The sequence below is a fragment of the Cornus florida genome, unplaced genomic scaffold, assembly GCF_030987335.1.
Source record: "Cornus florida cultivar Cherokee Brave unplaced genomic scaffold, ASM3098733v1 CherokeeBrave_3.0.0_Hap2_Chr03, whole genome shotgun sequence".
Classification (NCBI taxonomy): domain Eukaryota; kingdom Viridiplantae; phylum Streptophyta; class Magnoliopsida; order Cornales; family Cornaceae; genus Cornus; species Cornus florida.
In genome coordinates, this window is record NW_026775573.1 from 27,623,279 (window position 1) to 27,767,457 (window position 144,179).

General features: G+C 34.7%; 6 long non-coding RNA genes and 2 pseudogenes across 14 annotated transcripts; 2 read left to right on the forward strand and 6 right to left on the reverse strand.

The window, feature by feature from the left end:
- Positions 1 to 19,437: 19,437 nt before the first annotated feature.
- Positions 19,438 to 22,128, reverse strand: LOC132301343 (glucan endo-1,3-beta-glucosidase 1-like; annotated as a pseudogene).
- Positions 22,129 to 65,949: 43,821 nt separating this feature from the next.
- LOC132301818 (U2 spliceosomal RNA) lies at positions 65,950 to 66,060 on the reverse strand (annotated as a pseudogene).
- Positions 66,061 to 71,958: 5,898 nt separating this feature from the next.
- On the forward strand, positions 71,959 to 77,958 carry LOC132300064 (uncharacterized). Its single transcript, XR_009480258.1, has 7 exons — positions 71,959 to 72,117; positions 72,357 to 72,454; positions 72,565 to 72,638; positions 72,732 to 72,916; positions 73,837 to 74,825; positions 74,905 to 75,218; positions 76,532 to 77,958. It is a non-coding gene; the product is annotated as an uncharacterized LOC132300064 (long non-coding RNA).
- A 328-nt stretch (positions 77,959 to 78,286) lies between these two features.
- Positions 78,287 to 87,277, forward strand: LOC132300065 (uncharacterized). Its single transcript, XR_009480259.1, has 3 exons — positions 78,287 to 79,166; positions 79,262 to 79,386; positions 87,204 to 87,277. It is a non-coding gene; the product is annotated as an uncharacterized LOC132300065 (long non-coding RNA).
- Positions 87,278 to 101,080: 13,803 nt separating this feature from the next.
- LOC132300066 (uncharacterized) lies at positions 101,081 to 104,631 on the reverse strand. 3 transcript variants are annotated; one of them, XR_009480262.1, is made up of 7 exons: positions 104,529 to 104,631; positions 104,326 to 104,347; positions 104,032 to 104,137; positions 103,633 to 103,733; positions 103,401 to 103,544; positions 102,786 to 103,030; positions 101,081 to 101,788 (listed from the first exon to the last, which is right to left on the reverse strand). It is a non-coding gene; the product is annotated as an uncharacterized LOC132300066 (long non-coding RNA). The 3 variants fall into 3 exon arrangements; XR_009480261.1 differs by lacking the exon at positions 102,786 to 103,030 and having other exon boundaries at positions 103,442 to 103,544; XR_009480260.1 differs by lacking the exon at positions 102,786 to 103,030.
- A 1,195-nt stretch (positions 104,632 to 105,826) lies between these two features.
- Positions 105,827 to 114,997, reverse strand: LOC132300067 (uncharacterized). 6 transcript variants are annotated; one of them, XR_009480265.1, is made up of 10 exons: positions 114,789 to 114,991; positions 113,954 to 114,115; positions 113,438 to 113,854; positions 113,250 to 113,345; positions 112,979 to 113,079; positions 107,889 to 107,996; positions 106,568 to 106,628; positions 106,114 to 106,441; positions 105,955 to 106,023; positions 105,827 to 105,862 (listed from the first exon to the last, which is right to left on the reverse strand). It is a non-coding gene; the product is annotated as an uncharacterized LOC132300067 (long non-coding RNA). The 6 variants fall into 6 exon arrangements; XR_009480266.1 differs by having other exon boundaries at positions 106,562 to 106,628; positions 113,438 to 114,115; positions 114,789 to 114,997; XR_009480268.1 differs by having other exon boundaries at positions 105,827 to 105,857; positions 113,438 to 114,115; positions 114,789 to 114,994.
- A 1,064-nt stretch (positions 114,998 to 116,061) lies between these two features.
- Positions 116,062 to 118,827, reverse strand: LOC132300069 (uncharacterized). The gene is made up of 5 exons (XR_009480271.1): positions 118,723 to 118,827; positions 117,575 to 117,832; positions 116,349 to 116,643; positions 116,190 to 116,259; positions 116,062 to 116,097 (listed from the first exon to the last, which is right to left on the reverse strand). It is a non-coding gene; the product is annotated as an uncharacterized LOC132300069 (long non-coding RNA).
- A 1,898-nt stretch (positions 118,828 to 120,725) lies between these two features.
- LOC132300068 (uncharacterized) lies at positions 120,726 to 137,600 on the reverse strand. 2 transcript variants are annotated; one of them, XR_009480270.1, is made up of 4 exons: positions 121,520 to 137,600; positions 121,335 to 121,430; positions 121,066 to 121,166; positions 120,726 to 120,811 (listed from the first exon to the last, which is right to left on the reverse strand). It is a non-coding gene; the product is annotated as an uncharacterized LOC132300068 (long non-coding RNA). The 2 variants fall into 2 exon arrangements; XR_009480269.1 differs by having other exon boundaries at positions 120,732 to 120,811; positions 121,060 to 121,166.
- Positions 137,601 to 144,179: the final 6,579 nt, after the last annotated feature.

Sequence of the window (144,179 nt, forward strand, 5' to 3'; positions counted from 1 at the left end):
CTGGCATTTATTCATCCGGAGGGGATGGCCAGTGCCCTTGTTAGGAAAAAGTGTGATGACCTTGGCAAGGACTGGGTTTTGAACAACATCGGGCCCACGAGTGATTTGTTGGGTGTTTCTTGCAAAGGTAATCGGGAGCAGGCTTTAGCTATTCTTCAGGCTACGGTAGAGGGGAAAGAAGGGTAGATGATTTAGTTTTCTAGAAGAAGGAGGAAAAAGACTCAACCCTCTTGGAAAGGGGAGAGGGAGCTGCGTAATCTCTGCTGTGATGTGAATTTTGATGGGGCTCTTGTGGGGGAGAAGGTGAAGGGGGTGTTAAGAAGGGAGGGAGGGGTAGGGGGTGGAGGGCGCTGTTGTTTTCCCATAAAGCTACGACTTTTATCTTGGAATGTCCGTGGCCTGAATGACCTGGGCAAGAGAAAGGTGGTAAAGATGGCTATGAGGAAATAGGGGGTTCATTTGGTGTGTTTCCAAGAATCAAAAATTGATTCTATGACTGATAGAGTTGTTAAGAGCGTTTGGGGCAATAGGTTCGTTGAGTGGGAGGTGCTTGATTCAGTTGGGACTTCTGGAGGTATTCTTCTGATGTGGGATAGGAGATGGATGGATAAGGTGGATGTGTGTAGGGGGCTCTTCTATTTGTCTTGTGCCTTTGTGTTGGAAGAGGATGGCTTCCCTTACACTTTTTCAGGTGTCTATGGGCCGGTGGATGACTGTGAGAGGCCTGAGCTGTGGGAGGAGCTTAGTGCAGTTCAGGAGATGTGGTCTCTTCCTTGGTGTGTGGTAGGTGACTTTAATGTGGTTAGATCCCCGATGGAGAGGTCTACAGGTGGGTCATGGACTCCGGCTATAAGGCTTTTCTCGGAGTTTATCAATGATCATCAGCTTATTGATCTCCCTTTGGAGGGAGCTACTTTCACTTGGTCTTGTGGTAGGGAGATGCCTACTTTTTCACGCATGGATAGATTCTTGATCTCCGGAGAGTGGGATGAGCAGTTTCCGGACGCAATTCAGGCTGCGTTGGCTAGGGTGATGTCAGATTATATTCCTTTGGTTTTGGATTGTGGAGGTTTGAGCCCTCGTTGCACTCTGTTCAGATTTGAAAATATGTGGCTTAGAGCGGTGGATTTTCAAGGTTTGGTGAGGACTTGGTGGGAGGAGGACATGGTGGTGGGTACTTCAAGTTTTATCCTTGCAGGAAAGTTTCATATTTTGAAGAATAAACTTAAAATATGGAATAAAGAGGTGTTCGGTAACCTGGAGCAGAGGAAAAATAGGGCTCTCGCTGATATTGCAAAGTTTGATAGATTGGATGCGACGGGAGGCCTTGAGGAGTCTTAACAGTCTATAAGAGCAGTTTGTCAGGCTAAATGTGCTGAGATAGTGGTGATGGAGGATATCTCGTAACGACAGAAATCTCGGGCTTTGTGGCTCAAAGAAGGTGACCGTAATACTAAGTTTTTTCACCAAGCGGCCAATGCACATAAGAGGGGCAATAATATTGGTCAGATTCAGGTGGATGGATCGTTGTTGACTTCTAATGAGGAAGTGTGAAGGGGGATTATTTCTTTTTATCAGAGGCTATATACTGAGCCTCTTCGCTGGAGGTGAAGGCTTAATGGTCTTCATTTTGACTCTATTTCAGTGGAGGATATGGATGGGTTGGAGAGATCTTTTACGGAGGAGGAGATCCTGACGGCTTTGAAAAGTTGTAATGGTGATAAAGCTCCAGGCCCGGATGGTTTCACTATGAGTTTCTTCTTGGAAAGCTAGGAGGTGGTCACACAAGATATTATGGGCACTTTTCATGAGTTTCATTCCACTGGGAAGTTCAAAAAGTCGTTGAATGCTTCTTTTATTGCTTTGATTCCTAAGAAGGGGGGAGCTTCTGATATTAAGGACTTTCGACCTATCAGTTTGATTGGGTGTTTGTATAAGCTTATCGCCAAAGTCCTGGCCTCAAGATTGAGGGGGGTTTTGGATGGAGTCATTTCAGAGTCTCAAAATGCGTTTATTGGGGGCAGACAGATTCTGGATTCTGCTCTTTATTGCCAGTGAATGTGTGGATTTTAGGCTTCGTAGTGGCGTTCCTGGAGTTTTATGTATGCTGGACATCGAGAAAGCCTATGATCATGTTTGCTGGAACTTCTTGTTCTAATTGCTTGAGAGGATGGGTTTCGGTGAGAGATGGAGGAAATAGATTGTTACTTGCGTTTCGTCTATCAGATTCTTGGTGCTGGTTAATGGATCCCCTTCTGGGTTTTTTGGTAGTTCTCGTGGTTTGAGGCAAGGGGACCCCCTCTCCCTTTTCTTGTTCATTATTGTTATGGAGACTCTTAGCAGGATGATAAGGAGGGCTGTTACCTTGGGGCTTTTTCGGGGCTTCCAGATTGGTCCTGAGGCAGTTCATCAATTGGAGATTTCTCAATTACTGTTCGCGGATGATACATTGGTTTTTTATGAGGCAGAGGTGTCCCAATTGAGATACTTGAGATATGTCCTGGTTTGTTTTCAGGCTATTTATGGTTTGAGAATCAACGTGGGCAAGAGTGTGCTTGTCCCTGTGGGGGAGGTTCAGGAGGTGAATTCTCTGGCAGCTGTTCTTGGATGTAGGACGAGTTCCTTCTCTATTTCTTATCTGGGTTTGCCCTTAGGGGTCTCCTCAACGAGGGTGGGTTGCTGGGACCCAGTTATTGAGCGCTTTGAGAGAAGGTTAGCTGGATGGAAAAAAATAATATCTTTTGAAGGGAGGAAAAGTTACGCTGGTGAAGAGTGTCCTGTCCAACCTCCCAACATATTTCCTTTCTCTGTTCTAGATTCCCTCTTCTATTGTCAAGAAACTTAAGATGATTCAACGTAACTTCCTTTGGGGTGGTAGGGGGGAGGAGTTTAAGTATCATCTTGTTCAGTGGGAGCAGGTTTGCAAGCCTCTTAAGTCAAAAGGTCTTGGGATTCGGATGTTTGGTAGTGAAATGGCTTTAGAGGTTTGGCAGTGAAAAACATAGACTTTGGAGGAAGATCGTTGCTTGCCGGTTTGGGGAGGATATAGGGGGTTGGTCTGCTAGACAGGCTAGATCTGCTATCGGCGTGGGTGTGTATCAATCTATTGGGAAGGGTTGGGATGAGTTTTCTAAGCATATTAGATTCAGAGTCTGGGAAGGTCGGAGTGTCCAGTTTTAGGAGGATCCTTGGTGCAAGGAATGTCCTTTGTGTCAACGGTTTCCAAGGTTGTTCAGGATTGCTGTGGATTGCCATGCTTTGGTTGTTGACTGCTATCGCCTTAATAGCAGTAGGTTATCTTAGGATGTTCGGTTCCGCCGAGTTTTTCAGGATTGGGAGCTGGATGATGTCACTGCCTTTTTGGACTTTTTGTATCGACAGGAGGTGGATGGCATTGGGGCGGACCTTTTGATTTGGGTGCCTTCTTCGCAGGGGACTTTTCAGGTCCAGTCTTTCTTCTTCTGTCTTTCTAGTTTTCAGGCCCCCTCATATCCATGGAAAATGGTTTGGCATTCGAAGGCTCCTCTTAGGGTGGCTTTTTTTGTTTGGACTACTGCTTGGGGTAAGATCCTAACTCTGGACAATTTGAAGAAGAGGAGACATGTCATTGTTAATCAGTGTTGTCTGTGTATGACCGATAGAGAGTCTGTGGACCACCTTCTCTTGCACTACCCAGTGGCCCATGACTATTGGAGCCTTATGTTGGGTCTTTTTGGCATTCAGTGGGTTATGCCTCGGACCTCACGGGGTCTTATCGATATTTGGAGGGGACAAAAGGGGGCCCGAGTTCGCAACTTCTGGAGGGCGACTCCCCTCTGCATTTGGTGGTGTCTATGGAAAGAATGCAATAGCAGATCATTTGTTGGGGAGGAGTTACCCATTGGGGCTCTTAAGGATTCTATTATTTGTTCTCTTTTTGGTTGGAGCATGGGGAAAGATTGTTCTTCCGTTGAGGAGTTTTTGGACTTTTTTGGGTCTTTGGATCCTTAGGCTTTCTTTTTTTGTTGTTAGTTCTTGTACAACTCTTGGAATGCATTCCCCTTTTGAACGCTTTTTAATACAATTTTACTTATCAAAAAAAAAAATTAACAAACTTAGTTTGCTAACCCCGTTTCCCTATTCTCAATAGACCTGTCCAAAAGCTGCAAAGAACATTGAAACGAAAACACGCAGTATATTTTGATTGGAGTGCTCTGAACCCTTGCTTTCATTTGCACTCTCCTGTGGAAGTTGGTCCTCTCCTGCTGTAACTTCGCTGCACTTTTAGATTAGGTTGTTATGCTACATTGCAATATCACTTTTGTTTCTTAGGTACTTTTCACGAAAATTTAATTGTTAAGATTATGGGTCTGGCAATATATTATTTAGTAATGTTGTTTGATCACATATTCTTCAATGTTCAATTTTCAATTTTCTTGAATATATAATTATAAATAAAAAATATTTACCTTATTGAACTACAGTTAATATTAGTAGTACCATGAGAAAGCATTAGCAAAATTTCATTGTTGATTGTGCTGAGACCAAAATTTGAAGATAAAATGATTAGTTTTACCACTAACACCACTTAGTGAGAAAATGCCTTCGTTTTTATGATTACGTTTTCCTTGTCACCAACTCACCATACTTGAGTCAATCAAATTTGCTGAATTGTTGTTCAGATTGAATCTAATTTTAAGAAGCAAAGATCAAGACAATCATACTTATAGAGACAATTAGATGAATAAAGAGAAATATAAAGAATTGACAACTTCAACAAAAAGAAAAAATAATGTAAGAACGAACTTAGTCTGATCTACAAGTAATGCCCAATAATCGAGATAGATAAGGAGTTGGTTAGTGAGGCTTGAACATGTACTTGTTTTCCGCCCCCACCGCCCTTCTCTTATTAACCCACCCTAAAGACAAAAAATACAAAAAGAATTTTTGTGACAGTCTAACTTTAATCATATATGATATTTGACAGACAATTAAGATAAATGTGATTGGGACATTGAATATACTGGAACTTGCCAAGCGAGTTGGAGCAAGGTTGGAAACTGCTTTTCTGTCCTTTTGTATTTGTTTCTGTCATTTACTGTTATTATAAATTTATAATGGCCAACAGGATTTTGGTTACATTAACTTAAAGAGGTTTATGGAGATCCTTTTGCATCCCAACAATGAGAGTTGCTGGTGTAGTGTCAACCCTATTGGTATGTTTAGGATACTAGACTACTGTAATTAATGGTTAATTTGATAATTGGATGCAATTCTAGTGTTTGAGATTATATCTAATGCAGGAACAAGAATAACAAAGCAAGCCCATAAGAATTACGATTACATGCACCCTTATTTATTGTACAAGGGTATATTAGGACAATTGTTTGGTTATGGGTCGTTTTGTATCTCATCTTTGTTAGGATTAGTTGAATCATTGTAGGTTTAGAAGGCTTTATTTGCTGGAATTTTTTTATTTTAGAAGATGCTACATTCTACAGTTTCTAATTTTTTTAAAAAAAAATTATTTTTATAAGTAACCGTTTCTATTTGATTAAAGTTTAGGGTAAAGTGCATTAAACCCCCCTGAACTATAGAGGTTTTACAAAAAAAAAAAAAAAACCCCTGAACTACGATTTTGTTGCAATTTACCCATTGACGTCGTCTTCCGGTACCAGAAAAAAGAGAAAGACCCATTTACCCTTATCAAATACTGCGTCGTTTTAACTTGTACCCTTCTTACCTTTTTTTTTTTCCTGCCAAAAGATGTGTTCACCAAATACATCCCAAACCAGAGAGCGGAGAGAGAGAGAAGAGACCAGAGATGATGGCAGCCTCAAATGATGGCGGCTTGTGCACGGAGGACTCGGCTATGATGAGAGCTCGTGGAGAGCTCGGTTGACTCGGCCATGAAGAAGAAGCTAGATTGCAGATGGAGGCGACGGCGATCTCAAGAGGGCTCAGTGGTGAACTATGGAGAAAGGCAGTATGCTCGGCTATAGACGGCTATGGATGGTTCGACTATGGAGATGGTGGCATGGGCATTAACCCAGAAAATTAACGCCGGCGAGGTGGGAATCCCAACACCACAACCACCCACCACCAATACTGCGACGGTGCATGGGTCCACCTTCCATGGTCGTTTCGACTCTGGGACGGTGTTCCCCAATACGCTAATCTTCGATCTACGGCGAAGATGGGTCGTCTCACCCACGACAGCGAAGCTGACGATTAGGGTTTCGGGGCAAGGAGCATCGTCGGTATTGATGAATGGCTCTTAGGGTTTGATTGGAACCAATACGGCTTGTGGAAGAGGTTAGCGGTGGTGATGGGCTGGCTATGATGGAGCTATGGCAAAAGAGACCCACCGATCCCAGTATCAAATTCCTCGGCTTCTTGTTCTATAAATGGGTTTTGATTTTTTTATTTTTTGATTTTTTTTTATTTTGATTTTTTATTGTTGTTCTGTAAATCCAAACGGATCGATGGTGGAAGAACAGTGAATTAGTTAGGACTTGTTTGGGTGTTTCATGGGCATTATAGTCTTTTAAATTTGATAAGGGTTGTATGATCATTTGTATAAATTTGGCCTCTCACTTGCAAGGAAATTGATCGGCCGGTTGCTGGATTGGGTAAAGTGCAACACACTGAATAGTTTAAGGTGGTTTTTTCCTCATTTTGAAATTCAGGAGGATTTTTTGCTCATTAGGGAATAATTTAGGGGGTTTTAATGCACTTTACCCTAAAGTTTTTATATTCTAGAAGTCCTACTTTGGCTTAGGTTAGCAGGTTTTTCTTGGATTGCAGTCCAGCCTATAGAAGTTCTCTATTTGCTGCAAAATTAAAGGCTTTGAAGTTAGAAAAATGCACTTCTAATGCTTAGTGTGAACAATCATGGTCTTCTAAGTCCTTTTCTTTTGCTTCTGTTTGGATTATAGCAGCTAGGTTGTTGAATTTATTTTTTGTTATTTTTTATTTTTTTTCTAATTTAATGATCTCTTTAAGTTGTGAGAACAGGCAGAACTTGAAGAAGCAATACATGTAATTTTATGTTAATTTATGTGCCTGAAAATAGTTTTATTGACATGAAATGGAATTGTGTGGGGCATTTGTGGTAAATTCCAGATGCTTCAATTTTCTGTATGTTCATATAAGAAAAAAGGTTCTCAATGAAAGTCGTGAGTTGAAAAATGAGTTGCGCATCAGGTTAGGATAAAGTGAGTTACAAAATCGTAATGTAGAGATTTCAGAATGAGCATTGCCATAGTTCCATGATGTACAGTTGAGCACTATATTGAGAGCCCTGCTATGAGATTTTGGAGTGATTTAAGTTGGAGTTTATTTAAGTTATTAACTCATGTAACTTCAATTTTGGGAATTTTCACGTGATTTCGTTATGTTTTCTACATTACACCATTTACGTTATACAAGTTTGAGTTTTTTAATCTACTACACTTAGCCTGAAGTTAGACTATAATTTGTTAGGTGTTATTGAAAACTTATATTCATACCAGATGGTATAGTTTAATCATTATAGGTTTAGAAGGCTTTTTGGATGAATATGCAGTAAAAGCGCTTCAGTGAGGATTAGGTTTTTAATTTACTGGTTATAGTTTGACACATGTCCTCCAATGCATGTGTTACTTGTATGATTAGGTGTAGTCTGTTTCTGCTGCAGGCTCACTTCTATTTTCAGCAACTAATATTTTGCGTCAGCTATTGTCATGCAATAGTAATTTTATCCTTTGTATTTCAAATTATATTTTTCTCTTTCTTGTTCTCGTTGGTTCCTTTTTATGTGCTTAAATATTTCTGGGAATCGGATCTTAAATATTTCCAGGCTTTAATGCATTAAACTCCTCTAATTTCAAAAAGTTGCACAATAGTTTCGTATTTACAAAAAAATAAAAATCACAATCTTCATGGTGAGCGACAAGCAAGGTTTCATAGTCAGAGCAATTCCAATCTCCCTCGGCAGTTTGTCCGCTAGGGTAAGACGCATACTTTCGAGGCATTGAATATCGTGACCAAATCTACTTTTTGTGCGAATAAGATTCTCTTAATAAATAATTAGTAAATTAAAATCTTATTAAACATATACAGTTATGCATTATATGTACATTCTATATAAATATATATATATATATATTCTACATAGAAATTAGTTCCATTGTTACTTTACATTTGGGTCCACCATTTTGTTATACAAACCACGTCGGTTTAGTTATGGCTTTTTTCTTTCAAAAATATTTATTTATTTTTAATTCAATTTCCTTATTATGGGTATTTATCTAATTTGATTCATCCCTTAACAGTAATTAATTCTCCATTAGTCAATAGAGGGTAAGTTGCAACAAGTTAGTAAACCCAGGTTGTTTGTTGACCCCTAAAAAAAAACTTTTTAAAACTAGATGGGGGTTTAATGCAACAAGGCCTAAAAAAAATATAGCAAGTACTTGAACATGTGATGACATGACATGGTCTAACTGTTGAGTGTTATCTTGTAAAAATTATTATTATTTTTTTGATAAGTAAAATTAATTGAAAAGTGCTCAAAAGGGTAGCGGAACCCGAAGACAAATACAAGGTCAAAAAACGCCTTAAGCCTTTAAAGAAGCCAAAAAAACAACAATTTCCTCCAAAAGAACGAAAATCTCTCCTAGAAACCTAACGAAAAAGGGTAGAAATAATAGATAACTTAAGCATAGAGATAGATTTCTCCTGTCTATCGAAATATCTCTGATTTCTCTCAAGTCAAATGTACCACCAAACACAAAAAGGCGTAGCCCTCCAAGCTCTCCCGAATGAGAGGCCCCATAGAAAATCCTCTCCAAGCCTCAATCAACCTTCTAGAGGATCTAGATATAACCCACGGAATCCCAAACAACCCAAGCATCAAATCTCAGCAACCCCTAGCCATGCTGCAATGAAGTAGAAAATGATCAACAGTCTCTTCATCCCACAGGCACAAATAACATCCTACCTAATACAGAGGTACAAACAAAGAAGGCCACCTTGAGGGGAGCCTTGGAGCGCTAAATAGACTTCCAAGAGAAATGACCTCCAGAGCCAACCGTAAGACACCTAAAGAAAGACCTCATCTCGAAGCGACCTTGAGGATTAGGATTCCAAAGCCAATAATCAAAATCCCCGGCTGTAGTCATTTGGCGGTACAATAATTCCAAAAAAATAGGTGACCTCCTCAATTTTCCAGTCCTGAAAATGCCTCCTAAACAGAACATCCCAAGTCAATGAAGATCTCCACACCAAAGATCCTCCCGAAATCTGATCCTCCTACCATCCCTGATCCAAAAACGAACATGTTTATAGAAATCATCCCATCCCTTTCAAATTCCAGTCTAAACCCCCACCTCCCTAGGACCGCACACCACAAGAGAGCTCCAACAGCCACTGCCCTCCCCAAATTTTTGCGCAATAACCAGAGCCAACGCCTCTCCACCCCAAACCTCCAAAGCCATTTCCCAAGGAAAGTCTTATTGAAAGGCAACAACCTCATAATCCCTAAACCACCTCTCCGAACTGGACAACACACTTGCTCCCAACAAACCAAGTGAAACTTGAACTTCTCTCCTCCCCCCCCCCCCCCCCCCCCAAAAGAAAATTGCGCTGCAATCACTCAATCCTCTCAGCCACCGAGGAAAGAATTTGAAAGAGAGATATCAAATAAATAGGGAGGCAGGAAAGGGTGCTCTTAATCAGAGTGACCTGACCCCCCTTAGAGAAATATTGCTTCTTCCAACCCACCAGCTTCCTCTCAAATCTATCAACGAAGGGATCCCAGCTCCCCACACACCTCGAAGAAGCACCCAGGGGTAACCCTAAGTAAGAAATGGAACAAGAGCTAGTACGGCATCCAAGAGTCTGAGCAAACCTTTAAATCTCAAGAACCTCCCCAACCAGCATAAGAACACTTTTACCAACATTCATCTTTAACCCAAAGACAACTTGGAACCAAACCAAAACGCATTTCAAATATCTCAACTGAGTCGCATCAACATCATAGAGCACCAAGGTATCATCAGCAAACATCAAGTGGGAAATCTCCAACTGACTAGCAGCATCCCACCTACCCGAAAGCCTCTCAAAAAACCCAACTCAACCGCCCTCTTGATCAATCTACTAAGGGTCTCCATCATAAAGAGGAACAAGAACGGAGAAATAGGATCCCCTTGTCTCAACCCCCTCGAAGTAGAGAAAAAACTTGTCGAAGCTCCATTCACAAGGACTGAGAAACGAGCACTAGAGATGCAAAACAAAATCCATCTCCTCTAACGCTCCCCAAATCCCTTCCTCTCCATCAACTAAAAAAGAAAGCTCCACCTCACGTAATCATATGCATTCTCAATGTCCAACTTGCACAAAACACTCGGAATCCCACTACTCAATCTGGAGTCCACACATTCACTAACAGTAAGAATAGAATCCAAAATCTGACGACCTCCCACAAAAGCGTTCTGAGAGTCAGAAATGACACCATCCAAAACCTTTCTCAATCTAGAAGCCAAGACTTTAGCAATCAACTTGTAGAAACACCCCACCAAGCTAATATGGGGAAAATCCCTAATGTGACGGCCCTGATTTTTAGGCCAGTGCGTAAGTGATGAACCGAAATGATGATCCAATAACGGATCTGAATACGGAAGCGAAAACAGAAAACAAGACTCTAAGAAGTCAAAATGACCTTCCATGAGATTATGAAACTCAATGAGAATTGATGCGGAAGCACCAGATCAAAAATATGACGAATAAGCCCCCAGGGGCAAAATAGTCATTTTTAAAAGTATGGATTCCGGTGCCACCAAGCACACCACTGGAAAGACAATGAAAAACTAACCAAGATGGACTCAAGAATCACTTGATTCGGAGTCCGAATGGAAGAGAAAAGTTAAAACAAAGTTTTGACGTCGCCGCGACCGTGAATAGTAACCTGGGGAAAATGCTGAAGTTCATGTGCCGTTTTGAGGTACTAAATGATGTTTTCTGGAAAAACACGAAGAAGAATTTTTCCAAGTTGACCATGTCAAAGAAAAATTTTATTTTTGACATGAAATCCCCAAAATGCCCCTACAACAGACTTGTTCAAATAGTGCAAATGCGCACAGGAAATCAGATTTTGGCGTGGGATTTTCGGATCCGAGATGACATTTTTTGGAAAAATGTTGTGAAGAAATCCCCCCTAAAATCACGTTTTCTATGTGACCATATCAATAACGGAATTTATTTTCAAAAAAAATTCCCGAAATGCCCCTAGATCAGAACTGAACAATAGGGTTAAAAGTTGCTACAGTGACTGTCTACAACTGAGAGCAAAAACGGGTTAGAAGATGAATTTTTCTAGAAAAACACAAAGAAGAAACCCCCTCAAAATTGAGTTTTCTACGTGAATCACGAGAGAATTAAAAAAAAACGTAATGTAGAATGCCCGAAATGCCCCTCCATGAAATCTGGTCATGGAGGTCCAAAAAGCTTCTAAAAACAGAAAGCTGAACTTTGCGATCAATTTTCGGCACCAAGACGACATTTTCTAGAAAAACACAAAAAAGAAACCCCCCCTAAAACCACGTTTTCTAAGTGACCTCGTGAAGATTGGAATTTATTTCCTGAAGGAAAACCCCATAATACCCTAAAATCAAATTATGCAACAAAAGTGCAAAATGAATCTATAGGAGGCTCATTTCACCAAAGGAGAAGGTTTGCCCGGAAATGACCATGCACACAAACGTAACTTACTTATTAGGACGTGCTACAATAGTCCACGGCTTAAAAATACCACCGATGCAAAATTTGACCCCCCAACGGCCAAAAAGGCAAAAATGAACTAGAAATGGGAATTTGAAAACTAAAATTAGGAAATGATTTCAAATGACCGTTTGGCCCTTGGTCACACTTCATACAAGATAAATGAGACCTAGTGGAGGTGCCGGAACACACTTTGCACCACCCGATTTGAAAATGAACCCTTAAAGGCTCGGATTCTACTATTTAGCCCAAAAATGAAATATGTGAACTAAAATGCAAAAATGAAAACTAAATGGTGTTTAGCCCTTGGCCATACCTCACATATGGCAAATGAATACTAAATGATGAATTACATACACAATGCACGCACCGGTGCGAAAATGACATATCAAAACCCTAGTTTTCATGTTTTTCTCATTAAAGGCAAAATTTTACATTTTTGAATATACAAGGATTACAAATGAAGTTTGGCCCTTGGTCACATATTATATACATAGAATGAATACCAAAAAGTGTGCTTAAGCACATAATACAAGTTTTATACAAAAGGCTATAAAATGATATTCCATGCTAATATTTGCATGAAATAGAAACTGAAAAACAAGAAACCATCCCAACGAACAGCAAGCATCACGAACCATGTCTTCATACCTGATCAAATCCCCCAGTAACTTCGGGGTGAGTAAACAAGTTTACTCGTAGAGAATGAGCATGCATCGACTCGATTTCTTATGAGATTTTTAAGACTAACATGATATAGTTCAAAAGGGATCATGCCACCTAACGTCTATGTTAAGGATTAGACTCATGGATTATCCTACGCTACTCATGCAATTGAAATGAAATACATGACATACAAGTATACCGGTTACAAGTGTACTAAACGAAGATGCAACATGCTAGGTAAATATACAAAACACAAGTATACTAAACAAGATCGGAAACACACAAGGCAAGTATACAAGACAAGAGTACGCTAAACGGAATCCAAGTACAAGAAGCAAGTGTGTAGTTCCAAGTATGCTAAATAAGATCTAAATACACGAAGTAAGCATAACATCTATGCAATTAAACAAGGTGGGAAAATACTCCATAAAACACGACAAGGTTCTTAGATCTTTAAGAGATAACACTAGAAGTCTAAGAATTTAGAGATTTTGCATGTTGATATAAATCATTACTCGCAATCCATGCCACCTAGAATCTAAGTCAAGTTACACGTAGAGGATCATTCCTAAGTCATGGTAGCATAAAGTAACATGAAACAAGATAACAAAGAAATTTAACAAGATTGAAACAATTCAATTAGCACGACAAGGACAAGGCATGAAATCAAGGATAAGGCATAGTGTCAATGAAATCAAACAAGGTTGGAACATTTCATATAACAAGAAAAGAGTTTTAAATCTTCAAGGAATAGCAACTTGAAATTTAAAGAGTGAAATCAACCAATGTGGAAACTTGGATATCGCCCAAATTAAAACCATTCTCATGGGATCACTTTAGGGCTACTAACCCATGGGTACCTTCCCCGAGTGCATACTATAGAAAACTGGATTCTTGGGATCACTTTAGGGCTACTAACCCATGGGTACCTTCCCCGAGTACGCATTATAGTGTAGAGGGACTTTCTCCCGTACTAGAACCAAGTCCTAGCCATGTCAATTTTGATTGATATCACCAAGTTTCCAAAATCAACATGTTGTGCAAGTCAAGATAGCATTAAGACACAAATAATGCATTGAACACGTTTTATGCACAACTAAGATTTTGCAAATATACAAGTCATGCCCTAAGTTCTCAATTAACATGGCATGTGAAATGTCAAGAAATCATAGTATGCATTTACATAGACTACAAACTAGGATATATGTCACATAGAATCCATCGATGTAAAAATACCACAAGTATAAGATTAATGATTTAATTATTTACTAAGCAATACATGGATTAAATCATTCAAAGACAATTGTGCCAGTTCATTAAGTACATTAATGAAATTAAGATACACGGGGTCTAGTTACATGATGAAAAGATAATAGTTCCATGGAATACAAGTCACAACTAAGTGAACTAAGTCCCATACGAGTAAAACAAGTAAGTGTAAGTCTCTAACTTATCCGATTGTTCTCAATTTAATACACGTGAAGGAACATGTCAAGGAAACCATGTATGCAAGGTTATAAACTTAATCAAGCGCATAGAACCATTGGATGGATTTTAATTATTTCATTTAATTAAAATCTCTAAATTTTGGAAGTCATCCAAATGATCTCAAATTAATGTATGTTATTAAACATACCAAGACTTGATTTAAGAGTAAGATACAAGTACATTCTATATAAGTTATGGCCATGTATATTAAACTTTAATACTAGAAAAATAATAAATGAAAGGTTTCAAAACCTAATCAAATATTCTAGATTTAATATATGTGAAACTATATGGCATGCACATCACGAATATTAAGTCGGAATTCCAATGGAGTGAATAGTACACTCGGAGCAATTTAATTAACCTAATTAATTAAATATTACTAGATTTCAAAACTTCTCCGAGCACTCTCAAATTAATCTATGTTGAAGAGCATGCTAGGGCCTAATATAATATGCTATCACATGTTGATTTAAAGCTAGATAAGGCCACATGATTTAATATTTTATTCAAGATAAATATTAAATAAAATCTTCATTACTTGTCCAAATAATCTAAATTTAATATATGTCAATCTACATATCAAGGGGTAATATTCTATCATGCCACATGATTAAACAAAGTTATGGACAACCGGGAAAATTAAATCCTTTACAAGAAAATTAAATAATAAAATCTCTAGATTTTGTGATTCAAGCATGCAATCAAGTTGTATAAGCATCACAAGCATGTAATATAGTAATAAAGTAAATTATAACACCCCCTACCTCAATTTGAGATGAAAACCCCAAATCCCCACCGGAAGAAAAGTGTTCTGAATCCGCCGAAATCGAAGGGTTTTGACGGGGACAACACGATCTACATGAATCCGAAGGAAGCCCCATGAAAATCACAACTTGAATTCAAACCCAAACTCAAGAAGTGGTCAGAAATGAATTCTAATAAGGGGGAATGGTAGAACACGTCGAGGGGAATAAAAACCGTGAAGGCCGAAGACTTTTCACTTAGGAAAAGTAAATCAAAGGAGGAGAGAGAGGTGGCAGCTCCATGGGCATCCATGGTTGCTTCAGGTCGTGCAAGGAGAGTGGGGAAGATGAAAAATAAAATATTTCACCCCCCTTTTAAAGAAATCTCAAAAAGTGCCCCGAACGGGCCCCACCGGGTCCAGAAAAGTGGAATTTGAGAAAACGCGCTCAAATTGCAAAACTTCATGAACAAAAAAGATTTAAAATGAGAAAATATGAACAATGAAAGAAACGGCGTAAAAAATTGAGTCCCGATCAGAAAGTTATGCCCTGAACAAGTTCGGCGGCAACCGGGTCCAAAAACTCTGAAACTAGAGAAAAACGACCAGAGTGGAATTCTAAGAGTCCATGACTTGACAAAATGTGAAAATGAATCCCGTACGAGGATCCAGGCTCCAGACGAGACATTTTGCAATAACTTTCGTTAATTGCACAATGGCCCCTACAAAAAGGGTTAACTGCGAAACTGCCCCAGAATGAAAATATCTTCCAAAAGATATTTTCTTAGATACCCCTGAAATAAAATATTTTCAAAAGATATTTACGAAAAACACCCCAAGAAATGAAAAAGATTCTGAAGAATTGTGCATCCACGCCCCTATGGACACCGGGAGTAACCAGAGTACTTTCCTGCAAAAGTAAAGATACGTATTTCGAGAAAACCACTCAAGATGAAAGCACGTGAAGTCAAAAACCAACTCTGAGCATGAGAAGTGAGGTTGTGCCAACAATGTGACAAATGGGGAAAAGACATAATAGGGAAAAAGATGAAACAAGGAAAAAGACGAAAGGCACGTAGTGTCCGAAAAGTGAAAATGCGAAAATGACTCGGTCCTCAAAGGAAGTTGTCAATTCACATGAAAGAGTCTCAGAAACCAATTCCGAGCACTCGAGATGACACTAAGCGACACGAAGCAGAGCTCAGAAAAGAAAATTAAACGAAAAAAATTCATTCGTAAAATTTCAGGAAAAAAGAAAGGAAGGCAAATGACCAGGTCGTTACACCTAACATCCGACGCCCTCCCCTTTTCAGAGTAAGAGCAATAAACGTGGCATTCAAAATCTTCTCAAAAGAACCCTGAGCATGAAAGTGTGGAACGTGTCCATCACCTCCTCTCGAACCACCTCCCAACACTCCGAAAGAAATCTTATAGAGAAACCATCTGGACCTGGGGCTTTATCCCCGTTACAGCTCTTCACCGCTGACAAAAAAATTTCTTTAGAAAAAGGCTCCTCCAGAACAGAGCATTCCTCACCCAAAATAGAATCAAAGTGAAGCCCTGCAAGCAATGGCTCTAACCAGCAGACTCAGTGAATAACAACTAATAATAATCTGTAATACCCTTACAAATCTCCTCCTCCTTACAAAGCAACTCCCTATCCACCCAGATCCTCCCAATATGATTGCCCCTTCTATGGGCATTTGCAAGTCTATGGAAAAAAAAAAATTGTATTATTATCCCCCTTTTTAAGCCACAGAGCTCTAGACTTTTATCTCCATGAAATCTCCTCCATGACAATAATCTCAGCAAACTCCGTCTGACACTCCACCCTCCCAAGTCTTAAGGAATCCAACAACATGCCTTGACCCTCCATCCGATCAATGTCTGCAATCTCTAAAAAAACCCTATTCTTCCGCCAACCAGATTACCGAAAACCTCTTCATTCCACACCTTAAGATCATTCTTCAGTAAACGCAGCTTACATGCGAGAGAATGACTAGGGGAACCACTTACAAGGGGATCTTCTACTACGCAATCCACCGCAATCCAACATCAATGGAACATGATTAGATAAGGGGCTAGCCAATGTGGCCTTAACAACATCCGAGAACTTCTCTTCCCATTCACTCGACATAAGGAACCTGTCAAGGCGAGAGAGCATAGGAGAAAAACAGCCATTAGACCATGTAAAGGGGCCACCCACCAAAGGCAGATCAATCAACCTCGACATATTAATGAACTCCGAGAATGACTCCATGTCAAATGTCCATCTTCTCCCCGTCGACCTCTCAAAAAGAGAACAGACAGCATTGAAGTCTCCTCCAAGACACCAAGGCAATGCCAATCTCCTTCGGATCTCTCCCAACTCCTCCCAAAGCAAATGCCGAACATTATCCTCTGTAAGGCCATAAAGTCCAAAGAAAACCCAACGAAAACCATCCTCCAACAAAGAAAGAATGCAATAAGTAGAGAAAAACCCCACATAGATGTCCCCCAAAGAAACCCAATGGTTATCCCACATGATAAGGATACCACCCACAGATCCAATCGCATCCAGAGCAATCCACTCCACAAATCTCCCCTCCCCCCCCCCCCCCCCCCCACAAGCTTCGCACAATCAAATCCGTCATCGATGCAATCTTAGTTTCTTGCAAACACATAACATGCCCACCCCCTTTACGAATTACCGACTTCACAACTTTTCTTCTCTCCGAGTCATTAAAACCCCGAATGTTCCATGATAAAATTTGTAGCTTCATAAGGAAACAGATGAAATAACACTCCCACTTCTCCTTCTACTATCCGTCTCCCTGGACCCTTATTCCTCCTTTCATAGGTAACAACATCAATGGGACTTCGCACCTCCCTCTCCCCCACCTTAGCCTGAAGCCCATCCCTTCTATTTACCCTATCCAAACGCTTAGCATTAAGAACTTCATTAAATAATCTCATCACCTCATCCATCCTACTTTCAAAAGACACACCCAAAAGGGCACCCACCTCCCCACCCTTCTCTCTCAACCACTTCTCTTCCAAACACTCTTTACCCACACCAACAGCTGAATCCTTCAAACACTCTCCCTCTGGTCCAACAACAGCCAGAGGGACGAACACGTCAAAATCAGACTTGCCCCTTTCCCATTAAACCAAACCCAAATCCCCATAAAAAAAAAAAAAAAAAAAAACCTTCAGCTCCCTCCCAACCATCAGAAAAGGAAGGGGAACAACAAGACAATGGCGACAGTGCCTCCTCCTCAATCACAAAGTCCCTTGAATTACATTGCAAACCCTTCAAGGCCAAATGATCCCGCAGCTCCTTTCAGAAAAACATTAGCTGACATATCATCCAACTTAATTTTCACATCTCTTCCTACGCAAATAGTGACTCCCTCACTACTAAAATCACACAGTCGAAGGGAGCATAACCCATTCCCACTGCCAACATCAAGCCTATTGTCACAAATAAGCTCCGGCTCACCCTCAAAAATTGGGGAAAGATACTTAGAAACCGAATCCACCACTACCTTTTTCAACCTAACCTTCTTTATGACGCCCCACAAGAATAAGAAGAAGAGGGAAAAGAAGGATGAACAAAAGAGAGCCCAAGTGAAGAGAATGACTTACCCAGGTCAGAGTCAACCAGCGTACCCGGAATCCACTTCTGCTTCTCTTTCCTTGTCCATCTTTTATGAAAAGAAGGAAGAAACACCTTCCTCTTCAAACGGTGTCCCTGAACAAACCCCTTAGCCCGCCGTCCTCCTCTGGAACCTTCAGAAATTACATTGGACGGCAAAGGAGCATTGCCATCCCCAACAAAAGCCAAGGGCCCGAAACAATTACCCGTCAGTGGCCCAGAAATGTCGTTACTAGAGCCTGGTCCACCCTTCAACCCACAGCCCGGTCCACCATGCCCAAATAAAACAATTTTTTTCTGATGGGCCTTCTCACCTCCAACCGCTCCACCTGAAGCACAGCCTAAATTCGAACGCAAAATTCTCGTGTCAGACTTTCCAACCATTGGCCCATAAGAGGGAGGGGCACTAACTCCAGAAACCCTGATTTTCGGCCCAACATTGAGCCCATCACCACAAGAGGGCAACACTGCCTTTGAAACACAAAAATTTGAAATAGAATTAGAGGCAGCTGTGTTCCACTTAAAACGGTCGGTCTCTATGCGCCAACCACATGCATGGATAGCACGGTTCTCCTCCCCACGCGCTTTAGACACGTAAAAACCACCATTTTGTCTTCTCTGATCCCACATCTGTAAGAACGTCGGACGGCCAAGCCCGATGAAAGGTCCACGCCTCTGAGAATCCTGATAAACTACATGTCAGCAATGACCAGCCATACCTAACAAACTTTCATTCCTTTTCTGAGTGCAAATCTGACCAAAACATTCCGAGTTACGAAGCCAAAGGGTATCTCTTCACTCCTTCCATCTCTGAAGCTCTGCCAACCCCTTTAATCCTATAGACTCCCACCTTAACCATTCGGATTCCTTCAACAAATACGAACTATCCCCTCCTTCCAAACCATCCGTCGTAGGCACATGGTCTGGAGGCTTTTCTTCCCACATAGCCACCTTATAGCAAAACCGATCATCATGGATGAAAACAAAAGCAGGACAGACCTGCCATCCAAGACCGTGATACGGACCCTTTCGGCATCTAGAGCTTCGTTAGCCTCAACCCAAATGAACCCGCCACACAGATCACCAACCATCACGAACAAGGCATGACTCCATAGGTGAAGAGGAAGCCCATACAAAGTTAAGATCTTCAACCCCTTGCCTTTCAACACCTCAAAACAACCCACCCTGAAGCTCCAAGCGTCCACCCGCAAAGTGGCCATCCCCCAATCACGGCGACCCTCTTTGAGCACCCGAGAAGCTTCCGCCAAAGAGGGGAAATGAAACCGCAACAATGAATCCGGCAGAAGAAAAACCACAACTCCTTAGGAGACCTTCCAAACACGAGAAGCCCAAGCTGCAATTTGAGCCCTATCACCCACTTCCTTATCAAACTTACCCACCAAACACGAACGAAGATCCTCTCTTCTCCTTCCAACCAAGTCGTCATCCAGAAAAATCGAAGGTCCTCTATATGTGTTTGTAGATCTTGCCGTCCCACCTTGAAACAAATGAGCAACCTAGCAACTTCCAAGAACGAACGCATAACAAAAGGCGATGAAACTGAGCGAACAAAAACCAATCAGAGAAAGAAAAACTCAAAAAAGAAAAGAAGCAGAGGATTTCACTGGAGTTTATGATTCCAGTGACTGGTCGGTGTAGTAGACTCAGGCCGCTTCTCTACCACGACAAGCTTTCTTCGATCGGCTCTCTTGTAAAAACAATTTGAGAGAATTCATTTTCTTATCTGACATGTTAATAACTTTTTAAAGTTTATAAACCGAGAGTTCAAAGTGACTATTCGATAGATTGATTCTTCATTACCTCAACTAATATATATATATATATATATATATATATATATAAACTTTTGAAATTTTAAATGAATAATAACTACAAAAATTGTGTAAGATGTTAGAATAATGACCAGGAGCCACACTCACAAGAGAGTGGAGAAGAGGGGACAATGATGGACCAAAGACAATAATATTTTATCTCTTCAAGTAATTCTAAGGCTAAATTTGACGGTTACAAAAACACCATCATATTTTTGCTCAAATAAAATTAAGTATAAAACTACATATAGTATTACACAAATAATGACCGTGACGTGTTTTTAATTGTTGATTGGAGGCTTGAATATACTTGATTCCCAGAGAATCCAAATCCACAAGAATTATCCCAAAAAAAATAAAATAATAATAATAAGAAAAGAAATCCAACCACATTCACATAACTTATAAAGTTAGAAAGAGAGAAAAATGGAGATTGGTGTCATTATTTTCCTTCACTGAGGTGGTGTTTGATAAAACTGAAAATTAACCACTTAAAATTCAAGTACTAAATTTTAAGAGCTAAAATTTTTAAGTGTTGAATGTAATAATATGAAAACCTGTTTGATAAATGTTTTAATTTTAACGATAAATTTATTAAGATTGTTTGTTAAAAATAAAAACTGAAATCTAAAAATTGTACATATTACATTTTTGCCTTTAATAATGTATACGAAAAGTTAATGAAATGTATGATAAGTATTTTTTTTCCTAGATTATAAATAAATATTCAATAATATTATTATTAAATATTATTACCGAAATTTCTCAAATTTGTACTTTGACAGTTAGAAGAGAAAGAATGAATAGACAATCTCTATTTATATTAGGGATAATTACACTGACCTCCCATGAGGTTTCGTCAACATACACTAACCTCCCCTCTTATTTGTCAAATTACACTTACCTCCCTTGTAAGAGTGAAGTTACTAATTTGCCCTCATTATATTTAATTGTATTTTATTGCAAAAATGATAAATTTTGAAAAGACCAAAAAACCCATCTCTAAAACCCTATCCGCTCCACCTAGAGGAACTCCGGAATTGAAAGGTCTTTTTTGACATATTCTACGAACAATACAAAGGGATACTACTCTATATACACTGCCGCGCTACATGCTAACTAGATCTACCTAAACTATTTGAGTCATTCTCCTCCCAAACGAGAGAATCGGGAGCGAAGGATAGAGTCCTGTGGCTTTCTCAAAACCAGAAGAAGTTGAAGAATCAAATAAGCATCTCTGAAGTTGAATAAGCTTTGAATCCACTCCTGCATCATTTTTTTAGATCACCGCAAATAGACTGTCCGGCGTTGTAACCCACCATCCCCACCTCTACACAACCGCCCATTACCATCATCATTAACCCTACCCACACAAGAATGTCCACATCAGTAATGTTAAGGTTCTTTATTAAGAAATAAATTCAATTAAGCATTACGTCGAGCACAGTGAAGCAAAGTGTTTTGATCCACCATTTCTTTCTAATGTGGCAATGGCTAGAATTATCCAAAAGAACAACCCCTTTGTTCTCCAAGGATAGGGAGAATAATTGGGACAAGGTTTGGTCGAAGAATGCTTGAGACGGTGGGAATGGGTCGAGAATAATTGACGCCACACAAGGCGTCGAGATCTTGATCTATGTGTGGAGATTGGCGACGACAAGAGCGCTGTAAAGGGACTCGATTGCCATCATAAGCAGGGGAGCGGAAGAGGGTATGGTGGTCAGGACCTCTGCAACGGCGGTGATAAATGTTTGTGGATAGTACACAACGATGTTGCGGCTGTTCCAGGCGGCGGTGATGACATTGAATGACCCAATTGCGAGGAGCTGGTTGTTGGGCACACTGATGACGTCTCGAATCTTGATTTTGACCAGAGCTTTGAGAATGTCTACGTCGGCATCGTAGAGACTAACGTGTGTTATCTTTCACTTATGTAGAAACAAAACCAAGTCCGTGGGTGATAGCAAATTTATAGAGCAATGCTTAGATCCTGCCCTATCAGGACAAGTTTTGTCCTCCATCCTGATGTGGCCCTATGAAAACTTGACACCTGTTTAAATATTGTATAATATTAAAAAATGAAAGTATTTGGATCAACCCGTTACAAACGGGTTTTTTTGCTAAAGCTTTGGCTTATCCTCACTGACCAACACGCAGAGTCCCCTCCATGTACCATCCCTCTCCTCCGCCACAAGTGGTGCTGTCTCTCCACCCTCCACCCCAAAATCGCAAATTTGTCACCGCCGTCAAAGTATTTCCTTCATCGCGCTCTGCCACCGGGAAATCGCTATTAACCATGCTCGCCGTTGTTCGGCGTCGCCGTTCGTTGTAGCCAGCAAATTCAGTGCACTGCCAACCTTGCTTCCACCGGTGTTTTACTGGGTTTGACTCTATTCAGCTTCAATGAAACATTTTAGGAACCTAGGTTTATGTTTTTGGGTTCAAAGCCCTTACTATGATTATGATGAAGAAGAAAAGTAATTACAGATCTGCACAGTGAATATCACATGGATTTCAACTCAATTTACAAATTGGCAAAGAAGTAATGACAAGTTCCTCTAGTTCTTCCATTTGTGGAAGACAAAAAAAACAAATTGCTAAAAAAAAAAAAAAAAAAGACCCAGTTGTAGCTCTGTGTTTGGGGAGATATATATATATATATATATATATATATATATATATATATATAGATATAGATATATATATTGTATGCGTATATGTATAAGTATCTATACTTTCATGGGTTCTTTAATTATTATATAAAAATCGAGAATGAATTTTGGTGGGATTTCTGGGTATGTTTGGATTGATGGAATCGTAAGGTTTGGAGTTGGGGTCACTGCAATTATTGTTTATATATTAGTACTTTTGCTACAGTTGTAGCTTTTGGCACCTGCAATTTAAGGTTTGGTGTTGGACGCCGAACAACAGCGAGCATGGATGACTGCGATTTTTCGGTAGTTATGTGTAATACCCCTAATTTTAAAAAGATAGTCTCGGTATTTATTTATTTGTTTTAATTGTATTTTTTAATTAATTAATTAATTATTTGACTAATTGCTTATGTGTTTAATTGAATTAGGTATTACTTGATTATTTGATTATGTGTCTATGTATTATTTGTATTTGTCTATGTGTTAATTGTTTAATTAGATTATGTGCTTAAATGGTGTTTTGATTAATTGTAAATTAAATATTTTCTTTTCTTTTATTATTTTATTTTATTTTTCTTTTATGGTTATGGATAGTAGTAATTGGTCAACCAATTGGGTCCCATGGACTACTTGGATAGGAGGTTGGATATGTATGGATTATTACCCATGGATAATGTATGTATATATATTATATACATATATAAAAAGGAAAGTAATTTATTAATTATTTCTATGGTAACTTGGGTAGTAATATTTAATCTGATATATATGTTTTATATTTAAATAATAAAAATATACATAGATTTGATACGTGTTATGTTTTAAGTTACTTTATAATATTATGGTAACTTAAGTATTATTGGATAATCCATTAATAAATAATGGAATGTGTATAATTTATTTATTTAATAAACATATACATAAATTATATACGTAACATATTTTACTTACCTTTTTAATATATATATATATATATATATATATATATATATATAAGAGAAAGTAATTTATTAATTACTTTTATGGTAATTTGGGTAGTAATATTTAATCTGATGTATATGTTTATTTAAATAATAAAAATATACATAGATTTGATACGTGTTATGTTTTAAGTTACTTTATAATATTATGGTAACTTAAATATTATTGGATAATCCATTAATAAATAATGGAAGGTGTATAATTTATTTATTTAATAAACATATACATAAATTATATACGTAACATATTTTGCTTACCTTTTTAATATTTTTATTTTCATTTTTTTTTAGTTGACTTGGATTGGGAAAAGGGTTAGGGTTATTTTATTTAGCCTATAAATATATAACTATAGGTTGTAAAATGGGGTTAGAAATATTCACGTGATATATACTAGAGAGATAGTGTTAGAGAGGGAAGGAGGAAAAAGAAGGAATGAGGAGAAAAATCATGTAGAGAAAAGATCAAGGAAGAAGAAGTTTAACTTTCGAATCGAAAGTTTAAGGCAAGTTCTTCTTCTATCTCTTTCCCTTTGATTCGTGTTTCTGTACATGCCTAGGAAATTTCAAGATTTATTAAACACATAAAATTAAATAATTATGCACGTTTAATTGGGTTAGAATATAGGTTTTATGAAATTGGTTCATATTTGTTCTTGTGTTATGAATTGATAAAATGCATGATTTTGATTTGATTTCTTATGTGAATTTTTACATGTTTAAATTATGTATTTTTCATATCTGTGAAATGATGGAACGTAGAAACATGCCTAGGATTCCTGAACATTAAATAGGGACTAGGTTTGGGTTTTAATAAATTTAAATAGACTCAATCATAATGATGCTTGCTATTTGAATGTTTTAAACAAACGAATGGATTTAATCTTTTAAAATATTTTAGCAATTAAGATTAAATGTATAGGATGAATTCGATATAGAGAATCCTTATTTAACAGTATAATAAAATATCATCATGTATAAGATTCAGTTTGCGTAGGACATATGATATAGGAAGTTTAAAGAAATAATAAGTCATTCCTATTATGTGATAACTTGATATCATATTTATCATAGTTATTTATGAAATGTTTGATTTATTTCCTTAATTGTTACACCAATTGTTGGATTGTGTGGTTTAATGCACCGGTATGGGACGGTGGCATTCTAGGGATGGATTAACTTATCAGTTAAGTCCTACCTATTTTATATAAGGGAATGGATTAACTAAAATGTTAAGTCCTACTTATATTTAAGTCAGGTCAGCTGAACAAGTTGAATGACTAATGGAGGATTAATTTATTATATAAGGGATGGATTAACTAAAATGTTAAGTCCTACTTATATTCAAGTCAAGTCAGCTGAACAAGTTGAATGACTTATGGAGGATTAATTTATACTGGATAGGATGGTTACTAGATTTTATATATATAAGTATGGTGCCATAATATGAGCTTGAGTCTCAGGATCAATGGTTAGGGCGCGTATATCGCCAGGGATGTGTAGCTAGATATAGTGTAGTTGTGTATCCTGGTAGGTCTAGGTACTCATGCCCACTATATGTACGTTTTGCATGTTGCCTACTATTCAGGTTGAGACAACCCTATAGTCTAGTGAGGTTCCTTTAGTGTGTATATATATATATACGGACTACTAGTTACTGTTGGATTGACTAGGATGTATACGTGTATCGGATCTCTGCTTGGACTGTAGTAGAGTAGAACTTGTTTGTGGGCCTGACCCACCATTATTTTTACTTCATTATTCCGATGCTACATAGGAGTTCCTTTATGATTCAGTTTCCTGTTTTAGATTACTGTCATTTGTTTAGTTTGGATTTTCTAGGGGTCCACACAGTATGGATTCCCAAGTTGTATTTTGGAGGATCAGTTGTATCAGAAGTGTTTATTAATTAATGGAAATATATTATGAGGTTTATTATTGGATTATCATTTTAGTTTTTTGTCAGCATTTTATTTATTCTTTTTTATTCTTTTGTACTCTGTGTTCGTTTATTATCAATTTGTTTTGATATCTTCGGGTATTCGGGCATGGGCCTGGCCAACCCGCATTCGGAAATTCGGGGGTATCACAGTTGGTATCAAAGCACTCCAGGTTCAAGTGTCCTTAGGAGTGTCTTTCGTTATGTGACTTCCGCGTTGCGTCTCTTAAAACTTAGAGTCCATATTAGGATTCGTTGTACTTTATTTACGGTTTGTTAGGAGGAGCTGAATACAATTATATTCTGTAGTCATAGAATGGTTGGCACTAGAAAAAGGATGGGTTCAAGGCGAAAGCAATAAAAACTCAAAGGAGTAGAGGAGCATGTTATCGATTTCGTTGCCAGAAGGCAGAGTTAAGGATTGACGGTTTAGGTTCGTTTGGCGTTACTTTAAAAGTATAAGCCAATGAAGGATTTAGGTGTACGTGATAGGTCACCGCATATCGGGACCAACACGATTTCAGTTGATCTCAAAAAGGAGACAAGCAAGGAGTAGGAGCCGAAGAGGATCCTAATGGAGGAGATTTATGTGTATCCAATAGAGAGGGTACTAAATCTTGAAGAGGGATGATTGCGCGAGGTGATCTAAATTGCTAGTAGTATAGCGAATGTTATTAGTAGAATTGGGGTTGATCAATCTACAAATAATTAAAACTTTCTTATCATCTCTAAAAGAGGTATATAAGAAGTATTGTTCGGGATGTGTTCTTATCAGAACGAAAGACATAATTTTTAAATCACATACAAAAAGGCATTGGTATTATGTTGTGACGTTCTAATTCGATTTATAAAGTCAAATAAGACAGTTTACATTCCGCATATAAGGAGGATGAGGGTTAAGCCCTTGGTATTTGCTTAGGAAAACATTTGTGCTTTTAAGCGATGTTTTAAAGGATATGTTTCGAGGTTGAATGATTATTTACGAAATTATAAAAGAAAATTTTGAAACAATCTAGTAAGATTGATTTCAAATGAGACTTTCTTTTCTAGAAAGAACGATGTCCTAAGTAGGAGTATATTTTGTTCTATTGTGTTTATCATACGTGTTTTATTTTATTTTTTTTGTTAATTACTCGGGATTTGGTATGTGGTTTAGTTGGGAACATAAGTGTGTAATCAACCAATTATTGTTTTAATAACATGAAGTCATAGCGCTATTTACATTAAATTTGTGAGCATACGGTCATAAGATTTGGTAGATACACATAAATCTAACCAATCTATTAGACCTGGACATGTGTCATTATGGTGTGTTTTGGGATGGGATAATTAAACCATCACTTTGAGTCAAACAATCTCGAACGATTAATTTGATATACTTTACGTTAGGTATGGATTCGTATCATATTACAACGCCATGATATTGGTGATTGTTAATGTTTCGGTATGCGTGAGGTAGTGGTAAATAAAGATCACTAAAATGCCATGATGATATATCAGAGGTGCTGGATTTGCTGAATATCTTCTTAAAAATTTCAGAAGTTGTTACCAAGTTAGAAGGAGGATTTAGTACTGGATTAAGTACTTATTGGAATGACACCGAGTGAGGATAGGAGACTGAATAAATATTCATCAGTAAATTCTTAATCAAGAATTTATTCAAGAGGGTGTGTCATTGGGAGGAATTTGCCGGTGTTGCACATTGAGGAGGAAACTAAGTCTCTTCATTTCCATAAATAATATGGAATTATTTTTTTAGTCACAATTTGCAACAATTAGCTGTTGCAAGGAAATTGATGACTTATGTAGAGGATGGGAAGATTTCATGTTCTTTTGAAGTTAGATAAAGAAGTCGGATTGTCATTAACTTGTCTTAAAGAAGCAGGGTGTGTCAAAGACAAGATGGTGAGACCAAATACTTATATAAAGATGAGGTACATGGTATGTATGGAAAGGTCGTAATTTATTGACTTTTGTTGAGTTAAAGTCATAGTTAACTATTGATAAATTGAATTACCGATTGATTTTTAATATCGGCAAGTTTATCACGGATCAGTGGTGGATAGATTTAGTTACAGAATTCGCTTTTGAAGATGCTCCAATTTAAACAATGGGTACAGACGAAAGCTGGTGGTACCGGACTAACGGTACTTTCTATAGACAAATTTAATAGAGGATGCAAGGATTGAGTTTCACAACTCTTAGTTCTTTATTCACCCTAGTAGAAACATGATGCTTCACAGTATGAAGCAGATGTTTGGAGGACAGGCAGGAAGAGGAATATAGTGTTTTTTCTCTAAGTCTAATATTTATTAAATAGTAGAGATGGACCATCAGAGATCACTGGATTCTTGCAGCTATTTTCTATACTGAAGTGGAAATGACAGAGCATTTTCACGGATTTAGTTGAGGGATTACTGATTTGATGCAAGGGTCAGGATTCTAGATGGGATATTGGTTGACTGATAAAATTAAATCAGTTTCATTTTGTCTATTTTGATCGAGCTGGTAAGATATCAGTTCATACGAATATAACGGATCACGAGACGGCTTAGATGGATGCAATAATAACACTTGTTATTACCAAGGTAGTTCAGGAGGTCAATTTTGAATATCGGAGCTGACCCTAGAAAAGGTGTTACCTTACTCAGATGGAGTTTAAGGTACTGGAGGAGGAGTTAGTAGTTTCTATAAATAGTGATATGACTGTCGGGCGACTGAGATGGAAATTTATAATTTTTCTTGGTACACCCAGACAGTTAGAAGGCACATCACGACATCAAATGTCAGTTTTGGTGAACAGGTACGGATATGGACGTGTATATAATTGTCCTAAGTGTAAAACCTGCTACAAAGGTGGAAAGTTGATCATTAGATATCATAGGAATCTTTAGCCACTTCCTATAACAAATATGGAAGTTGAACTAAACAGGAGTGATAGTTGGTGGGAAAGATCGACATTGATTTGGAATTTCAATTTTTCATATGGAATCCGAGTGGTGGATTGAGAAAGATCGCTTGAGGACATAAATTTGAGTGATGCTTATTTTAGAACTTCATAGTAATTATATAGTTCAGTGATAGTGGTGTTATAGCATGTGGATGTCCATATTAGTGAATGCAAAGTGCTATTTCGAAGGAGCTTTATGAAGATTTTGGAGCAGCATTTCTACTTCATATATATAGATAGAGGAATTAATCGAGAAATTAAATTAGACCATAAAGGATATGTTTGAGGCGTATATCCTAGATTTTCATGGACTGTTGGAAGTGTTTACTTCACTTGTCGGAATTTTGTTTGTGATATTGTTAGCACAAGGAGGTTAGTGTGACAACTTTGGAGGTTTTGTATATTTCACAATGCATACCTCTCATTTGTTGGTTGGAAATGAAAGTAAGGGTTGTACAATCAGACCTCGACTTCATTTAAAAATATGTCAGAAATAGATACTTCCCTTTATATTGAACTGCGCGCGGTTGGGAGGCAACAGTAGGATGTTGTAAATAGTTGAACTCGTATACTAGAGTTTTTCTATCAGGGAGTAGTTTGCTCGTTCTGTTTTCTATGTAGAAAGAAAGGCGATTTTTGGAGAAAGGTTAATTTTACTTATTACATTGACTTTTAGAAGATTGTGTTTGATGAGCGCTAAAAAGTACACATTTAAACCCCTTAAGCTTGACTATTCTAGGACCTTTATCTATCTTATTTACCCGTTTTAGTACTTATTTGTGTTTTTGTCTATTTCAGGTCAATAATGTTAAAATGGGCTAAAAATGAGTTCTTAATGCCTTTTGGAGTCAAACTAAGTTTTAGCGATGATCCGGAGCAAAAAGAGGCTGATTTGGAGCAAAAAGAAGCTGATACTGAAAAACTGAAAAGTTGGATGGATCGCAGAAAAAGTTGGATCGATCGAACTTTTAGTTGGATCGATCAGAAAAGTTGGATCGATTGAAAAATAAGTTGGATCATCGAAAAAGTTGGATCGATCAAAAATAAGTTGGATCGATCGAACTGGACATACTGGCAGCAAGCTGTCACTTTTTCCGTGCGCGCCCAAAAGTTCACCTACCAAAAAGTTGCGGGATTAGATATTTTTGGGCATATATTCTAGATTTAGTGACTAAGAAAAGGACCTTACATATAAAGGGAAGCAACCCATTTGTAAAAGGGGATTCTTTAGGCTTTTTATCATTTTTATTTTCTACATTGTAATTTTTATTTCTCTCTTTAGAAAAGTTAGAGATTAGGGTTAGAAGAAAAGAGAGAAGTGGAGGCACATCTCAAGAACACATCTCTAAATCGACTATCTCTCTATCTCTAGAGCTTCAAAGAAGAAGAAGAAGAAGAGGAAGAAGAAGATGGAGCCATGTTTGGAGCTTGATTCCATGACTACATCCACCTCCTCCATGATTGACTAGATCTACACTTAGGGCTTGGATGAGCCCTAAGTCTTGTGTAATCTAAACCCTTGTATTTCTATTTTTGGGGATTTATATATATATTGTTGTGATTAGTGTTCTAGCCTTGTGAATGTCATGAATTTTGGTATATTTCTATGATTTCCATGGTCTAATTCTTCCTATTAATTCTCTAGTTTATTTACATGTCTATGTGTGATTAAATTAGGAATTATGTCTCACATGATTCATATGGGTTAATTCTTCCATTGATTCTCTATTTTAATTACATGTTGTCTTATGTGTGATTATTTGGGGAATTGATCACTACACTAGTTTTTCTATATTAATTGCATGTCTATGTGTGGTTAATTGAGAATCTAGTGATGGCTAGACATTAGTGCTTAATAGAATGCTCTTGTTATGTCTCTTAATGGTTCATACTTATTCCTTGATGGATTGTGCCTCTCCTTTAGTTTATTTTCATGCTAGTAATGTAGTTGTAGTGTAGTGTTAGATGGGGAGACAATTCATGCTTGTTCTTTGATGTTCCATGTTTTTGAATGCAAGAAGCATATGCTCTAATATTGTGGTGTAATGGAATTTTGAGCTTAATGAAGGATTAATGACTTGTTATGATATATTGTATCTTTCACATGTGTTTAGACAATATATTCCTCTCCCCAAAGATATATTGTGGCCTCTCACATGATGTTTAGATAATACATGTTTAACTAAGTCATCCTTATGAATTATTTGGACTATGAGCTTAATGAAATGTTTAATGACTTGATTTGATATTTTGTTCTCTTCACATGTTGTCTAGACAATATATTCATCTTCCAATAGATATATTGTGGCCTTTCACATGTTGTTTAGACATTATACACTTGTTGAGTCACCTTTGCTAGTCGAACCAATTTTGTTCACAACAATGTATTCCCCATTAATGGAAAGCAAGTGGTTAATTACATAAGCTTAGTAGTGATTCCAACACCCTAAGTCCTCTCTTCTCATCTCTTAAATCCCTATCTCTACTTAGTTTTATTTTTATTGCATTTTAATTAATTCTTTTCTAGAAGTAATCAACCAACCCAACTCCCTTTTGCAATCATTTGGTACGCTAGAGTCGAAGTTGAAATTCCAACACGTATAATCCCTTAGGACGATCCCTACTCACTCTTGCTACGTTAGTAGTGGTGTTGGTAGTGGTTTTTATAAATTTAAATTTGACATAAAAAGCTTTTCTTGAACCACACATTCACTACATTCAGTTTGGCTTATTGGAACGGCCGTCGTCAGATTTTGGCGCCGTTGCCGGGGATTAACGGTTTTGTTGGAATTAAATTAGACAATAGTGTTCATTAGATTGCTTCTATTTTTATTTTATTTTCCATTGTATATTCTTTTCTCTTGATTCTCATTATTATTTGTTCAATTAGGTACTTGACTACAAGGAAGGCGAACTTTGGAACTTAAAGCAATCATTGGAGCTTAAAAGCTAAATTTGGAGTTGAAGTGCTAAAGGACCGTTGTGAGCAATTCTTGGCACTCTTGTATTTTAATTGTTTCACTTCTTTGTATGCTTGTGATAGCCCTTGTTGAGGCTCATTTTATTGCTAAATTTTTGTCCAAGCATAGGCCCTTGTTGAGGCCAATTTTTTCTTGCATTTAGGTTTTAATTGTGAATGGAGGAATTGTTTGATCCAAGTTTAGGGGAGAATTACATCCCTTCACCTTATGCTCCTCCATCACATTTTAATCCTTATGAGATTGAGTCCAATTCATTTCATGCATCATCTTATTATGGACTTGATCACTCATTTAATCCTTCTTATGACTATTGCCCTCCACCACCATTTTATGATGAATCAATTCCACCACCTTCTAAGTACTCACCCGGATTTGAAGAAAAAGTGTTAGCTTTACTTGATGTGCATATTTCACACACTTCACTTATTAATTCTCATTCTCAAACTTTAACCAACTTAGAAGCTCAAGTTGAGCAAATTGCAAGTACTTTTTCTCATCAAGAGGAGGAGGAAGAGGCAAATGAAAAAATGGCAAGAACTTCAATGTATATATATGAGGATGATGAGAGTGAGGAAAATGAAATAAGTGAGCTAATGCCTAGCACTCTATCTTGTACAGAGGAGGAAGTGGCAAGTGAGTTAGTGGCTAATCCAATAGAACATAACATGATTAACGAGGACTTTCCTTGTTTTGATTATAATTTTATCTATGATATGGCTACTCTAGAGAGTGAGGAGATGTTGACCACATTTGAGGTAGGAGAGAAGGAGGAGGAACTTGTTGAAGAGGGTCTTCTTTCTATTATCTCTAATGACCCCCTTGAGGAATGTCTTTTGGAAATGTATAAAAATTGTGGTTTTGACTTTAAAAGCTCTAAAAATGAAATAAACTCTCTAATGGACTCCTTAGTTTACTTAGAAGGTGAGGAAATGGTAATCTATGAGGAGGAGAAGAGGGACGAAGAGAGGGTGTTTCTTATTAATCCAAATGAGTCTTTGAAAGACAACGCCTCACCAATTATCAATATGGATGATCATTTGAATGTGTTTCAAGAACACAACAAAGAGGCAAGCCTAACCATGATTGATTTTGTTTTCAAGACCGTGGATGAAAGGAACAATATCATCTCTTTTATTTCTTTTCAAGTCATTCTTTTGGAGGATGATTTCATTGTCATAAGTGGGACATTAAATGAGAAAAGTGAAAAGAGGGTCAATAAGGATGTTTCATATCCAGTTTTTGATTCGTTTGATTAGTGAGTTGACCTAACTTCTTGCTAGAGACGTTAAACACTAGTATTCATAGAGTTTCACAACTCTATTCCTTCCTCAATTCTTTTTATTTTTCATTCTTGTGTACATTCTTCCATCTATTTTTCAAATTTTCATTCTTGTTACCATCATTGGGGCTTAGCATAGGATTTTCTGCACTTTCAGTTCAAAATTAGGCATTTGGTGCCAGTTCGATCGATCACAAGAGCACCTTCGATCGATCGAATTGTTCTTCGATCGATCAAACTATGAATTCGATCGATCGAATTCCACTTGAGTCCCAACACTTAGAAAAAATTTTGAGCTTTCATCAATTTTAAAAGTGCATGTTCTCGGGATCTCCAAATTTTCAAAAGTTCGATCGATCGTAAACCATTTCGATCGATCGAACTACCTTTCGATCGATCCAACATGTGGTTCGATCGATCATGAGTCCCAACACTTAGAAAAATTTTGGACCTGCATCCAAATTCCAAAATGCATGCTCTCGGGATCTCCAAATTTTCAAAAGTTCGATCGATCGTAAACCATTTCGATCGATCGAACTACCTTTCGATCGATCCAACATGTGGTTCGATCGATCATGAGTCCCAACACTTAGAAAAACTTTCAGGCCTCATCCATTTTTCAAAAATGCATGCTCCCGGGATCTCCAAAATTTTACATGTTCGATCGATCGAATTTCATCTCGGATCGATCACAGCTATGTTCGATCGATCGAACTTCATCTTCGATCGATCACAACTTTGCCCCTTTCACTTTTTGACTTTTTCCTATTTCTATTTTTATTTTATTTTATTATTTTTTATTTTATTTTATTTTATTTTATTTCATTTAGTTACCTCTCTCTTGACTAAAAAAAAAAAAAAAAAAGAGAAGTTTTTGGAAATTTGTTAAAAACACAAAAATATTTTTGTTAATTTTATTTTATTTTCAAAAATTCCAAAAAGATTTTTATTTTATTTTTATTTTTACTTTTATTTCCAAGCTTTATTTTTATTTTTATTTCAAATATTTAAAATTAAAAAAAAAAATCAAATCCCAAAAACATTTTTCTTTTATTTTATTTTATTTCCTTTTATCTTATTTCCAAAAATCCAAAAATATTTTGTTTAACTTTAATTTTTAATTCTTCTAACTTATAAAAAAAAAAAAAAAAAAAAAAAAAAAAAAAAAAAAAAATCTTTGCATTCCTTATTTTCTTACATTTTTATTTACTTGCCTTTTTATTTTTATTTGTGTACATATTTGTTTTGTCTAAAAAAATAAAAAATCAAAAAATGAGACGATTTTTCAAAGAAGCATTCCGTCTTGCTAGAGATGTTAAACTTAGCACCCATTTTGCATATTTCTTACATTTTTCATTTTTCTTTGCATGTTTTCACATATATATTAAAAAAAAAAAAAAAAATGAAAAACAAAAGGTAAGAAAATTTTGTATATACTTGCATTGTACATATTCTTTCCATTTTTTTTGCATTGTACATGTTCCTTTTCATTTCTTGCATTGCACATATTGTTTTTCATTTCTTACATTGAACATATTCTTTCATTACATTTTACCTTATTTAATTTTCTTTTTATATTTTTGTTCATACATTTTATTCTTTGTTTTTCTTGCATTTTGTATATACTTGCTTTCATTAAATGAAAAATATAAAAAGATTCATCATTGTGCCCTTATGTGTAGTCATGCATACTTTATGCTTTAGTTAGGGCTTGATCTTATATCTCTCTTGCATCATGTATTACATTACCTTAGAATGCTTGATTTAATTATTCTTATCCCATTTGATATTTGATGTGAGTTTGCTAGCGTGGTTATTCAAGTAGGTTGTTGATTCCAAGTTTGGGGGAGACGTCTTTCGAATTGGATCATGACCGGGCTTCATGTCTACACCACCACGATATACTCTTTCCACTTTTTTTCCATTGTTCTCATTGCACATTGAGGACAATGTGCGGTTTAAGTTTGGGGGTAAGGTGTCTTGTTGCATTCTACTTAAGATTTGAGCTTTAAATGCATGATTGAGATTTGAGATTGATGTTAGCTATGATTTTGATCTTTTGAGGACTATATTGCTTAAAATTTAAAAATTGTTTGACTTGAGAGTCTAATACTCCTTGTATGCCTTGAGGATGCCATTTAGGAGTAAATTTTTCAAAAGATTGATATCTTACTTGCATTTATAGTCCACATCATCCTGAATTTGTGATTGTTTTGAGATTCATTCTAGAATTCTACACTAGCACCGGTGCACACTAGCATTCATTTGTGGGGTACATGCTTTGTTGATTATTGAATTGGTTATATCCCAATTGGGCTAGTAGTGCATTGAAAGCTTTCATTCTTGATAAAGGTGGATAACAACCCCTTTTCATTGAGTAGCCGGGATTCTTGCCTCATTAAGCAGTGAATTTCTCGCGCCGAAAGGTGGAGGGCCCAAACTCTAGGTTAATAATTGATTAAAAAAAAAAAAAAAAGAGAAAAAAAAAAAAGAGAAAAAGTTACAAAAGTAATAAAAGTGAGGACTTCTCCCAAAAGGTGAGAAGTAGGAAATGATTAGATGGTTGTTGTCTTGATTTGTAGCCTAGTTGATTTGAGTTTGTAAGTCCGTTGGGGTGTCTTAACACCTAATGTCCTAAAGCCATCTGGTTTGGGAGTCATTGACCTAAAGCTCGCTACATGAATCTTCTAGAAAGCTTAAGAGATCAACACATTGCACAATATTTCCATTTTTGATCCTCAATAAAAAAAATAATAATAAATAAATAAATAGAGTGAAAAGAATAAACGCACCTAGAAGAATAAAGCTTTAATAAAAGGTCCACTCTCTTATCTTGATGATCGGTACTAGATTTGTGTGCTAGTTTGAGGGTAAGGATGTGATTACTTCTCTAGTTGGCTAAGATAGCAACACACTTGATGCCGGACCTCTCACATGGATTCTAGACTTGTTTCGATTTTCATGATCATTTTCTTGATGTGTGGAGGACCATGCTTGCTTGTTTGATGTTGAGATTTTGGGAGATTGCTTAGAAATGGTTGAAAAATTGCATACTTGAAGTAGTTTTCTCCCAATGCTTGTTTATAATATTGGTGCCTCTTTTGAAATGAGCTTAATGTTTGTGGGTACCATTTCTGAAAACCCTCACGAGACTTCACTCGTCCACTAGGGGTAACCTAGGGGTTTAAAAGGCTTGTTGCATATGCTAAATGCAATCATGTTCCCTACGAAAGTGGCGCTATCATTTTATTGCTTTCTAGTTCATAGTTGTTTAGTTGTTCATTTCATTCCTTACTTCGTAGTTCATTGCTAGGGACTAGCAATATTTAAGTTTGGGGGTGTGATGAGCGCTGAAAAGTACACATTTAAACCCCTTAAGCTTGAGTATTCTAGGACTTTTATCTATCTTATTTACCCGTTTTAGTACTTATTTGTATTTTTGTCTATTTCAGGTCAATAATGTTAAAATGGGCTAAAAATGAGTTCTTAAGGCCTTTTTGGAGTCAAACTAAGTCTTAGCGATGATCCGGAGCAAAAAGAGGCTGATTTGGAGCAAAAAGAAGCTGATACTGAAAAGCTGAAAAGTTGGATGGATCGCATAAAAAGTTGGATCGATCGAACTTTTAGTTGGATCGATCAGAAAAGTTGGATCGATTGAAAAATAAGTTGGATCGATCGAAAAAGTTGGATCGATCGAAAATAAGTTGGATCGATCAAACTGGACATGCTGGCAGCAAGCTGTCACTTTTTCCGTGCGCGCCCAAAAGTTCACCTACCAAAAAGTTGCGGGATTAGATATTTTTGGGCATATATTCTAGACTTAGTGACTAAGAAATGGACCTTATATATAAAGGGAAGCAACCCATTTGTAAAAGGGGATTCTTTAGGCTTTTTATCATTTTTATTTTCTACATTGTAATTTTTATTTCTCTCTTTAGAAAAGTTAGAGATTAGGGTTAGAAGAAAAGAGAGAAGTGGAGGCACATCTCAAGAACACATCTCTAAATCCACTATCTCTCCATTTCTAGAGCTTCAAAGAAGAAGAAGAGGAAGAAGAAGATGGAGCCATGTTTGGAGCTTGATTCCATGTCTACATCCACCTCCTCCATGATTGACTAGATCTACACTTAGGGCTTGGATGAGCCCTAAGTCTTGTGTAATCTAAACCCTTGTATTTCTATTTTTGGGGATTTTTATATATATTGTTGTGATTAGTGTTCTAGCCTTGTGAATGTCATGAATTTTGGTATATTTCTATGATTTCCATGGTCTAATTCTTCCTATTAATTCTCTAGTTTATTTACATGTCTATGTGTGATTAAATTAGGAATTATGTCTCATATGATTCATATGGGTTAATTCTTCCATTGATTCTCTATTTTAATTACATGTCGTCTTATGTGTGATTATTTGGGGAATTGATCTCTACACTAGTTTTTCTATATTAATTGCATGTCTATGTGTGGTTAATTAAGAATCTAGTGATGGCTAGACATTAGTGCTTAATGGAATGCTCTTGTTATGTCTCTTAATGGTTCATACTTATTCCTTGATGGATTGTGCCTCTCCTTTAGTTTATTTTCATGCTAGTAGTGTAGTTGTAGTGTAGTGTTAGATGGGGAGACAATTCATGCTTGTTCTTTGATGTTCCATGTTTTTTAATGCAAGAAGCATATGCTCTAATATTGTTGTGTAATGGAACTTTAAGCTTAATGAAGGATTAATGACTTGTTATGATGTATTGTATCTTTCACATGTGTTTAGACAATATATTCCTCTCCCAATAGATATATTGTGGCCTCTCACATGATGTTTAGACAATACATATTTAATTAAGTCATCCTTGTGAATTATTTGGACTATGAGCTTAATGAAATGTTTAATGACTTGATTTGATATTTTGTTCTCTTCACATGCTGTCAAGACAATATATTCCTCTTCCAATAGATATATTATGGCCTTTCACATGTTGTTTAGATATTATACACTTGTTGAGTCACCTTTGCTAGTCGAACCAATTTTGTTCACAACAATGTATTCCCCATTAATGGAAAGCAAGTGGTTAATTACATAAGCTTAGTGGTGATTCCAACACCCTAAGTCCTCTCTTCTCATCTCTTAAATCCCTATCTCTACTTAGTTTTATTGTTATTGCATTTTAATTAATTCTTTTCTAGAAGTAATCAACCAACCCAACTCTCTTTTGCAATCATTTGGTACGCTAGAGTCGAAGTTGAAATTCCAACACGTATAATCCCTTGGGACGATCCCTACTCACTCTTGCTACGTTAGTAGTGGTGTTGATAGTGGTTTTTATAAATTTAAATTTGACATAAAAGGCTTTTCTTGAACCACACATTCACTACATTCAGTTTGGCGTATTGGAACGGTCGTCGTCAGTGTTTCGCAATTGAGGCAGTCACCTCTGAATTAGCGTTACCAAATTATTAGCGCTGGGTGCATATGAGTTTATGCATATATTCTATGGCACTTGGAGGTATGTAAATCATTCCTTTGTCGACATAGGAGGATTACGTTGTTATTTGATACAACCTACGCATTGTATGATTATTGTGTTTCTTAAAATATAGGAACTCTGTATACCACTTGGTATATTAGAGTTAAGTGGAGCCCTTATAGTGAGGTTGCGTCTATTTGGGAATATGAGGATGTTTTTGGCTCACAATTTCCAAGCATAATGGAAGAAAGTAAGGGCGAATTCCGAGGACGGAATTCCTTTTATTAGGGGGGAAGAATGTAATACTCCTAATTTTAAAAGGATAGTCTCGGTATTTATTTATTTGTTTTAATTGTATTTTTTAATTAATTAATTAATTATTTGACTAATTGCTTATGTGTTTAATTGAATTAGGTATTACTTGATTATTTGATTATGTGTCTATGTATTATTTGTATTTGTCTATGTGTTAATTGTTTAATTAGATTATGTGCTTAAATGGTGTTTTGATTAATTGTAAATTAAATGTTTTCTTTTCTTTTATTATTTTATTTTATTTTTCTTTTATGGTTATTGTTAGTAGTAATGGGTCAACCAATTGGGTCCCATGGACTACTTGGATAGGAAGTTGGATATGTATGGATTATTACCCATGGATAATGTATGTATATATATTATATACATATATAAAAAGGAAAGTAATTTATTAATTATTTCTATGGTAACTTGGGTAGTAATATTTAATCTGATGTATATGTTTTATATTTAAATAATAAAAATATACATAGATTTGATACGTGTTATGTTTTAAGTTACTTTATAATATTATGATAACTTAAGTATTATTGGATAATCCATTAATAAATAATGGAATGTGTATAATTTATTTATTTAATAAACATATACATAAATTATATACGTAACATATTTTACTTACCTTTTTAATATATATATATATATAAAAGAGAAAGTAATTTATTAATTACTTTTATGGTAATTTGGGTAGTAATATTTAATCTGATGTATATGTTTATTTAAATAATAAAAATATACATAGATTTGATACGTGTTATGTTTTAAGTTACTTTATAATATTATGGTAACTTAAATATTATTGAATAATCCATTAATAAATAATGGAATGTGTATAATTTATTTATTTAATAACATATACATAAATTATTTACGTAACATATTTTGCTTACCTTTTTAATATTTTTATTTTCATTTTTTTTTAGTTGACTTAGATTGGGAAAAGGGTTAGGGTTATTTTATTTAGCCTATAAATATATAGCTATAGGTTGTAAAAAGGGGTTAGAAATATTCACGTGATATATACTAAAGAGATAGTGTTAGAGAGTGAAGGAGGAAAAGGAAGGAATGAGGAGAAAAATCCTGTAGAAAGAAGATCAAGGAAGAAAAAGTTTAACTTTCGATCCGACCTTTGGGCGGGTGTGCCGTGGGCGGGTGCGAGAGATACTGTCAGCCTACCACACTGACGAACTACGGGTGCACAGTCCGACGTCGCCTGGGTAGAGGAAAGGTGAAGTGCTTATATGTAAGTGTGTCATCTCCAATTGGTATGAGGCCTTTTGGGGTAAAGCCCAAGAGCAAAACCTTGAGGGCTCAGGCCCAAAGCGGACAATATCATACCATGTGGTGGAGCGGGTCGTTACAAATGGTATCAGAGCCTGACCCAGCCGGAAGTGTACCGACGGGGACGTCGGGCCTCCAAGGGGGGTGGATTGTGATGACCTTGTGGGCGGGTGTGCCGTGGGCGGGTGCGAGAGACACTGTTAGGCTACCACACTGGCGAGCTACGGGTGCACAGTCCCACATCGCCTGGGTAGAGGAAAGGTGAAGTGTTTATATGTAAGTGTGTCATCTCCAATTGGTATGAGGCCTTTTGGGGTAAAGCCCAAGAGCAAAACCGTGAGGGCTCAGGCCCAAAGCGGACAATATCATACCATGTGGTGGAGCGGGTCGTTACACTGTGATACCCCTCGGATCCGAGACACGGGTTGATTAGGCCCAGGCCCAAACCCGAGGGAATATCAAACAATTAATATTTTATAATGAACACGGAATATAAAATAAATTAAGAAATGAAATTAAAGCTGGAAGGAACTAAAAATAGAATCCGCAAAATATTATAATTATTAAAATCTATTAAACCCAAACTCCAAAACTCCATCAGTTTACAACTTGGGAATCCATCTCTAGTGGACCCCTATTAAACATCCAAACGGAAGATAGAACAAATGTAATAAACGTCCAGAAATAAAACTATAGAGAGAGCCCTACATCGTCGGAAGAGTGAATAGAGACCTCTGCTCAGCACGAACACGTCTAAGCCTGGAACTGTCGTGTACTTGAAAAATAGAAGTGGGTCAGGCCCACGCGCAAGTTCTATACTACTACAATCCAAACAGAGGCCCGATACGCATGTACATCCTAAACAATTCAACAATAGCTAATAGTCCGTAAACATATATATATTCACACTAAAGGACTCTCACTAGACTACAGGCCGGTCTCAACCTGAATAGAGATAACATGCTAAAACGTACACGAAGTGGGCATATGTACCTATACCTAAACAGGGTACACCTCCAACCATCGTAGCCAGCTACACATCCCGATGCATATACGCTCCCTAACCATCGGTCCTGAGGCTCAAGCTCATACCGAGGCACCATAACTGTACATATATAAAATCCATCCAAAATCCCTGGTATTGCCGCTCAACAAGTAGTTGCCATGACAATACAAATCCACGGGACTTAACTTTTAGTTAATCCCATCCTTATTCCAAGTAGGTGGGTAATGGTATTGTTTTAAAAACCAAACCCATCCTTAGTATGCCACCGTCCCATACCGGTGCCTACTTTTCAATCCTCCAGTAGTCAATAATACCAATAAATCAAGTATATATCAACTAAATTCCAACATCCAACATTCAATGTTAGCAGTGATAAAATAGGCATTGATAAACAGGGTCACAACAACAACATATACATGCCCAATTTAAGTTGTTCCCTTTAGTCTGATATAAAGACAGAATTAATTAAAACTTCCATTTAACACCTTACAAATGACATACAGTTATGTAGGGTATGTATCACAAAATCCTAACCTCCACAGTTGATACTAACTGTGATAATGTAAGCATCAAAACAATATTCACAGTATGTATGTAGACATGCTCAAATTATAGTGTTCTACAAAACCGATCTAGTGTTAAACTCAAATCCTCCTAGTATTTAAGTTCCAACAGTTGCTATTACAGAAGTTAAGATAGCTATCATCTAGACCCATCCTTCCAATAATTTATACTAGCAGTGGTAAGGAAAAACGTGAACCACAGAACCACAATACATCCACAAACATGCTTAGTCTAGGTTGAACAAGCATACAATACTACTGTAACTACCAGTTTCATAGCAAAATAGATATCATTTTAGTTTGGTTTAATCTTCATTAATCCTGAAATCATTTAAGAGTGCAAAGAGTATGAAGCCTAAGGGAAAGAGTAAGGATAGAATCTTGCCTCAGAAACTTTTGTTCAAAGTTTCAACGTCATCTTTTTAAAAAATCCCAGCGAGTTCCAAAACCCGGTTACTGTTCATGGGTACGAAATACTATTCCCAAACTCAAAATCTGATCTCCACCGTTCAGATTGTGCGACACTGAGTCATGAACCTATCCTCCAAATTTCAGCTCGATTGGACCACGGACGAAGCAGGATCGGATGTTTGATGAAATCTGGGCAGAATGGAAAAAAACTTATGCGACTCGGTTACTGTTCACGAGTACGAATCACTGTTCCCGAGGTCAAACTCTGATCTCAACCATTCAGATTGTGCGTCACTGAGTCATGAACCTCTCCTCCAAATTTCAGCTCGATCGGACCACGGACGAAGCAGGATCGGATGTTTGATGAAATCTGGGCAGAATGAAAAAAACATATGCGACCCGGTTACTGTTCACGAGTACGAATCACTGTTCCCGAGGTCAAACTCTGATCTCCACCGTTCAGATTGTGCGTCACTGAATCGTAAACCTCTCCTCCAAAATTCAACTCGATTGGACCACGGACGAAGCGGGATCGGAACTTTGATTAAACCTTGGCAGAATGTGAAAAACTGCGTTTTTCCTTCTCCACTTCCACAAAACGTGTGCTTTGTTTAAAAAAAACCCTACACAGACGTCTACCTTATACTTATAAAGTTTTCCTAAACCCTAGGTTCATTTAAGTCCAACTCACAATCCTAACCGGCCCATCCAATTAACGTAGAAACCTACGACGGCTATAATATAAAACCCTAATTTATACTGTAATTAAAACCCTAGTTAGATGTATTTACCTAATTACCCTATTCACCATTAAATACTTAACAAATAATCTAATTGAACAAAATAATAATTAGTAAACCCAATTAAACCAAATAAGACACACATAAAATAAGACACACATAGAATAATTAAACCAATTACACGGTAGTAATATTTAATCTGATGTATATGTTTTATATTTAAATAATAAAAATATACATAGATTTGATACGTGTTATGTTTTAAGTTACTTTATAATATTATGGTAACTTAAGTATTATTGGATAATCTATTAATAAATAATGGAATATGTATAATTTATTTATTTAATAAACATATACATAAATTATATACGTAACATATTTTACTTACCTTTTTAATATATATATATATATATAAAAGAGAAAGTAATTTATTAATTACTATTATGGTAATTTGGGTAGTAATATTTAATCTGATGTATATGTTTATTTAAATAATAAAAATATACATAGATTTGATACGTGTTATGTTTTAAGTTACTTTATAATATTATGGTAACTTAAATATTATTGGATAATCTATTAATAAATAATGGAATGTGTATAATTTATTTATTTAATAAACATATACATAAATTATATACGTAACATATTTTGCTTACCTTTTTAATATTTTTATTTTCATTTTTTTTTAGTTGACTTGGATTGGGAAAAGGGTTAAGGTTATTTTATTTAGCCTATAAATATATAGCTATCGGTTGTAAAAGGGGGTTAGAAATATTCACGTGATATATACTAGAGAGATAGTGTTAGAGAGGGAAGGAGGAACAGGAAGGAATGAGGAGAAAAATCATGCAGAGAGAAGATCAAGGAAGAAGAAGTTTAACTTTCGATCCGAAAGTTTAAGGCAAGTTCTTCTTCTATCTATTTCCCTTTGATTCGTGTTTCTGTACATGCCTAGGAAATTTCAGGATTTATTAAACACATAAAATTAAATAATTATGCATGTTTAATTGGGTTAGAACATAGGTTTTATGAAATTGGTTCATATTTGTTCTTGTGTTATGAATTGATAAAATGCATTATTTTGATTTGATTTCTTATGTGAATTTTTACATGTTTAAATTATGTATTTTTCATATCTGTGAAATGATGGAACGTAGAAACATGCATAGGATTCCTGAACATTAAATAGGGACCAGGTTTGGGTTTTAATAAATTTAAATAGACTCAATTATAATGATGCTTGCTATTTGAATGTTTTAAACAAACGAATGGATTTAATCTTTTAAAATATTTTAGCAATTAAGATTAAATGTGTAGGATGAATTGGATATAGAAAATCTTTATTTAACAGTATAATAAAATATCATCATGTATAAGATTCAGTTTGCGTAGGACATATGATATAGGAAGTTTAAAGAAATAATAAGTCATTCCTATTATGTGATAACTTGATATCATATTTATCATAATTATTTATGAAATGTTTGATGTATTTCCTTAATTGTTATACCAATTGTTGGATTGTGTGGTTTAAGGCACCGGTATGGGACGGTGGCATTCTAGGGATGGATTAACTTATCAGTTAAGTCCTACCTATTTTATATAAGGGAATGAATTAACTAAAATGTTAAGTCCTACTTATATTTAAGTCAGGTCAGCTGAACAAGTTGAATGACTTATGGAGGATTAATTTATTATATAAGGGATGGATTAACTAAAATGTTAAGTCCTACTTATATTCAAGTCAGGTCAGCTGAACAAGTTGAATGACTTATGGAGGATTAATTTATACTGGATAGGATGGTTACTAGATTATATATATATAAGTATGGTGTCATGATATGAGCTTGAGTCTCAGGATCAATGGTTAGGGCGCGTATATCGCCAGGGATGTGTAACTAGATATAGTGTAGTTGTGTATCCTGGTAGGTCTAGGTACTCATGCCCACTATATGTGCGTTTTGCATGTTGCCTACTATTCAGGTTGAGACAACCCTGTAGTCTAGTGAGGTTCCTTTAGTGTGTGTATATATATATACGGACTACTAGTTACTGTTGGATTGACTAGGATGTATACGTGTATCGGATTTCTGCTTGGACTGTAGTAGAGTAGAACTTGTTTGTGGGCCTGACCCACCATTATTTTTCAGGTGTTCGTCACGAGTTGAGGTTGTTCGTGCTGAGTGTGGATCAGTCTACTTCATTCTTCCGATGCTACATAAGAGTTCCTTTATGATTTAGTTTCCTGTTTTAGATTACTGTCATTTGTTTAGTTTGGATTTTCTAGGGGTCCACACAGTATGGATTCCCGAGTTGTATTTTGGAATATCAGTTGTATCAAAAGAGTTTATTAATTAATAGAAATATATTATGAGGTTTATTATTAGATTATCATTTTAGTTTCTTGTCAGCATTTTATTTATTTTTTTTGATTTTTTTGTACTCTGTGTTCGTTTATTATCAATTTGTTTTGATATCTTCGGGTATTCGGGCGTGGGCCTGGCCAATCCGCATTCGGAAATTCGAGGGTATCACATTATGCGTGATGAAGGAAATACTTTGACAGCGGTGACATGATGTTGTGTTGGGTTTCAATGTTTCTCTTTTTGGCCTTAGAAGTAAGTAGCGAAGAAGAGAGAGGAAGAACTGAAGGAAAGAGAAAATGGATTTGTCTGATGGATTTCTACCCGGGTAACCAATTTGATCCAATATTGAAGAAGTGACAGGTATAAGTTTTCATAAGGCCACATCAAGATGGAGGACAAAACTTGTCTTGATAGGGCAGGATCCAAGCATTGTTCAATTTTATATAGGGATTTTTACACAGTACCTATGGGCCTATATTTACAGTATTGTGCAGTCAAAGTCCCAATGTTTGAGATAAATGAAGTGGACCAATTTAATAATGTGGACATGAATTTTAAAATGTTCATCATAATTTGTTACCTAAACTAACCTTTTACTTTTTGAACTCAATTACTATACTGCCCTCATTTCATAGAACCCACCTTGATTTCTCTACGACTCTAATTCTTCAATGGTTCAAGCGTCACCCACCATCTCCACCTCCACCCCGACCACTTCGTTCTTTATTTCTCTCTCCAATAACTACATTGTCGTCACGATCCCTAATTGGCTGGAGTCGTCACGATCCCCAATTGGCCGGCGTCGTCACGATCCCCAATTGGCTGGAGTCGTCACGATCCCCAATTGGCCGGCGTCGTCACGATCCCCTAGATTTCCTTCAATATCACCGGAGTGATCTCGCGCCTCACCTCTGCCTTAACCTTTATCGGACGGTGAAGTGTGGGGGATTTACGATTCAATGTTGCAGCCTTCATGGTAGGTGATGGATTATTTTTCCGACGGAAGACCCAATAAGCCGCTGAGGGTGAGGAGCTTGTGGGGGTGTAGAGGGGTAGTACGAGGAAGAATTAGAGTAGTTTTGGATACAGAAATAAAAATAGTTGAGCTTTGGACCGTGGAGAGAGAAATCAAAGTGAAGTGGGTTCATTATTGTATATTTGTTTTTTATGCGGATGTTTGTTTTTTATACGTATGGGCGTGGAGAGAAATCAAGGTGGGTTCTATGAAACGAGGGCAGTATAATAATTGAGTTCAAAAAGTGAAAGGTTAATTTAGGTAACAAATTGTGGTAAACAGTAAAAATTCATGTCCATGGTATTAAATTAGTCCACTTCATTTTTCTGAATTGGGACTTTGACTGCACAATCTGTAAAAATATTGGCCCTTAAGTACATTTATGTGTTTATATTTATATATATATCTGTACCTATGTTGACTCCAACATATGGCTCATCTTCGTCTGCGAACAATACAAATTCAGTATACAATTCTACATATATACATAAATGGGTATGTAAAGACTGATTTATTAGAAATGTGTTTGTGGAAAAAATGCTAATTTAGTATACAAATCTATACATATACATATATGTTTGTAAGACTTTTTAGTATACCAATCTATTAAAGATTGATTTTTCTGAAGTGGGTTTGTGGGTTTTTACCGGGTAAGGAATGTGGATGTTATAAAAGACAGTGAGACAATGAAGAGGATGAGGTTAGAGTCTACCATTAGAGAGAAGCTTGACCTCTACTTTCTACTTTTTCTATTATCCTCTGCTTCTGGTTTAACTAAGCTTTGTTGCATTATCTTATGCAAGTCCACTCACGGCCTGGGTGAGTTGCAATGACTGATGGTGATGGTTTGGGCAGACCCAAACTCAGTGAAGTGTACAGAAGTTTACACTGTCCGGCGAGCCCCCAAGCAACAACGAACCAGTTTGATTGGTTTGGCCTTGAAGAAAGAAGATGTGATATTTAAGTAATTTCATATGATTTAGTTAGGATAATAATTTATTTACATATCTAAAATGGGAATTTGAGAATTAAAAAATTAATGACATCATCATTTTCAATAATGGAGGGAAAATCAATATAATTTGACAAACAAAAAAAGAGATCAGCGTATATGTTAATGAAACCTCAAGAGAGGTCTGTATAATTAACCTTTTATATTATTATACTAGTTATCCCAAGTTTTTTACTTTCAAAATTAAAATTGGATAAATTTGGGCACAACAGATGTGAAGTTTCAAATTAATGGCTTTCCGTACGATAAATTGATGTTGCATTTTTATTTCTTGCCAAGCAACATAAGTAAAATAAAATTTTAAAATATATGGGCAAAATATGGATTTGATACTGATATGTAACTTGTTGTGTATTGACAAATTAAATTATATTTGCCTGTGCTAAAAGATAGTTTTATTTGCCAGTGTTAAAGATAGTAAAGAAAATTCTATTCTAGAAATAATTTTCTTCTATAGTGATTAACAAATTTTTTTTATTTATTAGTTCTATGGTGATTAACATTTGAATCGATTTGGGGATGTAAGTGATGTAACCAAAGGCTATATATGCCAAGTTAAAAAATACTAATATTTGCCTGTACTAAAAGATAGTAATGAATAATTTTGTTCTATGCTCTGGGATGCAATCAGTAGGTATATTTGCCGTGTTAAAGATCATAATCAGGAAAATATCAATAAGAAAATCAGAACACAAAACACCCCAAAATCAAAAGAAACACAAAACAAAATTTTAGATGACAAAAATTGCAGAGAAGCCCTAGAGAGGGTCAGAGAACCGTTAAAAGACTTAAGAGGAACAACATGACTTGTGCTATAAACATGAGGGTAAAATTGTCATTAAAAAATATTTTAAAACCTTCATGTGTTCTGTGATGAGCGATGTTGCTGTCGTTCAACATTTTGGCCTCGTCTAAGAATTAAGCCATACGTAAACATGATAAGAAATACACTTATTTTAAAAAATCGGTGACCGTCTTCCATCTCAAGTGATGAACTAGGATATCAAACAGGGCCTTATGGTGTAAAGTTCTTAAGATTTGATTTTTATGGGCCAATATTATTTTGCCTAAGCTTTTGTAACGAAACACAATAATGTTGTCTCGGGCTGGGTCGAGAGCCAACCCGCTCAATCTCCGATCTATACTTTATTAGAGATGGGAGAGAGAGACTCCTCCAATTTGAGCTTTAACAATTACTCCTAACCAGAGAGTGAGAGAGAGAGAGAGAGAAAGATTGTGAAGTTCAACAGATCTTTGACCTCAAGAGTGACGAATAAGAACAGAATAAGCTTCCCACATCATCAAAAGGGCGTACGTCCTCTTACGTTCAACCCAATCCTGTTTGTCCTCCGTACCTTCGAAGAATAGTTAAGGTTCGGATCCTCCATCTCTCTCTTTATATATACGTGTGTGTCTTTGTCTGGGTTTTTCTTTTCTCAAATTCTATGAACCTTAAACCTGATCTTCACCCTAATCAAATTGTTTCTCTATTAAATTAAAAAAACGTATTTGTGTTCGTTTGTGCACTTCACATCCCATAGGGAATAAAGGAGTATCTGATTTATCATTTATGTTACTGTTTTAGGAAATTAAAGTCAAATTTTGTATATTAGTGCAAAAATTCATTCAACTTGTACTCTCAAAATATAAATATAATGAATAAAAGATAATATCAATAAAAAAATTGTTCACGTATTATTGAGAGGCCTAAGCCTCTATTTATAATGATTTATAAAGGTTGAATTGGGTTAAGATCCGCATTGCTGGTCCACCAACCAAATATCCTTGTAATATAAGTTTACATTAACTGTATTATGGCAACGGTGACTCCTCTATATTGGGTTTTGTTACGTACGGGCCGGATCTTTATTTGACAACATGGCGATGTACCCATCATGACCTCTCAAGACCTTACTGGACTGGGCTTCGGTTATACTTTGGGTCTTTGTCAATTTGGGCTTCAATGTTGGGCCTTGGCATGTGATTCACAGCATTGTTGACAACTGGCCCACTCCGATTATCCGAAGGTGGTCCCTATGCTTTGAAGTGGCATGCCCTTATTGGAGGGGAAATTTTTCCCTCCACACTGTTGAATTTCTACACTTCTTTTTTCGGGGGGTTGTCTTCTAGTTTTTGAGGTTTGTGATGTATGCAAACTGAATAGATATTTTTTAAGAAATTATTCTGGTGTGGGTTTGCTGTAGATATAGATGATTTGCTAATTTCCAGTAGGTTTGGTGAATTCCACCGTAAGTTTAGCTCTAGTGATATGTGCTCTACTTTTCTAGTGGAAAGTAGAGGGTTCAAATCCCCACAAAGGAGAATTGTGGGTGCAGGTGTCTTGCTTACCAAAAAAGGAAAAAATATATATATTATGAGGAGAATGGGGAAACTCAGACTTGCAGTTGGTAAGAGTGCTGTAATCATAACATAGATTCTGAAACTGGGTTTTGGAGCTCAATCTTCTTGATCTATGATTTAGCAGATGGTTTGTTTCTGGTGCAGTTGAATGCCATGCTGTTTTGGGTTTTGTAATAAGATGTTCTTTAGCTAGAATTGGTGGTTGACGTTTAGTGGAATATCCAGTGAAAATCTCTCAATTCTCTGCATTTGCAGAAATTTTGCGACTAATCAAATTTATATTGAGTGGTCTGCATATAAAAAATGTAGATGAAAGAAAATAGTACAGTAGTAGGGATAAAATAACATCAGAGATATATATAGAAACATCAATACATGCATATATGGATCTATATATACAATGGGGTTTAAGAAATATTTGTACCTTTTTGGCCTCAACCGCATTGAAACGGTTGGAAATATTGGTTGGTGCTCTGCTGGTGGAGACAGCAGAGCTGTTCAGGGATGGCAATTTGTTCCGTCCCCGCAGTTACCCGCCCCACCACGCACCGTTTTTGGCGATTTTGGGCGACCGTTTTGCTTATTTGGGCGAGAATGCTTTGATGTAATAAAAACCCGCACGGGTTTGGTGCGGGGGCGGGGGGAGGTTGCCCCGCACCCCCCACCTCGTTTAGATAAGCAAATTACTTAAGTACCTATATTTCATTAATATATATATTTTTCACTATATATTAAGTACCCTATATAACAATATTAAATTAAAGAATGAATTTGATTAAAAGGAAATTTACAATGGTGAAAAAAATAAAAAAAAAATAAGCAAATCTATTTCAACAATAAATAAATTATGATCTTAAACGAGGTAGGACGGATATCCGCGGGGTAAAAATATTAAACGGTTACGGAAATGGGGTTGAAAGTACTCCCGTTTTTGCGGTTTTGGGAGGGAACGAGAACGGAATTTTTAAACGGTTGTGGGGGCGGGGGGAGGGTACACCCGCCCAAACCCGCCCCGTTGCCATCCCTAAGCTGTTGCATGCAGAGACGAAGAACACAGAAGCTAAAGAAAGGCAGAACTTCAACAGAGTTCCAATTAACACCGACTCAGACTCTGCCGACATAATTCTCCTCTTCACAACCTCTATGCTTGAAACCCACTATGTAGTTTTCTCTTCAAGCAGAGAAAAGTAGAGAAAGATCATATCATAGACATATATATATATATATATATATATTATGTAGTTTTCTCTTCAAGCAGAGAAAAGTAGAGAAAGATCATATCATAGACATATATATATATATATATATATCAAGAGCTAAAACCCTTCATGCAGTGTGAGAGAAACAAAGAGGATTGATATATATATATATATATATATATATATATCAAGAGCTAAAACCCTTCATGCAGTGTGAGAGAAACAAAGAGGATTAGGATTCTATTGCTACGATCTCTCTCTATAACATGACAAAGGATCGGTTAGACTTGTTACCAACTTTGCAGGACAGTGAAATAGAATACTACTACTGTACTGCTTGGGTTGTATGTACAGAGAGATAAAGAAAGACGTATGAATATAATAATTATTAGAGGACTAGAGGGATTATGCAGCTGGAGAAGTACACGTACACAATTGAGCTCTGTTAAAGACATCATCATATGTGCATTTGTTTGTAGAGAAGGCAGAAACAGTATGTTTGCTGGAGATAATAATGTTTGTCGAAGGTAAGATGCGTTAGGTGATGCTATCGACTATTGAGGGGACAAAAGTTTGCTTTTGTCAAACTGCGGGTGGGCCTGGTTAATGCATGCTCTGTGTTCCTAGATTTCGGGCAAGTGACTTCTTTCTTTGCATATTCACTACCATTCATTGCAGTCTTCTCTTTGGTTGAGATCTGAATTTAGTTAAAGAGTAAGTATCACACTGTCCATCCGCCAAAGAATTCAAGTAGATCAGACTTGGAGACATTATTTTAGTATTAAACTCATGTCAGCTCTTAAACTACATAAAGTACGTGTTTAGAATCAAAACATATGTGAATTGTCGTCATGCTAGCTCATGGACGACTATGAAAATTATTGAAAACGATATGGCAACAACCAAATTAACCGGTATAATACATAGATCAGTAGTTTAGGTCATGCTTGGAAAATAATTTTTAGTTTTCAGTTTTCGAGAACGGTTTTCAGATATTAGAACATAAAATAATTTTTTATTTTTTGAATTTGAAAATTTGTTTGGTCGGAAAGATTACAAAACAGTTTTTAAAATTTATTTGGTTGTATCTACTGAAAATAGTGTTATGTATATATATATATATATATATATATATATATATATATATATATATATGACATGATTGTAAGAAAATTGTTTTTAGAGTTAACAAAAATCATAAATTCATTTATTTTTATCTTTTTGAAAAGTCAAAAGACTCATTCATTAGAAATTGCATCCATACAAAAAATAGTAATAAAAGAAATTTAATATAAGATCTCATATTTAAATAAAATATAATTACATTAATTGTTCTAAAATAGAGATTCATATATTTATTAGGGTAAATTCAATCTTTGGCGATATTTCACTTGCACCCCTTTTTAGGTTTCAATATTCCACTAACACCCCTGACCTTGCCGTTAAACATCTGACGTGTGTATTGATGTCAGCCTGAAAAAATCGGCAAAAGGTCAATTTCGCCCTTTTAAAACCTGAAATGACATATTTAACATTCAATGTACAATTACAAAACTACCCTTCATTTATTAACTTAAAAGTACAGCAATGTCCTTCACTTAAAATATGTATAGAGAGATTGTTAGGGTGGTTTGGTGCTGGAGTGATTCCGGTGGTGGATGACGGCAAAAAAATAAGTGGGTCAGAGGGTGAGTTGCTGTATATATGTGAGTTGTGCAGCGGAATAAATTGTGAAAAGTTTAAGTTTTTATCTAGAAATAATTTAATCACGTGTTTCTCTATTCAACTAGCTTTACTTAAATTAGCAAATAATTAAACAATCATATGCAAAATAAAAATAAAACAAATAAAGTTTGAGAGATGACACCAGAATTTTTAGTGAGGAAATCCCGATTGGCAGAAAAGATTAATCGTTGAGGGAAAACCTCATGGACTGTGCAGTCTATAGAAAAACGATTCACTATGTTTGAAACAAAGTACAATGAATTTTGACTCAGTCTCACACGCTATCGTTTTACCAAAAACCAATTACTAACAATCTCTGGCTTTACGACGTCCCGTCCAAAAGCTCTCGACCCCAGACTTACTATTGATCTTTGTAGAAGGATTGCTGGTAAATCAAACAACATTCCACAAATGCTTTGACCCTTTCAAAGTGTGATCGTTTCATCCTTTTTCTTCAAGATCTAAATTTGATGTAGAAGAAATTGATATGCTTTCTCTGATCATTGTAAATACAATATTCAATAGACTTTGAACACGATCAGGATTTGAGCAACACCCTAAATTCACTCGTGTGTATACAATGTGTGTGCTCTCAAAAATCTCACCAAAAGGTTTTTAATGAAATCAGAATTTTAATGCAAAAAGCCACACAAACCTAATCATCCTCATCAAAAAGACATATGGACAAAAGAAAACTGATAGTCAATATAGACAATCTATGACGTTTCTCAATTTTCCATTTTCCCGAGCATTTTTTTTTATTTTAGGATTTATTTATTTATTATCTCGTTTTGCGTGTCGTATACTGCGAGGTGTGTTATGTGAGTCTTGGGAGTTTTTTGGAGCATTTCTTCGCATTCAAGACTCTTAGAAATGCATTGTCAGCCATTTGCAGGCTATGAGGTCCCGGATGGGACCCGCAACCGGATTTTTCTTGCGCAGGTAGTCTTTTTGGGTCCATATATATTTCATAGTCATTATTTGGTGTATTTTTATGTGGCTATGTGCTTAGATGTGTAATTGTAGCGCGCACTCATACACACACATATATATATATGTATATGCAAAAATAGGGTACAAATAAGATATTTTTTAGGCAAGCGGGACCCACTATGACTAACCACTTATACAAAGACCACAAGGTCATTCTTTTTCTCCAATTTTTCTTCCTTTTTTCAATCGTAGCTTCTTCCTCTCTCTAAAATCATTTTCTCTCTAAAAAATCTAAACTTTAAGCTAAGATTTCATCTATTTCTTGTGGGATTTGATTTTTGCCTGTGACGATCGTGTCATCTTTTTCTTTTTTCGGCATTTTCCTTTTTTATTTCTTTTTAATTGTTTTATTTATTTATTTATTATTTCTTTTCTTGTTACCTTTGGGTTTTGAGGACCCGAGGTAGGATTTGGTGTTCGGAATTGGTTTCCGACATTTCATGCATTTACTTTATTTTATTTTATTGTTAATGCATAGTTTAATTGTATAGCGATGCATGCTAACTTATTTTCATTTATTGGGGGTATAAGTGCATTCTTTCTTCGGGGACATTTTAATTTTGGGGTTATTTGTGCGATTATCTTTTTGAGATATTTTTATTTAGGGACTTTTGTGCAATTATTTTTGTGAGATATTTAAAAGAGGAACCTTTTTGCAATTTTAGGAAAGTTGAGATAAATGTCTCATTTTCATTTGACCATGTGTCATCACTTGGTTGGTGATATGTAGAGGGCTTGGATGATGCCAAGTGTGGGGTTGTTTTTATTTCTTTTTGTGGAGGCTTGTGCTTGTGACAAGTGAAGGGCTTGAATGAGTGTGTGTGTGTGTGAGAGGTAGTGCTAGTAACGGTTTAGTGATTTATATCACCATTATGAGTGGAATTTCTTATATCCTTCATCTTCTTCCTCTCATCTTCTCTCTCCACCCACCATTGTTGCTCACCTTAGAGCTTGATTTAACGCACTTTCCTTTCATCTTTTGGCTTTACCTTTGGAAGACAAAAGCTTCTTTACACCTTGGTCTCAATCGAAGGCTCTTCCTTGGAGTTTTCTCATTTTCACACTTCCCTTTGGATTTCTAGAGAGGCTTTCTCTAGTGAGGTAGGGGTATAGTATGTTTGTAACCTTAGGATTTCTTTGTGTTTTGGAGTTTGCCATATATTGTATACATGTTATCTGAGTTATAGAGAGTTTATTATGAATTGTTTCATGACTTAGGGTCTTGTATTATATTCAAAGCATGTGTGTGTGTGTGTATATATATATATATGTCACTTTGTGAACTTGTTAGTGAATTGGTAGAAGATTGTATTATTACTAGATTTCTTGAAATATAATTATTACTCTTTTATTTTCTTCACACCATATTAAATTGCTAAAGGCTTGCATATGCTTGTATAATTGAGTAGTTATCTGATTATGACTTGAGGTACTAGCATGATTTAAGCTTTTATGTTGATGTTTCAATGTTAGTTTATATACATTAATGACTTGTCATTTTCATGCCATGTCTAGCCTTGTGGACTTAAGACATGAATTGTGAGATTTCACATCTTATTTGCGCATGGAAGTTAGATTTTGTGCATTATAGATATATATATTTATGTTGTGACACTATTGTTGATTTTGGAAATACTTGGGGCATTGTTACTGTGACATGGCTAAAGTTTGACTTTAGTGCGGGAAGTACGAGTTCTCTCTAATATAGTAGCCACTTGGGTAGTTCCCGATAGGTTAGTAAGCCGAAATAGCTGATTTTGTCTTGATTTCATAACCGGATTTGTTGTCCAAGATATTCCTATATTGTGATTTCGTAATTCAATTCCAAGTTAACAATCATGTATAAATTGTAGCTTGTGGTTTTGGTGTTGGATATTCTAATTTGGTTAAGTACCTTCTCTTGTTATGGATTATGTTTACAATGCTTCAATGTTAGTTTTAGAATGATTTCTTAGCTTCACCTTAAAACTAGACGTTAGGAGGCATGTTCCACATGTGATAATCTATGTTATGCTTACAATGCCATTGAAACCTTATGTTATCCGGATAATGCATTTTCCTACGGAGTAATTCAATTTACTTACACTCGTTGATTATACATTTTTCAAGTAAAGAGGTGTTATTCTTGGATGGCCATTATCCTTAGCTTGTTATAAATTTTGTGTTATAGACACATCTATTTTAATTTGTATGCATGCAAAGTGTTTAGCATGCCTTTTTAGTGGATATTTGTAACTATGGATGTATGGAACATATTTTGGCCTATGTTATGTAATGAGGCCTTAGAGCCATTGTTATTTCAATCTTATATGTATTGAACACTTGTGTATGTGTTCACACACTTCCACACTTTTAAAGTTTATGTTAGACCATCTCATCTTTGGGATTTGAGACTTGTAAGAAGCCATTGCATTTTCTGGTTTTCAGTAGAGTTTTCTGTTATTTTTTCGTGCTATTTCAGGTGACCGAATTCCCATTTCGGACAATCGGTTGCTTTTGGTCCAATTTTAATTCATTTTTCAATAGCCATTTTACTGTTGGGGTCACAACCGACTGATCGGTTCCCTATTTCGGACGACCAAAGTGCCTAGCTCACTTCTACAGCTCTTCCTTTCCCTTCTTCGGACGACCGAAGTATTGGGCTTCATTTCTCCTTTCATTTCGGACAACCGAAATAACTGATGCTTGGCCTGTTTTGTTTGGTCACTTGCCTATGCATTCTAGAACCCTCGTATCACTTTCTAGTTTACACTTTTGACCTTGTATAAGTCATTTTATGGCATTTATGACCTAATCTGACCTAGTTCATGTCTCTTTTGGTGTCATTGGTGCCGAAAAGTACTATTTGACCTTTATAACTTTCGCTCCCGCATTTGTGATCTATTATTGGGTCGATTTTCACATTACTATAATTAATGCACCGGATTCCACGAATTTGGGGCGTCACATTGCCATTGAAGGGAAAGTTGTAGAGCTCGACGAGAGCTACAAGGTGATAGGAGCAGATTTTCGTTTGGATGATGTTGGAATTTTTGAAATTTGGAAGCTTTTGGGGTTTTAGCTTAATTTCCTACGGTAGGGGTTTCTAAACCTCAATTCCTTGAGTTTATATGAATTATTTCCCCATATTTGTTTCATAGCATGCAAAAGTTATGATTTTAAAACATGACATTTATATGTTTATGTAATGAAATGTGTTGAATATCATGTCTATGTGAGTTGTTGTGAAGATAAGTGTTTAATGTATGTTGTACTATGACTTTCTTGTGTAAAATGCTATATTTGATAAGTGATAACATGATCATTGTAGTGTTGAATACTTTTATAACCTTGTTATATGATTGAGGTTCAAAAGCATGGATTTTTATAGCATTGAAATGCATGTAGCATTCGTGCAATGGCATGGGGCAAGGAAAAAAAAATAAAAAATAAAAAAGAAAGGAATTTGATTTAGAAATAAAGGAAATTGTTTTTGGTAAAGGTTTTGAAAATGGGGAGTAACATCCCATTGGATGGGCGTGCATAGCATTGCACTTATTATGCATGGATTGTACGTGAAAGTGTATGTTGATATATTTTTTCCAAAATAAGTATGACCTCTTTTCTATGATCCATTATTTGTTTGGATTCACTAGATCATTAAAGAGTATATTTTAGGCACTTTCTACCGAGCCGCTGTGCTCACCCATTTTTTATCATTTTCAGGGACCAGAAAGGAGGTAGTGGAAGACCCACAACTTTATCTATTTTAGCATCGTGGACTAGGTCATTTAGCTTATTTTGAAATTGTAATCTTGATGTAAATAATGAAATTATAAAGGTCCATGTATTTGTTTTTTGATTTCATGTAAGGCCTTAAGGCCATATTGTTATGTAATTGGACTCGTTTTGAATTCCGTTAATGTGTTAGTTTGATTATGCTTTAATCCAATGTGTGAAAGTTTAATTACGTCGCAAGCTGTCAAATGAAGGGTTTCGGGACCTATTTTTGTCATGCACAAAGTCACAAGTGAGCCATAAAGGTTCCTAGAGACTCAAACCACCATAAACATGCCAAAAAGGCCATGAAAGTGAGAACCGCTCAATGCCTGGCAATATCACGTCGACTGGTATCTTGTCAGTAGCTGCGTAAGGGGTTGAGGGCTAAACCAGTCGACGTGAAAATGGGTAAATTTTTGGATAAATGGGTAAACGCCCAATTGTTACAGATGTGTTTCACGATTTAGTTTGGTTTGGTTCAGTTCCTTTCATTAAATGGTTCGATTTGGCTCTAGATTTTCTGAAATCATTAGGAATGATTTGGTTTTAAAAAATCCTGAAACCGATCCAAACTGAATTGTGTGCAACCCTAAGAAATAGTTATGTTTCCTATCATAATAGGAAAAGAAGAATTACCATTATAATAGGAAAGAATTCATCCGAAACATTAAATATTTAAAAAATTGTTTTAAAATATTGCATATTCTTCACGAGCTATGTTATATAGCCGTTAGTTCATTTAAAAAATTGCGTATTCTTCACGGACAACTAGGTTTTCTCCTTACCACCGCCTCTTTTATAAAAGAGTTCTAAACCCTAATCCCTTTTAAAAATTCAATTGCATATTGCATGTAATATACTCTTTCATAAAAAGAGAGGCTAATATGAAACTAACTCCAACAATACACACACACACACCCACACACACACACACACCCATATACACACTCACATATATATATATACTAGGAAAAGGCATGTGTTGTAACTTATCGATACATCAAACCGCTTATTTTTAAATTGTTTATAGTTTTCCTTGTATGATATTGTCAAATATTAATAAATATTTTTTTATATTAATAAATAAATACTAAATTATTTTAAAATTGGTGGTAGAATTTGGGTTTTGTAAAATAATAAATTCTTTTAAGTTTTTATATTAATACTGAAATATTTATATTTTATTTTTTTATTTTAATACTGAAATTGGTGGTAGAGTTTGAGTTTTGCAAAGTAATAAATTCTTTTAGGTAATTTGAATTTTATTAGGTAATATTTAAAAAATTATATATATATATATATATAGATTTGAATTTTATTAGGTAATTTGAAATTTTGAATAATTTTAAATTTACAATAGAAATTCAATTATAATAATTTTTAATTAAATTTTAAAATGGAAATTGAAATATACTAATTATGCATTAGATTGAAATTGATATAAAAATTTATTATATAGAGTTTGTGGTTTTTTTTAGAAGAACCTAGGTTATATTTTATTTTCTTTAAATATATCCTTATCTGATGTGATAGACTTTTATATAAAATAAAATAGGTAATTTGTGGTAGAATTATTTTAGTTTCTTTAAATATATCCTTATTTAATTAGATTTCATTATATTAAAAAACTCATAATAAATAGATAAATACAAGTTATATGTGATAGAGTTTTAAAGAAAATAAAATAGGTAATTTGTGATCGAGTTTTATAGAATTTATTTTATCTTTAAATTTATTCATAATAAATAGATAAATACAGGTTATATTTGATAGAGTTTTATAGAAAATAAAATAGCTAATTTGTGATAGAGTTTTATCATACCTTTCTTGGCCTTTTGGTTTTAAAGCTTTTTTTTAAAAAACTAATAATAAATAGATAATTTGTGTTAGAGTTTTATAGAAATTCTTTTGAAATATTTTTTTATATTAATTAATAAATATTTTTTATATTAATAAATAAATACTGAAATAAGTCTGATCTAATATATATATACATCGGCCTTTTGGTTTTAAAGCTTTTTTTAAAAAAACTAATAATAAATAGATAATTTGTGTTAGAATTTTATAGAAATTCTTTTGAAACTCTTTTTATATTAATTAATAAATATTTTTTTATATTAATAAATAAATACTGAAATAAGTCTGATCCAATATATATAGGTTATATGTGATAGAGTTTTATAGAAAATAAAATAGGTAATTTGTCGTAGTGTTTTATAGATATTAATTTTAAATATTTCCTTATTTAATTAGGTTTCTATTAATTTCTAACTTATAGGATTTATTTTAATTGTTAAATTATTTTATTATTTTATCTATCTATGATTTGAAACATCGATGTTTGAATTTTAATTAAATAATGACCTATTTAATTTGAGTTGGTAATTTATTTAATAATTTAAAGCATCTTGATTGAATTTAAAATAAGCAATTTTCTATTTAATTTTAATAGGTAAGTTATTTTATTATTTGGTAAATTATTTTATTAAATAATTTCTTATTTAATTTTAATTGGTAATATATTTAATGATTTGAAATTAACATCTTGATTGAATTTCAAATAAACAATTAACTATTTAATTTTAAATAGTAATTTATTTTATTATTTGGTAAATTATTTTATTTTAATTCGTAACTTGTTTTAATAATGATTTGAAAAATCTATCAATTACACAATTACCTATTTAATTTTAATTGGTAATTTATTTAATGATTTGAATCATGTTAATTTAATTTCAATTAAACAATTACCTATTTAATTTTAATTGATAATTTATTTTATTATTTAGTAAACTATTTTATTAAATAATTACCTATTTTATTTTAATTCATAACCTGTTTTCATTGTTTTAATAATGATTTGAAATATCTTGATTGAATTTCAATTAAACAATTACCTATTTAATTTAATTGGTAACTTATTTTATTATTTGGTAATTTTTTTTTATTTTATCTATAAAAAATTTGGAACATCTTGATTGAATTTCAATTAAACAATTTGGTAATTTATTTAATGATTTGAAATTAACAATTATTCAATTAAACAATTACCTATTTAATTTTAATTGGTATTTTATTTAATGATTTTTAGAGTTTTTTTATTTATAAAAACTCTTTTTATATCAATTAATAAATTTTTTTATATTAATAAATATTTCATAAACTCTTTTTATAAATGTACACACAAATTTATAAGTATGTACGACGACAATACTTATTGTTGATATGGAGAAGAACCTGTACAAGTTATTAAAAAGGATAACAATTCGATCTCTATTATGAAGTTTGTATATTCAACAGCCATGCAAAAAATACATAACAAACTATAAGACACAAAAAGTATACATATATGGTCCTTTCTTTTTATAATGAAAATACTTATTGTTGACATGGCTCAATATTTTAAGCAAACATGAAGTTTGTATATTCAAAAGCTATGCAAAAAATACATAACAAACCATAAAACACAAAAATGTATATATATACATATATATATATGGTCCTATGTCCATATAATTATACAATTATAAACTCCTTTGTTGGTTGGATCCAAGGGTTGTTGGAGCTTGATCTTGAATCATGCTATTGATTCTCAATTTCTTACCCCTTTCCTCCTTCTTCCATACCTCTATTTATAAGTTTTTGGATTAATAGGATGACGACTTGTGTCCTCTCCTAATAAGGACATAATTATATTGTGATAATTATCAATATTTTTTTATATTTTGTGTTAGAGCTTTATAGAAACTCTTCTAATAATAGTATAGATTTATTAGGTAATTTGTAATTTGAAACTTTTTTTATAAAAAGTATTTTTGTAATTTAAATTTTATTAGGTAATTTGTAATTTGAATTTTATTAAGTAATTTGAAAGTGGTGATTGATTTAGTAGGTAATTTTTAGAGTTTTATATAAACTCTTTTTATATTTTTATATTACATAATAAATATTTTTTTATAGATAAAAGGCAATTTAAATTTTATTAGGTAATTTTTAGAGTTTTATAGAATTTTTTTTTATTTTATAAAAACTCTTTTTATATCAATTAATAAATATTTTTTATATTAATAAATAAATACTAAAACACTGAAACTCTGTTCACATTTAATAATAGTATATATATATATATATATATATATATATATATATATATATATATATATATACTAGTAAAAATCACGTGCGATGCACGTAATGAATGTTTTGTAACTTATCGAATTTTTCTTTTCATATATATTTTTAATTATTTTATAAAAATTATTTTATTTTATTTATATATATCCTTATTTAATTAGATTTTCTTTTATTAAAAAACTTATAATAAATAGATAAATACATAGGTTATATGTGATAGAGTTCTATTTTAAAATTAATTAATAAATTTTTTTATGTTAAAAAATAAATGCTTAAATCTTTACACTTTTATACTTTATTTATATGTATTATTATATTATTATATATATTTTTTAAATATATCATTGTCTAATGTGATAAAGTTTTATAAAAAATAAAATAGATAATTTGTGGTAGAGTTTTATAAAATAATTTTTCATTTATGGTAGAGTTTATAGAAATTATTTTATTTTCTTTAAATATATCCATATATAGCTTGTTTATCTTTTCTTTTATTAAAAAACTCATACTAAAAGGTTATTTGAGGTAGAGTTTTAGAATTTTTTTTTAATTTTTTATATCAATTATTAAATATTTTTTATATTAATAATTCTTGTCTCTCAAAACTCTCACTTTCTTTCCAAGATTCAATCTTTGTACATTAAAAAGGTCTAGTGACATAACAGCTACCTTGATTGAGGTAATTACATTCAAAGATTCAATATTTACTCATTAAAACACTCTTTGGGACGCTCATTTTCTTTCAAAGATTCAATCTTTATACATTACAAAGGTCTAGTGGTAGAATAGGTACCTTGATTGAGGTAATTTCATTCAAAGATTCAATCTTTACTCATAAATGCATAAATAGGTAATTTGTATTAGAGTTTTATATAAACTCTTTTAAAAAAATATTTTATTTTCTTTAAATATATCATTGTCTACTTTGATTTCCTTCATTAAAAAACTCATAATAAAACGATAAAAACAGATTATATGTAATAGAGTTTTAAAGAAAATAAAATAGATAATTTGTGGTAGAGTTTTACAAAAATTATTTTATTTTCTGCAAATCTATTTATAATAAATAAATAAATAGGTAATTTGTGTTACAGTTTAATAGAAATTCTTTAAAAAACTATTTTTATATCAATTAATAAATATTTTTTATATTAATAATTCTTGTCTAATTAGATTTCATTTTATTAAAAAAACTCATAAGAAATAGATAAGTAGGTAATTTGTGTTAGAGTTTTATAGAAACTCTTTTCAAACCTCTTTTTATATCAATTAATAAATAATTTTTTATCTTAATAATGCTTGTCTAATTAGATTTCACTTTATTAAAAAAACTCATAATAAATAGATAAATAGGTAATTTGTGTTAAAGTTTCACTCTTTAAATATATTTTTGTCTAATGTGATAGAGTTTTATTGAAAATAAAATATGTAATTTGTGATAAAGTTTTATAGAAATTATTTTATTTTTATTTAAATATTTCGTTCTCTAATTATATTTAATTTTATTAAGAAAAATAAAAATAATATATGTAATTTGTGATAGAGTTTAATAAAAATTATTTTATTTTCTTTAAATATATCCTTATCGAATTAGATTTAATTTTATTAAGAAACTCATAATAAAAGATAAATTGCGGTAGAGTTTTAGAAAAAAATTATTTTCTTTTATATATCAATTAATAAATATTTTTATATTAATAATTCTTGTCCAATTAGATTTTATTTTATTTAAAAACTCATAATAATAAATACATAAATAGGTTAATTTGAATTTTATTAGGTAGATTTAGAGTTTTATAATTTTTTTTTTTTTAAGAAAAAAAAAAACACTTTTCATATCAATTAATAAATATTTTTTTATATAAATAAATAATTTCTGAAGTACTGAAACTCTTTGCACATTTAATAATAAAACTCTTTTTTGGCATAGCTTCTGTATTTTATAGATAAAAACTATTTTTATATCAATTAATAAATATTTTTTTATATAAATAAATAAATACTGAGACTTTTTGGTAGAGCTTTGTAATTCTGGGTCTATGCCCCCTCTGAATTTCTAGACTTCTCAATTTTTTTTTAGAAAAACTATTTTATTTGTTATAGCAATTAAAAAATATTTTTTACATTATTAATTCTAGTCTAAATAGATTTTCTTTTTTAAAAAAACTTATAATAAATAAATAAATAGGTAATTTGTTTTAGAGTTCAATAGAAACTCTTTTAAAAACACTTTTTATATCAATTAATAAATATTTTTTATTTTAATAATTCTTAATGAATATTTTTTATATTAATAATTCTTGTCTAATTAGATTTCCTTTTATTAAAAAACTCATAATAAATAGATAAATATGTAATTTGTGTTAGAGTTTATAGAAACTCTTTTAAAACCACTTTTTAGATCAATTAATAAATAATTTTTTATATTAATAATACTTGTCAAATTAGATTTCCTTTTATTAAAAAACTCTTAATAAATATATAAATAGGTAATCTGTGATAGAACTTTATAGAAACTCTTTAAATATTATATCTTTGTCTAGTGTGATAGAGTTTTATTGAAAATAAAATATGTAATTTGTGATAGAGTTTTATATAAATTATTTTATTTTTTTAAATATATCCTTGTCAAATTAGATTTAAGTTTATTAAGAAACTTATAATAAAAGTTAATTTGTGATAGAGTTTTAGAAAAATTATTTTATAATATATCAATTAATTAATATTTTTGATATTAATAATTTTTGTATAATTAGATTTTCTTTTTTTAAAAAATTCATAATAATAAATAGATAATTAGGTTAATTTAAATTTTATTAGATGGATTTTAGAGTTTGACATACTTTTTTTTTTAATTTCTAAAAAAACTCTTTGCATATCAATTAATAAATATATTTTTTTTAATATATAAATAGATATTTAAATACTAAAACTCTTTGCACATTGAATAATAGTATAGATAAAAAAAAATTTTATTTCAATTAATAAATATATTTTTATATAAATAAATAAATACTAAAACACCTTGGCAGAGCTTTTGTAATTTACTATGAAAATTAGATTTTCTTTTATTAAAAAATACATAATAATAAATAGTTTAATTAGAATTTTATTAGGTAGATTTTAGAGTTTTATAGAGTTATATATATATATATTAAAACTATTTTCATATCAATTAATAAATATTTTTTTATATAAATACATAAATACTGAAATACTGAAACTCTTTGCACATTTAATGAATATTTTTAAAATAAATAAATAAATACTTAAACTTTAGATTTACTTTTATTAAAAAAATTTATAATAAATAAATAGATAAATAGGTTAATTTTAATTTTATTAGGTAGATTTTAGAGTTTTTTTTCTTCTTTTGTTTATTATTATTATTATTATTATTTTATAAAAACTCTTTTCTTATCAATTAATAAATATTTTTTATATAAATAAATAAATATTGAGATACTAAAACTTTTTGCATATTTAATATTTTATTTTCTTTGAATATATCCTTATCTAATTTGTTTTAATTTTATTAAGAAACTCATAATAAAAGTTCATTTGTGGCATTTTAGAAAAATTATTTTATTTTATATATCAATTAATAAATATTTTTTATTTTAATAATTTTTGTCTAATTAGATTTTTTTTAATTAAAAATTCATAATAATAAAAAGATAAATAGGTTAATTTAAATTTTATAGATAGATTTTGGAATTTGATAGAGGATTTTTTTTTTATTTTTTAGATAAACACTTTTCATATCAATTAATAAATATATTTTAATATAAATAGATACTTAAGTACTGAAACTTTTTGCACATTTAATAGTAGTATTGATAAAAACTCTTTTTATATCAATTAATAAATATTTTTTATATAAATAAATAAATACTGAAACAAATATTTTCTTTTATTCTGAAAATTAGATTTTCTTTTATTAAAAAATTCTAATATATAATACGTGTTAGAGTGTTATAGAAAAAAAATTTAAAACTCTTTTTATATGAATAAATAAATATTTTTATATTTTAATAATTCTTGTCTAATTAGATTAGCTTTTATTAAAAAAAATCATAATAAAAGGTAATTTGTGGTAGAGTTTTGGAAAAATTATTTTATTTTTTATATCAATTCAAAAATATTTTTTATATTAATAATTCTTAGAATTTCTTTTATTAAAAAACTCATAATAAATAAATAAATAGATAATTTGTGTTAGAGTTTAATATAAACTCTTTTAAAAACTCTTTTTATATCAATTAATAAATATTTTTTATTTTAATAATTCTTGTCTAATTAGGTTAATAAAAAAAACATAATAAATAGGTAAATAGATAATTTGTGTTAGAATTTTATAGAAACTCTTTAAATATATCTTTGTTGATAAAGTTTTACTGAAAATAAAATAGGTAATTTGTAATAGAGTTTTATAGAAATTATTTTATTTCCTTTAAATATATCCTTGTCTAATTAGATTTAATTTTATTAAGAAACTCATAATAAAAGCTAATTTGTGGTAAAGTTTTATGAAAATTATTTTATTTTATATATCAATTAATAAATATTTTTTATATTAATAATGTTTGTCTAATTAGATTTTTTTTATTAAAAAATTCATAATAATAAATAGATAAATAGATTAATTTAAATTTTATTATGTAGATTTTATATCAATTAATAAATAAATACTGAAACTCTTTGCACAAAGGCCGAAAAAATAGTACTATACTTGATCTTAGCCAAAAGACCAAGAAAAGTTAGCCAAAAGGCCGACAAAAAAAAATTTAGTACTACACTTGATCTTAGCCAAAAGGCCGAGAAGGTGTGATTATTATTTCTTTAGCTCTATAGTTTTATAAGAGACTTTCATGTAATCCTTTTTACTTAAAACCAATGTGAGACTTTGTAATTTGAATTAAACTCTTTTTATATTTTGTTAATTTTAATTTTATTAGGTAATTTAAATATTGAAATACTATTCTATATATTGTGGGATATAACAATTAATGAGAGCTCTTTATTGTGAATTAAACTCTTTTCATATTTTTTTAATTTGAATTAATTTGAATTTTATTATGTAATTTTGAGTTTTATAGAATTTATATCAATTAATAAATAAATACTGAAACAATCTTAGCCAAAAGACCAAGAAAGGTTAGCCAAAAGGCCGACTTAAAAAAAATTAGTATTACACTTGATCTTAGCTAAAAGGCCGAGAAGGTGTAATTATTATTTCTTTAATTCTATAATTTTATAAGAGGCTTTCATGCAATCATTTTTACTTAAAACCAATGTGGGACTTTATAATTTGAATTAAACTTTTTTTATATATTTTGTTAATTTGAATTAATTTTAATTTTATTAGATAATTTTGAGTATTATAGAATTTATATTAATTAATAAATAAATACTGAAATACTGAACTTGATCTTAGCCAAAAGACCAAGAAAGGTTAGCCAAAAGGCCGACCCAAAAAAATTTAGCACCACACTTGATCTTAGCCAAAAGGTTGAGAAGGTGTGATTATTATTTCTTTAGCTCTATACTTTTATAAGAGGTTTTCATGTAATCCTTTTTACTTAAAACCAATGTGGGACTTTGTAATTTGAATTAAACTCTTTTTATATTTTGTTAAGTTGAATTAATTTAAATTTTATTAAATAATATTGAGTTTTATAGAATTTATATCAATTAATAAATAAATACTAAAATACTGAAACACTTTACACATTTAATAATAGTATAGATATATAAAATAGTAACCACCACAAGAACAATAGTTATAGATTCAATGTAGAATTATGTTAAACTTCCATGTATAATTATGGATTCGATGCTCATAACGAGGACATGCTTGTAGCCAATTGACCAAAGTCCCAAGGAAGCAAAAGAAAAAGAAATATATAATAATAATGACAATGACAAAGAGGAATTACATAATCAGTTAGAGAGCCCATGAGCTGCTAATAAACTGAGGTTGAACTGTCGTGGTTAGGACAAATTTGATTTTCAACTCCTTTAAATTTATAGCTAATTAATTTGAAACATAACTCTAACATCAATCACTAGGATAATGTGCCGAGGAGGATGATGAGGTTTCACATGCACTTGAATGAAATACCAAACTCAATGCTTATGCACATGACTCATGAGCTTACAACAATCCAAAAGGTGGTTAGGCTTGTGAACCTCCTCTTACAAGTTTTTAGTACAACCTAACGGAAAGAATTTTGGTCCAACGTAAACAAGTTAGTTATTGGAACAATATACCTACTATAAAAAAAAGTTCATATTCCCTGTATTGTAAAAATTTATGCAAATTCTCCCTGGTCTATAATTTTGACCAAAATTTTTCTAAAATTCTAAAATACCCTTAAGGTTATTTTAGGTATTTTTTTTCTAAGAGTAAAAATAAAAACTAAAAATATAAATAAATAAAATCTGGGGTTTTTATAAAAATGCCTTATTTTTATTTATTTATTTTTTAAAATTTTTGTCATTAATTTTTATTATTATATTTATTTCTTTCTTTTTAAGAGAATTTTAGGTATTTCAGTCTTCAAATTAAAGAATTATTCTTATTTGCTCAAATTGACAAAATGTAGAGGGTGTTTTGAATACCGGAAGAATAATTGCACATTTTGTATATAGTAGGGGTAATTTGCACTTTACCTAATAATATAACACATAAGCCCATGTAAAAACATTACTATTGTCAAAATTAAGACTCCAACTAGAAATAACACATATTCACTTTAAAGATCCAAGTTAAAAGCCCATTAAAAAGAAAAAAATCCTAATCTAATTTCAAATCTACTGACCACATTTTGCTCCGCCCTTTTCAATGTATTGGGCGTATTTTGTAAAGGATGATCCCCTAGTAGCCCCGTTCTTGCCCTTGTCATCAGAAATAGTAGTGTTTTCTTTGTCATAATATGAAAAGAAGAATTATCATTTTTCTTGTCAAATTGTTCGGTTTGGTTTTAAATTTTTTGAAATTATTAAAATTAATTTGACTAAATTTTTTTTTCAAATCTGTCCAAATCGAACAGTGGATCTTTAAAAAATAATACTATTTTCCTTGTCATAATAGAAAAAGAAGGGCGGCCATATTTGTCATAATAGAAAAGAATTCTTCCTAAATATTAAATATTTTAAAAATTGTTTAAAAGAATTGCGTATTCTTCACGAGCTATCCGGTTATTATATAGCCGTTAGTTTGTTTAAAAGAATTGCTTATTACTCAGGAGCAGCTAGGTTTTATCCCCACAACCACCGCCCCTTTTATAAAAGAGTTCGGAACCCTAATCTCTCTCCAGAACTCACCGATTTCTCTGGCTAGTAAAAAGTTTTGTGCAATTTGTTTTTGAGTGTGTGTTGATTATTGAAGACTCAATTGCGTATTCTTGACGAGTGTTTTCTCCCTACCACCGCCCCTTTTATAAAAGAGTTCTAAACCCTAATCCCATTCCAGAACTCACCGATTTCTCTTGCTAGTAATAAGTTTTGTTGATTATTGAAGATTCAATTGCGTAATTGCGTATTCTTCACGATTGTTTTCTCCCTACCACCGCCCCTTTTATAAAAGAGTTCTGAACCCTAATTCCTTTCCAGAACTCACCAATCCCTTTCCAGAACGATCGATTCTCTTGCTAGTAGTAAATTTTGTGCAATTTGTGTGTGTATTGATTGAAGATGGTATATCGAAGGAGTCAAGAATGGTACACACAGCGCGGTCTCTGTGATGGATTGCTATTGCCATTCGCACCATCTGATATGATTTCCTTGAATGTAACTGTACATAATTATACATACAACAGTGGTATGGTGGAAGTCAATCGCTCTACCAACACCTATTGGTACCCTGTGCCGGCTTCTTTGCTAGAATTTGACGACTTGTCACGCAGATTCTTCAATCACTACGTGTTCCGCAAGGGAGTCACCGTGGATGACCGGATGTGCGATGACATCCTCGCTTTCTCGCGCCGCATGCACCGGGAAAGAAGTCATATTCCCGAGACCGCCACACCCATAGCTATACTTAACGTAGTAATCAAGACATGGCCGTCCTTCCGTGGAAGCTCTGATGATGATCCTATGGAGATAGACGAGGTTGAATCCAATATTCATGATGATTTGCCACTGATTCAGTTTCTACGAGCGGCCCTGGATCGGGCTACCAATGGGTCAATGGATCGGGCTATACAGGACGACTATGTCGCGTTGAAGCTGGTACCCGCAACTCAATCATCCATCGACGCCTTGGAGAAGACCACATTCTATCGCTCTTGCACCATTTGTCTGGAAGAGTTCTCGGATGAACAGTCCATCACTCGCATGCCCTGCTCTCACGTCTTTCATGGAGATTGCATTACAAAGTGGCTTAACACATCCCACTCTTGTCCACTTTGCCGTTTCAAGATGCCAACAACTTCTTCATGTACCTAGGTTGTATTTTTCTATGTTCATGCTTTGTTATATCAATCGATTTGTATGCAATGAATTTGTTTTGGTATATAATGATGATGATGGTGGTGGTCTGTTTAGGCACTTTTGGTATTTCTTATGTTGTTTTTTTGTGATAATGGTAAAATTGTTTGTTCAAATGTCAGAACTGATTTTAAGAACAATGAACAATTTACATTGTTTGTTAACCTTAACTTTTTTACAAAAAAAAAAAAAAAAAATCAAACGCAATAATTCCTTGAGAACCTACCTGTATAATTTGTCAAACACAAAACTGTAATATACTCTTTCATCAAAAAAGAGGCTAATATGAAACCAACTACAACAATATACACACATGTATATATAATAGTAACCACCACCACAACAACAGTTACAGATAAAATGTAGAATTATGTTAAACTTTCATGTATAATTATGGATTCAATACTCATAATCAGTACATGCTTATAGCCAATTGACCAGAGTCCCCAAGGAAGCAAAAGAAAAAAATAAAAAAATAATAATAATATTAATAATAACATTGACAAAAATGACAACAACAATGACAAAGAAGAATTACATAATCAGCTAGAGAGCCCATGAGCTGCTAATAAACTGAGCTTGAACTGTCGTGGTTAGGACAAACTTGATTTTCAACACCTTTAATTTAACTGAACAGAGCTCAACAAGCTAATCCTTGACACAACATGGTTCATTTGCATCCAAAGCTAAAACATTAAAGGGAATCCCTCAGATTTGGGTTTGCAAACTGAGGTCCAGGAGCCTTGCGCCAGTTCACTACAACAAAATATACCTATAATGACAAAAGTTTAGCAGCATTTATTAAATGCTGCCATTTAACAATTTCTAATAAGTGAGCACGTGATTGCCGTGCACATTCTTTCTTTATTTTTTATTTTTTCATTTCGCTCCTCACTATTTTTTTTGGGCAAGTGAAACGAAATTCGCTCGGTCTCTTCTCACCTCACTCCCTCAGTACCAAAATCAAACTGAAATCCTAGGAATGAGATTCTCTCACGAGCAGAGTTTCTTCTCTCCGTTACGAAGATTTTCAATTAAATCTTCATTTACATTTAGGGGAGAAATCAAAACTGAGCCCTAGGAGTGACATTCTCTCACACAATCTGAGCAGGAAAAACTCTCCTCAACAGCTTCATTTACATTTCACAGAGAAATCGAAACCAAACCAAGCTGAGTTCGTTAATCAGTCTGTTCTATTTGATTTTGGAGCTAAATCGATGTCCAATTCGTCCAAAATTGCCAACGATCAGCATTATATTCATGTTCGTCCACTCACAGGTAAATTCTATCAGATTCGCTTCATTTTTGTCAGAATTCATCTTTAATTGGAGATTGATGTTATTATTGTATGAAACCCTAGCTTTCTAAGAGTCTGAAAATGGTTTTAGAACTTGTTTACATTTGCAAAATTATGATGAATTCGATCTTGTTTATTGCTGAGACTTTTTGTGCTTGTGTTAAATGTCAGTTGTCTACTTTCTTACTAGTTTTTTCTCTAGCATTATTTATTTTCATTAAATCATTGAATGAACCTCTGAAAAATGTGTATTTTTCTGTACTGTGCCAGGATTAATTCCACATCAGCTTGAATTATTAGGCTACATTGGTGATAATGATACCTTTATCAAGTTCTAAATCAAATTTAATGTTTGGGTCAAATCGTTAGCCATCAAGGCAACTTTTGATACATAATTTGTCATAAATGTGATTTAATCATTTTCTTTTTTTATTTCATTTTCCATGTTATTTCTGATTTGCTTTTTTATTCTAAAATTCAAATTAACAATTCATAATTTGTTTGGTTTTGACATATAATGTGATTTTTGTTTCCATGATGGGTTTGATTGTGGTGTAAAATCATGCACCTTTTTGTTTCCATGTTGTGTAAGATATTAATATTGTTAATGTTATTGGTTTGATAAAATGAAAACAGATCAATTGCTGCTTGTTTTCCAAAATTGTTCCTTTAATTACTAGCCAATGAGCCCTGGCTCTGTTGGTGCAACAATGTCTTGTGGGGATTTACGTTCTCTGAGCTTGTCAATGAGCCCTGGCTCTCAGTCAAGTTGTGTCACAACTTCAAGGCAGGTCTCACCTCCTGGAGCTGAATGTATGGCCATGGAAACAAAGAAAAGAGGGTCTTCAAAAGTGGCTCAAAAGCAACTTATTCATAGGAAGTCCATTGACACGTTTGGGCAAAGAACATCACAGTGTAGAGGTGTTAAAAGGTTAGTTCATGCCTAATTCTATAACCCCCTTTTTATATTTATTTTTTTATTTTACTTCCTTGGTCTCATAGATGGTGTATGTTTATACCTCCCTCAGACATAGATGGACTGGTAGATATGAAGCTCATATATGGGACTATAGTTGCAAGAAGAAAGGAAGCCAAGGTTAGTCAATAAAAATAGATTTTTACACTATCTTATTTGGAAGTATTGCTTTTGGAGTGGCTTGTTTTATTTGACTGTTGCTTGCTAATTCTTAATTGTTATGCTCATACTTGTTCAGGACTCTATTCCTATCAAATGACGTAATTTCTTCAGTTTCAATAACCAACATTTATGAATTATGTATGAATGACCATGTTCATGTGTTCACTTAATTAATCACTCTAACATATGGATTTCAGAAAGGTTATGAATCTATGATATGGAATAGAAACCTGCAAGAGCCTATAATCTTGCTGCTCTTAAGTATTGGGGACCTTCAATCCAAATTAACTTCTCGGTATGATTCGATTTGATTCAATCCCACTAGGCCACAGGCCTTCGTGCTCTATTAGTCTGTTGATGCTTCTCAGATCGACTAAAACATAATGTTTATGCTGCTTTGAACAGCTGAAAAATTACCAGCAAGAACTCGAGGAAATGCAGAACACAAGCCGTCAAGAATTTGTTGCTCACTCGAGAAGGTAAAACTGTTGACAAATCCTTCTACAATTGTGACTATGCTTAAAAAATTTATAAGACTAATGTTAACATTTTCCCCTTTTTTCATTTTCTAGGAAAGGTAGTGGTTTTTCTAGGGGGGCTTCGATATACCGAGGAGTGACAAGTTTCTATTAAAAATCATTTTCTATTAGATCATTTATAACCGCTGAATATATATATAGGCATCATCAGCATGGAAGATGGCAAGCTCAGATGGGCCGCGTAGGAGGAAACAAGGACCTTTATCTTGGGACATTCAGTTAGTATCTTACACTCTTCAATAATTTTAAAATGTATTTCATTAATGAGTGCATTTGATAATTTAGTTTGTAAATCCTATATTCATGATAAAATGAACAAGTATTAAGAGTATAAAGTTGTCTAGTTGTCTCTTCTAGGCTCTTGGTGTGCTTTAAGAATTTGGGAAGTTTTTTAAATTTTTTTAAATGTCATTCTCTGCTCTCATGCTTCTTTTTCTTGAGCCACTAGTGTTGCTTTTATTGCGCTAATGATCAGTTGGTGATTTTCTGTAACACTGGACCTTTTTCCAAGGCTGTTTCTTTCAGTTAAAGATGATAAAGGCAAACAAAAGCAATTTGTGGATAAAATGGTTGATTAAAAGAGTAAATATTTTTAAGAACTGCATCTTTTTGGCTAAGATCTAAATATTGTAATTTTTGTGTAAGATCATATGGTGGTGTTTGAGGTGTTGGAGGATGACTCGAAGTTCACATAGAATGTGGTTTTGGAAGGGTTTTGAAGGAGTATTTACGGTGATAGATGTGTATAAGGGGAAGGGATGCTTTAAGGGGACGGAAGGGTGGTTCTTGGTGGGCATTCCATGGGTGCAATCATGTCTTTCTGGTGTGACCGCAGTTACTAAGCTTATGGCAGAAATGAAGTTAGGGTTAAGAAGTAGTAATCGCGGTGAGAAGATGGTGATAGAGAAGTTGAGTGTGGGTGCTTTGACTGTCATGGGTTGGAGATATGCAAGCATGGATGATGTCATTAGATACTTGCAGCATTTTCTTTTTTAATTACTGTATATAACTGTTGGATCTCAGAATTTGTTGCAGCGGGACACCTATTGGCTCATTCTGTTACTTTTGTGTTTTGATTGTTTCCTCCTTCTTTTCTTCTATTTGGGACTTATTTGATGCATAATTGTTGCTTGTACAGGTTGCTCGTAGAGAAGGATGATACTTGGAGGATACATATGGAGTCTCTTCTTCTTCTTTTATTTATTTTTTATTTTTTATTTTTTTTTACGATTTGATGAGACATTAAAAATTCTTTTATATTCCTTGTTATTGAGACGTAGTTACGCTAATAAATGCATTGTAATTCCTTTTTTTTAACTTGACTTTGTTGTGAATTGGGTTTATTTGATTAGTAAATTTGGTTAATGAATGGATTGACCTTGATTATAAGAACTTGAATTTTCCTTAAATTTGCTTCATTTATATATATTGTTAGAACATTTTTAAAAAAGAGTGTCATTTTTCGAAGCATTTATATTTGCTGCCATATATTTTTCATATATGGCAGCAGATACAATTGCTACCATGCCTATAGCGACACAGGTTATGACAGCAAATACAAATGCTGCCTATAAATGCTGCCAAGTAGCTACGGCAGCACCTTTTTTTTTTTTACTTCAAACAGCAAATAAAATTGCTGTTAGAGACCATAATTGTTGTAGTGGTTTTTTTAAGGTCAGGCCCAGTCCAAAGGAATCTTCTCAGCAAGGCATTGATATCCTTAATCACTTTCATTGGTAGAATAAAGATCTGACCAGTACAACTGTGTAGAAATGAGTACTGACTTGATAAGCACCAACCTACCTGCATAGGATAGACTTTTAGATGCCCAGTGATTAACTCTTGAAGTTATCTTATCCAACAAAACATTGCAGTCAGCTGCCTCTAGCCCAGTGGAAATGAGAGGGACTCCGAGCTACTTGATTAGTAATGTTCCAATGTCAACTCCTAGAAATGTGGACATTTTGATCTCATTTGAGTAGTCCATCCTGAGAAGAAGACTGAGCTTTTCAAGGGATTGATATTCAGTCCAGAGAAGTCTGAGAAGAGATCAAGTGCAGACTTAAGGGTGGATACTGAGGCAATGTCTCCATGGCATAGGAGCAATAGATCATCAGCAAATGACAGGTTAGTAATGCCAACATCTTTACATCTCCAGTGGTACTTGAAGGATGTGTTTTGTGTGACATATTTCTTGATGATGCAGGAAAGCACTTCCATTGATAGAACAAAGAGTGAAGGGGATAGCGGGTCGCCTTGTCTTAAGCCTCTGGTTCCATGGAAGTAGCCATGAAATGCACCATTGACTTGTTTGTTGATTTTATTGAATGGTTTTGGATGGTGAGATTATTATTCTTAAATATTTTCTTTACTTTATTTTACCCTCAAATGCTTTTCAGGACAGAAAAGGGCAACGGAAAACCGGAACATTTTGGAAACTCACCAAGAGACTGGTATAGAGGGTGGAGCTGCATGAACACATTGATCACTAAAGGATTGGTTGTTAAGTTGTCCGGCGAAGTATGCTCGTCATTTCTACTCATTATCCCCTTTTATGTCTCTGTGGAATTTAATTTATTCATATTTGCTTGATGGTAATTTTCCCTTTTTGGTTCTATTCTTCATTGTTTGTTTAAGCTTAATACCTGTGTCTTGATGCTTTGGCTTTAAAGTTAATCCAAAAAAGTAGTAAGAAGTAAAAGCATGCGATAAACGGCTATACACTGAATGGAAATGATGATTTGTTTCAGGACATTGACTTGCATTTCACTTCTACCTATATAGAGGATGTACTTATTTTGGAATATGGAATTGCAATTATTGTTGATCAATGTATTCCCAGAAAAATACTGCGTTCAGTTTATAGGTCCTAGTTCTTAGTTTCTTACTTGGATGATGAATTCCACAAATTTTGTAGGTTGTTTTTTTATCCTTGGGGTAAAAATATTATATTGAATTAAAATCATGGAAAACAATTTACTAGACTCATTATTAAAAATAAAACCTTTGAAATATGCATGCTTATAGGGGCAGAGTTATGTTGAGACCCCACCCCACCCCAATCACTACCGTTGAACCATTGATATTGCTTTTGCGTTTACATTGCTCCCACCACTATTGGTGCTCATGGTTATATTATAAACTCCACCACCATTACCTCGATCACTATTATTACCGCAGTTACAGAGGTCACCTTTATCTCCATACTCGAGACTACCGTCTTCAGTGCTGCCTCTTTCACTCTACTTCCATCATTAGCCTTTTATCAGCCTCCACATGACCACCATTGTTGTCTCCAATTCTACCACCTAGCTGCTGTGGCACTGCCAATACTTCAGTAGTTACTTATGCTAGCATTTTCACAACCCCCTCTATTGGTAATCCATGGTTGTTGAATTTAACCCACTACTTCAATCAGCATTGCTGATGCCCCCACCACCACAATCATTCAGTACTGCAACTGCAGCTGCTTTCACCTCCAGTTTCACCACTACTTCAGGCCTTATCTTTGAAATTAATTTGAATAGTTTGAGGCATCTTTAGATTGCGAATTATTTATCTATTTAGGTGGTTGAACATATGATTTTGCACCTTTACCATACTTATTTAGCTACAACTTCTGTCAGAAGCTGAATTTGGTTATGTTTGTGCAATTCGTTTTTTACATTTTGTTGTCCAACGAATCATTGTCATTATATGTTCTGATTTACTACCAGGTTGGCTTGTTATGTACTTTTACCAATCAATAATTTAGTGTTAGTATCTTTTTGATCGAAGGAACTTAGCTCAATTACGCAGATACAATTCTGTGCATGAACTCTGATATTATACAGGTACATGCGGACTCAAGAAGGACAGGAAGCAGCACATGAATGTCTCTTGAGCTCTGGTCTGCTTGCGCAGATTCGGCAAAAAAATGACCCTTCCATCTGGTGGTTTGATTGGGCAGAAAATATCAATTGACGTGCTGCCTGAATCATTTGATAGGGTATACAATGTTTTGGGTTATACGTATCATTTTTTTAGAGGATTTAAATATTAAAGTTACACCCTCTCCAATAGCTTAAGCTTTTAGAGTAGATGGTGGACAACATCATCGATAGTTTTCTGCTTTCCAAGTATTGTGATGTTATGTGCAAGATGAGAATTACTTGCCACTTTTATGTCTTCATTGCTATAGTAATTTCTGAAACTTCTATTTCTTAATTTATTACTTCTAGTGGATGTATATTCTTTTGAATGCTAGTAATTGGTTGCATCATTTTTTATTGTGTGATATCCCCATTTACTATTTCCCAGTTTATTACTTTTCCTTACTTTTTTCTTGTATTATAAACATTTGTTCTGTCTTGGGTGAAGTTGGTTAGAAATTCACGAAAAGCCTTTTTTTAATAGATACACAATCAGGCTCAAACTCAAAATATTAAACAGAGAGGGAAGGCCTAATACCTGTAAGCCAATAGGATTGAAAAAATTGTAGTAGATGTTAATCCTAACCGAAATACTTTTGTTTGGATAGCATTCGCTGGTTGCCGTTGTTATAGCTATTCCTTTTGGTAATGAAACTTTCTGCACCAATAAATTCAAATGGTTATAAAGAAATTTTTAATTTAGTTAAAAGTTTTATACCAATAATTTACCTAGTTGTCGCAACAAGTTCCTTCGGAAGTACTGGAACAGAGTTTTATAAGTAATGCTATGTGTTATATTTGAATTCTAGAAATAGCTCATGGTGCCATAAATTTCTTGAATATTTCTCAAGGCTCTTCCGTTTTTTAGTTCTCTTTGGACGATCTCTTGTATCTTATTCTGACAAAAAAAAACATAAAATGTTTTCTAGGATTTCTTAAGCTGAACCCAATCGGGTGTGAGATGATGCATGGTGGAGATGGATTTGGGTATAGAAATAATGCTGGGGAGACTATCTTTGACTTTGCAAGTGGATCAAATATAAGTTAAGTTGAAGCTGAACCCATTTCATGCGGACCTTTAGAAGTTGAATTGAAGTAGGTGTATTGATGGCAAGGGAGTATCAGATGCATTACTACATGCTTGGTTACAATCACTTCTGAAATTGACTCAGGATTATCTAGTTAATGTGACACTCACTCTTCCACTACATATAATGTGTGCGTAGATGTTTCATGTAATCTGTTGTAGCTGTTACTTCCAATCAGTCACTCTCTCTCCCCACATGAGATAAATTATTTTCTCTATTTTGTTATACCAAAGGATCATTATGTAGTGTGATCCTTGTTAATTTGGGGGGGGGGGGGGAGGAGATGCTGTTAGGGACATATTGGATTGACATTGATTTCACAAAGTGGCTACTCTCAGGATTAAACCCGTGTTCTGACACTTGCTGATTAGGATTAGTGCTCAGATACTGCCTTTCATTTTTCTTTTGTTGTTTTAAGTGAAAAATGAAAATTACCATACCAGAATATTCTTCTATTCAAATTTATCCTTATTATTATCGCGTTATTTTCTTCTCCTTCTTCATCTTGTCATCTAGGTAGCGTTGATCCCTTAATTCGGCTTCTTCTGAAGAGACAAATTAGGGTGTCAACTGCAAAGGTCTGGTAGATTTTAGGTGCAAAGCATGTGGATCTGAGTGAAGTATGTTGAATGCATGGTCAATTGAATATTAATGCACTTACAGTTTAAACAAATTTAAAATATGCCATACTATTAGTCAATTTGCATATGCTAAACTAAATATCACTCAAATATGCAATAATTAAGGGCTACAATGATATATATTTTAAATACACATAACTATATTATCATAATATTCATAATTAGGCTCTAGACATGTAATTTATTCAGTTAACCATAAGCCTGTCAATTACTGAATTCCGAATGTCAAATATTTGATATGATTAAATATCATTATGTGTCTCAGAAGATCTACAATTTAGAAATGTTAACTAATGGTCCTATATATAAAAAAGAAAATGGCGATGAATTATTAAAACATGAAGATGTGCTTCCACTGAGCTTGGAATTCAAAACTGTGTGGCTAAGAATTAACGGGCTGTATATGTTCAGGGACTAACTTGTCATACAATAAGGTGTCATTGCTAAGCCTTAATGGTCCTTGGTATTTTTTGGGCCTAATTGTGCCTTTAGCAACTATTATCATGCCTACACTTCTATCGCTATGCTATAATGTCTTGCAACATATTAGCCTTTTAATTAAGAATTGTCTGTTTATTTATTTATTTTTTCCTTCTTACCATCTAATTCAAATCTAGTGTTTGTAGTTTGTAAGTATAGGGTACTCCAAGGAACAAATTCTTCATGCTGTTTCTGAAGTTTCAGAAACATCCCAGAGCATGGATGTATCTTCACTCTGGCCGCTATTCTATGTCGCCTTCTAGAAGATCAAGTTTATGGTTCAACTTCTTTGGAGTCTCAGAAGACGCTAAGAGAGGGCTGTCTTTCAATATCAACCATCTGCAGTTGGTATTAAACTTCTTTTATTTTGAGAATGGATGAAACTAGGAATTCTTTTTTCTTTCCTTAATGACCTCTTAGTAAACTGATTTGTCAATGTCCAGGTCAAACAGATTCTGTTGTAAGTGGGAATGCTCAGATGGAATCTGCTCATTGTGGTGCATCTAGGTCTTCATTTTTTGTGGATTCTGCAAAGAGCTCTTTTACCTTGAGGGCATGCTCATCAGCTGTAAGTGTGCATTTAGTTGATTGAAAATTGTGTTACATTTTGCTTTGTAACATGTTTTGTTTGAGTGATTGAATCTTAGATGTGTATTATAATGTTACCTGGACATGTGGCACATCATTACTGGTTCAGGGCCCTCCCACATTTTCCAAGTTGCAGGACACATATACCGAAAATCTTTGTGATTGGACTTCTTCTATTTTCCTTTGCCCGACAATTCCTTGTGAGCTTTGGATTGATTAGGGATGCAATTTTGTAAGACTGTATGCTGAGATGTGATTAAATTCTTAATAATTCCTTGTATTTCTTCTTTCTGGATGTCATAGGATTATCCGCTGCATAAGCGAGGTTCAGATGGTTTGGAAGCCTACATAAATATTTTGACTATGCCACCTCTGGGATTTGGGGAGAGATTTGAGGATGCATATGAAGTTATTTTGGTATTGGATGATATGGAACAATTTGCTCATCAGGTGTCAGTAATTTCTGATTTTATATCATTAGCTTCCTCAGCAATGCAAACCATTACAAATTGGGGTAGTCAGATGACTTCATACCTCAAAGCATGTGATTTGTGAGATGTTGGAGAAGAGCCAAAGAATGGCATGTCCAACAAGTTTCGTGTGAAGAAAGAAGAGAAGGCATTGGTAATGTTGCAAAAGGCAATACATCAAGAAATTTGGGAGTATTTTGGAGAGTCCAAAACTCCAAGTTGTGTTTAGAAGATGTTCGAGACCATCGTTTCCAATTAGAGAGGTGAATCACTACCCATAAAGTATTGGGTGCAATGCTTTGAGGATGATGAGTTTATGAAAGCTGATTATGAAAGTCTTGAGGACAAATTTGTGGAGACTGAAGAGGCTTACAATGTAAATGAAGTCGAAGAATTTGGAGAACAACTTGAAATGGTGAATGAAGAAAAGGTAAGGAAAGGTGTTGAAGAAGAGATTGAAAAAGTGGAGGAGAATGAAATGGAAAGAGAAATTAAAGAAGAAGAAATTGCTAAAGAAGAGCAAAAAGTTGATGAAGTTGGTGAGTTAACACCTTCAGGTATGGTTACAAATTCCACCTTAAAAGAATTTATATCTCACTTATTTGATGAAATTATTATATCTACATATTCATCAAATAGTGCTTATTTTGTGGAGAATGGTAAACTTCTCTTGAAGAAAATTGTTCCAATTAAGTGTGGGATTGAAGCTTAAGGTGATGAGAATTTCTCGAATAGATTTTTGCAAAATGGTTTGAAGAATTTTGTAATTGACACAGGTTGAGTGAATATGGAGTTATTTTTTGACTCTAAAGTAGAAGCACGTGTGAAGTTTAAGAGGCATAAAAAATTCAAGAACAAAAAAAAGATGGGTGTATTTGTATAAAGAGGATGATATATGATCATGAGAAGGCATTATTCGTTTGAAGAAGTTTCACAAGCCTTACACATCAATGGAAATGGCTAAGAAAATTGTTGCAGTTGAAAGAGGTGGAATTCAAGACCAACTAATGAACTTTTGATGAAGCCCTCAAGATCAATAAGAAGATTTTTTCCAAAGTTACAAAATCAAGTTTAAAGGGGGGTATTGGAAAATAAACTTGATTTTGTTATTTAGTATTTTCAAGTATTTGGCATACAGTGTATGTGTGGATTTCATGTTAGCGGTTGTGGAAAATTCAATTCTATAAATAAGGAATCCATATGTGTATAGCTGTAATTAGCTAAGAGATTTTGTAAAGTTTTAGTCATTGTAATCCCCGATTTTAGGGAATCAATTTTTTGGTCAATTTCTCTATAGGATTAAATAGTTGCCTAGTTTTAGAGTTTCCTAATTTAGATCCTCTGAAGTGTATATATCAGTGTAATTTCATTGTGATTTCAATGCAATTGAATTTCAGCCCAATTTGTGTCATGGTATCAGAGCCGTAGGCTCAATTCTGGGAATTGTATTTCTGGTCTTGCGAACTCTTATATCGCTAGACTGATTATTATCAATCTCCAACCCCACACTATCACCCCTCAAGACCGTAACCCTTTTACCAAAAGACTATGTCAGAAACAACCGACAACAGCAACACCACGACTACCTTGGAGGTCCCTTTGACTGAAGGCAGCAACTCGACTCCAACAAGGGAATTGCAGAACGTCCAGGTAGCGTACAGGTTGAACGAGACGAACTATCTAAAATGGTCTCAACTGGTTCGCACGTTCTTGAAGGGAAGGGGCAAATTGAGTCACTTACTTGGTACTGGGCCTAACAAAGGCGATCCCAAATTTGATACTTGGGATGAACAAGACTCTATGGTGATGTCCTGGTTATGGAACTTTATGTTGCCATAAATCAGTGATACATGTATGTTTCTTAACATAGCCAAAGAAATATGGGAGGCTGTGAAGCAAACTTACTCTAAAATCCGGGATGCTACACAAATCTATAAAATCAAGACCAACATTTCATCCACCAAGCAAGGAAGTCAATCAATCACAGAGTACTCCAATCTGTTGCAGAGCTTATGGCAAGAGATGGATAATTACCAGTGTATTCAAATGAAATGTAGCGAGGATGCAGCCATCCTTAAGAGGTTTGTTGAAAAAGACCGAGTTTATGATTTTCTTGCAGAACTGAACATTGAATTTGATGTAGTAAGAGTCCAAATACTCTGAAAGGAAGATCTGCCATCACTTAATGAAACAATTGCAATTGTTCGTGCTGAGGAAGGAAGAAGAGGAGTTATGATTGAGAATAACCCAATGGACAGTTCAGCTTTGGTTACAAAAGCTACAAATGTGAGGAACTTTGGCCCGGAGCAGCCATCTAATGAAGACAACAAGCGGGCAGATTTTACAAGGCCAGTTAATAAGGATTCCCTATGGTGCACATATTGCAAAAAGTCCCACCATACTAGGGACAAATGCTGGAAACTCTACGGCAAACCGAAGATAGCAAACAAAAATTGGACGGCAAAAGGTGGACAGCCAAAGGGATAGGGCAGGTGTATATAGCAAATATACAACAGGCTGGAGAAGGTAAATCTCAAGAATCATCTATTGAGTTCAATAGAGAGGAAATTGAGAAATTGAAGAATCTGTTGGGATCTTTGGAGAAACCATCTACAACAAGTACTTGCACTTTGGCGTTCTCAGGTATATCTTCCTCTGCTCATGCTTTTAAAGTCTCAGATATATCCACCACAAGCTCCTGGGTCATTGACTAAAGAGCTACAGATCACATGACCCACTCCTCACAAAAATTTATCTCATGTACACCTTGTCCTAGCAATAGGAAGATGACAATAGCCGATGGTTCTGTCACAACATTGGCTGGTCAGGGAGATGTTTTATAAGCAAAATCTTCACACTTAGAAATGTTCTCCGTGTACCAAAATTATTTACCAACCTTTTGTCAATCCACAAGCTCACTAAAGATTCTAATTGCAGTGTGGTGTTTTATCCCTCTCGTTGTGTATTTCAGGAATAGGGCACGAGGAGGATGCTTGAAGAACCCAGTGGTTAAGTTAGTGTTGCGAATTCCTCACCATTATCATTTCTTTCAGGGTCTTTTAAATCCAATAAAGATAAGATTTGGCTTCAACACCTCTGTCTTGGTCACCCGTCATTTAGAGTCCTTAAAATTATGTTTCCTTTATTGTTCAAAGGATTAGATGTTGAAAAATTTCACTGTGATGTCTATGAACTTGCAAAGCACAAACGTGCTTCTTTTCCAATAAGCGATAAAAGAACATCTGTTCCATTTACTCTTAGTCATAGTGACATATGGGGACCGTCCACTGTTCCTAACATTTCTGGGGCTTGGTGGTTCGTTTCTTTCATTGATGATTGCACTTGTGTGTCTTGGATCTTTCTTATGAAAAATAAATGTGATATGAGCTCTGTCTTTCCTGTTTTTTACAACATGGTCAAAACACAATTTGGTACTGAAATAAAAAGATTTCGTTTTGACAATGCTAAAGACTATTTTAATCAGTTTCTCTCACCATATTTCCGAGAAAAAGGGCATAATACATGAATCTTCTTGTGTTAACACACCCCTACAAAATGGTGTGGCTGAATGAAAGAATGGTCACATTTTAGCTACTACAAGAGCATTCTTGTTTCAAAAAAATGTTCCTAAGCAATATTGGGGGGAAGCGGTTTTAACTGCTGCTCATATGATAAACAGATTGCCTACAAAGGTTCTTGATTTTAAAAGTCCTATGCAAATTCTAACAAAATTCTTTCCTAATTTCAATGCTTCAAGTAGTCTAGTTCCCAAAATATTCGGTTGTGTTGCTTTTGTCAATGTGCATTCTCAAAACAGGGGAAAACTTGATCCATGGGCTGTCAAATGCGTCTTTATTGGCTATTCTTCCACTCAAAAGGGGTACAAATGCTATCATCCTCCTACAAGAAAATTCTATGTGTCAGCTGATGTCACTTTTGTCGAAGAAGATCATTACTTTACTCGTCCTTATCTTCAGGGGGAAATCTCATTCACGGAAGATAAGGACAAGGATCTTTTTCTTTTTGATTTTCCATTGTCCTCCTCCTCGGTTCCTGTCTCTGTTGTCCAGCCAAACACTTAGTCCGTTCCTGTTAACACTCAATCCATTCCTGTTGATTAACCTGAGCTAGTCCAACCCGAGCCAAACATTCAGTCCGAATCCATACAACCTGAAACCGAGCCTCATACACCCAAGTCACAAGAGATGATAAAGGGAAAGCAAATTCAAGACTTTAATCGTCCATTGCTGGTTTTTTCAAGAAGAAGGGCACCAATCACTCAATCTGTGCAGGTCAATCACCCAAATCAACCCCTACTCTTGGACTTAGCGAGGTAATTACTGAACCTATTTCTAATGAATATGGTGTCACTGAAGTTCTTGATCAAAGTGATTATGATATTCCCATTGCTATTAGAAAGAAAACTAGAGCATGCACCAAACACCCTCTGTACTTATTCATGTTATACAAAGAATCTGTCCCATAACCATAAAGCCTTTCTCACACGCCTAAACACAATTTCCATTCCCAAAACTATATCCGAGGCATTAGGTAATAAGAATTGGAAGAATGCCATGAAGGTGAAAATTGAAGCACTTGGGAAGAACAAGACATGGGACTTGGGTGAAATTGCCGAGAGGGAAGAAACCGGTGGGATGTAGATGGGTATTCATAGTGAAATAAAAGTCAGATGGTTCGTTGGAGAGGTATAAAGCAAGGTTGGTTGCTAAAGGCTATACCCAAACGTATGGAATAGATTATCTTGAGACATTTGCTCTTGTTGCGAAGATGAACACCGTTGGATTGTTGTTGTCATTGGCTGCTAATCTGGGCTGGAAATTACATCAATTCAATTTCAAAAATGCCTTTTTACATGGTGATCTCAAGGAGGAGGTTTATATGGAAGTTCAACCGGGGTTTGGTTCGAATACAGGAGAGGTGGTATGCAGGTTAAGAAAGGCGTTTTACGGATTAAAACAGTCTCCAAGAGCTTGGTTTGGAAGGTTTGCCAAGGTAATACTCGATATGGGATACAAACAGAGCCAAGGGGATCACACCTTGTTTGTAAAGCACTCGGCTTCAGGGGGAGTGACTGTATTGTTAGTCTATGTAGACGACATTATAGTGACACATGATGATTTGGAAGGAATAGAGAATTTAAAGAAGTGTTTAGTGAAAGAATTCGAAATCAAAGAGCTCGGCAAACTAAAGTATTTTCTTGGTATTGAGGTAGCACATTCTCCGGAAGGAATTTTCATATCTCAGCAAAAATATGTAATAGATTTGTTGATGGAAACAGGCAAGTTAGGTTGCAGACCAGCAGAGACGCCTATAGAGTTCAACCACAGGCTTGGAGATGCTCTGGAAGACACGGTAGTAGATAAAGGCTCCTATCAGAGACTTGTGGGAAGGCTTATCTACTTGTCACGCACTAACCCAGACATAGCCTATGCAGTTAGTGTTGTAAGTCAATTCATGCACAATCCCAAAGAGTAACATCTTAGGGCTGTGTATCGAATCCTACAGTACTTGAAAGGTACACCGGGCAAAGGAATTCTATTTAAGAAGGGGGAGGAGCTAACTCTTGAAGCCTACACTGATGCAAATTATGCAGGGTCTGTAATTGACAGGAGATCTACCTCGGGTTATTGCACTTTTCTAGGAGGCAACCTTGTGACTTGGAGGAGTAAAAAATAGAAAGTTGTGGCAAGATCCAGTGCAGAAGCCGAGTTTAAGGCAATGGCACTTAGGATTTACAAATTATTATGGCTGAAAATTGTCTTAGAAAATCTAAGAGTCAAGTGGGAAGGTCCAATGAAGCTTTATTGTGACAATAAGTCAGCCATTAATATTGCACATAATCCAGTGCAACACGACCGTACAAAGCACATTGAGGTTGACAGGCACTTTATAAAGGAGAAACTTGACAGTGGCCTAATTTGCACTCCATTCGTTTCCACTAGCGATCAACTTGCAGACATACTCACCAAAGGATTGTCTGGGACAGTTTTTCAGAGACTAGCAAGCAAGCTTGGAATGGATGATATCCATTCACCAGCTTGAGGGGGAGTGTGGAAAATTCGGTTCTATAAATAAGGAAATCGCGTGTGTATAGCTGTAATTAGCTAGGAGATTTTGTAATGTTTTAGTCATTGTAATCCCTTATTTTAGGGAATCAGTTTTTTGGTCAATATCTCTAGAATTAGATAGTTTCCTAGTTTTAGAGTTTCCTAATTTAGATCCTCTGAAGTGTATATATTAGTGTAATTTCATTGTGATTTCAATACAATTGAATTTCAGTCCAATTTGTGTCAGTGGTAGTAAATGGTTTTAATGGGAATTAGTGTATGAAAGTTAGTGTGATGTTGAAGGTTACAGAAAATCAAGAGGCATGGGAGTTATACGAACTAAATACCATGTTAGTGGGAGTTAAGCCTAAAGGTTATGTTAGTGTGAGTAATTGGGCACTTAAATATAATTGTTACACATATATTCTTAAGGCCTATATATTCATGTACTCTAGCCAATTTTATAGGAGAAATAAGATGAAATAGATATTGTGTGTATCTAGGCCACTATTTCTAACAATGGTACCTTTCAAATCTGAAATCACTGAACCACAAAAGCCTACAACACCTTACCTCTCTTGCAAATCTGTACATCGAATGCTTCCCTAAGCTCTAGTCCTTGCCGGAAGAGGGGCTGCCCAACTCCCTCTCTTACCTGCAAATACGCAAATGTCCATTGCTGAAACGACATTGCCAATGGGACAAAGGGAAAGGTTGGCCCAAGATTTTCCGAATCCGCCAAATATAGCTTGCTGAGGAAGAAACCATCATAAACTTGGATTCCTCTGGTTTCTATTCTTGCAGGAGAACCCCCCTCATTTTCCTTCCACTCAGGTATGTACTTTGTTCTAAACACTGTAGTAGTACAACATCTATAGCCAAAGTTGTTACTTTCTTCAATCTATTAAATTCCCCCTCCCCTCCTTACTTTCCTTGCACTGTCAGCTGTTAGTTTCTTGGAGCACCTGGAAGAAATTCTGGCATCCAGGTCCAAGACCTAGCTTTTTTTTCTTTCTAATTGTACTTATTATGCTTCTTTTTAGTTCTTGTACTGTTTAGGTATTGCTAGTATGGTAAATTGTTTTCTTTTTCTTACCCAAAAATAAAATAAAATAAAAGATGGAAAATTGTTTCCTTATAAACTATAAAAAGTCCTTTTTTTTGTTTTTTTTTTTCCTCACAGTTTTCCATTACAACCAAACAAGACAAAAATAATGAAATACCTTATTAACTTCTTTATCTTTTCCTTTTCATTTCAGATTTTCAATTGATTCCCCAAAGAACTGCTAAACATCCAATTTTCTTCAAACTTGCACTCTTACCAGAGGGAAAATTTGATATTCAGTTAAGTCCGATTTTCAATACAATATTTGATCAAAATACTCTGAGCTTCTGACATGTTCACCCTTAATTTGAAAACTAAAAGGGACTATCCCGTGTCTTTGAACAGGTTTGGTGGGGATCAATGCTGTTTCTAATAGCTCAGTGCCTAGATTATGGATATTTAACAATGAATGCATGAAAATCAGCAGTGGAGAAGAAACTTTTAATAGTAATTCATATATTCTTTTCTGTCATAGTCTTTGTTGATGGTATCATTTATTTTGTTACTTCTACCAAGGAAATGCAGTTTGGCTTTTCTTTATAAAGTTAGTAGACCAAATCATCATGTTTTTCACTTGTGGAAATGGAAAATGTGTAACTGAATTGGCATTAAACTCCTTTCAATATTGCCAAAACATCACGTTCTGTTTGGGTTCAATAATGAATATCTTTGGAAGTTGCTACCTGTTTTTGTTTTGTCCATATTTTTCTTCTTATTTTCAATTTTCTTTTTCTTGGCGATTATAATGATTCTTCAACTTAAAAAAATATAGGTTTTAAATTTATTTTCTTCTATCAAAATCTTTTAAGTTGATAGACCATCTTCATGTATTGACTCTTTCCTAATTGTATGCTTTGCATAGGTTCATGTAATAAAACCACATAAGATACAAAAATATAGGCCCCTTAGATTTCCCTATTGCTCTGTATGATAAATTGTCTTCTTATCCTTACTATTCTTATAAGTTATAGAAGCCTATTTATTTATTTGGTTATTTTTTTGCCCTTCATACTTTATTTTCTTCTAGTTTTCCATCACAACCAAACAAGACGAAATAATGAAATACTCTATTAACTTCTTTATCTTTCATTTTTTTATTCCAGATGATCAATGGATTCTCCAAAGAAGTGCTAAACCTTTGATGTTCTTGAAACTTGCACCGTAACCAGAGGGAAACATTGAACTTAGGTAAATCAGAAGAAAGCCAGATCCATGAACTTCTCTCTGTTTCTCTTACATGAGCCACTCATGCACACACAGTAATTCTGGTTTGCATGGGTTATAACTTTTAATTTATTTGATACACTTCTCAGCAATGTTATTTACCAGGGGAAAAAAGTTCTCAACAACGTAGTAGATTGTGCCAAAAATAAACTTCCTAAGCTACGGGACATGTATCCATTCTGTTTGGGTTTATGTTGCAAGCAAATTGTCATTGTTCTAGCAATTGCAGTATATAAATATGTACTGGAAGAGAACCAAAACAAGATTCATGTCCCTTTAGAGCTCATATGGACCTAGGCATGACCTGAACTTTTGAACTCATTCAATATCATGATAGTGCAAATTTGAGTAACCTCTTTGGAACATATGCAGAATTCTTTCTGAACCAGACTTCCTCTAGATTGGTTTGAGTATATCTTTGGGGTCATTGTTTCGTTTAGTGCTAAAAGCTTGGCCTGACAAGCATGATATATGCCAGATTCTATGTTTGTCTCTAGTCGTTGCCTCCTAAAACCTTGCATAGTAAAGCTGACCTTTTTTATTCAACTTCATATTTCGGCATGGTGACAACGGCATTTGTAGGGGTGGGGTGGGAGGTTTTGGTTTAGCTCTTTTTCATAATTACCAGTTCTCCAGAAAATATATATATATATATATAAAATTATTACCTCAGTACTTTTACGCATTATTATCTTTTTATTTTCTAGTTTTTTAAATTCTTGTGGATACTTGCACAGGATATATTGACATGAGTGGACTATGATGTTGGAAAATTGATGCAGACTCACAAAATAGGTGTTTATATTTTACGAGCTTCACTCAGCTCGCCCTTGAAAAAGGGAAGTATATTTTACAAGCTGATTTCTACCCTTTTTAATACGGAGGACGACAATTACGAGCTTCATTCAGCTCGGGCCATTATAGTATGGGGCACTTTTATTTCAACTCCTTTTAATACGGGGAACGACGATTATGAGTTTCATTCAGTTCGCGCCTTTAATAAGGAGGTAGATTACAATCACATCACTCTCTCTTAAGAAGTCAAATAATTTTTTGATTAGTTGATAAACTCAAATAATCAAACCTAGAAGATTTCCAGGTGGAGTTGAATCAGCTTTAGAGGATGCCAACCATTAGTAAAAAGCAACCACTTTCCTCAAATTTCAATGTATAATAGCTCTGTACAATGTGCTATGCAGTGAAAGCATGGAACATGAGCAAAATTACAACTCGTGAGTGAGCAAAAAATGGAATCAGTATTTCAGAAAATTAAAAAAATGATTAGGAGGAAACAAATTGAACTATCCAAAATATACTTGGTCAATTGATGTCGTTCCTCCAGAATTTATGTATTTTGCATTGCCCCTGCTGCTAACCCATACAACAACCATATAAGCTCCCAATGGTTAATTACTATGGACTTGTTGTACAACATAATAGTTAAGTTGAAATTGTATTCTGCCTTAACGTACCTCAATGTGCCTCAACGAATTCAGGAATTACATCCTAATATTTGCTTACAAATTTCCCTGTGAAACATTTTTTTTTTTAAAACATTTTGAGTGCTTAAATTGAACTCATATCTCCCTCGAACATATTTTTCAGCCTTAAAAATTGCAAAACTGAACACGTTGGAGCAATCCTCTTCTCCAAGCTATATAAAAAAAGAATTGGATTTTTGCATCTGAACAGTCCAAAGATTTGAAATATTCCAATCTTGGATCTTTTGATCACATAAAAAGTATGACGCGTTATGGTTAAGCTTGGAATTTTCTCTTCACTAAAACCATAAGTTTTGAAAAGTTCAACAACTACAAGTGTATCAGTTTCAAGCAGACTGCATGATTTTTGAGCACTTTTACAAGTTTAGTGGCAGAAAAACCAGAAAGTCCTAAAGATTCAAACAACTCAATATTGAGTTTGAGAGTTTTATAGGAATCAACTAGTAGTATCGGAGAACGATTTTTAATTAGATTCTTTATATGGGTCTGAGTTGCATGGATTTTAAGACCGCTCAAGTCTGACCTGGTTGGTCAATTTTTTTTTTTTTTTTTTTTTTTTTCAACTTGAAGCATCTTAGAATCTTAAATGGCTTATTCAAAGGGGAACCCTCATGAATTTAATAGATATGTGGGTATGTTGAATTTGAACTACCCGAGATGGGAATGACTGATGAAGTTGAAGACAAAGATAAGGCACATGTAATTGGGGCTATATGCCTGATATAAAGAGGAAAATGATGTACTTCAACAATTTTGCTGGTGAATTTTTTTTTTGTTATCATATATATATATATATATATATATATATATATATTTGTACAACTAAGAATCTCAACATCTCTAAACTGCTTTCAATTATGTTATAAAACAGGAAATCACATATTTCCTATATAGTTACTGATTTCAAATTGTGTTGTAAAGATCTCTCAATTTAGGGCTAGATTTTTTTCTTTGTAATTTAATGAGATATGTAGATGGAGAGAGGATCAAAACAAAATTCATAAATCATTCCTGAAAACTCCAAACTTTGTTTCTAGTAATTCGTAAAATCAACAATCATATAGATAGTTTAAGTGTAAAGCATAATAAAGAGCAATATAACTTGATAGTTGATACCTTGAGAGTACTCAATCAATTTCTGTGGTTTGACTGAATGAGTGTCTTGTTGGAGTTTTCTTGTACACTCATTATGGTGTGGGGAACCCTATATTCGGTGTCAACCATAATTTTTTTGGAATTAGTACATCATTCCCACAGACGGCGCCAACTGTTGATGCAAGAATTTACATGCTCCGGAGTGGGTGGCGATTCCTGCAAGACAAGAAAAGTAATGAACCTTGACAACACCGGTGTGGTGCTTGCCAAGAGCTCTCCGATGTTCAAGTTAGTCAATGGAGCTCTGAAATAATAGTAAGACTTAATATATTCATTATCCCATCCCTTTCAAGTCAATTATTTACCTTCTTATAGAAGATGGTAACTGTTGTTACATATGGTAACCGTCAGAGGAGATGGTAACTATCCTTACATATGGTAATCGTAAGAGAGATTTTTTATGATTCCATAGAGATTTTGGAGATTTATCCTTACCCTTATCTCATTTTTCATTTGACTTTGAGTTGCCTATTATTTTTATCCTTATCAAATAGTGTTAGCTCCCCAACAGAGTAGTCTACACTAGGTGATTTTAGAAAGGCTAAACATAATCGAGAATCATTATATATATATATAGACAAGGCATTGTCTTAAGAGATATGGAAATGATGGGATTTGCAGGCCAATAGTAATAATAAACTTCGCCAACCGAATAAATTATTGGCGTATTAGTTATCCAATTTTTCATGTGCAGTGGTTAAAGGACCCACATATTATTTTAATAAAAGTGCTCGCCTAATAGCAAATGAATCTTAACAATAATAATAATGAACTCCTCCATCAGGATAAGTTATTGACGTATTAACTGTGTGATATATTATGCTACGAAATTGAGGGACCTACATTAATTAAAAAGGATTGTTTACCAATAGTGATAATGAATTCCTATACTATTGAAATTTATTATACTATGTGGTTGACAAACTCATTTTAATTTTAAATATACATGATAGTATTAATAATTCATCTTTTGTAATACCCCTAATTTTAAAAGGATAGTCTCGATATTTTATTTATTATTTTATTTGATTTTGTGTGATTAATTGCGTATTTGCTTAATTATTTAATTGTTTTATTATTTGATTTGATTTAACTGTTTATTTGTATTTAATAATTATTTAATTTTTTTTATTTAATTGGTGATTTAACTGTTTAATTGTGTATTTAAATTACATTACATGATTCATTGTTTTAATTGAATTTAAATGTTTTAATTATTTAACGTGGCTTTGTTAATTGGTCGCACACATAATTACAAGTTAGGCTTTTGTTTTATGGGCCGAGTAAGTCAGTTTAGGGTTTGATATGTTTCACGGTTAGCCGACTAGTTGTTATTTAGTTTAGGTTTCTGTATCGTGTTATTAATTAGAATTAGTGTTTCCTTAAACCTATAAAAATAAGTATTAAGGTTGCTTAGGGTTTTAGAACCCTATTCACGACTGTGGAGGCAGAGAGAGAACAGAGGAGGATTACAGTAGGAATCCCCGAAAAACTTAGGAAGACGACGCTGGGATTTTGAACCGAAATCTCACAAGCAAGTTCTAATCCTAACTCTCTTCCTTTGGATCGTGTTCTTTGCATGTCTAATGCAACTCCAGGACTAAATAAAGATTAAAATTAAACTGGATAGCATGTTTGAATGCTAAAAAAATTGGTTGTGTTTACAAGCTATGTATTGGTCGTTTTAAATTCTTTCTTGCAAAACTCCTGAAGTAATTCATGTAAACTGATGTAATAAGAGTTGAATTAGTCTGTAACACACTGGGAAGCATTAACATTAATCTGGTTCGCATGGTTGATTTATTTAGAACAGTATATGTTCATGAATCGGTAATTGCTTGTTTTAATTCTTTCTTACATAATTTTTGTGTTGATTGATGTTGGTTAATGAATAATGATTTTTAAAATCTTTGGAACACACTGGGATTTAGTAATAACCAGTAGGAACCTTAACATTGGAGGACGGAAGGAATGGAGGTCGTTGGAGCTGAAACGGGTGAAAGAAAGAAGCAGTGTGGGTTCATGTGAGAAGAGACGGCTCCCCACAAGGGTGGAGCCGGCTCTAGGGTGTGTGGAGACGGCTTCACATGGTGTGGAGCCGGCTCCACTCAAGGGGGAGGTGGCTCCCCATGTGGGGGAGGCGGCTCCTCCCATTTTTGATGGATTTTTGGAGCGTTGTTGAACCACTTGGGGTTTATAGCTTAAAGTAGTATAAAGTTCCTATATAGTTTAGTACTGTTTTGGAGGTGGAGGATTTAAATTACTTAACCTTATTTGTAGCAATTTTTCTGTAAATGGTTTGTAGTCTAAATCATGTTTAAGAGGTATTAAGTAAGCATGCTAATGTAGTTATTATCATTATTATGTTTATCATGGATTAAATGATGTTTCTACTTATTCTCTGTGCTATAAATTATGCGAGAATTATGTAACAGTGGGATATGACAAGCATGCTAGTTTACAAAATTCTATTATGCTTTGTATGGAATTAATTGAAGAAAACATTTTTTTATGTTCTATCAATTATATGGATTCTGTGGATCAGTTGGTAGTTACATTCATTATCTGTATTATCAGCTACTGAATGTATGGATTGTATGCACCGGTATGGGATGGTGGCATACTAGGGATGGATTAGTTTCAATATACTAAATCCTACCTATACAGAATAAGGGAATGGGTTATAAAACAAACCCTACTTATATTTGAGTCAAAGAAGCTGCACAAGCTGAATGACTAACTGAACTACTTATTATCTATGTTAAGTCAAAAAAGCTGCACAAGCTGAATGACTAACTGAATTTATTATGGATGGATAGGACAGACTTTAAGTATATGTAATTATGGTAATTCCGCGATCTAAGCTTGAGTCTCAAAGTCGTCAATTAGGAAGCGTATATGCAGTAGGATGCGTAACTGGATATGATAGATCGAGGTATACCCTATTAGGCTTAGGTACTCATGCCCACTCAGTTGCGTTTTGCATGTTGCCTTCTATTTAGGTTGAGACCCCCTGCATAGTCCAGTGAGAGTCCTGTAGTGTGGATATATATATATATATATATGGATTATATAACTATTGTTGAGTTGGTTAGAATGTATATGCGTATTGAGTCTCTACTTGAATTGTAGTAGGATAGAACTTGTTCGTGAGCCTGACCCACTTCTATTTTTCAGGTGTTCGACAGTTCCAGTCATAGGTTTGATCGTGCTGAGCAGAGACTATCACTCACTCTTCCGACGATGTAAGACTTCTCTCCGTGGTTTAGTTTTGGATGTTCTTTCAGTTGTTTACATTTCAGTTTGGATTTTTATTGGGGTCCACTAGAGTTTTAAACTGTTGGAGGTTTTGGAAGGATTTGGATTTTATTAATCTTTAATATTTGAGGTTTTTTATATTTAGAGATCTTTCAGCTTTTAATATTTATTCTTAATTCATTTTGTATTCCGTATTCGTTTTAAATATTAATTGTTTGATATTCCCTCGGGTTTGGGCTTAAGACTAATCAACCCGTGTCTCGGATGCGAGGGGTATCATACCTTGCTTATTGTATGAATGCATTTATATTCAGATATTATGTCTAATCCATTTTATCTGTTTGGTAACATATTCAATGTAATTGGACCTCATTTATACAGACTGGAAAAGGAACTTAGATATTTTATTCACAATATAAGGATACGAATGTATTTATTACTTCTATATCTAATCCTTTTACTTTAAGATACCCAAAAGAACATTAATGATTTTAATAAGTGTAATAAGGCAAATGATATTGCCCGGTGCATTATTTTAGAGTTTATATCGAATACGTTCCAAAGTTAACATTTACATTATTTTATTTTTTTCAAGCATCATGTTAAAACTCAATAAGATGTTTCGGTGAGATTAGACAAAGCGTATGCCTAAGTACTATGTCAGACTTGAATACAATCAAGATAGCCTAAGGAACTCCAGTATGAGATCATATTTTGAAAATGGTTGTTTATTATTTAAAAATTAACTGGAGGTTAATAGGGCTGACTTGGGTGGTAAGTTTCAAGTTGACATGATTATTGCCTTGTTATCAAACTCGTTCAACTCTTTTAGAATGAACTAAATAAGGAACCAGTTTAAGTTCACACTCACTAATATTCTTATAGAATTGGTAACATATGATGGGATAATCGAAAGTATAGGCGTTCTTATTAATCTAACATAATCTATACCATCTTCTTCTAGGCCTAAGTGGAAGGGCAAAGGAAAAGAAGAAGGATGATAATAAGACTAGGCTAGCACAAAACATGGGTATCCAAAAGGTTCAAGAAAGTAAGGCAGTGTAAGTTGAAGGCGAAGGAAATTGTTTCTTTTACAGCTAACTAAGACACTGAAGGACGAACTATCTAAGCAAGGACGTGGCATAGGAAAATGTATATTTAATCATTGAGCCATGTTATGTTGTTGTATCTATTAATTCCTGATGGATAGATTATGGAGCCACTAAATGATAAGCGTCAAATATTACATATTTGAGCACCCTTAATTGCATTAGTTAAGCTCATTATTTGATCTGTGTATATAGATTAACTTCATTTTTATGGTTTTTATGTTTTTACAGGTCTAATTGCGAAAAAGGAATAAAAATAAGGTTTTAAGGGTTTTTGGAGCACAAGTCATATTGGGCCTAAATATCAAGCGGTTTCAAGAAAAAATGGCCCAAACAGGCGATGGATGCAGCCAGCACTGTAGAAGAAAAAAAGAAGCCAAGTAGTGTGCTTGGCATTCGAACGCAGGAATTGGCGTCGTTCCTACGTCCGGACGCAAGGCTACGGCCCCCATTTTTAATAAGTCCGATTTTGTTCTATCTTGAGTAGAAATTTGAATTTGAACGAGTTATATATATATATTTTTTGAAACTCATCTAAGGATAAAGATGGGCAAAGACTTGAATCAAGTGAGTTAGTTTTGGTTTTTGAAAAGAGATTGTGAGGGAGAGGATTTTTTTAGGGTTCTTGTGCTGAGTTTTGCAACAATAGGGTAAAGAGGGAATTTCTTCTCTTCTTCAATCCTTGAGGTTGCTGCCATATCCATGAGGGGCTAGCTTCCTTTCTAGGGAGTTGATGTAACCTAGACCAAGTAAACATGTGTTAAATTGCTGCTGCTTGGGCTACTGATAATTTTAGAAAAAAGGGAAAATGATTAGGGTTAGACATAAGACATGGGTTTGGGTTTGATTGTACAGATAGGCTTGATTTTTGTTTTAAAATGAATAAATGATAAAATTGGGTCTAAAACATATAGGACTAAAAAAATTAATGGCCTGTGGACTAAGCCTTCATAACATAAAATTATATATTATAATTGGATATATATATATATATTATAATCGAGTATGTTCGCAAACGCATTATCGAACTCAGTCCGTGAACGGTTCATGAATTAACGAGTCGAGTCTACTGATGTTCAGACTTCGCTCGTTTATGAATCGAGTCTCATATTTCGGCTCGAGTCGAATAATTCACGAGCCGAGCCCAAGCAGTTCGCGAACGGCTTAGCTCGTTTGCAGCCCTAAGTATAAAATATAAATATAATGAAAGATTGAGATAATAGATGACTAAATTTATGAAAATGAGAATAATTGGGACAATACAATTAAAAAAAAAAAATTCAAATACAGTATCCATATTGTAGTATATATTAAAATAATAATAAATGTTCATAGTAATTAGGTTAGATTATTTTATTGGCTAATTAGATTCAACAAAGACAATTATGACACAATATCTTTTAAAAGTGTAAATATTTCTCACAAACTTCTTTTTTTGAAATCAAGAGCAAGGATGACAGAGAGATGGAAGTTTATTAGCCAATGAGCATTTAACTTGGACAGTATGACTCGCTTCTTCAAAGAAAAGGTTGAGAGTTCTAGTCGGAACAATATTGTGGAAGACTGGAGGTGCGTATGCGTGTACTTAAACTTTTAAAAAATAAATATAGTTAACACAATGGGACGGAGAGAGAATGGGAAATTTGGTTACTCACCATTCGTTTGTTGGCCTCCTTGTTTGTCCCATAGGCCTAGCTTTTTGTAGCCAGTTTGTATATGTGTATTTTTCTTTATACATATATAAGAATTTGCAAAGACTACCTTTACTGTGACAGCGGGGATGTTGCCAAAACACTACTTTATCCATCAGTACAAGTACTTCACACTCCACATCAATACAAGAAGTTATTGTATGAATCTGATTTTTCTGTTTGGTCAGTCTCACCTTGGTTTATGTTTAGTTTATTTTGGGTTGGGTTAGTATTCATCAAATCGATCCATGTTTAGTTAGGTTTAATTATTGTATTAGTATCTATCATAAAAATTAGGAATTATTAAGTGTACATGAAGTTATGAATCTTTATTTATCATTTTATGGAATTAAAGTTATGATATTTTAAAAAATATGAAATTGACTAAAATGTTGATGTGAACATAAAAAGAGAAAATATTATTCATTTGCCGAAATCACCCTTACTATTTTTCGGTACCAGTTAGGTCATGTCATCAAAATGGTCTACACAAAAATAATAATAATAATAATAATAAAATAAAGAAGGAAACTATGCACATAAAAGTGGTATATTTGTGTACAAGAGTAGTACTTGCTTGTACAAAAGTGGTAATAGAAATAGTATAGATAGTTTAGACAAATGAAAAATGTTTTTCTATATCCACGTCAACATTTGGTCAATAATATTTTTATTAAACAGTTTTTTCTAGTCTATGTCAACGTCAGCATTTGGTCAACACTGTTTTTGTTACTTAATTGTTAGTCCTGAAAACTAAACAGGTCAGTCTCTTAAGGATAAATTGTTCTTAAACCTAATAGAGTTGGATGCCTTAGAGAAGAGTAAATCTTTAATCGATCCTGGTTGCACTCCTAGGTTAGACTATTAGATTTGAATCCTTATCTTAATGATACATATGTATTTTGAGGAATGTCATATAGGTCCTAGCATCCAGTAATATACTCCTGGTCCTATATATATATATATAGATATATATACACACACACACATAAGGAATTGAATTAAAATTGTTTTGTAACGGCACAAATAATCAAGAAAATATATAGAAAAATGGAGGGAAGCAGCAGCAATATTATTCCCAAAGTTAGATTGTTTGGTTCAAGTAGTATTCCGGTGCTGGGATTTGAAACAGTTGTATACCCTTTTGCTGCAACGAAATTAAACCATGAAAGAATCCATCCTCCATGCAATCAAACTTGGCTACAGACACTTCAACAACCGCCGCTCTTTACAACACTGAACCGTCGATCTCTTGGTGAAGCCATACATCTATGCATATATTATATATATACATACACGTACACACGCTGCATGTACTTTTTTATTATGAGGGTGGAGTTTGGCTGTGGACCTTGGAGTAGCTTCAAGTCTTCATGTCTCACCTTTAGGAGCAAAAGGAATATTATGGGGAACCAACCAAGTCTTGGACTGTGAGATTCTAAAAGATAGGCTAGGGGAAAGACATTTGCTCAGGTAAAATTTCCATGTGTATATATATATATGAGTAATGAACTCTGGTTTAATGGTGTGCAAAAAACTAATTCCTTCACATCAAGAATGATAACCGTTAGATATGATTTAGTGCGAAAAAAAATAACTATCAAAAAAATATAACAAGCATGTGCATTTCTAACTATCACCATGTTTGGTGTGGATAATTATTTTTGCTCACTGATGAGCATGAGATTATTTGTGTGTGTGTGTGTGTGTATATATATATAATACAGAGAGAGAATAATAGTTGCCTTCATCTTTGTGCATGTAAAGGTTTGTTTGAGATGAGTTTATGAGGAAGGAGCGAGTGTTCTTGAAAAGCTTCAATATTTTATTGGATACTGTGCCCACAGGACTCCCATAAGATCAGTCAAATTCCACAACAGAAGGCCAGGTTACCAGGAGGGCGGATTTAGAAATTCACATGAGGGGACAAATTTATATAGAGGGTTTTTTATATATAATTTCAATAGGGGCAATTTAAAATTTTTATGAATATAAATGCAAAAAAACATATAAATTTAAAGATGTAAAATATAATAATAAAAATTTTCTGTGGATGGATGCCTCCACTGAGCCCACTGTGGATCCGTGCCTAACTCGAATTCATATGGAATGGAGGTCCATATAAATCTTGTCAAGAGTTTTGGGGTGAGGACATCTAGTAGTTCATGTTAAATATATACTACAAATGTTGTAAACAAAAACTGCATAAGCTAAGTTGGCCTTAGATAATGGAATTTGTAACTCGATATTAATTGTCTACTCTATTTATATTGATATCAGATTATCATTGTATAAGTCAACACGGAAATGGATCATCTCCAGCCAAATCTCTCTTTTGAACCGTATTCAGTCACATATATGTTGGAATTTATGTTAGAAATAAATTTATAAGACACCCATATATACAGCTTTAAGATAACTTTCTTGTTTTGTTTTTCTTATTTTGAGACAAAGGGAGGGGGTGGGGGTGTTGATTGTGACTGGGCTAAAGAAACATGCTAACCAAGCACTAACAATAATACCAATAATGTGTCGCTTTGCCAAAAGGGTGACTGAAACACTAATAAGGGCATTGAAGTAATATACTATTTGTGCTAAAAAATTAACGGCCCTTGAACAAATCAGACGAAGAGATTGCTAAAATTCACGGACCTCGTGATGGCAGTCTACATGAACACGACACTTTCTAGATTTCTATACACTCCTCTACAAAAGTGTGGACCCTTTCAAAATTGTCTAAAGTTGTGTAGAGTAGTTTGAACTTGCATAAAATTATATAGACAAGTCATTCAGAGTGTAGATATATTTAACCATTCTTTAGAGGATTTTAAAATCCTTTGCTAGAAATCTCCCGACTGTTGGATCGTAACACTTTGTGCATATCTTAGTCATTCTGTGTAAGGCAAAGTGCCTATATAAGGAGGTGAGAGCTGATTTGCTCCTCACCAAACTATGAAGGAATATGAGTTCTCTACGTTCACACCCTCTCTTGTTGTCTTGCCCAAGTGAATTAAGTATTTTTACAATGATGTGTTTAATTAGAGAAATGATAAAGTAAAAGAATGTTTTATTTTTTTATCCTGCAACTTCCTTCTCACAGAGGATGAAGAGTCACCTTTCACCATTGGTATACATAACAGCCTCCACCTCGATTTTTCTACTAGGTTCTCCAATACTTATCATATTTTGTAACACTCTCTCTATATGTAATATAATGCTCACGCTGTTTGAAACATCTGGATAATAATGTAATGATTCTCATCCCACGAACTCTCAGCCGAATTGATTCGTCTTTTTCACTTGTGCCCTTGACATTATTTTGTCTTTTTGGTGAACAAAAATGCTTACTATATCAATATCAATTATTTATTTATTTATTTATTATTATTTTACATATATCAGCATAAAAAAGATACATACAAACAAAATAATTCATTATAAATACCGAATGAAGTATCGGAGTTCAGCCTAAAATACTCTTATTATTTTCAGATACTACGGCTCTTGAATACAGAGGTACCACTCGATACACAAGTTTCACTTTTTGTGCGCATGTATCTTTTTCCTTGAAGAACATTTTGATGGCAGATTTGCACAAAATATGATACTACGTGCATAAGAGTTGTATATTTGTGTACAATAGTATTATTTACATCCACAAACTTATCTAAAAATAGTAAATGTAATTTGGGTAATGAACAACATTTTTCTATATCTCTATAAACATTTGGTCAATTATATTTTTTCGAAACATCATGACTTTGACCCGATGAAATAGTAATGAAGGTTCAAAACTCCATATATAAGCATTTGGTCATGACTTTGACATGATGAAATAGTAATGAAAGTTCAAAACTCCATATATAAGCATTTGGTCAACTATATTTTTTCAAAACATCATGACTTTGACCCGATGAAATAGTAATAAAGGTTCAAAACTCCATGTAGAGGTTGGTCCTTGCGACACTAAAAATATGAACCAACCAATAATGAATGATTTGCAATTAAAATCCTTTTTGAAAAAAATTCTGGTTTGAATTCTGATTTCTCATTTAAGTAGTATCTCACCAATTGGAAAAATTATGCATTGGCTTGTTCTTTTTTTTTTTTTTTTTTTCTCCTCCGATTTGTAGAAATTTATTTCTTTTTTCATCCAAAATTTTAATTGAATAGATAACTCCTGTGATTTTCCCCTTTTTTTTTTTTTTTTTTTTTGACACTTAAAGATTTTTTTTTCCCCTCCCTTTTTTACATATGAGAGAAGTGTCAAGATTTGCATTCATATAATCTTTCAAAAAAATTCCATCACATTCTGCAAACTATAAAATTAATAGAATTCAAATAAGCTAAAAAAAACTCTTATTTTTCACAAAGCAAGGTTTATCTATTTCATTGTGTATTACGATGATCATGAATTCATGACACATAGAGATCACATAAAACACAGTACCCACGAAATGTGTCGATTCTATGCATCTCAGTTTTATCATTCCACAAGGATTCATTCCTACTCGCAATTGAAAATAATCATAAATAAAAAATTATAATAATAAAAAAAGGTTATAGATTCACATCCACTAAGAGATACCAAAACAGGGAATGGTAAGTGCAAAAAAGTAGCCCTAGCCAAGGCTCTCATTTTGTGGTGCCTTAAATTTGAACCCGGTCCTACTGTTTTGCTACCGCCTGATAGCCTTTCCTGTCACTGACTTCACTGCGATGAATTTCGATCAACCTATCACTTCATACTCGAACCAATGATGCCAGTGGAGGGATTTGACAATGCTCCAACCTTTGGCCCTGCAGCAGATAAATTAGCTAGAGTTGTGAGCACATCACTCATCAAGGGACAACTACACGCATCATCTTTGAAACACATCGTGGCAGAAACAACCGCTTGATTTAAATGGGAACAAGATCGGCCAATTCAAGATCGAACAACAAAAGCACAAGTCAAAAGTCTTTCTAGTATAGGTCTCGAGGTATTCTTTGAGTTACAGAGAAAACGATGAAGTACATAAAAAGTTTTAAGTACAAGAAATTCTTCTAAGAAACTATATCTATTGCCATATTCCTTGCTGCCTTTTATCATGACTGTCCTGAAAATGTACCTCAATAACTTTTTGTGAATTTCAATAAATAAATAAATAATCCACAAATTAAATAGTTACGAAACTGCTTATTAAGTAATTCTTCAGTTTAACTAACTCAACTCAACATATAAAGGTCAGTTTTTTTTTTCTCGAAAACTTCCCTTACTTTATTGTGACTACACTGTTTATAAAAACTGATACTAAAGCATTTTTCATTACATTTGGTACTAACATATTACAAACAAGATGAAAATATGGATATCAACTATTAGCACATTACACTTGGTGGTCACACACATATTAGATGAAAAGCTGACTCACTAAGATCCTAGATTTGGTTGAACATCAATTACTAGCATGTAATTCACAGTGTACTATATGATTTCTCTGGGATGTGTACTCCAAGCAGATGCTAGCTCATTACCATAATTCACATATAATAATTTCACCCCATCATCCATATATATAACACGCATATGGACAATTGATTTAGAAAATAATGCTAATACAGTAAAATAGTTAAAAACAGAAACCATAACATTCTAAAAAGGATCACCATTCTCTCTGTTTAATTCAATAAGCAGTGCATTGCATAGCAATACACTTGTATACCTATCATTGTTCCAAACTATCCCAATAATGAAGATATAAGATTCTACTTATAGAAGACGACATACTTGTATAATGCAGATATAAGATTCTACCTAATCCCAGGAAGGCAGAACTAAACATAATTGCACCAATTTTCTTGCGCTAGACCTTTTCAAAGCAATCAAAGAATAACCTAATCCCAGGAAGACAGAAATAAGCAGCTATGCCTTAACGATAACCAATGAGGAGCTAGCCTTTATCTCTCTCTCACACACCCCCTATGCAGATGTCACCGTGGTTGATACCAGGTAGTTGGATTCAAAGTCCAGAGTGCTAACCACCCACACGTTGAAGCAAGCTGTAAAAAGAGCATAGTAAACCTTTCAGAGTTACTAATTTTTGAACAACTCAAAGCACGTGTTTATTTGAACGGAGACTTGATGCACCTTACAAAGCTATGATCTCAACGGCCAATGGTATCTTTAATTTAAAAAATTGAACCAACACACACAATCTAGCAAGATTGTTGAAATCATTCTATGTAACCTGTTTAGCTGCTAAGTTGCAGTAAGCAAAGAATAAATGAATGCAAAGCTCAACTACCATGCTTAAAGTGCCTAAAAAGTAAAACTTTGAGCATAACCAAGAGTACTGAATTTCAGATTCCAGAAGCAGTAATTCAAAAAGTTAAAAAAACATGTAAAACAATTGATAAACCAGTTTAGTACCCCTTCAACTCCAAATGCAAATGCAGCTTCTGTCCAAATACCTCAGATATTGGAAAGCAGTAAAGTTAGCTCCTCATCAGACACCTTAACATCAACACACGCTCCTACGGATGCAGCAAGTCTTGCTGCTAATTGATGCTTACACTGCAAAGAAAAACAGAAGAGATAGATTATAAGAATCATGAAAGTTTGTGCCAACAAAAATTATGGAGAAGCATGATGCAAAGCTCACACAAAGCTGCTCTCCTCTGTTTACAATGTTGTAGTAGAATGAAAAACAAGAATAGTGTTCCGCGAAGCAGAAATATTCCTCCATCCATATTCTACCACAACCTATAGAAGAGAATATAAATCATAACCCAGTATTAGTTTACCTTCTTGCAAGAAAAACGGAATTTAATAGCAAAGTTCTGAACCATTTGTCTATCAAGGTAAAAAGCAAATAAAAATAAGTCAAAACCCAATTAAACGTTCTGAAGTGTTCTGTATTTTCAGTGAAAAATCCACAATTTGAAGGCAAATGAATTCCAATTTTCAGCCGGGTGCAGATTAAAATTTGAATTGGTGCAATTAAAGGCAGAAACTAAAAACCAATGTTCACAAAATGTGGAAGGAAAGGTACACAATCAACCTGAAAGATAGAATGCCCACTGGGTTCACTAGATATCATCTTCACAACTTGTTGATCCACTATCCTAGTCGCTCTCTCCAAGTTTTTACCAAACAAAAAACGTAAACTGTATATGAGCAGCAAATCAGGTCAAATTTTCATTTTCATATATTTATGCATAACACCACAAACGATTATGATTTGAAATTGATATATAGATACACATATATATGTTGCAATAAATTTATATGCAAACATCAATTGATGCTTCATAATCAATTGAGGCAAAATACACATATAGAAGCAAATACTAACATGGAGAGCTGATCATTGGTTACTGCTCCGTTCCAAATCAATAGATATTGACACCGCAGATATATATATATATATATATATATATATATATAGAGAGAGAGAGAGAGAGAGAGAGAGAAAGAGAGAATATAACAATCAGTATCTAGTAGGAGAGAAATTAAACAATGTGAACATGGAATAGATAAGCGAACATAGAGAAGGACCTGAACGGGTCGACTCAATGTCTCTCCACACCGTCTCTGCGACCAAACTGCTTTCATTCATTCTCATTTCGCCTTTCCCAAAATCCTAGAGTCTGTTTGGTTACTGAGAAAATGCATCAATAGAAAAAGAAGAGGGAATTTTTAATTTTGAATTATTCACGATATGGAACTGTAAAGGAAATTAATAGCTCCTCTCAAGGAGCCTTAGTACAGCTATTTGGATCAGTTGAGTAAAAATTCCTAAAAAATATACAACTTGGGAGTTCAAAGTAGCACTTTCTTTACTTTTCCTTAGTTCTCTCAGTAGCCAAACATTGGATTGAAGATACAATTCATTTATAGCAAAGTATTAACTAATGTCAAATCTGGGCAAGAGAGAGAGAGAGAGAGAGAGAGAGAGACAGAGGAGATTATTATTGCGGCAAAAAGTTTGTGACAGAGCCAGAAAATAATTTGAGACAGGCAGATTTGAATAATAATAATACGATAAAAAAAAATTTAAACGTGATAAACAAAAGAACTTTAAATAAATTGATATTTTTATCTAAAATTACTCATCCTCCCTTTTTAATTAAATCAATTACTATTTTGAAAATACTGTGATTTCAGACTTTCAGTTACTTTCATGCTAACATAATAAAAGCAATTCAAATTAAAAGAATTCTAACATGAACCATGTATGCTTATAAAATTTATAATTTAGAAAGAAAAATAGACACTAAAAAATTTAATATGATTAATAGTAACAAAAAGCTATCTTAGAAAAAAAATTGTCAACCCATATTCAAGTGGGCCACTATACTGTGATTTGTGAAGTCTAAAGAGAGAAAAAGATGACGGTGGTGGGTTTTGAGCCTTATATGAGGGATTTTGTTGAAGTTTTAGCAATGGTATTTTATGAGGATTGTAGTATTTTTTTTGTATCGCAACGCAAATGAATTGATGCAGTCAACATCCAAATTCAATATATACCATAGAACATCCAAATTCTCTGTTTCAGTATGTCAAATCTTAATATATTTACACAACAAACCAGGTTTCCCAATGAAGAATTAATAACATAATTTCCAAAATAAGATCACAGTGCTCTGGTAGGTAAGTGATAAGATGTGATGGATGCAATATACATTGCTTAACTTGCCTTGGTCTCTTGCTTTTCTGCTTGGACTGCCCTGCATGTCAGCTGAACATAATAAGAATCATAAAGGAATATTATATAAATTATAATTTCCAAAATAAGATCACAGTGCTCTGGTAGGTAAGTGATAAGATGTGATGGATGCAATAAACATTGCTTAACTTGCCTTGGTCTCTTGCTTTCTGCTTGGACTGCCCTGCATGTCAGCTGAACATAATAAGAATCATAAAGGAATATTATATAAATTATAAGGCAATAACATGCGAAGATGAATTTTAGGGTGCTCACCAAAGGTGGAGTGTCATGAGTGGAATCAAAATGTGGGGAGTCTCCTTGAGTGACAGAAGAGTTCAAAACCTATAACCATAAAATTTACTTACATAAATAAATATTTATAAAGAAAATAAGATTACATGTCTTAGAACACAAGGTTATTAGTAACTGTACCGCTACACTAGAATTCAGAGTCTGCATATGACGACACAATAACATGGCCATTTGTTGTTTTAGACTCTCAAGTTCTTCATCATACTACACCTTCATATTAGACACTGTCTATTGAAAAGCTGCAAGTACAACCCGCACCTCTTCCTCACTGTGTCACCCGAGTAGGACATGGCCCCCAAATGACTAAGTGCAGGACCAAGCCATTTATACGAACACGGACCATTTTTTGTACTCCCATTACTTGGGAGTACAAATCACGAGAGCATGTACCACCATCCGAGTTAGAGCACTATTCAGGTTGATTTGCTGCAAGTTGTTTTAGTTGTGACTGCAAATTGTTTTGGGGGGAGGGGGGGAATGAAGCAATACAAAAAATATAATTAATTAATTACAACAATATTCATAACCATGATGCCGCAAAAATTTTATGATTTGAATGGCCACATACTCATACTTTTATATGCAGAAGTTTCTGACTCTTGTATTTTCTGTTTGTTATTCTTAGTAGATCCATTCTGTAGCAAATACTTGTTGAGTTAGTCAAGAATTCAAAAAATTAAAAAACAAAGCATAGACTAAGTGCCTTTTAGGCGATACATAAAAATAGTTAACCATCCACACAGCAATTCATAGTCTAAACTCTTCTGGCTAACATAAAACTTCGTTTGAAATATGTTTGAGTAATCGGAAATTAAACAGAAACCAGGAATTTGGTGTCACTTATCTCCCAGAAACAAAATTTAATGCTCAGCACAACAAGAAACCGCACATGGTTTTTGAATCATTTTTTATTATTTGACAACCATCTATCAGAATCAATAAACCACCAAACACAGAGAAACAGCGTGAGAAGCCAACAATTCCCTTCAACTGCTACAAAAAATTCTCATTCAAAGAAAAATCATGAAGGGTATCATTTTACATAGAACTATCTGAGAAGAAATTGAACATAATCTAACCATTAATACTAGTAGTTTTCTAAAAAAGCAGTCTTAGTTGCTAATACACATGTGAGACAGTTGCAATAAGGTTGCTCAAATTCTTATTATCATCGTAAACTGAAAAAAAAAGGTGGCCTCTGTGCCATCAATGGATAAACTAATTAAGGGTAAGAGAACTTATGCCATCAACCATCTAAAGACAGCATTCTTAGTTTCTTCTTATAGCTTATTGTATAAAAATATAAGATAGTTACATTTTACTGGAATCCCAAGTATAATTGCCTACTAAAAAATGTCAATTGTGAGCAACTAAAGCAGACTTCAATTATGCCATCAAGGGATGGTAACTAAAGCAGACTTCAATATTGCAAAATCTCTTCAAAAGGCAAACTTATATTTCTCATCTTAAAATTGTAAAAGCATGTATACATATCTTTTTTGTAAGCCAAAAAAGATATGTATGTCGGATTAGAGTACAAACTCTGAATCCAGATCAAATACTCGTATCCCAGAAGGGGATAAGTGAGTTAAATGTGACTTTTTCACCATCTCTAACAATTTATAAAACTGTCTTCAACATAAAAAAAAAAAAAAAAAAAAAAATTAACTACATTGATGTAGAATTCTGACAAAAAATTTATAACAAGGTGGAAAAATTAAGAAGAGATATGTATCAGAAGGGGGAAAACTGATACCAGAACACAGCAAAAGCAGTTCTCTGTAGGCATTAAAAAAGAATTGAAAGCATCAATTTGCAATAGCCATATAGTGATAACGAAGTAAGAATAGCAATTCCACAATGATAGTTAATCAAGATCCAGATGAAACTCGTACTGAGAAGCATTTTCCCTCCATCAAGACCACAGGAGTAAGATTCATTTGATTTGTAACGTCTCCAATGGCCCATATGCTAGGTACATTAGTCCGCGAGTAATCATCTACCTGCAAGAGTAGGAAATGTTGTGGAACCTCAAAATCATTATAAAAGTTAAAAGATTGAAACAACCTTTTCACAATAATATATACCATTTTGCTGCATTGTTACTGAACAGTTGTGATATATTAACAACCTCATTAAGCAAACAAACCCAAAAAATCAACAAGGAAATCAAAGACAATGTAAAGAACCATAACTTTGAATTTCTGTTACACGGCCTAGCCTCAAATAACCTCATTACCCAAACCCTACAAGGTTTTCCAACACTGAAAATGAATATCAACTTGCCTGAGAGGCTCGTGACTCCAGCTGCAACACTAACTGTTCTAACTGCAATAGGGATTTATGAAGCCACAACTATGATAAGGAAGCCTGAGCTTTTAAGCCTTTTTATACATATCAAAGAAGGTCAATCATCTTTGTTGAAGGATTTAAGTATTTAAGTTACACCCTCTCTAAAAGCCTAAGCTTAGGCTTTTAGAGTAGATGGTTTTTAACATGGTATCAGAACAAAGGTCTCGAGTTCAAACCTCACCGTCACCTTAATAATTTAAAATCGAAACATGTGTTGGACCAAAAGAAGGACACACATGAGGGAGGCGTGTTGAAGGATTTAAATATTTAAGTTACACCCTCTCTAATAGCTTAAGATTTTAAGGTAGATGGTTGTTAACACATACACAAAACAGACAAGGCATCAAGTACTTTCAAGGACCTCTTTCAACCAAAAGGCCAGAATACTGTCACGCCCCGCCTATGGAGGTTGTGCCACGCAGGCGACACGCAGACGCTGAGGAGGACGATGCATGGCAAGTGGAGTTTCTAGAATCTTCCGGAGTAGTCTAGAGTTGTGTGGAAGATTCTAGATATGTGTAGTATATTCTAGAAGTGTGTGGAAGGTTCTAGAATTCTCCAGAATTGTGTGGAGTAGTATGGAGGGTTCTAGAATGTTGTAGATATGTATGGAGAAGTGTAGAAGGTGGAAGAAGATTCTAGAGAATCAATCTCCACCATTGGTTAGAACGCATCATAGCCATCCATTAGGGATGGGGATGCCTATAAATAGGAGTAGGACTTCATTTTGTAACCAACAAGTCCTAGAGTGAGTCTTGAGAGCCTTGTAGAGAGCTTGAGTGCTAGCCTTGTACAAAGCATTATTTGAAGTAATAGAAGTGTTCTTTCCTTGCCAACTTAAGTGTCTTAGTGTGTGTGAGTGTGCAAGCCAAGTGAGGAGAGGGCGAGTGCAACTACAACACTAGTAAGCACACGAGGGGAGTGTGTTGGCTAAGGTGTGCACGGGAATTAGGCTGACCAAGTACTTGCGAGAGTGGAAGCAACATCTTGGTGCCGCACGGGAGCAGCTAGAGTGGTGCTGAAACTCTAAGCCCGTGACAGTTGGTATCAGAGCAGGTTCGTCAAGGGAGCTTTGTTGGAGTAGACATGGCTAGCGGAGGAGACCACCAAGTCCACGTCTTGGAGCAGAGCTTGGAGGAGAAGCTTGCCACACACTTGGTCTACACAGAGACCAAGTTTAACAGGCTCGAGAGAAAGATGGCGGAACTCTACGAGCTGATTGACGACATTGCCAACAAGGCGCGAGAGAAGGAAAGGGACTTGTATGATCAGGTAGACGACTTGCGCATGGAGATTGCCGAGTGCAAGAAGGAGTTCTCCCAGGCGCGCGAGGTCGTGGTGAAGCCAAGGAAGAAGAAGGCGCCGGAGCCCAAGGAGTACGATGGGGCGAGGAATGCGCGCCAGATTGACAACTTCTTCTGGCACATGGAGAGGTACTTCGAGTGCATGGAGATCGAGGATGATGAGGAGAAGGTGCAGACAGGCACTATGTACCTCACGGACACTGCCGCTCTATGGTGGAGGCAGCGCTTCACCGGTAGGGGCGCAAGAGCAGTTGATACATGGGAGGAGTTCAAGAGGCAGCTCAAGAGGCAGTTCTACCCTGAGTGCATTGAGGACCTCGCCATGATCAACCTAAGGCGCCTGAAGCAGAAGGGCAGCATAAGGGAGTATGTGAAGGAGTACTCCAACTTGATGCTGGAGATCCCAGAGATGCCAGAGCGGCAACGCGTGTGCTTGTTCATTGATGGGTTGCAGTCTTGGGTAGCCACAGAGCTGAGAAGGAGGGAGCCTAGAGACTTGGCATCCGCAATGGCTATAGCGGAGCGCCTTGAAGACTTTAGGCGCGATGACAAGAGGGCCACGTCTCCCAGGAGGGACCACGACAAAGGTGGGGGAGACCGTCGCTTCAAGAAAAGGGGCTCGCCCAAGTCAAGTGATGATGAGCACAGCGATGAGGAAAGACGCCCACGCCATGATAAGGGCAAGGACCATGGAGAGAGGTCTAAGGCTAGTGGCAAAGGGGAGCGCCGCGATAAGGGCAAGTGGGAGCCGAAGTGCTACTTGTGCGAAGGGCCGCACATATTGCAACACTGCCCCAACAAGAAGACCATGAGCGCCCTTGTGAAGGATAAGGGCAAGGGCAAGGTGGATGATACGGGCAGCGACGAAGACAGGTGCATGGGGGCTATGCAGATGCTGAGTAGCATGGCGCATGACACCAAGAAGAAGGGCAAGGCAAAGAAGGTAGCTGGGGTGCGCTATGTGGACGCGCAGGTTGGTGGCAAAGCCGTGCAAGCGTTGATGGACACGGGCGCGACACACAACTTCATTACCCCAGAGGAGGCGCAACAACTTGGCTTGGAGATGCGCAAGACGGAGGGATGGATCAAGGCCGTCAACTCCGAAGAGGCACGCGTGAGTAGAGTGTGCAAAGAGGTGGAGCTATGCATGCAAGGATGGAAGGGCAAGGCCGACTTCCAAGTTGCGGAGATGGACGACCATGACATGGTGCTGGGGTTGGAGTTCATGGACAGGAACAACGCCGCGCCACTACCATGCCTTGGTGCGTTGATGATACTTGGAGGCGAGGAAGGCAAGGCCGCATGCATGGTGCCGCTCGTGGGCAGGAAAGAGAGTCCAGAGGTGGCAGTCAACACGATGGAGCTCGTGAGGACTTCACATCTCCCAAAGGGCGCTCGTACGTTTGGGCCAAGGACATATGCGCAAGTGCTGATGACCTGCGAGAGGCTGGATCAGCTGAAGAAACCGTGACGAGGGCGTCACGGAAATGGGTGGGGGAGAATGTCACGCCCCGCCTATGGAGGTTGTGCCACGCAGGCGACACGCAGACGCTGAGGAGGACGATGCATGGCAAGTGGAGTTTCTAGAGTCTTCCGGAGTAGTCTAGAGTTGTGTGGAAGATTCTAGATATGTGTAGTATATTCTAGAAGTGTGTGGAAGGTTCTAGAATTCTCCAGAATTGTGTGGAGTAGTATGGAGGGTTCTAGAATGTTGTAGATATATATGGAGAGGTGTAGAAGGTGGAAGAAGATTCTAGAGAATCAATCTCCACCATTGGTTAGAACGCATCATAGCCATCCATTAGGGATGGGGATGCCTATAAATAGGAGTAGGACTTCATTTTGTAACCAACAAGTCCTAGAGTGAGTCTTGAGAGCCTTGTAGAGAGCTTGAGTGCTAGCCTTGTACAAAGCATTATTTGAAGTAATAGAAGTGTTCTTTCCTTGCCAACTTAAGTGTCTTAGTGTGTGTGAGTGTGCAAGCCAAGTGAGGAGAGGGCGAGTGCAACTACAACACTAGTAAGCGCACGAGGGGAGTGTGTTGGCTAAGGTGTGCACGGGAATTAGGCTGACCAAGTACTTGCGAGAGTGGAAGCAACATCTTGGTGCCGCACGGGAGCAGCTAGAGTGGTGCTGAAACTCTAAGCCCGTGACAATACGCTGCAAGTCCCACAACACACTGCACAGAAAGTGGATAGCAGATGCCAAAACGCTTACGCCAGATAGCCTAAAGCTTTACACAACTTAGTGGAGAACCTACAAGACCTAAAAAGACCATTGATGCCTTCTGCACCTTGTTGTGCCTCCAAAATAATCACAGTTCCATTTTAAGTACTAGACCACTACCAAATATCATTTTTAAACCAGACTGGAAACCAAGACTTGCAGGAACATGGCACAGCAAATGGACAATATTTAACATCCATACAACTTGAACAGCTCCGTTTAAATTGGAATAGATGTAGCTAGAAGACATACAGGAATAAAGAACTGATGCTGAAATCAACATAGCTTCTTTCACGTAAAAATCACAAGTTAAACAGCAAAGACAAAGATTTGAAGAAGAATGCAGTCCGAAATAATAGCTGTTGTGCTGGAATAAGGATAAATAGGAATATTAATAAGTCATGTAAGAGAAATTGAGTGAAATTGAGAGAATTAATGCCATCAACCATCTAAAGTCAGTATGAACATATTCTTAATTTCTTATGATAGCTTTTTGTATAAAATTTTTAGATAGTTACATTTAACTAGAATGCTAAGGATAATTGCCTACTATAGTTACATTTAACTAGAATGCTAAGGATAATTGCCTACTCAAAATGTCAATTGTGAATGACACCCACTTCACTCTGGGGATGCTAACTAATGCAAAAATTAATATTGCAAAATGCCTTGATGTTTGTAAAATGCCTTGATGAAATTGAGTGAAGTTGACAAATCTTGCTATTAATGTTTGTGATCTAATATTTCATTAAAAATGTGACTTGCCTGAGATCAATATTTCCCTCAGTAACACTACAAGTTTCATGAAAACTAGATATTAAGCAGTACTTTGGAGAATCCATAGAAAATCTGAAATCAAAAAGGAAAGAAAAGAAATTGATAGTATTTCATTATTTTTGTCTTGTTTGGTTTGTGACTTGTAATGGAAAACAGTGAAAAAATAAAAAAATAAAGCAAAAATAAAAAGGACTTATAACTTATAAGAAAACAAAATTGCTTTTTCTTTCTTTTCTTTTCTTTTTGGTTAAAGAAAAGAGAACAATTTACCACACAGAGCAATAAGAATATGTTTGGGAACCTGTAAAGAATTCAAAAACTTTTACCTATGAAATATTTTTTTTAACTTCTGCTTTCTTTTTCCATTTTCCTTAGCCTTTCATCATTGTTTTTGAGAATCAAACAGAGACCTAAGAGTGGTTTTTAGCTGCAAAAGAAAATTATACTTATTAGTTAGTATACAATAGTCTATCAAATTAAACCAAATTTTTTATACATGTCATTACCGATGACAAAACTTGTCAGAATCACCATCTTGTATGTTTTAGAATTGACATTAATTCATATAGTATAAGCCAAAAATGTGGAGGCATTTACCTGACTCAAAATAGGAGTTTCTGTGGAGCCATCAATGTGGAGAAAGTTGAGAATTTATCATCTGGCCGGGACCATAATAGCACTGGCATTCACAGCCTAAGGAAAGTACAAAGGAGAAAATTAATAGATAGAAGAAAGTAGCAACTTCAGGTATGTTGTTGTAATACAGTGTGTAGAAACTTTAGTACCTGAATGGAGCAGAAACCAGAGGAATCCAATGCGAGCATGCATAAGTGTCTGTCACTCTAAGTCTATGATCTCTTCACCATTATTCTGTACGCGGCAGATTTGGGAAATGTTGATCCAATCTTCCCCTTTCTCCCTTTGGCAACGTGGTTTCAGCAATGGACGTTCATATATATCCAGGAAAGAGAGGAAAGAGAGGGAGTTGGGCAGCCCCTATGCTGGCAGGGACTGGAGCATAGGGTAGAACGAAATGTCTGGAGTTTCAAGAGAGGTGAGGTGTTGAAGGTCCTTGTGGTTGAGTTTTTTCAGATTTGAAAGGAGTCTGATCTCAAGAGAGGAAAGAGTGGTTGGCAATAGCCACTCTTCCAGAAATGACTCCAGCACTTCTTTTGTCAAGGATGTACCTCCAATACTGAATCCTTCAAGAGATGGGAGTGTTTGCAAACCCCAATCCATCCGGCCCTTTATCAGTTTCTCACAATTATAGATGTCAATGTAACGTAGGTTGGATGGCAAACCTCTGTCTGGAAGTGATTCAATTTCTGGAAGTCCAATATCAACAATCCTTGAAGAAATGGGAAGAGGGTGTGCATTCGTTGCGGCAGCAAATTCAGATTCTCACAACGCGCAACACAAAAGGAGGTGACAGTGATTTGAGAAGATCACAACTACTGGTTTTTCTTGCAAGAAAAACGAAAAATGGAATTTAATAGCAAAGTTCTGAACCATTTGTCTATCAAGGTAAATTAATAGAAGTCAAACACAAATTTCTGAATCAATTGTCCATACAAAGTAAATTAATAGAAGTTAAAAGCAATTAAACCTTCCAAAGTGTTTCATATTTTCAGCGAAAAATCAAGAATTGTCTATCAAGGAAAATTAATAGAAGTAAAACTCAAATTTCCGAATCATTTGTCTATACAAAGCAAATTAATAGAAGTTCAAAGCAATTACATCTTCCAAAGTGTTCTGTATTTTCAGCAAAAAATCCACAATTTGAAAAATGAAAGCAAAGTTCCGAATCATTTGTCTAAAAGGGTTAGCCTAGTGCACAAGACTCCCGCCATTGCGGAATCTGAGGAGCGTCAGATATACACAGCCTTACCTCTGCATGTCTATATAAAGCAAACTCAACTTTCTGAATCATTTGTCTATATAAAGAAAATAAAAAGAAGTTAAAACCCAATTAAATCTTCCAAAGTGTTTTGTATTTTCAGTGAAAATTCCACAATTTGAAGGCAAATGAACTCCAATTCTGAGCCGGGTGCAGATTAAAATTTGAATTTGTACAATTAAAGGCTGAAACTAAAAACCTATGTTCACAAAATATGGAAGGAAAGGCACACAATCAACCTGAAAAATAGAACACCCACTGGGTTCACCAGATATCCTCCTCTTCACACCTTGTTGATCCACTATCCTAGTCGCTCTGTCCAAGTTTTTACCAAGCAAAAAACGTAAGCTGTGTATAAAGCAGCAAATCAGCTCAAATTCTCATTTTCATGTACATATATATATATATAACATCACAAACTATTATTGTTTGAAATTGATATACACATATATATGTTGCACTAAATTTATATGCAAACATCAATTGTATTTGGCTCAGTTGAGAAAAAAAAAGAAAAAGAAAAAGAAGAGTGAATTTTTAATTTTGAATTATTCACGATATGGAACAGTAAAGGAAATGAATAGCTCCTCTCAAGGAGCCTTAGTACAGCTATTTGGCTCAGTTGGGTAAAAATTGCTAAACAATATACAACTTGGGAGCTCAAAGTTGTATTTTCTTTACTTTTCCTTAGTATTCTCAGTAGCCAAACAGATTGGATTGAAGATGCAATTCATTTATTGCAAAGTATTAACTAATGTAGAATGTGGGTTAAAGAGAGAGAAAGAGGAGATTATTATTGTGAAAAAAAGTTTGTGACAAAGCCAGAAAATAATTTGAGATGGGCAGCTTTGAATAATAATAAGAGAAAAAAAAAAATTTAAAACGTAATAAACAAAAGAACTTTAAATAAATTGATATTTTTATCTAAAATTCCTCATCCCCCCTTTTTAATTAAATAAATTATTATTATTTTTTTAAAAATACTCCCATTTCAATTACTTTCATGCTAACATAATAAAAGCAATTCAAATCAAAAAAATTCCAACATGAACCATGTATGCTTATAAAATTTCTAATTTAGAAAGAAAAATAGAAACTCAAAATTTAATATGATTAATAGTAACTAAAAGCAATCTTAGAAAAAATTTTGTCAACCCATATTCAAGTGGGCCACTATATTGCGATTTGTGAAGTCTAAAGAGAGATAAAAAGATGACTGTAGTGGGTTTTGACCCTTATATGAGGGATTTTGTTGAAGTTTTAGCAAGGGTATTTTATGAGAATTGTAGTATTTTTTTTATATCAGAAAGCGAATTAATAGATGCAGTCAACATTCAAATTCAACATATACCATAGAACATCCAAATCCTCTGTTTCAGTATGTCAAATCTTAATCTATTTATACAACAAACTAGTTTTCCCAATGAAGAATCTAAAACATAATTTCCAAAATAAGATCACAGTGCTCTGGTTAAGTGATAAGATGTGATGGATGCAATATATATTGCTTAACTTGCCTTGCTCTCTTGTTTTTCTGCTTGGACTGCACTGCATTTCAACAGAGCATAGTAATAATCAAATAGGAATATTATATAAATTATAAGGCACTAACATTTGAAGATGACTTTTAGGGTGCTCACCAAAGATGGAGTGTCATGACTGGAATCAAAATGTGGGGAGTCTCCTTTGAGTGACAGAAGAGTTCAAAACCTATAACCATAAAATTTACTTATAAATAAATATTTATAAAGAGAATAAGATTACATGTATAAGACACACAAGGTCATTGGCAACTCTACCCGCTCCACTAGAATTCGGAGTCTGCATATGATGACGCAATAACATGGCCATTTGTTGTTTTAGACTCTCAAGTTCTTCATCATACTACGCCTTCATATTAGACTGTCTGTTGAAATTCTGCAAGTACAACCCACACCTCTTCCTCACTGTGTCACCCTCCTCAAAAGTTCCACCCGAGTAGGACATGGGACCCAAATGACATTTAAGTGGAGGACCAAGCCATATATACGAACACAGCCCATTTTTCTACTCCCATTGCTTGGGAGTACAAATCACGAGAAGATGTACCACCATCTGAATTAGAGCACTATTCAGGTTGATTTAATGCAAATTGTTTTAGTAAGCATAGATTAAGTGCCTTCTAGACCATACATAAAAATAGTTAACCATCCACACAGCAATTCATAGTCTAAACTCTTCTGGCTAACAAAAAACTTCGTTTGAAATATGTTTGAGTAATCAGAAATTAAACAGAAACCACAAAAGAATTTGGTGTCACTTAACTCCCAGATACAAAATTTAATGCTCAGCACAACAAGAAACCACACATGGTTTTTGAATCATTTTATATTATTTCAGAACCATATATCAGAATCAATAAACCATCATACACAGAGAAACAAAGTGAGAAGCCAACATTTCCCTCGTCTGCTACAAAAAATTCTCATTCAAAGAAAAATCATGAAGAGTATCATTTTACATAGCACAACCTGAGAAGAAATTAAACATAATCTAACCATTAATTACTAAGTAGTTTTCTAAAAAAGCAATCTTAGTTGCTAATACAGATGTGAGACAGTTGCAATAAGGTTGCTCAAATTCTAACTATCATCGTAAACTGAAAAAAAAAAAAAAAAAAGGTGGCATCTGTGCCATCAATGGATAACTAATTAAGGGTAAGAGAACTTTTGCCATCAACCATCTAAAGTCAGGTAAGAGCATTCTTAGTTTCTTATTATAGATTTTTGTATAAAAATATGAGAGATTTACATTTTACTGGAATCCTAAGTATAATTGCCTACTCAAAAATGTCAATTTGTGCTCAAGACCCCCACTTCACTGAAGGGATGGTAACTAAAGCAGACTTCAATATTGCAAAATCTCTTCAAAAGGCAAACTTATATTTCTCATCTTAAAATTGTAAGAGCATGAATTCAAAAACAAAAATCCCCTAATAGAATAGCATAATAAAAAAAAAATTAAAACCTAAATCTCTTGCACTAACCTCTCATTTCAAGGCCTGTGATGCCATTTGCACATGGGGCTAGTCGGGCACATTGTAGCCTCCAAAGAGATGCAACTCAATATTGCATACCTTATTATACTTTGAGCTCCCAAGGCACATGAATCTTGTATTGGTTCTCTTCCAGCATGCATATATTAGAGACTGCAACTAATAGCACATCGAGGGATTTTCCGGATTCAAACCCAAAGAGAATGGATATGTGCCCTATATCTACTACTATCATCAGCAACCATAGAGCTGGTGGAAGATACCAATTAAGATTTATTAATAAATAAAAGTAATTAATAATTCATGCAACTAGGATTCCAACATGTGCCTGAGTGGCTCATGTAAGAGAAATTGAGTGAAGTTGATCAATATTGCTACTGATGTGTGTGATCTAAATTGAGTGAAGTTGGTGCCTGTGCGGGCGCGCGCGCACACACAGGGGGGCCACCGGGCAAGTCGCATATTTTGTATCAGCACAAAACCGAACCCTATATTTGAGGATTAAAAAATGTGAATACATAAGCTGATCCATACAAAAGAGAGGTCTATGTCGTACTAACACAAAAAAAATTATAAACTTGTAAGACAAAATAGATATGTTGAATTAAAGTACAAAATCTGAATCCAGATCAAAAACTCGTATCCCAGAAGGGTAAGTGAGTTAAATGTGACTATTTCACAATCTCTAACAATTTGTAAAACTATCTTCAATATATATAAAAATAATAATAATAATAATAAATTAACTACATTGATGTAGAATTCGGACAAAAAAATTATAGCAAGGTGGGAAAAAATAAGAAGAGGCATGTATCAGAAGGGGGAATTGATACCAGAACACAGCAAAAACAGTACTCTACAGGCATTAACATGCATCAATTTGCTATAGCCATATCAGAAGGGGGAATTGATACTAGAACACAGCAAAAACAGTACTCTACAGGCATTAAAAAAGAATTGAAAGCATCAATTTGCTATAGCCATATCAGAAGGGGGAATTGATACCAGAACACAGCAAAAACAGTACTCTACAGGCATTAAAAAAGAATTGAAAGCATCAATTTGCCATAGCCATGATAATGAAGTTAGAAGAGCAATTCCACAATGACAGTTAATGAAGATCCAGATGAAACACATACTCAGAAGCATTTTCCCTCCATCAAGGCCACAGGAGTAAGATTCATTCGATTTGTAACGTCTCCAATGGTCCATATGATAGGTACATTGGTCCACGAGTAATCATCCACCTGCAAGAGTAGGAAATGTTGCGGAACCTCAAAATCATTATAAACTTGCAAAGCTTGAAACAACCTTTTCTCAACAATATTATAATATATATCATTTTGTTGCATCGTTACTGAACAGTTCGGATATGTTAATAACCTCGTTCAAACAAACCCAAAAAATCAAAGACAATGTAAAGAACCCTAACTTTGACTTTCTGTTACACGACCTAGCCTCAAATAACTCACAGTGATTATTTAATATTTACCCAAACCCTACAAGGTTTTCCAACAGTGAAAATGAATATAAACTTGCCTGAAGTCCCATGACTCCAGCTGCAACAATAACTGCCCTAACTGCAATAGTGATTTATGCAGCCACACAACTATGATAAGGAAGCCTGAATTTTTAAGCCTTTTATACATATCAAAGAAGGCCAATCACCTTCACATACACAAAATAAACAATGCCAAGTACTTTCAACCAAAAGGCCAGAATATGCCACATGTCCCCCAACACACTGCAAAAAAGTGGATGGCAGATGCCAAAACAGTTAAACCAGATAACCCAAAGCTAGGAAGCACGGATACTTCTACAAGGTCGATGTACTCATATCGTGTCCATATCGGATACCAACACTCCTCGGATACTCGCGGATACATTTCCAATACTTCTTAAACATGTCCATAATTTTATATTATATTTTTTAATCTTTAACACGTATCTGATACTTCTCAGATACTTTGACCACATATCCGATACTTCTCAAATACTTTGACCATGTATCCAATACTTTTCAGATACTTAAAAACACATTTTTAACAAATTTTGAACTTAAAATGTAACTTTTCCAACAATAATATTATAGTATAATTGTTAAGAAAAAATCAAAATATATGACTAGGGATACTTGTTTTATGTTTTGTGAAACGAACTCCTATGTTTTGTTAGTGATTGCATTTAGATTCATAATATTTTAAGAAACTGTCCAAAAATTAGTTTTTATATATATAAAAATATAATTTATCATTTTTATTGCCGTAGCCTATCCCTATCCGTATCTCGTTTATTTGAGATGTGCCCTATCGCTATACCCGTATCGTGTCGTATCCATATCCTATATACATGCTTCCTAGGCCCAAAGCTTTACACAACTTAATTCCTAGGCCCAAAGCTTTACACAACTTAATGGAGAATCTATAAGACCTACAAAGACCATTGATGCCTTCCGCACCCTGTTGTGCCTCCAAAATAATCACAGTTCCATTTTAAGCACCAGACCACCACCAAGTATCAATTTTAAGCCAACCAAACTGGAAACCAAGATATTATGATTAAAAAAATAAAATAAAAATAAAAAACTAGAAATCAAGACTTGCAGGAACATGGTACAACAAATGGATAAAATTTAGCATCCATGCAACTTCAACAGCTCCATTTAGATTGGAATAGATGTAGCTAGAAGACATAAAGGAATAAAGAACGGATGCTCAAATCAATATAGCTTCTTTCACATAAAAAAATCACAAGTAAAACAGTAAAGACAAAGATTTGAAGAAGAATGCAGTCAGAAACAATATTGTTGTGCTGAAATAATGATAAATGGGAATATTAGTAAGTCATGTAAGAAAAATTGAGTGAAGTTGAGAGAACTAATGCCATCAACCAACTAAAGTCAGTAAAAGCATACTCTTTATTTCTTATGACAGCTTTTCGTATAAAATTTTTAGATAGTTACATTTTACTAGAATGCTAAGGATAATTGCCTACTCAATAATGTCAATTGTGAGAAATGACACCCACTTCATTAAAGGGATGGTAACTAATGCAAACTTTAATATTGATAAATGCCATGATGAACTTCATTGAAGTTGCTATTGATGTTTGTGATCTAATATTTCATTAAAAATGTGACTTGCCTGAGATCAATGTTTCCCTCACTAACACTGCAAGTTTCACGCAAAACCAGATGTTAAGCAGTTCTTTGGAGAATCCATTGAAAATCTGAAATTAAAAAGGAAAGAAACGAAATTGATAGTATTTCATTATTTTTGTCTTGTAACTTGTAATTGAAAACTGTGAGAAAATAAAATATGAAGCAAAAATAAAGGACTTTATAACTTATACGAAAATAATATTGCTTTTACTTTCTTTTCTTTTACTTTTCTTTTCTCTTTGGTTAAAGAAAAGGGAACAATTAACTATGCAGAGCAATAAGAATATGTTTGGGAACCAGTAAAGAATTCACATACTTTTACCTATGAACTAGTTTCTTTAATTTCTGCCTTCTTTTTCCATTTTCCTTTGCCTTTCATCATTGTTTCTGAGAATCAAACAGAGACCTAAGGGTGGTTTTTAGCTGCAAGAGAAAATTATTCTTACTAATTAGTATACAAAAGTCTATCAAATTAAACCAGATTTATTATACATGTCATTGCCGATGAAAACTTGTTAGAATCGCCATCCTGTATGTTTTAGAATTGACATTAATTCAGATAGTATCTGCCAAAAATGAGGAGGCACATACCTGATGGAAAATTGGAGTTTCTGTGGAACCATCAATGTGGAGAAAGTTGAAACTTGATCATCTGGGCATGGCCATAATACCACTGGCATTGACAGCCTAAGTAAAGTAAGGGGGCGAAAATTAATAGATAGAAGAAAGTAACAACTTCAAGTATGTTGTAGTACAGAGTGTAGAAACTTTAGTACCTGAATGGAATAGAAACCAGAGGAATCCAATTCGAGCATGCATGAGTGTCTGTCACTCCAAGTTTACTATCTCTTCACCATCAATCCTTATGTGGCAGAATTTTTACTATCTCTTCACCATCGATCCTTATGTGGCAGATTTGAGAAATATTGGGCCAATCTTCCCCTTTCTCCCTTTGGAAACGTGGTTACAGCAATGGACGTTCCCGTATAATCAGGAAAGAGAAAGAGTCGGGCAGCACCTCTTCTGGCAAGGACTGGAGCTCAGGGCAATTAGTGATGTATAGATGTGTAAGAAAGGTGAGGTGTTGAAGGCCCTTGTGGTTGAGTTTCTTGAGATTTGGAAGAAAACTGATGTCAAGATAGGTAAGAGTGGTGGGCAATAGCCACTCCTCCGGAAATGATTCCAACAATACTTCTGACAAGGATTCACCGCTAATATTGAATCCTCCAAGAGATGGGAGTGTTTGCAAAACCCAATCCATCCGGACCTTCATCAGTTTCTTGCAATAATGGATGTCAATGACACGTAGGTTAATTGGCAAACCTCCATCTGGAAATGATTCAACTTCAGGACAGTTATGTATCGACAATTCTTGAAGAGATGGGAAAAGGGTGTGCATTCCTTGCGGCAGCGACTTCAGATTCTCACAACTCTCAACAAGAAAGGAGGTCAGATTGAGAGTGGGCAGTCCTCCTAGGGCAAAGGATAGCATTCTAGGGCAATCCTCTATTCTAAACAAACTCCTTGAAAGCGTTGGGAAGAAGCCTAACAACAATGACTTGAGAAGATCACAACTTCTGGTTATCTTTGAAACAGCAATGGATGTGTGGTGACTATGCTCCATCTCATCCGGCAGGGGAAACTCTAAACTTCTACAACCCTCTATCAAAAGTAATTTCAATGTAGGAGGGAGGTAGATCACCAAAGGGGAAAGACACCTGAAGAAGAGATAAACATTTATAGATGTGCAAGTCTTCGAGACAAATATTGTTGATGCCCATCATCATATTCATATTCATTCCTTCTGCTGATGATGCTACTATTATGGTCTGTAGAGCTTCACATTCATTGATAATCCAAATCTTAAGCATCAGTTCCCACGTCCAAAAATGACATGAGGCTCAGACATTTCTCTATGTCCAACTGTTCAAGTTTTATTAATCTGGGACAATTCCGGAGGCAATTCCTTCAAGTTTGGCATCCTTGAAATCTCCAATTTCTGAAGAGAAGACAGGGTTTTGCAATTGCGGGGGCAATTCTGTCAAGTTTGTCATCTCTGACATCTCCAATTCTTGAAGAGAAGGCAGGCCTTGCAGCAGCAGCCCAACTTGATTGGGCAGGAGCCTTTGAAATTCAAAAATATCAAGTTTCCTTAGAGATAGGAAGTGGATGGATAATTCACCGATCAGCTTGGGACAATCAACCAAAGAAAGCTCTAAAAGGCAAGAGAACTCTCCAGCCCCTAATGCATGCCATTCCTCCCACTCTTCCAATTGCTTAAAGCTTAGTGTCTCTGGAGATTAAAATGGTTTTGATCGAAGAAGAAGCATCCCCATAGAACTCTCGACCCACATTTGTTATTGCTTTCATTCCTTCAATTCTTAGATATTTTAGAGAGGGTAGCTGCCCAACTGATGCCAATGAATAGCAATTTGCACGGTCTATAAGTTCTAAGGACACCATGTTGCAAGATGAATGAGCTCCCTATGACCAATCCGAAAATTTTGCGCTCCCATAGTTGAAGATGCTGAGAGTCTTCAACCCTTCATGAGGTTGTAGCTTGTCAAGTACATCTCTTTCCCTTATTGAATCATCCGTATAGCCACCCCATTTCAATACTAATCCTTCAAGATGTTTCTTATCTTTCATATTGGCCTCTGATGCATCCTGACCACTTACTACATTTTCCAGCCCTAAAATATTGAGTTTTCCCCAAAAATGGCAAAGTTCCTTCAACCCACTAATCCTTGACTCATCATACTTCCAAATTACAAAATATGTTAAATGTTGGAGATCCTTCAGCCTACTCATTTGTGTTGGAATTTCAATGAATCTAGTTCCTTTGACATCAAGATGACGCAAGTTTATCAGTTTTCCCATGTTCACAGGAAAGTCAGTCAGACATTCACACTGTGAAAAATCTAATATCTGTAAATGGCACAAGGTTGTTACAGAATTAGGTAACTTCTTGATTCTTGTCTCAGAAAGATCTAAATAGCATAAATGTATCAAATTTTTTTGAGGCAATTTAGAAATCTAATAGTTTGACAGAGATAGAACCTTTAAGCATCTCAAGACTGGGAACGTATCATGTAGTACCTTATTGCCGGAGTAACAATATCGACATCCGGCTCTTTAATATGACATGAATTTGGTCTAACGCTTAACCTCACTAATAACCTTGAATTTCTCAAATGCACCGTACTCACCTCAAACATATGAAAAATGACAAACTTTTTCAAAGATGTGAACAAGTGTCTTGTCATAATCTAGCCTAGAACGAAAGCCTCCAGATATATCTTGTGCTAAGTCATTGATCAAGTCATACATTACAAAATAAGAATATGTGACAAGATGACTTAGTCTTTGAAAGAAAGACCTTGTTAATAATTCACGAAAGTAGTCGTTACCTTCATCTCCTACGGAATTGTTGTTTCTAGGTTGTTGAACAAGATATAAGGCTATCAATAACTGCACTAACCTTTTCTTTTCCAATCAGTGATCGTTTGGAAATATCGAACAGTGTGCAAAGCATCACTTTAATTGCGAACCAAGATAATGTGATAACTCAATCTTAGAGCTGGAAGAATGCTGCGATCTAAACCCCATATCTTGTGTTCTAATATATCTTCCCATTCCTCAGTTTCCAATTTAGATCACAAGAGACCTTCAAGTGATTTTACTACTAAAGGTAAGCCACCACACTTGTTCACAATTTCTCATCCAATACTCACTAGCTCAGGATAAACCATACAATCTCCATTCACAAATGCATGCTTTGCAAATAATGACCAACAATCTTCAAAAGGTAATTACTCTGAGGGATGACTAGGAATGTGCGCATTATTGACTCCACTACTTGTCGTTACAATGATCCTACTTTCCTGTGCTCCAGCTCTAAAAGGTCTTCTTAGTGTGTCCCAATCAATGTAATTGTCATTCTAAACATCATCTAAATCATTTAGAAATTTCTTCTTTGCCACATTCTCTTTCAACTTCGTCTAAAGTTGATCGAGACTCTTGATGTCCTTGTTTGATGAGGTGACATCGTCCAAAATTTTCTTATCATGAAAATATCAAATGTATCAAAAACACAAACCCATGATTTAATAGGAAATTGTCATTTATTCTACCATCATTGTATACGAACTGGGCAGGGTTTGTCTTGCCCATCCCACCCATGCCAACAATGGGGATCAAAGGGATCTCATTCCCAGTTGTGTTGCTAGACAGCAATAATTGAATTATCTTCTCTTTGTCGTACTTCCTACGACAAACCTCATCTTCACATACCAAAGATGAGGTTGGCAGCCTTTGTGATGGTTTCCTTTCAACATCATCTCTCAATTTAAGAGATTTTGTTTGCTCAAGAAAACACTCCCAACTTACTAATGATAACTTTCATCCAGGACCCAATCTCATCATTAGACAAATAAACGGAAGTCGAGACCGATGGATTAATGGAAAACAAAGATTGCTTGATCAAACTTAAAAAATTGACTGAACCAACCTATTTTTTGCTGCTTTGCGTTAGGGACTGATCATGATCAGCATCTTCCAACTTGTCCCTTAGGGCTTTGGTTGCAATTTCATCCAGCAAGTCATCAGTTTGGTGGATAACATGTTGGAGCTCCTTGAGCCAAATTTTCACAGATTTGTTGGAGATCTGCTTGTTGTCCGCATCATCCAGCAGTGGTTGGAGGGTCAACAAGGTTGTCTGCAGCTTGTTTCTGAGTCCATCATCAAACTTGCGTTTGGAAAATATGCGTACGAACTCGCGAGAGGCCAACCGATCAAATAGAATTTGAAGGCAAGTTGAGAGAAATGCTCCACCCACCACTTCTTCAGCAATGTTCTTTTCTTCTACAAAGTAGCTATAAATTAGCTGTGAAGAAGAGCCCCATAGATCTAGAAAGAGAGATCAAAGAGACTTAGCAGTGTGAAAGCCTTTAGAGAGAGAGAGAGAGATCAAAGACTTGGCAGTGAAGAGCCTCTAAAGGTCAGAGAGAGTTAGCGGTGATAGAGATTAGAGAGACTTAAAGACGAAGATCAAATAGAGAGACTGGGAGTGAAGAGCCTTTAGAGATCAAAGAGACTTAGCAGTGAAGAGTCTTTAGAGATGGTTAAGAAGGATGAAGTAAAGCTTAATGGTAAATTAACAAAAGTCTAATCGTTCTTAACCACCAAATTCAACATTCAAGTGGCTCAATCTCTAAAGATTCTTCACTTCTCTAAAGGCTCTTCACTGCCAAGTCTCTATCTGATCTCTATCACTACTAAGTTGTGAGTTGCGCTATGCGGAATGGACGTTTAATGTAAAAATAACCTAAATGGGGGTGAATAGGTTTAACTTGCTCTTTTTACCACATTTTGCTTATTTTATTTTTTTCGAAATAAAACGATCATCAACCCACAAAGCAAAATTAGAGTGCCAGTAAAGTAAATAAAGTTTGAGAGATGACACCAGGGATTTTTGCGTGGAAACCCTTGTTGGAAGAAATCTGAGCAACTGGGATGAAAACCATGGAGACTTTCGCAGTCTCGAGCGAAATGATCCACTATATTCAAAGCAAAGTACAATGGACTCTAACTCAGGCTCACACCAACTCCATTCTACAAAGAACAAATAGTTGAATGTCTCTCAAGCTTTGCGACTCCCTTGTCCAAACGCCTAGGCATCAGGCTTACTCCCTTGAACCCCGTAGAAGGATTGCTGATTGATCACGAACACTCCGTGAATGCTTTGACCCCTTCGTAGTGTGATTTATTACTCCTTTTAACTTGATTTGAATTTGTAGTTGAAGATCAAACCCTGCTTCTGAATGGAACCTTTGAATCTTCGGATCAGATTAAGAACACCACCCTCAATCACTCGTGTGTTTAAGTATGTGCTCTCAAAAATATAAATCAAATTTCTTTGAAAATCTATCTCAAAAAGCTTCAACGATTGTGTAAAAGACGAGTCCTTATTTTTCCAATTGAAGCATTAAAAATCCCTACTATGGTTGAAGTTTTGAGAGGCTTATATAGACTAGAGAGTCCTCAAAATCTATGAAAAGATGTTTTAAAATTGCATAAGGACTTCTCTAAAAGTTTCACATGAAACTAAAAAGTTACCAAAAACTGAAATCTCGCACAATCAGCAAAATGCAACTGGTTTTGTTTTTGCCGAGACCATTTCTGATTTCAGAAAGTGAAACTGGTTCTGTTTTAAAGTAAAATCAGTTGTACTTTTGCATGGGGCAAAAATAAGAATGTTTTGACTTTGAAAAATTGAACGCACTCTCCACCAACCTAAAATACAAATGTGCAATGTGTCCTCACTCACATACCTACTCTAAATGATGTTCTCATCGAATCGAAGTATACTTGCACTTGTTGTTCCGTTTCCAACATTGAGACTCAAAGTAAAACAAAAATTACAAATCAATCCGACGCGTTTTGACAACGAAATTAGTCAATTACAAAATTTATATCTCACAATCTCCCCCTTTGACAATATCGTGACAAGACCCCTAGACAACATGTAATCTAACTCAAACAGGAAAAGTAAATTACATTGATTGTCAAAATAGAAAACAATAATAATAATAAATAAATAAAATGGAACGAAGGTTCATTAGGGTAGCAGAGCACGTGTTCAGTGGAAATAACCTGTAAACCAGCACAATGCTAAACAATGAAAGCTTAATCATGAAAAATAAAATATAAAGATATCAATATCAACATCAGTAACTCTCCCCCTCAAAGATATACCACTTCTCTCCTTTTTACTACAAATTGACAAATAAAGCTTAACAAAAAATGAAAAAAAATAAAAATAAAAATAATAATAATAATAATAAGAGAGAATAAACACTGAAGAGGAATAATACTATCAACCATGCATAAGATAGACCAATAAGCATAAAAACATGAATATATAGTAGAAGTGGAACAAAAGAAAGCTATTTAACACATGTTCCATCTACAAAACAAATAGAAACAATATGCTCAAAATTACACATGATATCTCCCCCTTGAACATAAAGTACCTCTTCTGTGAGTTGCATTTTTACATCCCACATCTTCTCCCCCCTTTTGTAAGAAACTGACAAACTATGCATAAAAGGAAGAAAAGAACAAACTAATAGAGGATATCAATACCAATCGAAAATTGAGCTAAAAGTTCACACAAGATGGACATATATGAACAATATAAGAGATAAGCATGAAAATAAAATCATCCATCATTCACATAAATACCTACATGTATCCATCTCCCTCGTTAAAAAATCTATCCACAAATAATTATCATCGTCAAAATAGCATCACTAAATAAAACATCCAAATATAGACATGATCATCAAAATATCTCCAAAACTATATTTAACAATCAATATCCTCAATGTCACTAAAACCAAATCATAAACACCTAAGCATCCAAGATCAAAAGCTTCAAGATCATTCAAATTAACTTTAATGACTTGAGCTATTACATCAATTTTCACCACAATCACAATTCCAAATCATGAACCTTAGTCTTCTTGAAGCCATTACAAGAACATGTCAAAAAAAAATGGGCTATAAGAAAACTTGGTTGATGCAATATTTCAAACACTTGTATGCATTAATTCTAACCTCAAGTTTAAAAGTCGACTCCTATGACTTCAATCCAAAAATATGAACACAGCCTCAAAAAATCTTAAACAATGTTTATCCAATCACCGCAAATGCAATGAATCACCCAAAATCAACCAAATCCTCATGATTTTCCCAAACTGGTTCAGTGAATCATTATTTACATTTCTAGCATCAAAATGCAATAAAAGATCTAAACTTATGATTAAAGAAGAAAAACTAGCAATGTCTTACCGATGCATCCAAAGGCGAATGGGAACAAGTGGTGGCACTTGGAGGTGTCTAGGGTGTGCAATGGTGTCTTAAATTTGGCACATGACATGCATAAGTGACTTAAGTTAAACTGCACCAAAACTGGAACGAGCGAAAAACATAAAAACTGATGTTTTTGCCATTCAAATCGCATGAACACATATAAGAACAAAACGCATGGGGCAGCATAAAAGCACCCAAAAAAAAAAAAAAAACTTTAAATACAAATAAAATTCCTATCTAAAGATAAAACAAAATCTTTTTGGAATTTTTCAAGATTTAAAGGAAAAAAATTCTTTTTTGAATATTAAAAACAAGACAACTTTAATGATGAGAACAATCTCATATACGAGGACCACAAATTTCTCAAATATTCAAAACACTTTATGAAAACAAAATTTTAAGACCACATATTATGCAACAAAATCCATTCTCAAACATATAATCACAACATGAATCCCAAACTTGTGGTATTTATAAAAATTTAGAAATTTGCCTAGCAAGCTCATGTGTGTGTGTGCAATCCAACATCATCAAAATTTAATCAAATATCATTTATCAATTAACTAAAGCACATTGGATAAAAAGCATCAAGATAAAATTGCTTGAGCTTATTAAACATTTTTTTTTTTCTAAGCAAGGCGGCTTTCACTCTAATGAGTAGACAGCAATTCCCTATTTTGACTTGTCTCCTCCTTTCTTTTTACTCAATTTGCTTCACTTCAAAGTCTTAGGAGCTTTCGAACTAATCTCAATAGGTAGCCTTTTCCTTAGCAAAGATTTTCAGCACATCAATTGATTTTTCTTTTCTTTTTTTCATGCTGAAATTTTTATTTTTATTTTTTATAAATATATGCCCTTTTTTTTTTTTAGCAATAACCTTTATAGCTTCTCTAAACAATGTGATCTAATCAACTTCTCAATGATTTTCAATTAATTTTCTCAGAGTTGGAGGACTAGTGCTCAAACATATGAACTTGAGGACTAGTGCTCAAACATATGAACTTAAGAGACATGTCTCTAAAAATAGATAAATATAGCAAATTGATTTTCATAAGTATAGATTACACATCAAGAATTTCATTCATCAGATAATCATGTGTCCCAATTTGCATTTATAAAGATATAATAAATTTAAGAGAAATCAATATCACTCATGTATAAACAAAGAAAAACATGATCTTCACATTCTCATAAAATAAAAAATAATAAAATAAAAACCTTATCCTAAAATACAAGATCTGGTTCAATGGAAACAAAATAAACATCTTAGCACAGTCCATAACCATAAAAACTCCTTACAATCTAGTTGGGGGGTTTGCACCCATACACCTATTGGAAATAAGTCCCATAGCATCAACATGCACATACAACTTCAAATCCTCTTTCTTCATCCAAATTTGTTTTAACATTCAACTTGTGAAGAAATTTTTAAGGAACATCAAGAGCATTCTTTTTCTTATTTGAATTCCTTTTGGCATGAAAATTTCTAGGTTTATTCCAATTATTTTACTTTCTAGCATGAAAACTATTTTGTGCAAAGGAATTATAACCATGAAATTCAAGAAAAAAATATTTTCTTTTTATAGCGTGACTATGTCCAGTTATACCACAATAAGAACAATAAAACATCGTGTACACATTCTTAGCATGCATAGGGTCAACAACATATTTAGGTTTAGAAATATGCACATTCATGTTCATGGGTTTAACAAAAACAATATGACCCTTCTTACTAGTTCAAGCCTCATCAAAACCTAATCCATTCTTCTGTCCTACAGAAACACTAATCATCTCATTAAGCTTAATCTGCCCAGAAGTAGAAGCAATCAATTTCTGTAGTGACTTTTTCAATTCAAGTTCAATAAAAGCAACTCTAGCAACAAGAGATTCTCTAGCAGAATTAGCTTGACTTACCTCACTTTCGAAAATTCTTATCTTACCCTGAAGATTCTGAAATTCAACATTGGTCTCCTGAAGCAATTTATGTACCTCTTTTCTTTTATGTTTCCTATTCTTTCCTATAGATGATAATACTTTTTCCACAACTATGAAATTTATAAAAATTCTCTTTTCTAAAATTTTCAATCTTTTCATTCCTTAGAGATTTTCTGAATTTCCTAGCCAAGCGAGAATTTAATTCACCCTGTCTCACGGGATTTTCCATGATAATTTTTTAAATAAAAAATAATTTTTATTTTTGAAAAGGACTTCCATACGAAACAACTCACTGTTTAGAAAACCAGCTCTGATACCAACTATGAGTTGCGTTATGTGGAATGGATGTGGAGGTTTGATGTAAAAATAACCTAGAATGGGGTGAACAGGTTTAACTTGCTCTTTTTACCAATCTTTGCTTATTTTAATTTTACCAAAATAAAACGAACATCAAAAAATTAAAGTGCAAATAAAGTTTGAGACATGACACCAAGGATTTTTGCATAGAACCCTTGTTGGAAGAAATCCGACCAACTGGGATGAAAACCACGAAGATTTTCGCAATATCGAGTGGGTTCATTATCATCGAAGCAAAGTACAATGGACTCTGACTCAGGCTTACACCAAATCCGCTATACCAAGAACCAATTGTTGAATATCTCTCTGGCTTTGCGACTCCCCCGTCCAAACGCTCTAGATTTTAGGCTTACTACCTTGATCCTTGTAGAAGGATTGTTGGTAGATCACGAACACTCTGCAAATGCTCCGACCCCTTCGTAGTGTGATTGATTCCTCCTTTCAACTTGATTTGAAATTGTAGTTGAAGATCAAACCCTACTTCTGGATGCAACCTTTGAATCTTCAGTATTGATCCGATCAGATTAAGAACATCACCATAAATCACTCGTGTGTTTAAGTGTGTGCTCTCAAAAATCTAAATCAAATTTCTCCTAAAATCTCTCTCAAAAAGCTTCAACAATTGTGAAAAAGATGAATCCTTGTGTTTCCTAATTGAAGCATTAAAAATTCCAACAAGGGTGGAAATTTGAGAGGTTTATATAGACTAGAGAGTCCTCAAAATATATAGAAAGATGTTTTAAAATCGTACGACGACTTCTCTAAAAGTTTCAGTAAATCAGGAAACTAAAAAGTTAGCAAAACTAAAATATCGCACATTCAGGAAAACGCAACCGATTCTATTTTGGCTGAGAGCTGCAATTTGCTCTGCATGAAGTGCAACCAGTTCTGTTTAAAAGTGCAACCGGTTGTACTTTTACAAAGAGCAAAAATAAGACTGTTTTGACCCTGAAAAATCCAATGCAGTCTCCACCAACCTAAAATACATATTTGCAATGTGTCCTCACGCGCATACCTGTTCTAAATGATGTTCTCACCGAATCGAAGTATGCGTGCACTTGTTATTTTGCTTCCGACATCAAGACTCAAAATAAAACAAAAATTACAACTCAATCAGACACGTTTTGACAACGAAATTGGACAATTACAAAATTTATATCTCACATAAGTCTCTCTGGTCTCTAAAGGCTCTTCACTACCATGATCTCACTTTCACTCTAAAGGCTCTTCGCACTGCTAAGTATATCTGATCTCTCTTTCTAGATCTAAGAGCTCTTCTTCACAGCTAATTTCCCTCTTTATAGCTACTCTCGAGAAGAAAAGAACATTACTGGAGAAGTGGTGGGTGGAGCATTTGTTTCAGCTTTCCTTCAAATTCTATCTGATCGGTTGGGTTCTCGCGAGCTCGTACACATATTGTCCAAACGGACGTTTGATGATGGACTCGGAAACAAGCTGCAGACAACCTTGTTAGCCCTCCAACCACTCCTGGATGATGCGGACAACAAGCAGATCAACAACAAATCTGTGAAAGCATGGCTCAAGGAGCTTCAACATGTTATCCACCAAGCTGACGGCTTGCTAGATGAAATTGCAAACAAAGCCCTAAGGGACAAGTTGGAAGAAGTTGATCATAATCAGTCCCTAACCCAAAGCAACATAAAATAGGTTGGTTTCAGTCAATTTTTAAGTTTGATCAAGCAATCTTTATTTTGCATCAATCCATTGGTCTCGACTTCCGTTTATTTGTCTAATGATGAGATTGAGTCCTCAATAAAAGTGATCATTAGTAAGTTGGAGTGTATTTTTAGCAAAAAAAAAAAAAAAAATCTCTTAAATTAAGAGATGATGTTGAAAGGAAACCATCACTGCCAACCTCATCTTTGGTATATGAAGATGAGGTATGTGGTAGGAAGGAAGACAAAGAGAAGAAAATTCAATTGTTGTTGTCTAGCAACACAACTGGGAATGAGATCCCCATTGTTGGCATGGGAGGGATGGGCAAGACGACCCTTACCCAGTTTGTATACAATGATACAGAATAAATGACAATTTTCCTGTTAAATCATGGGTTTGTGTTTTTGATATATTTGATATTTCCATGATAACAAAGAAATTTTTTTACGATGTCACCTCATCAAACAAGGACATCAAGAGTCTCGATCAACTTTAGACCAAGTTGAAAGAGAACGTGGCAAGGAGAAATTTCTAAATGATTTAGATGATGTTTGGAATGACAATTACATTGATTGGGACACACTAAGAAGACCTTTAAGAGCTGGAGCACAGGAAATTAGGATCATTGTAACGACAAGCAGTGGAGTCAATAATGCGCACATTCCTAGTCATCCCTTGGAGTAATTGTCGTTTGAAGATTGTTGGACATTCTTTGCAAAGCATGCATTTGTGAATGGAGATTGCATGGCTTATCCTGAGCTAGTGAGTATTGGAAGATAATTTGTGAACAAGTGTGGTGGCCTACCTTTTGCAGTAAAATCACCTGAAGGTCTCTTGCGGTCTAAATTGGAAACTGAAGAATGGGAAGATATATTAAAACACGAGATATGGGGTTTAGATTGTAGCATTCCTCTAGCTCTAAAATTGAGTTATCATTATCTTGGTTCGCAATTAAAGCGATGCTTTGCTTACAGTTCGATATTTCCAAAAGATCACAAATTTGAAAAGAAAAGGTTAGTCCAGATATGGATAGCCTTATATCTTGTTCAGCAACCTATAAACAACAATTCCGTGGGAGATGAAGGTAACAACTACTTTCGTGAATTATTATCGAGGTCTTTCTTCAAAGACTAAGTCAAGTTGTCACCAATTCTTATTTTGTAATGCAGGACTTGATCAATGACTTAGCACAAGATATGTCTTGAGGCTTTCGTTCTAGGCTAGATTATTTTTTTTGACAACTATTCTAGGCTAGATTATGACAAGCCATTTGTTCACATATTTGAAAAAGTTTATCATTTTTCATATGTTTGTGGTAAGATGCATTTGAGAATTCAAGGTTATTAGTGAGGTTAAGCGTTTGAGCACATTCATGTCATATTAAAGAACCGGATGTCGATATTGTTTCTCAGGCAATAAGGTACTACATGATATGTTCCCAATCTTGAGATGCTTAAAGGTTCTATCTTTGTCAAACTATCAGATTTCTAAATTGCCTCAAAAAAATTTGTTACATTTACGCTATTTAGATCTTTCTGAGACAAGAATCAAGAAGTTACCTAATTCTGAAACAATCTTGTGCCATTTACAAATATTTGATTTTTCATATTGTGAATGTCTGACTGATTTGCCTGTGAACATGGGAAAACTAATAAACTTGCGTCATCTTGATGTCAAAGGAACTAGAATGGTTGAAATTCCAACACAAATGAGCAGGCTGAAAGATCTCCAGCATTTAATATATTTTGTAGTTTGCAAGAATGATGAGTCAAGGATTAGTGGGTTGAAGGAACTCTGCCATCTTAGGAGAAAACTCAATATTTTAGGGCTGGAAAATGTAGTAAGTGGTCAGGATGCATCAGAGACCAACAAGAAACATGTTGAAGGATTAGTATTGAAATGGGGTGGCGATACGGATGATTCAATAAGGGAAAGAGATGTACTTGACAAGCTACAACCTCATGAAGGGTTGAAGACTCTCAGCATCTTCAACTATGGGAGCACAAAATTTCCGGATTGGTCATAGGGAGCTAATTTATCTTGCAACATGGTGTCCTTAGAACTTATAGACCGTGCAAATTGCTATTCATTGGCATCAATTGGGCAGCTACCCTCTCTAAATATCTAAGAATTGAAGGAATGAAAGCAATAACAAATGTGGGTCGAGAGTTCTATGGGGATGCCTTCTTCTTCGATCAAACCATTTTAATCTCCAGAGACACTAAGCTTTAAGCAAATGGAAGAGTGGGAGGAATGGCATGCATTAGGGGCTGGAGAGTTCTCTTGCCTTTTAGAGCTTTCTTTGGTTGATTGTCCCAAGTTGATCGGTGAATTATCCATCCGCTTTCCATCTCTAAGGAAACTTGATATTTTCAAATGTCAAAGGCTCCTGTCCAATCAAGTTGGGCTGTTTCTACAAGGCCTGCCTTCTCTTCAAGAATTGGAGATGTCAGAGATGACAAACTTGATAGAATTGCCGCCAGAATTGCAAAACACTGTCTTCTCTTTAGAAATTGGAGATTTCAAGGATGCCAAACTTGAAGGAATTGCCTCCGGAATGTCCCAGATTAATAAAACATGAACAGTTGGACATAGAGAAATGTCCGAGACTCATGCAATTTGGACGTGGGAGCTGATGCTTAAGATTCTAATTATCAATGAATGTGATGCTCTACAGACCATAACAGTAGCATCATCAGCAGAGAGAATGAATATGAATATGATGATGGCCATCAACAATATTTGCCTTGAAGAGTTGCACACCTATAATTGTTCATCTCTTCTTCAGGTGTCTTTCCCCTTTGGTGATCTACCTCCTCCTACATTGAAATTACTTCTGATACAGGGTTGTAGAAGTTTAGAGTTTCCCCTGCCGGAGGAGATGGAGCATAGCCACCGCACATCCATTGCTGTTTCGGAGATAACCAAAAGTTGTGATCTTCTCATGTCACTGTTGTTAGGCTTCTTCCCAACGCTTTCATGGAGTTTGTTAAGAATAAAGGATTGCCCTAGAATGGTATCCTTTGCCCTAGGAGGACTACCCGTTCTCAATATGACCTTCTTTCTTGTTGGGAGTTGTGAGAATCTGAAGTCGCTGCCGCAAGGAATGCACACCCTCCTCCCATCTCTTCAAGAATGGAGAAAACATTACTGAGGATTGTAAGCATCTCTAGTGAAATCTTAACAAACTTGGCAGACAATACGATGGCTTTGGTGCACTATACTGCTACCAACACAAAAAAATAGAGAATCCCAACAAATGACAAATGTAACTAGAACTAAAAGAAGACATATAAAACTCACACAAAGTTGTTCTCCTCTGTTCACAATGTCTTAGAATAATGAAAAACAAGCACAATAGTGTTCCGTGAAGCAGAAATATTCCTCCTTCTTCTGAGATTCTCCCACAACCTAAAGCAGAGTATATAAATGACAACCCAATTTTAATTTACCTTATTTTTGCAAGAAAAACGAAAGCAATGTTCCAAATCACTTGTCAATCAAGGTAAATTAATAAAAGTCTAACTCAAATTTCTAAAGCAAATAAATAGAAGTTAAAACCCAATTAAACCTTCAAAAGTGTTTTGTATTTTCACTGAAAAATTCACAATTTGAAGGCAAATGAACTCCAATTTTGAGCCGGGTGTGGAATAAAATCTCAATTTGTGCAATTAAAGGCTGACACTTAAAACCTATGTTCACAAAATGTGGAAGGAACGGTACACAATCAACCTCAAAGGCGGAACACCCACTGGGTTCACCAGATATCCTCTTCACACCTCGTTGATCCACTATCCTAGTCGCTCTCTCCAAGTTTTTACCCAAAAAAAAGTGTAAGTCGTATATAAAGCAGTAAATTAGATCAGATTTTCATTTTCATATATATGAATATATAACGTGGCAAATGATTAGTGTTTGAAATTGATATATAGATATACATATATGTTGTATGTATATGTTGCAATTAAAAATCAATTGATGTTTCATAATCAATTATAATTGAGGCAAAAAACAAACATACAGAAACACATCAATTGACGCTTCATAATCAATTATAATTGAGGAAAAATACAGATACAGAAACACACACACACACACACACACATATTGCAATAAATTTATATGTAAACATCAATTGATGCTTCATAATCAATTATGATTTGAGGCAAAATACGCATAGAGAAGCACATACAAACATGGAGAGCTGATCATCGGTTACTGCTCCGTTCCAAATCAATAGATGTTGACGCCGCAGATATATATATAGAGAGAGAGAGAGACACACACACACACACAGAGATTATAACAATCAGTATCCAGTAAGAGAGAAATTAAACAATGTGAATTTGTAATAGATAAGCGAACATAGAGAAGGTCCTAAACGGGTTGACCCGATGTCCCTCCACACCGTCTCTGCGATTGTGTTCATTCTCACTTCGCCTTTCTTTAAAACCCTAGTGTCTGTTTGGTTACTGAGAAAATGCAACAAAATAAAAGAAGAGGGAATTTTTAGTTTTGAATTGAACTGTAAAAGAAATTAACTGTAAACCCTAGTACAACTCTGTGGCTCTCAGTTGAGTAAAAATCCAAAAAGTATACAACTTGGGTTCAAAATGTGGAGAATTCAGACCATATTTTTTGTCAATGTGTGTATACTACGGAGGTCTGGAATGGTTTACGGGAGCTTCTTAGTTGGGATACAAGAGGTGTGTAACAAATCTGGTAATGCAGCTAGCTGCTAATTTCTTTCAAGAACAAGGTTCGGTGGGTAGTATTCACTGCTACTCTGTATTATCTCTGGAATGAGAGGAGTTGCGGGATTCATTCTGCAAATGCTAGACAGCCTATGGTGTTGGTCAAATGTATTATAGGGCCTAGGGGTACCCCTCCAGGATATTATTTGAGTTTTTGTGGCTGTATCTGTAATAGGTGCTTCCTACCTCTCTAAGGGTAGAATTGTCTGAGGAACACCTTGGTTTTTTTTTTTTTTTTCGTGTTTACCTGGCAAGATAAGCGTTAGGTAAGAACATTAGACCATATATAAAATAAAGAAACACATACAGTGCCAAAAGAAACAAAACTATCCAAATCAAACCTAACACTCATTAATGTCGAGATCATAACCAAGGACCGGGCCCACTAGCAACGAAAAGAGAACATCGAAAATATTATGCCAAAACGTTAACCATGACGTCAAGAGTTCACCCACCAAAAAACCATAAATCGACCGCTGAAACAGATCCATTAAGAAACCGAATACAATATCGCAATCACCAAAGATGTCGAACTTCGGCATAGTGCTCAGATGCATCAGATCCACTCCCCATCACAAATTGCTCCAAAAAATATAAGCTCCATAAAGAATCATTTATACAGATCCATCTCCGACGACTCAGGAAACATTGATCCTCTGAGACGGCGCAAAACAATATATCGAGAAACACAAACTCTAGATGAAACAAGATAGACTCTGCTCACAGAGACCCTCAACGACTGCGATGAGAGAAAGAATAGGATTAGTGAAACTGTGGGAGGCAAAACGGCACCTCCCCACTCCCATAGAAGGGAGCAGGGAGAAAAAACGGAGGGGAAGGAGTGTGTTGCATATAGAAAGGGTAGAGAGAGTTTGTGAGGGGAAGATCTTTCCAAATGACTTACTTAACTAAAAAAATTAAAATTGTCTGAGGTTAATCCTCGTGTAATTGTATTTCCTTTGATATATTTATAAAAAAATTCCATCATTTAGGAAAAAAAAAAAAAAAAAAATTGTATTTTCTTTTACAAATTCATTCGTATAAAAGTACAGAGTATAAGATTTGAACATCTCATTATAATTTAAATGGTATAAACTCTTTCCTTATAAAGAGGTTTGTTAGGGAAATGGAGATTTTAAAAAATTTATAGAGTTCATTTTCATGCAAGAAAAAGATGATTCAGGTATAAGAGTTCGAATAATACTCACCTCAAGTCTTAGAAAGTCTTACATCTATAATGTTCTCTCTTGTGAAGACCACTTTTAACTTATTCTTCTTCCTTAGAGCACCATATTGGTGGTCGGCTTTAGGAATCCACTTGATTAGTCAAAGGAAGGTGTAACTACCACCTCGCCGCAGTTCCTGCTGTATACCGGATTGTGGTCTGCTTCTAGTCACGCTTCCCTTCTTGTTCCTCCATTGGAGGTTGTTATTTTCCTTTTAGTTAGTTATTCTGGAGTTGGGCCGCCTTTTGGGCTGGGCTTGTATTATTTAGCCTTCCTTAAAATTAATCAATTTAACTTTACTTTTCAAAAAAAAAAAAACTTGGAGGCTCTAAGCTTGCAGGAGCTTCTTAGAGATGGAACATCAAACTATAATGCAGAGAGAGAAAGTATATATCTATGCAGGGATGATTTAAAAAATTACAAGTTATTTTTATTGTGTTATAAATATGACCGTATGCAAATGGTATGTAAGCTATGAAGTACCGATATTTCTGTTAAGGACTCGTATTCGTGTCTTCTTTATGTCGGCCATCGACACTCATCGGACACTTCTCGAAGACGTGTCTATAAATAAAAATAAATTTTTATTATTTTGAACATTTTCTCGATACTTTCAGACACACTTATTTAATACTTAAACTGACACTATCAAATATTTCTAACACAAGTTTACCCGATAATTTTGAACAATTTTTTTTCTTAAGAAAAATTGACATTATACATGTATGATCACAAGCGAAATATTAAATATTATTTGTTTATTTAAAATAAAAATACTATTATGACGAAGTAATGAAATAATTGTATATATGAAATAAAAATCAATAACTCTTGATATAAATTTTTTTACTAACACTCGGTACATGTATATAAATAAAAAATACATTTTGTTAAAGTAACACTTTTCACAATATCTCATCTATATATCACACTGATAGTGCACAAATGTTTTTCCTCAATACATTGCCACATAATATATAAAGGCACGTGTGGTAATTTTTAATCTTTACACAAAAATGTTATCTCCAACTCATGGTCATCACATCAATTATGGGCTATGGGAGAGAATATCTTGGACTTATTAACATTTTTGCCTCCAATAAATTAATAACTGACCGGTCCAACAACGACAAACTCAATTTAATTAATTTATACTCTACTAAAATAAATTAATTACACTCTACTCGGATAGTAAAATAAACCACTAAGTCACTATTGTAACTTAAATTCTTTATACATAATTAACTATTGAATAATTAAAGTCATCAATCCGACCACTGATTAATACATTAATTTATTTCTTGATAGTTTCTCTTTGGCAATCAAAACAAAAAAAAAAAAAAACCAATTGCTAAAATTATCTCTTAATTTAATTTATTTTTGCTTTTCTCTTTTACTCTTCAAATTTTTTTAATTTTCTTTCTTTTATATATATAAAAAAATTTACATTCTCTATCTTCAATCAAACCCTTTTTTTTTTCTTCAAAATTCTTTCATTTTTCTTTTTCTTTCTTCTTCTTCTGTTTTTTTTTTTTTTTTTTTTTTTTTTTTTTTTTTTTTTTTTTTTTAATCTTATTCTAATATAAATCTATTGCTACAATTTTATGAACTCAACGTGTGTAATTTTAGCTTTCAAAATACAAAGAACCATTAAAAACAATTGTAATTGTATTTAATGAAAATATTAATTACCAATCAATATTTTGGTTCTTTCTTATATTAGTCCTTGATTAGCATATTATTTTACAATAAACTTTTTTTCTTGTTTGCATTTTGATTTGAACAATGTATATTTGTCATGTTAGTAGAAATTTTAAATTTATGTATTTTTTTATTTTATCAAGTGCATGAAGCTATGCTTGGTTGGATGATTCATTCAGTGAAAAAGCAAGTAACAGCATAGATTGTTCGAACCCGTCCATCTCCATTATTACCCTTAACTTAAAATGCTGCTTACATTGTGGGGTCGGGGTGAATAGCCGGGGGTTTACCTGATAGTTACAAGTCCAAAGAGTAAGTAGTTACGAGTATTCCCATGTCATAAAAATATAAAATATAAAATTAAAAAATAACAAAATAGATTGGGATTTGGAGAATGGGAGCTGAGGATAGTCTTCTTTTCAAAGTGTAAATATTTCCCACAAACTTCCTTTTTGGAAACTAGAGTGAGGACTACTAGATCTTTGGACTTTTACTATGTGTTTTTTTTTTATTTTTTTTTTATTAGTGTACTGTAACGAAGCAAAAACATGAAATATATCTGATAACGCATTTGAATAGTATCGAAACACTTCCAAAAAGGAGACCAAAATCGGAAGCATAAAAATGATACTTTTGGTTGGTTTTGCACCATAGCAAAAACACTGTTAAAAAAAAAAAAAAAAAAAAAAAAAAAAAAAAAAAAAATCGAAAATGACATTTTTTAATTAGCCATTTAATTTTTTAAACTTGCAACACTTTTTACCAAGCACGTTTCATGTTTTTGCTTCTAAAAAACTTGTAAAAAATATACGTTACCAAACAAGCTTTGAAATAGTGTTGAACATACTTTAAAGCAGAAACATTGCTTCTGTTTTGAGTCAAAGCAAAAACGGTTACCAAACGAACCCCTTAAACAGAATGTGTTGAGAAAAGGAGTGACACATAGAGTTGCCTCAAGGACACATGATCAATATCTGGACTGATGCTTGGAACCCAGATGCATCTGACTTCAAGATAAACTTCTCAATGTCCATTGGCTAGCCCAATTCATTCTGAGCTTAAGATTTATAGACCAAGAGATGGTCGGAATGTAAGATCATTAGAGGGTACTACTTTGAATTCCTATCAGTGACATTTTAAACAGAGACATGAAGGATTGGGCTTTTTCATCTGATGGGGCTTTCTTGTGAATCCAGGAGACATATTCAGTATGCTACTGAGGTGGAAGCTGCTACTGATGTTGTGACAAATTCTTGGAATAAGTTATGGTACATTCAACCAAAGAAAAATTCCAATTTTGACAAATTTGAGGAAAAAAGGGATTGAAGTGGATATTGTGTGCAAAGGCTAGCTTGAACATTAATCTATTGAGCATTTCTTTTGTTGCTAAAATGCCCAGTAGCTTTAAAGGTGTGAAAAATGAGTCCAATCAGAACTGATGTTGAGAGAAGTTAAAAATTCTTTGGAGAAGTGGGAACCAGTTAGTTTTATTATTATTTTTTTTTTTCTTGAAAGTTCAAGCAAACTCAGACACCCAATATAGATATTATGCCCCCCATTAAGGCTCGAACACTCAACTTCCCCATTTGGGGAAGAGATCGAGCTTATAGCATTTGGGTTAGTGCCATTGGTGGAACCATATAGTGTTTGATGACAGAGAATTGACGGAAAAGAAAATTTTTATTTATTTTTAGCTTCATTAAGCAATGGGAATAGTTTAAAAAGGTTCTAGTACTGGATGCTAATCCTGCTCTTATAAACTAGGCCTTCACATTCAGAAACTGGGCAACTAGGTTTGTTTAATTTTGAATCAAAATTTGGGGGCTATTAGAGGTGGTCTTATTATATGTTAGAGCAACCATCTATTTCTCTTCCCAATGTTTGGCTGCTTCATTTCAGTTTATCTGTTATGGAAGGAAATACTTGGGCTCATGGATTAGCACACTTTGTTAGGCAAAGGAAAGAAGCTACATATTGTTAATGAGGCCATTCCTATGTATGTACAGGACATGGCTTCTTCTAAATTTACTCTCTGATTTGCTTATAGCTAGTTGGGATAGACTGTCCATGGCATGACTAGTATTCTAAAACTGAAATGCAATTTCACTGTTTACAAGTGACAAACAACACCATTCATGTGTGATCAATAAACTTGCATTTGTGTGAATGTCACACATGTGATCAATTTTCTCTCTTTTATTTTCATATCTATGCAAATGAGAATTTAGAATGGATTTCACTTATTAAAAACAATGGATATAACAGAGAAAATTATAAGACTTAAATAGGAATCAGTTAAGCATAAATAAATCCCTAAATTCATATGTGGAAATGGCTGATCCCATCACATCCTCTGGTCTAGGAACCAATTTCACTACATCCTTTGATATTAGAGCATCACCTTCTTCGAAAAACCTATTCACCAGTCTCTCAGAAGCCCGATGGACGACATAGTCTTCCCAGGACTGACGACTTTTTCCACGATCACTAACGTTCCAAATCACAATCTACGGCACAGCCTCGTACCCTTGACTCCAGTACCTATACTGTGGAAAAGGATGGGTGATCGCCTTATAGTATCCCTCATCTGTAAACACAAATATTTTCTTCACCATCTTGTCTTGGCTTAGCTTCCTATTCGCTGCAAATTTCAAGACTTCTCACCATGCACATTTGAAAGATTTAGATTCTTATCACACTTCATCTTTCTCATAAACTCAACCTTGGATTTGAGATCATTCCCTTCAATGTTGAAGAGCTTCGGATCGGATTGGAACGCAAAAACCCTACCCCTCCAGGGTTTTTGGCTCAGTTCTGAGATTAGTAGCCCCATTGCAATTGAGAAATTCAATTCCCCTTTTTCGACAAGTGTTTGATCAATTTCTGCCAATGAAGATCTGCAAGCTTGCTGCTGAATTGTCCAGCACCCTTTAAAGAAGCAACAAATTTTGTGAGGAAAATATCGTAGCCTCTGATTGGACTTTTTGTAAACCCTAATTCCTTTCTCATCTTCTCTGGTGGCACCATCTAGGGCTTTTCGAAGAGGAATTAGGACTTGTTTTTGCAGCCGAATTCGCACTCTATAAGAGTAATGACCTTCCTCAAGACATCTGTACTCGTCATCTGATTTGGGAAAAAGCCTTTCTTGCTATGTTTTCACATATCAATGTCGCATTATCACAAGAAGAATCAATAGAAGGATACCATCTTGAAGCAAGACTGATCTTTTCGATCTCACTAGATTCAAGAAATTGGAGATCGGATTCGAGAAGCTCTGCAATGGATTCGGAGATCTGATTATGCAAGAATCGGTAGTTCGCATCTTGTAAGAATCTATCGGCTGCTTTTTTAGCCCTAGCAATTGCTTTATTCTTCCTCAAGTCATTAGAGTTTTTCTCCTCTTCCTGAATTACTTTCTCTATGTTTTCCTCCTCGATGATTTCGTTTTTCCACCACTCCATCTCCCTATCTATCTCTTTCTTGATCTTATTTCCCTCTTTATCAACTTCTTCATCCTCCAACACTCGACGGAGAATCTTGAGCAGATCTTTCAGGCACCCAAAACTCGCAAAAACCCTAACATTGCAAGCTAGGGTTAGTGGGTGGTTTTGATGGAGCCAATGCATGGCCACGTAAAAGGCTTCATTGGAATTTTTTTCGGCGATTTCGGCACCTCTTAGGCGAGGTATAAGTTCAAGTGTGGTCAGTGGGTTGTGAGTCCAGGCCTCTTCGAGCCGGTTGGTCAGAGTAGAAAACCGCGTATAGGAGAAAAAGTTGTTTTGACAAGGGTTTTGGGAGGATTTGTTGCGTTTGCCGGTGGATGATGGCGGAGCCGGGCTGTGGAGGGACGGTGGGCCTAATAAACCTGGCGGAGGAGCCATCTTGGCTTCTGCGGCACTTGATCAAGGGCA